Source organism: Anoplopoma fimbria, chromosome 16 (genome assembly GCF_027596085.1).
Source record: "Anoplopoma fimbria isolate UVic2021 breed Golden Eagle Sablefish chromosome 16, Afim_UVic_2022, whole genome shotgun sequence".
NCBI lineage: Eukaryota > Metazoa > Chordata > Actinopteri > Perciformes > Anoplopomatidae > Anoplopoma > Anoplopoma fimbria.
This window is the reverse complement of record NC_072464.1, coordinates 7,473,547-7,617,725: the sequence shown is the minus strand read 5'-3', so window position 1 is coordinate 7,617,725 and position 144,179 is coordinate 7,473,547. Positions and strand designations below refer to the sequence as shown.

At 39.4% G+C, this 144,179-nt stretch overlaps 2 protein-coding genes across 6 annotated transcripts; one reads left to right on the top strand and one right to left on the bottom strand.

The window, feature by feature from the left end:
• Window positions 1-23,832: 23,832 nt before the first annotated feature.
• Window positions 23,833-63,697, top strand: col5a2a (collagen, type V, alpha 2a). The gene is made up of 54 exons (XM_054614833.1): window positions 23,833-24,059; window positions 41,963-42,187; window positions 42,747-42,766; window positions 42,875-42,907; window positions 43,011-43,043; window positions 43,340-43,393; window positions 44,381-44,473; window positions 45,017-45,088; window positions 46,076-46,120; window positions 46,251-46,304; window positions 46,554-46,607; window positions 47,284-47,337; window positions 47,480-47,533; window positions 47,628-47,681; window positions 47,886-47,930; window positions 48,203-48,256; window positions 48,471-48,515; window positions 48,762-48,815; window positions 49,095-49,193; window positions 49,389-49,433; window positions 49,531-49,629; window positions 49,754-49,807; window positions 50,019-50,126; window positions 50,556-50,609; window positions 50,794-50,892; window positions 51,003-51,056; window positions 51,173-51,271; window positions 51,376-51,429; window positions 51,739-51,792; window positions 51,884-51,937; window positions 52,100-52,153; window positions 52,257-52,301; window positions 52,380-52,478; window positions 53,261-53,368; window positions 53,623-53,676; window positions 53,866-53,919; window positions 54,202-54,255; window positions 54,372-54,425; window positions 54,566-54,673; window positions 54,942-54,995; window positions 55,247-55,300; window positions 55,648-55,809; window positions 56,237-56,344; window positions 56,482-56,589; window positions 56,685-56,738; window positions 56,820-56,927; window positions 57,184-57,237; window positions 57,409-57,516; window positions 58,285-58,338; window positions 58,531-58,638; window positions 58,900-59,203; window positions 59,437-59,618; window positions 59,875-60,117; window positions 62,165-63,697. The coding sequence occupies exons 1-54, from the start codon at window positions 23,969-23,971 to the stop codon at window positions 62,309-62,311; spliced, it is 4,485 nt and encodes a 1,494-aa protein (XP_054470808.1). The 5' UTR covers window positions 23,833-23,968; the 3' UTR covers window positions 62,312-63,697.
• Window positions 63,698-64,961: 1,264 nt separating this feature from the next.
• gulp1a (GULP PTB domain containing engulfment adaptor 1a) lies at window positions 64,962-140,809 on the bottom strand. 5 transcript variants are annotated; one of them, XM_054615109.1, is made up of 12 exons: window positions 140,665-140,809; window positions 112,338-112,402; window positions 93,308-93,388; window positions 81,051-81,112; window positions 76,146-76,217; window positions 71,594-71,692; window positions 71,298-71,435; window positions 70,960-71,076; window positions 70,047-70,133; window positions 68,731-68,869; window positions 68,419-68,513; window positions 64,962-65,767 (listed from the first exon to the last, which is right to left on the bottom strand). In XM_054615109.1, exons 3-12 carry the CDS (start codon window positions 93,333-93,335, stop codon window positions 65,696-65,698), a joined length of 909 nt encoding a protein of 302 aa, XP_054471084.1. In that variant the 5' UTR covers window positions 93,336-93,388; window positions 112,338-112,402; window positions 140,665-140,809; the 3' UTR covers window positions 64,962-65,695. The 5 variants fall into 5 exon arrangements, with proteins under 5 accessions (XP_054471084.1, XP_054471085.1, XP_054471082.1 ...); XM_054615110.1 differs by lacking the exons at window positions 112,338-112,402; window positions 140,665-140,809 and adding an exon at window positions 99,326-99,417; XM_054615107.1 differs by lacking the exons at window positions 112,338-112,402; window positions 140,665-140,809 and adding an exon at window positions 97,755-97,848 and having other exon boundaries at window positions 68,419-68,507.
• Window positions 140,810-144,179: the final 3,370 nt, after the last annotated feature.

Here is a 144,179-nt window from a genome sequence, read left to right as displayed (position 1 = left end):
TACAATACAAAAAAGTGAATAACATGGTTTTTCCCTATTGGTCTAAAATATGCACAGCACCTATGTGGTTGCAAATCGAAAATGTATGGCCAGTAATTAAATCCCTTACCAAACCTTGTGGCTTACAATACATTTGCAAAAAACAAAAGACAAGTTCCTACTTTCATCAGTGAGGGTATGGCCACTCACTCACAATCAGGACATTATTGATTTTTTTTTTTCTGTTCCTTTGAAAGCAACACAGTTAATTGAATGTCTGCTTGATAATTTGAATAATCCCTGGTAAACACAGAGTCATGTTTCATATTACAGTGAGACAAGTATCCAATCCATCCAATCAAATTAAGAGACATCATGCCCCTTCTGACACAAACATTTCTTTTTGCAATAAGTTGCTTTCAAGTTTGGTTGCATCAGTGACTCTGTAACATTGGGCGATGTTAGCAGACTAGCAAATGCACACCAGATTTGACAATGGGCACAGATGAAAATACAGGCTAGTGAAAGGTAAAAAAACATTCTCCTTTCATGAGGAATGTGTTTCTGAGTTTTTTTTGACAAATGCGTTGTTGTGTGTCTCATTTGCGGTGTGAGCGTGTCAGTTGAGCGCCACTACACCAAAGTCCACAGCAACTTTTCAATTCCCGGCTGATAGCAGTCTATAAGCAAAGAAGATGCTGAAAACAACACTCAAAAGACATCAGTTTCTCTTTACCAAACTGACGATGATGATGGCCAATTCAGCAACAGAGGCTTCGTTTAGTGCTAGTTGAAGATGTGCACACCATTAGAAGCACAAAGCACATTGGACTGTGATGTGTTTGTGTTCCCAATTCTGATCCCAGACATGTATGCTACAGCCACTAGGAAATCTCATACTGTTCAGATGACATATTAAACTGTAGTAAGAGCTAACATTGATGTAGTACATCCTTGGGAACTTGCTTTTCAGGAATCCACAAGCTCATAAGAGAATTGCATTGCATTTATTTATATATTGGTGAGGGACAATTTCATATCTATTTAATATTTACTCAAGGAAAGCCGGTGTTGAAGTAAGAGTCAGGTTTCAAATGTAGAATGGCTGCGATGCAGGCCAGACGAAAAACAAGAATGTTTAAACTCCCTGTGCCTGTACATGCCAACTGGCAAAAGTATTTTCTATCGCTGGTTCTAAAGATTATCTTGCCATGTTTTCAGATGGTGTGAAGGTATGTTCAAAAAGTTTTAAATCCCCTGATCTCCTCGGAGGTCCATCCAGGCCACACTCATTTCAAATCTCAATTTAAACATGCTTAATATTTATGTGTGGGGTGGATGTGAATGGCTGGTTGACCTATAAAGGCTGGTTGTGTCATAGAGGCCTGGGGGGCGGGGAGGGACCCAGATGATGAGTCAGACACTGGAGTGTTTTCCAGGAACTGATAGCTTGGATGGAAAGAAGACTCTTACTGTTGACTGTAAGGAGTAGCAGATGTGGCTGTGTGAGTGAGTGGAGATGTATCTCATCTGGGCTGAGGAGTCAGATATCTGTATTGCTGCAGAGAAGCAGCAGAGAAGGGGAACATTTTAAAAGTTTGGTAGCAACAAGATAATCACACTGGTTGTGGGAAAATATGAACTGAAAGAGTGATGCCCTCAGTCAGCTGATTGAGTTCGAAGCAGGAACAAATGGAGAGAGAGAGAGAGAGAGAGAAAGAGGAGAGTAAATAAGGAGGTTGAGGTGACTCTTCTGAAGTTTATACAAAAGCAAACAAGAATATAACAGCTGTTCTGTTATATTTTACTTGCAGATGTTATATGCTACTTAAGATCCTCCAATGTGTTTCCTTTCTGTTGTATCTCATATTTTATTTCTTTGTCAGGCTTTGTCAGACAAGTGGTTTCCTCCCTTTAATTTATCATAGTTAACCTTTCTAACAACTGAATGTTGTATACTAAATAAACTCACCTAATATAAAAGCATTTTTAAAAAAAAAAATACATTTCTTGAGGAGTTAACCAAATCAAAGTACACCCATTGAAAGGGAGGGAAGTCTATATATTTGTGCATTCACCTACAGATGTGCCAATATGCAATATGAGTTCCCTCCACTAGAGGGTACCATTATTTCAAAAATAAAAACACATTACATGTTTTAAGAGTTACTTGTGTATACTGTATCTTAGCAGCTAAAAGGTTGATTAAAAGCTTTTGATGCTCATAAAATAAAATAAATTTCCATAGGTGTTTTAAGAGAACAGAACCCGCATGCCTACGCATGCTTTTTTACATTTTATCAAAATTGAGGGCCGTACATTTTTTTTCAATATTCATGAGATCAAATTTGGCAAGCAGTTGCCACACAATATCCTGTGAAGATAGGAAGAAAGATTATGTGGCTGACTTTATAATGGTAATAAACCCTGTTAATGTTTAAAGTTCAAAGATGTTTAAATCTGTAAGACAGACGTTTCACAGCTGGAGGATCATCCAAATGGAACATTTTCCACTGCTAACTAACAAGATGGATGCCATCTGAATTTGGTTACAGTGTTAAACATAAAAAGCACAGGGTCAGAGAGAACGAGTAAAAAGTGGAGATCAGTAACTTAGAGTGGGGATCAGTTGTGGATCTGAGTCAGCAGTGAGAATGCTGAACACACGTACAGTAGAAACAGAGCCCTCTCACAGCACAGTTGATGAACTTACAGTGTAGTTAATCACTCGCTTTGAGCTTGTTTCCCAAAGACAGACTTCCTCAGGTGCTTTTACAGGATGTTTCATTTGGCTCAGTAGCTGAGGCTTGGATCTCAAGACCCAGGGGCGAAGCTGTTAGTTGAGTGATTACAGGTCCGCAAAGAGCGAAATAATACTTCAAAACCAGCAGTCATTTATGTCACTCTGTTCAAACACCTTTCTTCTTCTGATAAGTTCACAGACTACTCCGTTTCTGGTTTTGTACTCTGGCCTCCCTACATTTGGCCCAGAGTTATGACGTTTCCATTTATTAGGCTAAATTTACAATGGATCAATGTGAAAATTGTTACTAATAGTGCCAAGAGAATAATCACCAAACTGCCTTCAGTTCTGGAGCATTTCAGTCTAATTTAGACCATTGTTTTGGTTTCCTGGCCCACAGCTCTGATCACTATCCTTTCCAGATGCAGCAGGCAGCTGTTGTTATTATATTATATTTATTATAAACCCACCATTCTCTACCTGCCCGGCACCAAATGGCAGACATTCTAAGTTAGTGACTAGCTGGTAAACCTAGTGGAGAAGATATTTACCATGAAGAGCCTGTGGTGACAAAAGAAAAAATAGAGTGTACTGAAATGCACAGTGACAAAAGATGTATTCAGAGGCTTTACTCAGCTAACAGAACCAGTTCAACAATATAAAAGCACTCTGTTACTTAAATTTGTTTATTTACGTATTATCAATAGAATGTACATAAATTAAAAATAGTTGAAATGTTGGGTTATTATCACAGATGCATCAATGTGTAAGAATCAATTATTAATCAGATGTAACCGAATGAAGAGGAACTCATAACTTTATATACTGCTTGGCTGTTTAATCTTTATCAATGCATTGTTTGATCTTAATCTACTAGTAGATCACTAGTACATCACAAATAGAAAGTTATATTATTTCACAAATGTAGTATAGTGTGTAGAAGTATAAGTAGCATCAAATGGAAATAAACATGTAAAGTATGTTATAATTGTACTTCAACACATTACTTGACTGAATGTAGTTACATTCGACTACTGTACATGTGCTCAGAGCGAATACAGGGAAAGAAACAACACTCCTGGGCAAATAAATACAGCAGAACAAACGTGTACTGCACATCAGTGTATCACAAGAAGGGAAACTTTAAAATAAAATGTCTACCAACAAGAAATATCTCTTTAAATAGCAACGTAATGAAACAGCTTCTACAGCGGCCATAATCTCAAATAACTCAGATAGTTCCTCCCTCTCATACCTCCCTGCTTCCTTTGGTATTCTATTAATTTATTTTGTATACAGATTTCCTGTGTGATAACAAGTCACAGCTCGCTCCTCCGCTTCTCTTTGTGCTATCTGCCAAACTGCATTTGTATGTGTCGTTGCAGCTCATCTGGCATTGAGGATAGCAACACGGGAGGCTTAGAGAACGACTGTTGTGCGTTACCAAGGGGAATGTGTCCACAGTGTTCAATCACCTGGAGGATTGTTCATTAGCTCTGTTAGCAGGCTAGCTATTTTTTTAATTAGAAGGTATGCAAGTATTAGTGAGGTTTTTTGAGTTTTAACAAAATACTTTTTATTCACTTTGGTTTTTGTTTTGAAGATGATGCAGCTGATCGCTTTGAGGGCATTAGAATGCCTTAGAAGTAACAAAATCTTGTATTATGTGTTTATACAAATTAAATTAAATATAAATGAAGTTTTTCTCCAGAGCAATGCCTGTAGTGAAGCCGAAGCAGGCGTTTTGAAAGGAAGTTGGCAAGTCGGCACTTCAAATGTGCAGATGATGAAAAGCGGGCCCCTTGGGAGCCTGCTTCAGCAGAGCTAAACATCTTAAAGGGACAGACCAACTGTTAAGATGCTTTGTGATATAGCCTGTGAGTCCAAAGTATCACGAAATATAAGTACCTAGAGTGTACAAACCGAACCACGAAAAAATATCTTAATGAAGAAAAAGCTCTGTGACAGTGAGGACACATCAGGCAGAGGACAGGCTCCCCTGGAACAGTGGAGGAGAAGCTGTGGTGGGCCACGCAAAGCAGGGAGTAGAGCAGTAGAGGAGCTGCAACACGACTCACGACGTAGCCAATAACATCTGTGTTGCCTCAGCTCCCACAAAGTCTAACAACAGAACAACTGAGTGCTCTGTTCAATCGGACACCTAAGTTGTCAGTGAAACTAGGTCTAAGACCACATGAAAATCCCTCCCCGGAGAGTTTCCAAGAAGTCATCAAACAATGCATATCAGCCATGTTTATTCTCAAAAAATGACCCAGATCCCCAACATAAATACCAAAGATTCCCTCTGAGCTAGGGTTCCCTGAGCCAGCACAGCACCACTGTCTATGAAGTTAAATTAAATATGGAGCTCCAAAGCTGACAAAAACCGCATATAGCATTTTAGTCTGCGAGCTAAGGCTAATGAAGGAAGCTAGCTAGTTAACAAACAAATGTTTCTGCTTTGTATCCTCCAGTGTAGGTCTCTGGCCCCTCCTCAACATTCTTTAGATGTGCAGACAGGCACTCTGGACCAATCCCTTCCCTGGACACACATGGACACACCCATCTCATTATCATATCAGAATAAGGAAATTGGGAAATGTTGCAGGGGGGAAAATAACAAATTATACCAAAAAAAAGGAAAATAAAGGAGCTGAAAAATAAAATGAACTTGTAAAAGATGAGAAGGAGATAAAAATAAATCAGCCTAAGTTTCAATTTCTTGTTTCAACTGATTAGTGGTAAAGGGACTAAATTAAATGAAGTATCTATTTCAACTGTCTGGAGGTTAAAGAAAAAGTACACAGCTTTATATTTGTTATACACTCCATTGTAATTATCTAACTGAAACTGTTGTTTATTATTTATGTTATAATTTTCTTTTGTTTTGGCGCTCTGTAATTTAAACGCTGACTTTTTTGCAACTTGTACTGCCAAAATTGATATGGTCCCTTAAATTGCTCGTTCTATCCTTAAAGCATCTGCTTATGTCACTCCAGGCTTAACAAGAAACGTTTGCTGACCTCAGTGTACTTTATGAGTGAACCCAAATTGTAGGGGGCATTGGCGACAAACTCTGACTGCTACTTTAGAGTGCAATTTTTTTCCCCCACATGTGAGCCATACATCAAGGCGTCGGCTTGATTGTGACAGTTTTTATTGGGATGGCAGCATAAAGGCCTAACTCCTGTGTAAACACCAACCCAGACACATCTACATAGAATAAAAAACACAGCCCGCTGCCAGAGAGGAACTGTGTAAACAGTGTCAAACTACCCCCTCGCTTCAAATGATGTTGTGCTCGGTGTGGCACAGACTCATATCTGCTCAGGCTAAACAAGGCTAAACAAGGCTAAACAAGGAGTTGGATTACTTGCCTGTCTAGCAGCTGCCAAACACTGGAAGTTGTCGAGTCTCAGAACAGCTTTTATATTCATGTCAATCTGAGGAAGTGAGGGAAAATAAATCAAAAGATAGGCCCTTTTTAAGAAAATTTTCTTGGCCTTGCACTTATATAAAATCTGTCTGGGGGTAAGCCACTGGAACAAATTTTGGGATAGAGGGGAAGACATATGATGCTTGTAATAGTTTATATTCAAACCAAGGAAATGCTTCGCTGCTCCTAAAATGGAGGTTATACCAAATCCTACATATGCAGCACACACCACGCACTAACTCCTAAACGCTCCAGCAGCGCATGTCGTAGTGCTGCTACTTCTTCCCACTACGCCTTTGTACTATCTGCCACCCTCTCGGGACTGTGACTCAGCAGTTAAACTCCACTGTGTAGGGGGTAAACTGACTCAACCTTCAGTTCAGCCTGGGACCCAGAATCTCCAGGAAACGAGGATAATTAGCTCAGCCTTTCCAGTCTGATGTGGAGAACAGATCTGAGCTCTGAGGTCATCGTCGAGCATTCATCTTGGATAGGGGGCTTCCTTCTTCACTTTCGGCCCCTCCTTTCTTGCACGTGAATTTCAAAAGTTTTCACTGAGCACGCTCAACGTGCATGAACAAAACCAAAAAAAAAGTGAAATATGATCTGCATCTGCATGTTTTTTTTTTTAACACAAGAAAACTTCTGAAGGCAGTCATTGAGTTTTAAAATGGTCTCTGATGAAAGAGTAAAAAGACAAACAGTGCCAAGCGTAGCAAGAAACTGAGACAAAAACCCAAACACAATGGACATTGTCAGTTTAAATAAACAGTATTACAACTGGCAGGCTGTAAGGAGGCTGAAGAAAGATAACACAACCCAGCTCCTTCATTTTAAAGGGAGAAACACAAAAAACGTGAACGTGTTTGAAGGAAGACATGTCTATTGTGAATGAAAAGAGAATGAAGCAAATATTGAAATATAACACATCTTGAAAAAACTCCAAGTGTTTTGAAAGCATGAAAATATGTATAACTTGCATGTCCAAATCCCCCCCCAAAAAGGCAATTTAATGGAACAGTGGACATTCAAAAGGAAAGACTGCCTGCAGACATAACAAGGTGCAAAAATCAAACAAGTCTGAAGAAGGATGAAGAAAGGATTCCAGTGTGACAGCCAAATGGCCAGCTGGTGGTCTTGTGAACTACAATAATGAATTCCAGAGTTATGATTTTAGTATGAACAGTATCAACATCTACTCATAAAATGGTTTGTATGATAACATACAAGAAAGTTACCCTTCAGTTTTTGTGTGTTTTCCTACGAGAGCCATCAATACTTGTCAATAAACTCTTGTTAAATGGATACAGTCTTTTCAAAACACTAAGAAAGAGTCTGTAATTAAGTACAGCAATTACACGCCAAATAAACAAATGTCGAATTCTCGTTTCACAGGGGCACGAACAGTGGTTTCCTGGGTGTAAGTTGCAAAAAAGTTGCTAAAAATGGACGTTAACAACGTATTTGACTATTGTTAATACTGATGGCTGTCAAGCTAGCAGCTTGTGAAAGACCCCGATAACGAACAATCAGTGCAGGGGCAGACTTTAAATTAAACTATTAATAAGGGCTTATTACAGTCCTGCGACAACCACATATAGCATATTTATTTTCTTTTTTGTCAGGGTATTTAATTTATGGTCCCTTTAAATTGCTCGTTCTATCCTTAAAGCATCTGCTTATGTCACTCCAGGCTTAACAAGAAACGTTTGCTGACCTCAGTGTACTTTATGAGTGAACCCAAATTGTAGGGGGCATCGGCGACAAACTCTGACTGCTACTTTAGAGTGCACATTTTTTTTTCCCCACATGTGAGCCATACATCAAGGCGTCATTGTGACAGTTTTTATTGGGATGGCAGCATAAAGGCCTAACTCCTGCGTAAACACCAACCCAGACACATCTACATAGAATAAAAAACACAGCCCGCTGCCAGAGAGGAACTGTGTAAACAGTGTCAAACTAAATATTTACATGTTAAATGTTCATTATTTTATACAAATTAAAAAAAAAAAAAATCAGCCTGACTTCTTTAGGACCAATACAATTTTGTGGTGTTAAAAAAATTGTTGTCTGCCCAACATGAGTTTACTCTGACTTTTGACTGACTTTACACCTTTTAACAACCTCGTGCTGGCTGGACCAGTTAAAGAGTGTAAACCATATAATAGGCTTTTTTCTTTGCATGCCATTGTGGGTATGCAGGTATCTGTGCATGCAAAAAGGATTAACTTTTTTCCTGCAGACACTGTACATATATACATTATATACATGCATGTACAATGTGTAGATTACTGTGGGTGTGCACACATGTGTTGTGGTTCATGTGTGGATGAACCTGTAGTTATTTTATTTTATTTATATGTTAAAAACAAACTGTGACTTTTGATATTTACCCTAGAACATAAAGCTTAATAAAAAAAAAGTCCCACTGTGTTAATGTCTAAAACTTAAACCAGAAAATAGTAAATTTGAGAGACAAGATTTACATTGAAACGTGCAAATCTGATTTATCTGCCTACAAGATCAAACATCTTGCTGAGCTTCTCTCTCCTTTTATGTAGTTTTACAAGTCAGGACAAGATGAGGAAGGTGTACTCTGTGAATTATTGGCAAGGAAACTCAACACATCATCAATGTCTCACACACACACACACACACACACACACACACAGATATCTGCAGGCAGGATAGAGGCAGGCAAACACTCCTGGCCTGTACCAACTACAACCCCGACATGGTTGAATAAATAACTTTTTTGAAGAGCTGTCATTACTCAGCTATCAGCTATTTGTAACATTAGCTGCCTGAGGATAGCTTTCCCTTCCCTATCACTCAGCTGTAAAGAAAAGACGGGTCCTTATGCCTAAAGGCTTCTGTATACATTAAGGGGAGTCTGCACAGGCATGTAGCAGGCATGTTGCATAGAAGGCAAACAGATACTGTTGTTGGAGGAGTCCAGGGAGGTTGAGGTGATATCTTTAGTACAGCTGTCATTAGGAATCGGCTGAGGCTAAGAGGTGGTTTCAAGTTCCCATATCAGTTTTTCCTGTTGATAGCAAATATATCAGATGAATTGTCTTTTGCATCTATGGTATTTTGTCTTACAAAGGTTTCTTTGAGAAATGCTTCACGTATATTTCCTTAACTATGGCTCTGTTTCTCCAAAGGGAATTAAACATCTTCTTTCCTCTTGACTCATAGACCTCAGAGTGATAAATGACTCTGGTACATTCCAGTTCGGGCCAGAGGAGACCCCCACTCACCAGACACACAGGGGTGGTTTACCCATCTGTGGAAACCACTGGAATATGAGGGCCAGTATTTTTCTTTTTTCTCCCCCTCGGCAGTGGAAAGAAAAGGCTCACATCCTAATAAAAGTGTGACATCACCAGAGTACATGCATTTTTTTTATACCCAGTGATTATCCCAGTGTTGCTGACTAGAACTTTCTCATAAGAAAATAGGCTCAATCTTCTTTCTTCTCACTTCTCAGTTTAAAACATTACAAGCATGGTTCAGAGACACTTTTATTTTTATTTGAATGCTATCAGAATTACATAAGTCAGTTGACTGTATATAAGACTACAAAGACGTTTACTGACAAAGTGCGTATCTCTTTGTTCCATACAACCGCTGTGAGGAGGGTTGTAGTCCAATGCAAAGTCTTAGCCTGTGGTGTTCCTATATTTTCATTTGGGGGACTATGAAGTTCATTTGACCTCATCTGCAGTGCATTGTAAGGAGAGACGGCTTTATTACCCAAGCTCCAAGAAGACTGGTAACTTTCTGCCTCCGTATGCAGAATTGCTCCCCAGCTTGTGGTCACAGGGTCTTGGACGAAAACTGCTTCTGCTATTATACCAAATACTCCTAATTGGACCGGGGTTCAGTGTATAGTATGGTCTAAGATGGAAGCGAAAGTTTCAAATCGCTTATATTGCTGAGATGAAATGGAATGTTTGATCATGTTAAACCAGTTCTGGTGGTTAAGAGGGTAGGTCAAACTGTTTAACGAGAGCTAGTGATATTTGGGCTCCTATGTGGACGGAGAAAGTTATTTTATTTACCTGATTTCGGACTTGTCTTATACATTTTTGTAAAAAAGCACATCACACAGGCTAAATTCAGACAGATGCAATCCAGGATTAAGCAAGAACACGTCTCTCTCAGTAGGTGGAAGCAGACGTGAGAATTCACAGATGAGATGAAGATAGGAGAACAGTTTATTAAGGGAATACAGGGATACTCAAAAATGTATACTTTGAATATCAAATACCCTTTAGGAATGAGAGGCTTGTAGCTCGATCTTTTGTGAGGAAAGCTGCTGCAGTTAGCTTGGATGCACAGCAGTTACACTGGATCTCACCTATGACCTAAAGCCATGAAAAAGAAAGTGCCACAATGCCGAGAGAGAATTATGTTGATCCAAATACTCAATAAACAAGCCGCCATTCTGCACTTTGCCGATAAAACACAAAAAACACTACTGCTAGCAACACTTCGGAGTTATATGAAGGCAATAGTGGCACAGATGTAGTGAATTCAGCGATATCAACAACTGTTGGAGAATCCGGAACATGGAGTTCATAGGAGAAAATCTGTTTAGGATGTCTGGCCTCACCCTTAGGGACAGGATGAGAAAGTTTAACATCCAGAGCAACATCAGTGTAGAACCGCTTCTCTTTTATATATAAAAAAAAAAAGAATAGTTATGACATCTGATCCTGGATGCCTCGCTGTGGAGGTATTCATAGCCGCATTTAAGTGGGAGAAGGCACAGGGGCAGGCCAATAACCCAGTGGGATATTCAATCTGGCCTGGGCGCGCCTTAAGATCCCTCAGGACGAGTTGGAGGATGTAGCCATGTTCACTACTTAATTTTTTCAGCTTGCTTCCACAGAAACATCAGAAAAAAAGGATGGATGGATGAATATTATTTCACATACATTAATTATTTAAAAACATTGCACTCTGTAACTAAGCAAGGTTCAATCCTGCACACTCTTGTCTGTATCCTGCAACAGAAAAGGTGGGACAATCCCTCCCCAGCCCTCACTGCTCCCTTGCAGTGATTGGGTAAGTGGACCCATAATGCAAAAAAGGGAAATGCAAACACATCATTAAACAACACAGATTAATTATTACATTTGAAAGTAAAATTGATGAACATAATTATATACATATTCCAAACCTTCATACCAATATATTTTACTATAGCTGAAGAGCCTCTGGAAAACTTGCTCTAGTGCCCCTAGAGCAAGGAGGACACTTGAAATTTTGTGATGAGCACAGCTGAAAAAACGAGTGAGCTGTCTTTTTTTTATGGGATAATACGAGGGCCTCTCAACATGAATAACAGTGATTTGAAGAAGGGCTTTGTAAAGTCACGCTTTCCCTGATCTGCTGGCACCTTCACATCTATTATTATTTCAAACTCTTCCTGTATGGCCAATGCCTTGGTGTCTGTGTGACACAGTGTGAGATTGAGCTGAAAAGTAATGAACTCAGGTATTTCTTCATATCTTCAAGTCAGGTCTTAGCCCCTATCAAACATCAACGCACACAGAGCTAACAGTCCAAGTGAGCTGCCAGTTTCTAAACAGTTTGACAGCCGTGCTGCAAGCCCCGAGGACATGCAAAGTGCTTTGAGCCAATATTAAGCCTCCGCTGCACTCACAAACATGCACGTTCAGTCCTGTTCCATGTGAAAGGCCTTTGGAGTGATACTTTGGTTAGAAAAGTTAAGGCTGTACATTTTCTGATTAAGCTTTCGATATGCTCAAGTGGAAAATGTGCAAGATTGGGAAGCCATGAAAATACCATGATTACTTTACTGCAATCATGAAAATCCACATCAAATTTCATTAGAATTGCAGCCAGTATAGTTTCCAAGAGAACTTATCATGAATGAAACCTCAGAGATTTTGATCATACTCTCATCATGATCATGAATATCTAGCAGCTGCAAGATGCAATGCATTATAACATGTTCATTCCTATGATTATAACATAATCAAACTAAGAGTCAACAGCCACGCTGGAAGCCATTTGAGGCTGTACAAGGGGTAGTGGTGCTTTGAGCTAAATGCTACATCAGCATGCTAACATGCTAATGTTTAGTAGTTATATGTACACGGTTCACATCTTAGTTTAGAATGTTAACTTGCTAATTAGCAACTCTTACAGTTACCTATACTTATGATTTGATACTGTACATCCATATCTTCATACAACCCCAACTACACATATCCCTACCACTAACCTGATCATATTTAATGATCCATACTGTGAACCTGATTTGGGCATTGTATATATTGTGGATTTGCACCACATTTTCCCCTGACTGTTATTGTTTAAAGACTTTTATGATTGCATTCTTTATATTGTCACTCTTTATATTTTTGCTCTTGCCACTTTGTATCGCAATTGCTGCACAGCAACTTGCCTCGGGATAAGTAAAGTTTTATATGTTCTCATCTTAAAGCAAATTTCAGCTTGATGTGCAGATATTTGGTTATCAAGTAAAGTACTGGCTAAATTAAAATGTGGTCCTGATAATGGTAAATGGTAAAGTAATAACAATTTACCCTCTGTGGAATTATCTGTAGTAGCAACTTCATTGTGGCTCTAGAGGAAAAGTCAGGAAATCACAGAGTCATTAGGCTCCCGTGGGCACCATGCATATCCTTAGAAACATTTTGGGGCAATCCACCGGACAATTAACTCACTGACAGACCTACCCACAGATCTATGTTTTGTGCTTTTTATTTAACGAAAACATTTTGATATCTGAAATGGACAGGCCAAACACCATGCACTTAACATTTATAATATTTTTCTTATTAAAATAAAATCTGGCTACTTTTATTTTCACTTTTGGAAGAGAAAATATGCACTGCGCTCATACAGCGTCTTCTCAGAAGCCTGGCACCCACTACCAGGTTGGCCTTAAGGGATAAACACTGTTAGCTCTGTTAGCACTGTTGCCATTGTTTGCACTGTTAGTACCATTAGCCTTCGCCATGTTGAGAGCTGTGTGGAGGCAATTAATTCTGCAGACGGAATCTTTAAATAGAATTAATTGTTTCACAATGAGGCGAAGGCTTGATTGGAGCTGAGAGGCACCATGCAAGCAGACTGCTCATAATCTTCAGGATTTACATTAATAAATTAAATGGAATATGTCACCATTTGGTAAGATGCATGGTCCTTGTGAAGTTATCTAATGGCTGATCAGTGAGCAGTCCTCACATCTCACTAAAGAGTTGGATGAGCTCCTGAGAAGTAGTCATACTTTCCCCAGTCTGTTGCATCTTGTCTCTCTTTCAGCCACTAAGATCATCTGGCTAGCCATGATCTCATGGGAACTCCATCCACTGAGGCAAACCACAGCTTGAAAAGAATAATCCACTATTGAGAACTGCCCAAATGATAATGTTGTTATAAATGAAAAAACATGAGAAGCCTTTTTTTTATACAGTTATGATAATATATGTCATCTTCAGTTGCCTGCTTTGCTGCTGCCTGATTACTTGTGGACAGCTATGGTGTATGTATGTTTTCTTTTTATCATACATTGTGAACATTTTAAAGAAATCTTAAAGGGAATTCTGACAATGTCCAAACATAATAAGCACTTTAATTGTACGAATAATGCTAGCAAGACTGAAATGTGTAACGTGACGTTTCTGTCCACCATTTTCCCCTTCTTGTGCCTCTCAGCTCCTCTGTCTGGAAAGTAAACAAATGTCTGAGTCCGGCACTCAAAGGCAAGACTTCCATCCCCCTCAAAGATAGCTGGCCAATGACTCATGCTCAGTGGCCTCAGCCCTCCTCACATTTTCCACAAGGTGCAAATCATTTCCCCACAACCATGTAAAACAAAATGTACATGTGGTTAGACATTAGGCCACTCTGAAAACCTTTATACCATTTATTTGCTCTGGCTGTTCCAGTTCTCTGGCTGTTCCTGCTCATTTAAGGAGGCAAATAACTGAATAACTGAATGGTTGCTCTGCACCAGTGAAACCTCCCTTCCTGAGGCTAGATCTGAAAGAAATCTTTGATCATGATGAATTCATGTGTAATTATTGTGTCCTACCATATCAGGTCTTAATCAAGGACTGCCCATTGTCTATTACTCCAAAACCCTGATATTCAGAAAATTGTCCCATTGGACCAAAAGCCCATTTGTCTAACAGCCTGTTATCCCGAAAACAAATGGCCATGGTTAAAAAAATAGACACTTGGAACAAACAATAACACATGGCTATTTATTAGGCAGAATAACATCACTGGGTAATCTAATTTTTTTTGGCTACTCTTGAAGCATGACCCAAACACTCTTATCAGTTGTTGCCATGGTTGATTTGGTTGGTTAGGTTTAGGCATGAGAAGTGAGATTGGTAAGGTTCAGGGTAAGAACCCGGCTTATTCTCACACGCACATAAATGCACACATATGAACTTACACGCACACACACACACACACACACACACACACACACACACACACACACACACACACACACACACACACACACACACACACACACACACACACACACACACACTCATGCTCATTCACATCTTCACTCATTTTTTTCCTTTTTTTCTTGTTGTTTATAATGTATTGTTATTATAAATCATATCTTGTCAAAATGCTTTTTCAACAATATTTCATACCGTATGTATATTCTTTTTGTATTCGTTATAGTATTGTGATTTTTTTATATATTATATAGGTGGAGGCTTCAAATAAGCCCAGTGGGCTTTCTGCCTCTTCCTGCACTGTAATATTATTTATCAATGTTATGTTTTTTTACATTTTTCAATTGTGCAAATAAACTAAACTAAACTAAACTAAACTAAACTAAACTAAACTAAACTAAACTAAACTAAACTAAGAATATTCAGGTAAACCAACAAGTGGCAAAATAGGGCGGGTGATGCCTTCGCCATGGTAAGAAGAAAATATGCCACTGGGAAGGTTTGAAAACATCAATTTCCATAATAATTAGCCTTGTGCTTCTATTTTTGCATGGAGAATTTTGATTTTTGAAACAATGGGCCACCGGAAAAAAATATGTTTTTTCGGAATAAAAGGCTGTTGGACTAAGGGCCTTTATCTACTATGAGACATTTTTCGAAACATTGTGGTTAATGAATGTTGGGCTGTCAGAAAAATGGCATGGCAACTCTTAATCAGAACCTATAATAAGCGACTGCCAGCATTACCTCAAAAAGGTAATCCTCATCCATTTTGCAGAAAGAAGGCAGGTTTCTTCATTATCTCTCAATGTTACATCATAAATTTGTGGTAGGAATAATGATCTTCAGCACATGACGTGATATACACCCAGATCCTGACACACACTGGGGACTGAATGTCTTTCTGTAATACTCTCCACTGAAGTGAATTCATTTTTGCCATAAATGAGATGCTCTGCTTTCCTCCCATGTAAGTCCTCCCACATTACTGAGGAAATCCCTTCCACATCTGCCCGCTGTCTGCCTGGAGGAGCTTGTCTGAGACAGTCACTGATGACTGTTGTGTTATGGCTTCGTTTTTCTCATTTGACACTCAACATTCCTACTGGTTGCTTTGTTTGTTGGGACTTGTTCTGATAGCTTCTAGATAATCTATTTAAGTGCATTCATCACCATTACAAAGTCAGAACCACAGTTGTCAGGAGAGATGTGAAAGGGGCAGTGGAGATGGAGGTTAAACGGACACATTTACTTGGCTTCAGTCAGCCGAGACTTAAACTCCCTTAAAGGGGCCCAGTGCAGCTTTTTTTTAAAGCATAAAAGTTTGTTAACATTCAGCGTTACTCACCCAATAGACCTTGTGTGCAACTTTGAGGTCTAACAAACGTGCTGACTGCATTTTTTTTCTCATCTATTATTTGCAGAGCAGTTTTTATAAAAATAATTCAGAATTAATTAAAATATTTTTTTATAATAAAATGCTTCATGGCACTACTAGTGATCATACACCAAACATTTTACCTTAAATCTGCATTCATTCACATGTATTATGTATTATTAATGGACTGTTGTGTGTTGTGTAATGTAGAAGGTACCACTTGTAGTAACATCAATATGTATGAATATTAGACAATTCTGCTGTCACTCCCTGCTCTAACAAGCTTAATATACGTCTTAACTCACTGTTTTGGTTTGTAAAACTCAGCTCTAATCAACCTTTTTTCAATTAATTATCACTGATTAATCCACTTACACTACCTGCCCAAATAAAGTGAGCGACTAGCTGGGAACAATAGAAGTATCTAGCAAGCTAACGAAGATGCAGAAAACAGCCAAAAGGAGAGTGAATATTGCAGTTATATTGATCAGGTTGCAAGAAACACTTGATAGCTTGAATCAAAATGAATGCTAATGTCCCTCTCTATCTACTGGATGTATAAAAAGTCACGTGGTTGGTTGCTCGTTCACCAAAACAGCTTTTGTAATGGGATAAATTGTCAATGCTGTGTGTTTTAAACAGCAGAGAGACAAAGTTAGCTACTAGATGGTGAACATAATGAAGCACTCGCACATGTGCTTGGTAGGATTTGGAGGAGACCAAAACAGAGCAAAATGAATGACGCCAAATTCATTCTAATGTTGCTTTGTGTCTGCTAAATGTGTCGATAGTGTACTATTTACTCACACATTCAACTTGCCAAATATGTATTGATGCTCTTTAAACTTTTTTTTAATGGCTGTCCATCCCATTAGGTTACTGTCTAAATTAGAAAATGCTGTAAGACTACCATAGTCAGTGAATAGAGTTTTTAGAACAACATTCTTTTAAGTATATAAAAAGTTTCTATCAAGCTAGGAAAAGCTTATTTATATTGTAACTGTAGCTCAGTTATATTGTAACTGTGATGATTCAGTCTTTGCCAAGCATTCACTTGGCCTGTTTTCTTCTTCTTCTACCTTGCCCTTGTGTCAAGAGTTCAGCGGGAAGACTAAGGAAACAATTAATTTCTCTTTGGGATAAAGGAAGTCGACCGTGGGTTCACTGCAGCATGCAGCGTTCATATGTGGGCACTGAGGAGGGCCCCTGGGTGTATACTTTACAAAGTTTCCTTCACTCATACTTGCCGGAAATGTGCTTCATGCTAAAAACAACAGCTCCCTGTAGTCCAGTTGAGTTTTAAATTACATGATAAAAGAAGCTAATTTGGTGAGAACACAGTTTTGTCCTCAGTTACAGTAAGAAAACAAAGATTTAGGTTAAAAAACACAGTGATGTTCATTTCAAGTGAAGTGTGAAACTCAAGCGATTCATAGTAAAAGACACATTGCAAACTTTCACAATGTTTATTTAAATCAAAGGAGTAATACAGCTTTTGTACTACAGTATCTATTGAGCCCTAGTGACTCATTAATAACACAACACAATAGAGGATAAGCACAATGAATCAGGAGGACAGATCTGTCCTTAAGTGGCTGATTGATATTACAAAAGGATATTATATAATTTCTGATGACAGGCACATGGCTGTTTCTCCTGATCATATTTAATACTCTTGTAAGGATGGGTAAGAAACAAATGTTTGCTTGTGTTGGACATTACGTATCTATGATTTCGTTCTGCTAGGAAAATCAGATTTTCCTGTTTCAAGTTGTCTCCTGTTATTGTCTCTGTTTTATTGGTCTGAAATGTCTTCTGGGTTTTGGAGTTGGGGGAGCATGATGACTTTAGCAGATGAGCCAAGACCACGAAACTGAATGTTAGGAAAAGGGGGGAAGTCATCACAGCCTTGGCAGTCAGAGACTCAGGCTTAGTTTGGATTGAAGGGAGGATAGTTGAAGTACAAGGAACAGATAGCACAGAGGTTTTTCCGCTGTAGGAAGTCCGCTCACAGCTTACATTGCCAGGGAGAATACTGTCAAGGCTCTCTGCCTGTTTCTGCCTCTGCAATCAGCTCTTTCAAGAGATTCACTGTCAGTGCAACAAAGCACAGGTTTTGTGTGATTTTATCTAACACCGTCATCATCCCGATCAATTTTAACAATACAAAACATGAACTCAAAACACAAACATTTCCAAAAACTGATATCTAATGTTATCTCTTATGGCAACTTCTCAATGTCATTATACGTCCACTAGAAGTGCTTGTTTTTGCCACTGACAAGCTCAGATTGTTATTATAATTATCAGACAATATTATGGAAATTATTCTACAGAGAATTTAATCCTTTTTCTTTTCTTTTCGCTGGTGTTTTTCCTGCATTTTGGACTCCTTGCATTCTGAAATGTACCCTTAGGTCTGCCAATGAGTTTCTATTTGAACTTGAAACTCATACATTCAAAGGGTAATCATGCATTTGTTGTTGGAGCCTCCAAACTGGAACAGTCTGCCTGAATCTGTAAGAATACCCAATTTACCTATTTATGTAATCATTGTTAGGGGATTTTATACCTTAATCAGACAGCCAAAAATAGTTAAGAAATGACGGGAGGAAGAGACAGAGAAAAACATATAACAAAGGTCCAAGGACTGAAGTCAACAAGGGATGTTGCGATTCATTGCTGCAGCATAGAAACCCGTGGAATTTGTTTATATGTATAATGGCATTGTATGAATAAAGAACTTTGGCAAGGAGTCTTGCAGAACGGTCCAATCATATTCTTCCTATTTATGCTCTTTAATTCAGAGTTTCATCTTTTCAAGATGGTCTCTAAACCTTTTTTTTAAGAAAAGTGCAACACAAATAAAGATAGTAAAATATTTACAACAATAGAGAATCAAGTGTTTTCCTTTTTTTCTATCCCAGTGTGATCCTTTGACAGGACCATATACTCTGATATACAACATGGAGCCCATTTTACAATGGGCAACATGTGCATTCCATCTGCTCCAACATTCTCCCAGTCCAATCTAATAGCTGAGTTCACAAGAAAGTAACTAAGTAACTAAGGAATTCTCTCTTTCTGATAATAATTTGATCTTTGAAAACCCTAGGTGGCAACAAAGTTAGTTCTTGTTTATGGACAGCTACTCTGTCTGAGAAATGCTAAGTTTCTGATGATGTGTGAGCTCTGGCTGCAGTGTCTGTTTATTGCAAGGCGTAGCCTTGGAGACTTAGACATTTCCATTTTCTGTTTCAGTAAAAAGCCATTTGGGAAAGTATTAAAGAAGCACCCCTATGTCTGTCAATTCCATCAGATCCATGTGAACGGAGGTTGTCTGGCATAGGAGCACAGAATATGCAGATGTAGCAAGGTGTTTCGCAGAAAAAGCATGCATTAGCCAAAAGACCAAACATTTGCATTTTAGAACAAGTTTTAGAAATGCTTGACATGCTGTTTTAGCTGTTTTTTTAATTAAAAACTGCCTCCAACATCACTGACTGTAACAGACTTTTTCTGTAACTGCTGCATTCTAGCTACAGAGACATTTCAACATCACATTAGTGTAGACGAATGTGCAGAGTATGCTGTGAGTTATAGAACCGAAGAGAAAGAGCCAATAGGAGGAGTTTAACACTGGGAGGAGATGGAGGAGTGAAATGGAGGATGATTTTTTCTTCCTCCCACAAAAGCTTTATCAAAAAGGAAGTCCTTGGATCAGCAACAGTTTCTATGCAATAGCTTCTGTGTGCTGTTTTCAGTGTTGCAGAAAACATACAGTTAGAAAAGGCCATGTGTTAAAAGAAGAAATGTGTTTGTCACAGCTAATTGGTAACTTGAAACTATTAAATGTTTGCTTAAAATCTTTTTGTGAAAGCCACATCAACCCATTACAAATGCAACAGTATATAACCTGATAATAAAAAATAAAAATAAATAGTTGATAGCTGAATACCATTAAGCTGCCCCTGCTACTGACATTGTACAAGCTGGCTCACTGTCACACTGTAATGTCTAGACCCTTGTAAAAGTACAACTTTAAAAAGAGATAAAAGGCATTTACAAATGTACAGGTTGAATGTAATAAACATTACTAAATAGATGCTAAATCTTCTGTTAATAATTTGTGTCTGGTAGCAGTCTTGTATGAGCATGTGTGTGTGAATGTCTTCGATATTTTGTGTGTGTGTGTGTGTGTCTCACAAACTAAAACCTTGGCCTGATACCCCGGCACGTGTCCGTCCTCTATTATTTAATTCAGTCAGAACAAAAGAAAGGAGAGGGAATTATTTTACAGTCCAGTCAAAGAAGGGAACTGAATTTGTGATTTATATTTTGGCAGGAAGCTAAGCTGGATAATTATCTCCAAACCCCCAGAAATGTGAATCAAAATAGTCCTTCTCTCTTTTGAATTACTGTTAGTGATGACAGCATAATGTTTGCAACTGTGCCTTTATGTAAAAGGAAACCAGGAGTTGTAGATTGAGCCGCTGCATCCTATCAGATGGGGATCACCCAAGATGTAGATGCTCTCTGTGGATGCAAAACCTCTGCTTTATGAACAGCATCTTATTCATGTTCATTTTACCTTTCGGGTTAGTAGTAGCAGTGTGTAAATACACTCTTGTTTTAATCCATGCAGTTGCCTGCACTGACTTTGTGCAGCTTAATTGCATTTAACTGTGTAACGCTTCATGACTGTTTAATGCTTCCTCCGAACAGAAACTGCCAGTCCTGCTTTGTGTTTAGTTTCGTTAGCTGCTAATTCTTTTTGCCAAACAAATCGAAGGACTCTCACTAGCTGCTTACAGCTAAGTAGCTCTCCGTCTACCGACTTAAGAAAATGTAGTCGTAGAGCTTGGTTCAGTTTGTCGTACATACATGCAGTTGTCTTACCTAGGCATTCAAATCAAGAGAAGAACAATTTGTAATCCATAGCGGAAACAAGACAAATTGATTCCAAGAGCACCTTCCTTTCCTTTGGCAACATTCTCTATAATGACAAAATCTTTGGCAAACAGGCAGCAACTGCCAGTATTTTCAGTGTCCTGATGTTATCCATTTTTCACCAATGTTTCCACAGAAAGAAATGGATGCTTCTTGTGGGTCTTGACCAGAGGAACTCTGCATTGACTGACCTGGTTTGTGGGCAGGGTCAACGAGAAAACAGCTGTCTTTCTCATTAGCTCTGCTCTAGTCTCTTGAACCCCCCTCCCCTTTCTCTATAAAAACACACAAACACAAACACACACACACACACACACACACACACACACACACACACACACACACACACACACACACACACACACACACACACACACACACACACAGTCTGATGGAGAGCCAATCACCTGATGCTTTTAGCACCTTGTGAACATGGCACAGCTGTTTCCTGTCATACACTTCAGGGTTATTTGTGTGTGGCAAAGCTTGGGCGAAAAACTTTGGTGTTCTTTTTAAGAGTTGAACATAAATAACATTAAGGCTATTGAAATGTATTTGCAAATATATTTCAATGTGTATATAGGGTTATTAAGCTACAGCACATGGTTATCCAGTTTTTTAAATTCCAATTTAGGGCTTAAAATAAGGTGTAGTCAGATATCACATCACACACAAGTTGTTCAAAAGACATTTAGTGGTGATATCGTGTTTGTATCAAGAACCAAATAATTCTAACCATGATTCACAACAACTGAATGAAAGAGTGAAAAAATGCTCGGTAGAGAATCCTTGTGCCGGTCATTTTTTCCCAACATATGTCTAATTTTCCCAAAGATGAATCAATGGCTTCTTTGCGAGCCATTTCAATGACTTAGAGAACTAAACTACAACAGATTCATTCATGACTTTTGGTAGGAAAAGGAATGGCTCATCATTCCATGTAGTCTCACTTGACAGTGGCAGGGGCAAATGAATAGTTGACTAAAAACTCTATATGTCTATGGCCAGCCCTGCCTCCTTAAAAATGATGTTCCCATACAACGAAACTGCATTGTGAATTATGTTTTAAGGGAAACGGATTGCAATAACGTGTGCTTTTGATGAATCACAAATACGTTTTAAATGAGTCTGCGGAAGGTCCGCATAGTGAGGTTGTGGTAGATGGGTCAAATATCTCAATGGAAGATGTATGAATAGCAAGACACGTCCCCTCTGTCAAATTTTGATTATTACGCATTTTAAGGATTTTTATGTAGCATTTTATTTCACTTTTTGCGCATAAAATGCTGTATCATTTAATGACACGTCGTTAAATGATACAGAAAACTACTTAGTTAGACTTAGAATAAATGTCATGGTTTTGCTTTAAAATGAGAAGATAAAAACTAAGTGATAAATAAGTAAAATATGTACAGAATCAATGTAACAGAAAAACACGTCAAAAACTTCACTTACATCACAAGCGGTACTTTCATAACTTAAAAAAAACAACAGAGACTCTTAGGGACATCGGTCTTGAACATCATAGTTATGGTTGCTAGTCCTGTGTTTGACCCATCCACCTCCCCCTCCCACAATCGGTGTCCCTCACATTTTATACTACGTCATTTGTTGAGAGTAGCATATTCATACGGATGCGTTTACATTGCAGTCAGTTCAGACTACATGGTGTACAAATGAGACGCAAAAATCAAGAGAGATGTTCTTATTTCAGGCAAAATTACTTAAACTGTTGTGTCATTCATACACCAGTTTGTGAGAGTGGGCTGGTCAAAACACAAAAATGCCTTTGACTCAGAAGAATGCTATTTGTGTCCTATGTGAACCAATATATTTTGTTTCAACCTGTTTCAAACTGCTACCATAAGTGGTTTCCCTAGAAAAGTAATTGAGAGTGCAGTTTAGTTGTATGGTAACATGAATTTGTATGAAATAGGGTTGCTGTGGCTTAGTCGTGTACCATTTTGGATTTGGGAGATTATGGCATGGTGTACAACAATGAATTAAAAATATTACAATGTGCTGAAATTGTATATCTTATATCACTGTACTATTTATCCCATTAAGAACTTTACAGAACATGTCGTGGATGATAAACACTCACACTCTAAATATTGCTGTCTAATCTCTCCGATGCAAAACTGGTATTAGCACTGTGGGCGGATTCCATGTACTCCTCATAAGTCAAAAGGTGTTGACCTGAGATTTCTCTCTAAATTTACTCTCTGGATTCCCCATCATGACCACCTACAGTCGTGACCACCCACAGTGACTGTCACACTCAGTTTCAGATTGCTATCCATCTGTCTTTTTGCGCTTTTAACTGTTCAACTAAGAGATTTTATAAGAAAACATATCGAAGCTCAATCTCATATGCCTCAATTTATTGACTGCAATCTTCCTTCAGAAAACAGTATAGTTATAAACTCTATTCTTGCTTTTAATTGCCCAGTAAAAAGGGGTTTTGAGCTTACTGTGTGTCTTGTTTGGTGCCCCAGAGACAGCAATAAAACAGCAGTTTTACAATCTAGCTTAGCAACCACTTCTGAAGCGAGTCAAAAATCAGAGACGCCTCCAGAAAAGTAAAGTCATATTTTCCTTATCTTTTCCCTTGCATCCTTTTTACCTTGAGTTAAAACTATTGCATTGAAAGATAGCCAGACAGACAAAAGAATCACTGGAAAGTATGAGAACTTGTGAACATGGGTGTAGTTCTCCCACAGCCACAAAAGCCTGTGAGAGGATGGTTATGGGAGAGGGCTGACAAAAGGGGGAGGAAAATTAGGCTGGCCAGCATTCTTCTCATTTAAAGCTGTAACTACACAAAAAAAGCACTCACGCAGTCTGGGCTGGGTCTGCTTGCTGCTTACAAGGAGAGGTACTCTCATGGTGGTGCAGTGATAACCTGAGTGATTTTATATTTTTACTTCTTTTTATCCTTTTTTCCCCTTGCTTCACGCACAAGGACGGCTCATGTCTTTTTTATAGACATGATGGGCTCTGTGCATTTAAGGACTTTCTTTTTTCTGGTAGTCTCCGTGGCTCAAGTTTTGATTGTTACATGTCAAGACGGGAACAGTGGTAAGTGAAGCCCTTCTGCTGTTTATTTTAACACCTAATTGCTGTTGAGTATAATGGTTGAAGTTGACTGATGGTTGCCCTTTGAATGGACTGAACATATTAGCTTAGGCTTTTTGTTTGAGCTTGAACAAGCAAGTTAAGTTCTACAATTTTCTTTTTTTGCCATTGGTTTAAGCAGCAGAAACTCATTTAAGTGTGGCTTTGATCAAGGGACAAAGCATTTTTGCTAACTTGATAATGTTATTTATTTTGTCCTGTGTTGGAATTTTTTTAAAGGGCATTATCCTTGTACATGACTTAATTTGTTCTACCCATGTTAAGAAATCCGGTTTTCTTTTGCTGAAAATGACTGCATGGAACATGTATGTTAGATCCCTGGTGAGGATGATTGAGACAAACCTGTGTGTTTATTGAAGACTAGCTTAGATGAGATTTGAAAGATATGAGATGAGCTCTAATGTGGATTATCTGCAATTGGTAAACCTTGTATGTCAGGAAACAGTCCTGGAGACATCTGTCAGCGATTGCAAGTGATGTCACCCTCAGGGTCTGAAAATGTGCAGAGGAGGGGAATGAGCACCTTTTGCGGTTTTGCATTACCCCTGCACTGCTCCGCCACTTTGGAACATTCATTAAGTGTTACCACAACCATCTTCTTCCCCTCCGGACTGCGTTGCACATCTGCAAAACGCATTTCAGCACCAGAGCTTGCGCGCCTCTGAGGGAACACAGACTGCGTGTTAATTCAGGCCAGATGTGAGGAGACATGAGAAGGAGAGATGCTGTTGGAGTCTCTGAGTTACTTGGTGTGCTGCGGGGCCGCCGGTGTCCTCCAACAGCTGGAACACCTGAGTGTTCTTGTTTTACTTGAACTGCACTTCCCCCCTTCTCTTTCAGCTATGAGTGTTTGATCTCTTGTGTCGTCACTGGGACGGTGTTGTTTCTACATATGATGTCATGGGGCCACAATGAGCACTGGAAAGTTAATTTGATGAACCCCTGATGGAGTGTGGAGCTATGCAGTACAGCACAGACAGTGCTGTTTATTTTAAAGCTGTCATTCCCTCTGGAAGATTTAAGTTTTTCTTTCATCATGCCATTAACTCAAATGAGTTGGCTTTACTCTTTAAGTTCAGTTTCACATTAAGCAGAGACAGTTGTGTGATAGCGTTGCACCAGATAGAACACCACCCTGTGGTGAATACAACTTAGGGCCGCATACTGTATGAGCACGCTTTAATTGTGCTGAAAAAAGTATTTAACTCAAATATCGATGCTGGATTTGAAAATCACTGCAGTAAAAGTCTGTTATGTAAAAACTGTAAAAGAAGAAACAACTGCACCAAGCGTCATGCTGTTCTGACATTAGGGGGAAAAAATGTTTTTTATGTTGTGTATGTTTGTCTTATGTATGTCAAAAGTTCTGAGAGGCTTGTCTTTGTTCATGTGAAACAGCCCAGTGACCCTGCAGGCTTCTTTTCCATGGAGTAATGGTGGGTGAGGCGATTGCATTTCAACCAAATAAAAACAGTGGAAAGTTCATGGGTTTTGTAGACTAAGGGAAAATGTGGTTCACCAGCGCTTTGAGACAATGCACATGTGTGAGGGGGGGTTTGAGGCTTGTTCCACACAACTACCAGTAAGTATTGTATGGAATGTTTTTTTAATGTGCAGATGTTTTTGTCTTTTTTTTTTTTTTTTTTTTTTTTTTAATTCGCCATCTTGGATTACCGGTGTCGCCATGTTGTTTTTTTTGCAGCCAATGAACGGAAGTTACCATAGTTGGAATGCGGATGAGTGAAGAAGATAGGGCTTATACAATTTTGGTAGCAGCAGCAACCTGTCAATCACAGTAAGCCCTCCCTAAAGCATAATCTTTATGGTCTATTTTACTCTAAACTGGACCATAATTTACTAAATGAGCATCATGCTGTATTAAAGAAGACTCAAAACTAACAATTGAGAACAAATACTCAAATTACTATATTTACTGAAGGAATAAATCAAATGAGAAATAGAGTCATTTTCTCATAGACTTCCATACAATCAGACTTCTCTTTGCAGCCGGAGGAGTTGCCCCCTGCTGGTCAGTAGAAATAATGCAAGTTTTAAGACAATTCCGCATTGGATTCACTCGGCAGAACCAGAGGTTGGCGCCTGGTTATACCATACCAGCACTGGGATATCGCATACACGCATGGTAACAATTACCAGGGTTACTCCATTTAATTGGGACTTTTATTTGAAAAATAAAACTTCAAATTGAATGTGGTCGGATGTTGATGAAAATTTGTAATTGCAAGCAGGCTCATTCTTTCTGTAAACAATCACCTCCATTTGTTAAAGTATCTTCTGAAAAATGAAAAAGAAGTCAGCAAAAGTCTATGTTGAGGACATGAAGGTTATTGGAAAGATATCTGAGGGAACGGACTTTGTTGGAATTTGCAAAATCAAATATGGTGCTGTGAAGACTGAAAACATGTTTAAAGCAAATGTAAAAAAAATTTTACTTTATACATTAATACGGCTCAGAATGAAAGTCACATGGCGGGCTACACATGTGGGGAACGTTTTGCAAAAAGAACATAAGTTGGCAAACGAGATCAAGGAGCAGACTTTAAGCTCACAATTGGAAATGGTGACGCCAGTATGGATTACCAGAGTGAAAGTATTGTACATTCCTCGTACAAAACCTGCAACCTGTTTTGAAGAGAGTTCAAATAGTATTTGGCGTAAGGTTTTAGGGATGTGAACATGGAAAAAGAAAAATAAACAGCAATAGATCACTGACTCCTATTGGAAAAAAGAAACAGAGCCTGTGCCCATAGTTTGTGTGTGTGTGTGTGTGTGTGTGTGTGTGTGTGTGTGTGTGTGTGTTTGTGTGTGAAGACAACTTCTCCCAGACGCTGTAAAACATCTTCAAAGATGCCACTTAGCGCCTTACATCAAAGAGCCTATACACTCAGTCTTTGTGAAACCAGTGGATTACTTCAGTTTGTTAGCAGAGTTGCAATTGTCTCATCATAACCAGGTTTTTCATACTCATCACAGCCAAAAAACATGAATCAACTCAAGACGTTTTTCCCCGTCTCTGAGAGAAACGCAGGAGCAGAAAGTAAAAATCTGTTCCTCCAAATCAACAAAACCTACATGAGGTCACTGCCCGCCAAATTGGTTCCAGTTGCTGTTGCCACATCACTGACATCGCAACAAATGGGCTGTTTTCTACCAAAGCTGGAACGTCCAAACATGTGAATTCAACCAGGTCCACAGACGGACTTGATTAGAAACACATGCTGCATTTTTGAGCAATGACTTGATTACACGCCTCTTTTCTTCCAGAGTAAAGGGGGTCGGGCCCACCAGATTGTACATTGTCTTAAGTTACACCCCAAGGAAGACACAGTTTTAACAGTCACCTGATATGTAGCGTCTGGGGGTGAACCTGGGGTGTGTTGGTGGCACAGAACCATGGATCTGATAGATTTTCAATGCCGATTGGTGCCTGTGAGGACTGTTCCATGGGAACTACTTATAAACCAAATTATTTCAGTCAGCAAATGGAGGCTTGGGGTGGGGGGATCACTTCCAGATGTTAAAATAGTCTCTTTGGCAGTATATGGAAAATATAAAAGAAAAAAAAAACGTCTTAGCCTTTAGTTGGAAGGAGAGGACGTTAACTGACTGATGTAAGAAATAATGTGTCAATATTGCTTTAGGGTGACTTGATCAAGGATGGATGTGGAACTTACTGGCTCATGGTTTGCCTGAACAGTTTTCTCTGGTATCTTAACACAGAACACCTACCCAGGTTCAAGTTAAAGTGACTATTTGTTCAAAAGCCATGCAATTATGGCTCCCCCTGACAGGCTTCCTGGCCCTTGATTGGCACTTAGTTGCCAAACTGCCCTGTCATCCTCTCATCCTGTTCATGTAGGAGGATGACAGGACAGAACCTAAACACAGAAAGAACAGGTTTGGATTCCAGAGTGCTATAATTGTCTTAAATTCATTCTAATCAAGAATGTGCCAGAACTGCATACTAGTCATATGACTCTGGCTTGGCCACCACATTCACATGTGACGTGTTCGGATTGATAATCATGCTGTTTATTGTATTTACTGAATACCATCAATGTAGGGGAAAAACTTAAAAATGAAAGGAATGCACTAAACTGATTCGGTTTTCTAGTCAAGATAAGTTCTATTCGGCCATGAAACCATGGTAGGGATTTCCAAGTTGGAGAAAATACCCATGATGATGTCATCAGGGTTATCTGACCATGGGTTACTAGACCTTGAATTTATTAATTGTAATGAAAAGTCTTTATAACACCCTGGATGTGTGCTATTTGAAAAAGTGGGCATATGTGAAGCAAATAGGGTCTGAAGACAGATGTTATCCTGTTGCATTATGGGGAATATAGGATCCAGCTTTTTTGTAGCTTAGCCCAAAATATGAACTAAAATAATTTCTCAACCATTGCTGCATTTTGCCCATTCTCTTTTTAATATGTCTCACTTTCCTAACTTGTTAGCTTATTTAGGCATATATTATCTCTCCTAACATTTAAAAAGTAATATTATCCATCTCCAAAAAAGCAAACATGGCCTTTAAAAAATCATCTTGTTGCTGGTACACAGCACAGTTTCCCTGCACAGTGAGCGTTGAAACAGCTGGTTGTAGTTTTTCCAGAAGATCAGGAGGACGTTTGTCCTTTGGAGCTTATCCTCCGTGTGTTGGCAGGTCTTAGTGTAATACAGCACTCCCTCTGAACATGTTTTCTGTGTCTCCACTGGTAACTATTTCAAAGGCTGCTGTAATTGTTTTAAATCTTCCAATTTCATGAGACGTTATGTGCCATCTGGGACCCTCTCTCTCTGTGGTGAAGTGCTTCGGGCCAGGTAATGAATCAGCAAAATTGGATTACGGTTGATGTAGAGGGAATTTTCCGATGAAGCAAAGACGATTCATTGTCAGAAGGTCTGTCATGATAACTGCTTTAAGTCATCTTTTGTTTTTGCACATTCTTCCAAATGACAATAAACTGTTGATTTGTTAAAAAATCTGAAATTTATATTGGAATGTATTTCTATCCTTAATAAATAAAACCATGCAACCATAACAATGAAGAAAAATGGACTCTTAGACTCTGTTAACAAAAATGCACAATGTCGGCACAAGGCCAACGTCTCATATTGGTAATGATAATGGTGGTATTCTGACATGATGTTGGCTAAAGTGTTGGGGACGTTCTTATTTTAACAAATATTGGCAATATTGAGGTCAGCAAAAATGATAACGGTCATGTCCAATTACCGTACAATAAGTCAATAAAATCATTATCATGAAAGGCCTTATTGTCAGTGAAGAGCAATAATTAAATCATGCATGCATCTCATTTATAAAAAAAACAGTACAATTTGATTTAAATTTGATAACATTTAAACAAGCTAAGCCAATTTTTTTAGATGTTACCTTCTCGTAAATTCTTAAAAATGTGATAATATTGTCTGTCAGTCTCTGAAGCACTACTTGTTTAAATGCCACAACATGGTGACCGTTGGCCATAATTGCAGGTTGTGGTCCAACCAAAATTCTAAGTTATAGCTAGGTTGTGTATATTACAGCTGTAGAAGGAGAACAAGTGGAGATACATGGCTGGCAAGAGTTAACAATGTGGTTTAAGTTATGGTCAGGCTCTTAACAACTTTTCGGACAACTGATTTTAAAAGTAATACTTTTAGTTAACATGTTGTCTTGTTTCATTTATAGTTCTAGTTAAACAGTGGATTTATTTTCCTTCATGTTGATTGTGTATGATGGATGCCTTGACTGAATTGGACCATATATTTTGGGACTCCCCTGTTCCCTGTCAAGACTTGTTGACATACTCAACATTTCTCTACCAGATTACTGAAATACAATAAAACAGAGAGGATCCCTGGCAAAAATCATCATAATAATGGATGTTAAACGGCCTTTAATAGTATAAACACAGATTATCTCCAAGGGGCTCATGTTCCCAAGGAAAAAAATATTAGGTTTAGTAGAGTTCCAGCACACAAAGTGTTGGAGTCTTTACCGTGCAACACTGCCAGAATTTAGCAGAGGAGATGATGTTTCTTGAAATGTCACCTACTATTAAACTCATTTAATGTGCAAAGCAGATCCATGAACAGCTTCAGTTCTGTGAAGAACAAAGACAATCAAAAGTGCTGAAAAGGAGATTCTAGGTATTTATAAACCTTTTTTTTATCTGGATCATGGTCCGTTGCATCATAATGACAAATGCTTGTTCAGTTCTCCATATGACGGACTCAAAAGATGTCCACTGAAGAAATAAGTCATACAGTAAAGAGAAGGGTGCATTCTTTTAACACAATGTGAGTCTGTGCTGTCCGTTGACCACTGGCTGCAATGTCCAGTCAGTGTTTCCCCGAACAAAGTACTTCTCACACGGAGCCAGACCAATAGGATGTGGAAATGTCTGCTTGTAGCCGGTGACTCATGGCTACAGTTTAACCTAGACGATTTCACCAAATGGGGAAAAAAATCTGCAGCAGAGTTGAAAGAGATTGGTTTTTGGAGGGTGAGTTAAAGTGGCAAATCAAGCGTCCTTACTGCTCTAGCTTATAACCGTTTACAGTACATTGTGAAAAGTTAAAAACATTTCAACCATAAGAAATCCATATGTTGTCATGGTAATTTACAGTCTGCCAGCTTTATAGTCATATTCATATGAAGGACATCAAATACTCGCACTTTTGTAAATATACTTAGAATAAATATACTAGAATTAAATCAAAGCCCTAGGGGTTTTCCTTAAGAAAGAGCATCCTGCAGAATAACCTTGTTATTTCTGTGGTGTTTAGACATTTTCTCTCAGGCTTCACTTAATCAGATACACCAACAAATACGACTGTGTTGTGGATCATGCCAGTCTTTATTTACCTGGGCTGAATATGAGCTCCTAATTATAGACTTCTAGTCTTGATTCCCATTTAATCTCATGCCCACTCTTTTTTCCGAGCCTTTCAGTGATGTTGCCTGGTATTTAAGGGGTTGATCTTTAAACATAGGATAATAACGGAAAGGAGGAAACTTCATTTCATCATAATTTCATATCTATTAAAAGAGAGGGGCTGAAGGGGAAGAAAAGCACAGGCACAGCCGCAGATCAGAGTGTGTGTGGGGGTAGACGGTGGTTTGAAAGAGAAAGGAGGAGGAAGAAAAGGACAGAGGAAGAGGATAAGAGCTGGAATCTGGAGGAGAAAGGGGAGAGAAAAAAGAGTGAGAATGTAAAAGGGTGTGGAAGACGATGCAATGAGGGAAGCCCAGAGGATTGTTTGGTTTGTAGTATCATTCTCTACCCCCTGCACATCCAAATACACTGGTCCAACTCCAGCACAGGAAGTCATGTCAAACTGGAATTTCCTCTGGAAAAGCATTTGCTTGTGCTCCAGTTGTTGCCGTTAATGACCATTGTGATTCATCTTCAAAAGATAGAATAAAACTGTGTTTTTTTAAGATATTGTTTGAAATATTGAAGTGCTTATGTCTGCCTTCTCCTTGTACCCATTAGCAAGTAAAATAATAACAGTTCGCTTAGTTAAGGACATGTAATGGACATTAGCAAAGGAAATGTGTAATGCTTTAAATGTAGACACATTGCAAATGGTGGTTAGAGTCTTACTTTTAGGAAGACATTTCTAAGCCTCACACAGCTGTTGATCACATGTTGAATAAAGTATGCAACTGTTACTGATAGCAGGGAGGAGTTTCAGCAAACAAACTGCAGCAGATCTGCCAAGACGTAATGTGCTGCTTGGCACTGCTGACATAGTAACAACGTCCTCAAGTCTCTAGTAACAAGGCTTTGTTGGTTGATGCAGTTAGGTGTTTTGTTTAATGTCACGAGGACATGGATGGGAATATGCCTGTCATACTTCTCTCATCATAGGAATACAGGTCACTCTGTGTGTGTGTGTGTGTGTGAGAGAGAGAGAGAAAGAGATAGAGAGGGGGGGGAGGGGGGGGAGAGAGAGAGAGGGCGGGGGGAGAGAGAGAGAGAGAGAGAGAGAGAGAGAGAGAGAGAGAGCATTTACTTAGAAATTGTATTCTATTCACCATTGTCATTGCTGTGATCTGAATCAGACCTCCTGACACAGCTTTAAAACTGACTAAAGTAACTCAATGCAGTGACCAAACAGCTGCTGGTGGAATTTGCACGGTTCCAAATTGCAAATATGGCCAACAAAAACTTCTTTCCTCCTTTTAATTTCTAAATTGGGCTTCTTACCAAGTGGGACTTGTTGCAGTTGCAGAATGTAGTGGAAGGGACCCACAGACTCATCGGACGATAATCTCCTTGTTGACTGGCTATCAGCAAACAAGATGACCATCACCGATGGCCCTGGTCGATGTTTATCTGTTGTCTCCCATCAATTATGCGCTGGCTGAATGTTATGTTGGTCATTTTTGTTTGAGCTCTAGCGAGTTCCACAGACGCAACCTTTCAGAAGAGATTCATGTGGCCACTGCCTTGCTTGGCCTCGGTGACCCCACTGAGTTAATGTGCATCATGACAGCACCTTTCTGACCTCATCACCTCTCTCTGTCCGTGTCTGCCTCCAGCATTTACGAAAAAAATGCCGGCTGCTTTTAAACATCAAGGGTTCCATTCAGCAATAAAAAGAAAGTGATAAATTCTGTGCTGTCCCCTGGGGCTTTGGCCTAAGTGGTGTCACCACGGTAAGGTGTTGATTCCTTTTTAAGCTATTCTCTGTGCTCAGTTATCTGGCCAGTATTAACCTGCAGAGTCACAGCACAGTTTCTGTTTAAATAATGATGAGTTTTCTACAATTAATGACAGTCCCAGTTGGTTCCCAATCAGTGGAAAATGTTTAAGTTAGGACCAGCAGACTTTAACAATTGCTGTTAGAATAATAACCAATGTGTTGACTTTCGAAGCAATTATTAAGGATGTCTGTGTGAAGTTTCTAAAACGAACAGTTGATGTAGTTCACCTGGAATTAAGTTATGGTTTCCATTCCAATGATGATACTGGGCCAACGCCAGATTGAGCACATCTCAAAATGTTTTTGAGGAATCTTTGGCCTAAACATCTGCTCACCCACTGTTTTCTTTACAGATTCAGTCCGTGCTTCCAAAAGCCTCTCCATAATATTGGCTTTGTGTGTTTGAGTTTCAGGACTGAAACCCATTTGTGAGACTGCATATCTGTAAATACCATTAACTCACATAACTTTCAAACAAGCATCTTAAGGCAGTCTGTAAAAAACATATATTTTGTTGTTCGAGTAAACCCTGCATTTACTACCCTAACCATTTCTATTTATACTTAAAAAAAACTTAAAACATATAAAGGCTCAAGTGAAACACTCATGGAATAAGTAATTATTACAATTGTGTATTATTGTAATTTTTTTGCAATGATAGACTGTAAGGGAAATATCATTATATTGACCACAGGTTTACATTAAGGGGGTTGTGTATACCTTAAAAAAGGATTAAGGCCTTTTTAAAATACTTTTTAAAGGGAGTTGGACCCATTGTTGTACTGATTGCTCCCAGTGGAACTGATTCTGCTATTGTATACATTATGGGACATTTTGCATAAGAGCTCCAACTAAAAACTCACATAAATAATGTCAAGCTTGTAAGCTCACTCTTTCCACTCCAGTTGAAAATAGAAATATTTAAGGAAAACATGCTTTGCCAGAGGGGCTGCGCATATATGATACAGTGTATGCTAATGTTGTGGACTATGGTTGCATCATTTCTGTGAGCTTTTTAGAATAACAAAATGGAAAAAAAAAAAAAAAATGGAAAAAGAACAGAGCACCAAAGGAAAAAACAGAAGAGTGTGGCGGAAGAGTCCAAATAGCGCATAGTGTGCTTTGATAGGGATAAGGAGGAAGAGAGGGAGATTGGAGAGCTTGATGGGGATATGAGAAAATGCAGGCTAATGGGAAAGGAAAAGTGGGATTTAAAACGGAGCCCTCCGGCAGCCATTTGGTCTGAGGAGTTGATGCAGCATCCTCAAACCGCTGTAGCTCTGAGGTCAGACAAAATGTGGAGGCAATAAATCTCTCTTGCCTTTGGGGTTGCTCCTCACCGAGGAAATAGTATGCCTCATGAAACAACTCCAAATCCTTCCCAACCTGGAGAATGGTAGGACATGTGCATTCCATCAGCATTAATTTATTAAGTCTCTGTTAGAGTTAAATTTGCGACTGTGATCCACAAGACTGCACAGGAGAATTGCCTGTGATCATTTTTCTCTACTCACATGTTCAAAGTGAAATGCAGAGAGAGAACAGGGAGACATTTTTGTGCCAGCACCTCGGCCTGCACTTGAAAAGGCAAACAGATGTGATGTGATGTGTGTTGCAGACAGCGTGGCTCATAGTGCTGAGCTTTCATTTTAATGATTTAAACTGTTGGTCAACCCAAATCGCAAAAACAGCTGTATTTTCTGATTTAGACCTTAGTGTCTGACCACGCACGTCATTTCAAAATTCATGCTGAGGCTATGCAAACTCAATCACTGAGATTGAGATCCAAAGATGACATTTAAAAAATAGAAATCCGCCTGAGTGATTGATTTCCAAAATCAGTGTCCCCATATCTCGGGTTAACCTATGAAACACACTGTCAGTAGTTTTCAAAAGGATTATGTTTTTGTTGGAGGGTCATTCAAATAGAAACTGTCCAACATTTCATTCAACTGCATTTTATTGGAGTTGCGGCAGATTTTTAAAGACTGATACCTTAAAACCTTAAGGAGTTGATTTAAATTGATGCTCATGGCTAGATATCAGTAGGGGCATGTGAGAAAAAAAGTGTGTAGTGATATAATAACATAGATGGTATCGTGGGTATGAGCATATTTTCCATAAACAGAATATAAGCATCATAAGCTCACAATACAGTGCTAACCGCTGGGTAAAATGTATAAACAACATGTACAAACATGTTTAAACATTGTTTGTATTGGAATTATTGAGTCCCAAGTTTTTCGAGTTTTCAATGTATTTTTCATCACAGTTCTGATAATCAGACCTTTTTATTTTCCTAAGTTGTAATAGTTGTGCTGAGCTCTCAATGGAACAAAGGATAAGAACGCAGATGATTTGTTGAGATGGAACATGCAGTCCTGATAGTGAATGCACCATTTTACTCTCCATTCGTCTACAACATGTTGTTTCCAGTCACGTTGGCAGATATTATATTTCACTGCCATTATTTTTCAAATACAAGGGCCTGAAACACTAGTCTTCATTGTATTTTGCTGTGTTTTAGTCACGCTGCAAGAGCATATTGTGCTGAAAACAACTTCCCTCTGAGTTCCTTCGTGTACCGAATCCAGAGTTTATTCTTTCACATCTGGCTATGTGCTCAGTTGATGTGAAACACTGGGACGCTCTGACCCCTTGTATATGTTAACGCTCTGCTCTGGTAAACTGGAATGTTTTACGTCACCAATTTTCCTTTGCTTTTACTTGCTTTTACTTGTACAGGGACCGGCCCAATGTAAAAATGTTAATTGACAAATTTTTAACACAATATTTATATTTATTAAAACCGTAAGACAGTGGAAATTAGATGATGATTTTGTGTGTTTCTGTTTTTGCAGTAAAAAATACTTCTCCTGTGTGTTGTAAGTAGCACCAACAGGAAATGCCACTCTGTTTTATATTTGAATATGGCTAAGCCCTGGTTATATTAATTGACTCAGTGGTTTCATGTATATTATAGAAAATGTGCACATTATTTCTTGTCTATTAGGTGCATCTCATCAAGTCAAAGGTGGGGCGGCACATTGTTCACATTTAGAGTCAAAGTGTGTCATGTAGCTTGATCAATGTGTGCTGGATGCAGCTTGAGAGGAGATGAAAACCACGTTTGACAGTTTACCAGGACTTTCTTTGAAACATTTGTTTTCAAATCTAACAGCTCCACCTGGTAAAGTGAAATATTCATGTTTTTATGCCTTGTTAGCATGCTAAGCTAAGCTTTACTAGCATACAAGTAAAAAAACGTACCTACAGTCACATATATATATATTGTTGTATGAATCAATTATCCTCTCATTTTTCTAGATGTGAAATTATTATGTGTAGCTGTACATAGCAAACAACTATTTGCTGATGCTTTAGCACTATTAGCTGCTAGCCACCGGCTCAGACGTCTCCATGTTGAGAGCTGCATGGAGGTAACAGAAATGCTCTGAATTCGGCATTGAGCACCTCTAAGTTTGCTTTACTGTAGACGTTCAAGGTTTCAGAACTAGAATATAAGGGAAGGATCTTGCAGTGATGGTTTAAATAACAAGTGTTTACATTCCACGTTTTGTTATGATAAAGTACTGCAAAGTATATGATATTTACTAAACAACCTCTGTAGTCACATGTCTGCAACATTTGTGATGCAGAAAAGCAGAGAAAAGAAAGCAAACAAAGAACGAATGTGGCCACAGAGTTACCTTCCCATTATAAAACTTAAAGACACAAAGAGATACTGGAGGAAAAATCCTCATGAATTCAATACATGAGCTTGTCTTGTCTGGAGAGTACTACAGAGTTTTTAAGATGAAGTCTATTCTAAGTACATGTCATACCCGACCAGAAGAAGATTGCGTGTGTCGAACTGAGTGTCGAACTTTGACCCTGACCTTGGTGAGCGCCTCGGGCCAAAGAATGCCAAGCCTTTTGATGTTTGAGGAACATTCAACGTTTAGTCGCTTGCGTTTTCATTTCAACAGATTGCGTTTTCAAATTCTATCCAATTACAGCATATTACTTATTTTAGAGCACACCATGTGTTACACAGCATATTCAACTCATAATGAGTATATGCACATGCTGTAAATTGCATTTTCCATATGGCATCAAGACAATTTGATTGGTACATCTGAAAGGATCTCTGTTTCTGTTATAATATATCCTGACAATGGCAGTGACAACATGCATTAACCATACTTTCAATGTATGATCCTCCTCAACAGCTAATATAATTGAACTAAGAAAAGTTGATTTTGTAGCTTTATATTGTGTCGCTGACTCTGAGTTGCAGATTTAGACTACAGCTACCAGTTCTGCTCTAATACATACAGCCATAAGAATAAGAAGAATTAAATCCAAGGCAACAGAAAGCAGTGAGTCAGCCAGCCAAACAGATAAAGAGGCGAGGGGAGGGGATGTGTTATTTAGCAGGACCACCTTCCTCCCAGCCAGAGCTCGTCGTAGCTGTGGTCGCCTCTTTAAAAAGGAAGGCCCACTGGAGAGGGGGGCTGTTGATGGAAAAGCCTAGACATGTAATCATCGAGCTACTTATTCATTTCAACTTTCCTGGCCTGAGCTTCTTTCCCCCTCCCTAGAGATACAGAGCTTTTGTTTGTGGAAGCCAAGGTGAAGGGCGAGCGTGTTCAAACTAGAGCGTCACTTCAGATTTCAATACAGCAAATCCTCCATGCATCAGAATATTAAATCACAGGGCGTTGATTGACATGTTTTTGACCCGTTACTGTTCAAGGCTTTAGGCTAATATGGAAAAATGCCTCAGATGATGTTTGATGAACGGCTGCTTTTCTGGACAGCTTTATCAGCGGACCAATCACAGGTTGAGCTAAAGGTCACTTTGCAGAGGGAAGATTTATGCTTGGCCATGACACCAGGGGTTTTAAAGCAGGAAAGAGCAGCTGCAGCAGAGCCACCCCTCAGCAGCTGTAACTCATCTGCATCTGGACTTGGAATCAGGCTGTACTCCTTACAGTATTAACCAGAGATTTACTCTCACTGCAATGAAGAACTTGTTCAGAACAAGAATGAAAACAAACGTCAGGAAATGGTATGATTTTATAAATGTACCATCCAGTTGGGCACTATCTCTCTGAAAATTAGGGCGGGAGTGTCGCCATCAGTTTGGGGGCCGCACTTGGACCCACTCCTCTCTTTTTTTTTCTTTTTCTAAGGGAAATGAGAGTTCCAGATTTATGTGACTCATTGTTTCCATTAGGTCATTTTCTAACCTCTCCACTTGTGGCTGCCATAGATTCTCCACAAACACTGCGTGTTATGAGTATTTCCATATTAGCCAGGGAAAATCCATAAACTATCTATTTTTTTTTGTCTGCTCACTCCTGCCAGCTACATGACATTTATGGCACTGCGATAGTAGGTTTGCCAGGTTGTTCTTTCTTCTTCTTCTTCTTCTTCTTCTTCTTCTTCTTCTTCTTCTTCTTCTTCTTCTTCTTCTTCTTCTTCTTCTTGATGTGGGCCATGACTTTTTGGAGGATTCTTTTGCTATCTGTCTGATGTCTGGTGAACTGAGCTGAATGATAGCTACAGAGTACATATGAGTCATGTTGAAGAACTTCAGACTCCATGTTTCAAACCAGGAGGAGGATACTGTCTGCCCCAGCTTCTGGCTCACTAGTGGAAAACCAAGCAGTCACCGTCGGAAGGGAGCATGCCTTTTTGTCATGGTTAAACTGTGTTTTTACAGTGTCTGTGGAAAAGTGTGGAACCTGCAATGAATTAGCTGAGAGGAGGGGAAAAAGTGAACGTACCTCTCCTCCTCCTCCTCTTTTCAAGGCTTGCTGTGTTTTTTTCTTTTTTTTTTTAAGACCGCTCTGAAAACCACACTTCTCTTCCAGTAAATTTCAAACCGCCCCAACACGCAGTGTTTGAAATCCCTCAAAACCCAACAGGAAAAATTGCTCTACAGCAATGTTGCCGACAGCTCGGCCAGACATCCCCTGGGTTGTGACGCTTTTATGTCTCAGCAATGAAAGTCCCAGAAGTTACGCATAGTTTAACTCCTGTACTTACCTGAATGAGATCCCAACAGATAATGCTTGAGGCTGCAGAAACAATATAAGGACCTGTTAAAAATACTTCAAATCCAGTCAGTCTTAAGTACTAAAGCAGAGAAGAACATCCACGCTTGTTCTTGTGAAACGCTTGTTCTTGTCGTAAAAAAAGTTTTCCTTCCAAAAATCAAGATTTATGGCTAAAATGATTCCAAGCCTCTCCACAAATGAAGAGAGATGCACTCTGTGTTACAGGAAGTACTGGCTTTCATTTGGAGAGGCCACAACTTAAACAGTGAGATGTTACTGGCTGTTTAAACGCAGGAAATTTCAATGCTGGATTTTGTTGTGTTTTTATGAAGTCAAATACACTGCGGCTCACAGAACAAAGCAGTTTGTAAAAGTTTACCTTCGGGTTGTATTTGGAATGTTGATCTTCTAGAATATAAGCAGATAAAAGCTTCTGTCCTCAACCAACACAGCTGGTTTGGTGAAGGATGGAAATAAAGTTCATGCTAAAGTTTGACTACTGCTGTATGTCGAGAGGTCTTTATAGTGGTGACCTTCTGTGTAGGTGAATATGACTGTGTGTTCATATGTTCATGTGAGTCAAATCTATAACTGACCTATAGTCAGAACCCAATACCAGACTGCCAGATATATATGTTTTTCTGAGATAGACGGGTTACCCAACAATGTATAAAAAGTCCTAATAAAGTTTGAACAGAAATGCTATGGTTAATTGTCATTATTAGGAGTATATTATATATATATATATAGTGTTTTAAAAACATCTTTTAAATGATTGTTTTTTTATACTTTATTGCATGATTGAAATAACACTTTACACCTTACAATTTACACTTGATATTCAAAATCCTAGCAATATTACAGTAAGTGTATGTTTTATCATGAATGAGAAAAAGTGAAGAACAAAAAAAAGAAACTAGTAGGAAAACCAAAAACAAAACAATAAGCATCACATGCAGAAACTAGAAGGAGAAGTCTTGATTCTGTATATTTTGTGTATGTGTGTCTTCCTTGTCATTGTCTGAGTTGGGAGATTAGATGTAATGAATTTAAGAGTGTTTGATTACATGGTGTCTTTGTACAGCATCAAAGCTTGGAGTTTCCTTTAATTTCGAGGTATGCCAGAGGTCCCAATGATGTCTTGTTAAGGCAAGACCAAATGCAATTTACCAGTCACACCCTCCATCTATACATTCCCTTTCTTTGATCTTGTATCAAGAGTCCCTTTGCATCTCACTGTACCTGTTTCATCACATTCTACATAGGCAGCCCATCACTTCATCACGGATTATTACATCTACAAATAGTATTTATATTCATGAATGGCGAAAATTATGTTTATGTTTCATAATCAATCGCTCAAAAAATCAGTAACAGATGTGCACCAACAATACTAGGAACAGAAAATCAAAGCAGCTAAATGATATTCAGCCATGATTCGTTTTAATATTTACACCTTTATTTACAAGATTTCTATATATTGTCACTGTTAATGGTTAACTTGTTCTTGTTTTACTCCAGAGTAAGGATATTATTCCTTTAACATAAAGTACTGATCAGGCTCCAACTTACGTCATGCTTTACTATAGGTGTGTTTAGACATTTAAGGCCAGAACACTCGTTGTATTTTTATCTTCCCGTACATCTCTCTTCTGCAGTGTGTATACATTCCAAGGTTTGTCTCACACTAATATAAATATGCAATGGAGACGTGTTAAAACATGTTGTCTTTGCATTCGGCCTCAGTAGACCTAGACCTCCACTTTTACCTGATTGCTCCTGCTCTTTGATTGTCTTCTTGAAAGGTTTTTTGGAAACATACAGAATGTTTAGTGAGGAAGAATGAAGTCCTCTATGTAGTTTCTTTTGGAATGTTACAGAATGATATGAACCTCCATCAGAAGTCAGGGCTCCTCTCTGGGTCTTCCTTCTCCCTGTAGCTGGCTAACCTGACTTTACCTGCAGTCTGAGGCTCAGAGCTGCCGCCTGCTGTTTATCTCAGGAACAGGTGAAGTCTCTGCAAACCTGAGAGAGGTGGGCTCAGATTACTGAGTCCTTACCAACAGGATTCCTGTTAAAGCCAGGTCACCACCGGCACACTCCCTCCCCGTTACCATCTCTGATTTCAGGACCACATGTTCTGCAGAAGAAAATATATTTTTAACAGAAAATATTTCCAGCTTTGTTGTGCATATAGCTGTTGGTAATTATGATGATCGATGTTCAGTTATTTATGAAGGGCACATTAGAAATAGAAAGTAAACATTCAGAAGTGGGTAATGAGACTTCTGGGAGTTGCTTCACAGGAGTCTGAAGGTTTTTGGGTTTTTTTGAGTGAAGCTGCATCTGGAGGAAATGATCTCATGTCTAACAGCTGCAGACTTCACGGAAACAAAGCATGTTACCCACATATTTGTATCCATGACAGTTTTTGCAGATGATGGTGGAAAAGCCTTGTTTCACTTCACACTGTACACTGAATTAAACAGATTTTTTCCCCCTCTCCATAATTACTTTTTGGGTTCTTTGTGTTGGATTAATTGTTCCCTGGAGGTAAGATCAGCTGTTGAACAATCACACCTGAGATCATGGCTTCATTAGCATTTAAAATGTGTCATGATTTCTTGGGCAATTGTAATACCCTGTGGTGTTATCAAACAAGATAGTAACTCAGCTACTGCTCCGCCTAAGGCAGCCGTTCCAAGGATGAATCAATTATTTGCAGGCAGATAGAAAGAAGATGCCTTGTGCGCTCAAAAGCTCAAAAGCATAAGGGTTAGTGTGTTAACAACACAACCTTGCATATGGAAAAAGCGTCAGCCACCCTGACCTTAAACAGAGGGAATAGATAAAGGATGGACATGAATGGAAGTTCATTTTCTGTTTAACTGGTTGAATGGGTGAAGAATATGTAAATGTTGCAAAACGACCTACACGATATACAAAGGTTAAGAGAATGAAGTCCACTTGCTTTTATTATGACTGAAACAAAGTTGATAAACTAACAGTGTCCGTCACCTCTGTGCGTCCCAGGAGATGATGTGAGCTGCACGGCGGACGGCCAGACGTACACCAACAGGGACATCTGGAAGCCAGAGCCATGCCGGATCTGTGTGTGTGACAACGGTCAGGTCCTCTGTGACGAGATCCAGTGCGATGAGCTGACCAACTGTGAGAAGATGGTCGTCCCCGAGGGAGAGTGCTGCCCGGTTTGTCAGTCGGATTCATCCAGCACCGGCGGGCAGGACACTTTTGGTGGTAAGCTGCTCTCTGTGGTCGTTTGTCAGGTTGATGAGTGAAGAACATGTCAGTGTTTGGATGTATCTTTATTTTATTTGGTAGCGTATATTGTAAATGAAGGGCTAAATGACATAATCATGTTTCAACACAAAAAAATACTGAAGAGCCCCAATTAAGGACAAGAAAACATGAGAAATAAATGTTGACATTTAGAATCAATAGTGATATCAACATGAAATATCTTTTTTGACAGGTCTCTGTGATGCCAGTGAAATAATCTGTTCATCTGTCTGAAAATAATCAACAATTACTGAAATCAACAAGCTGTTACACATGAAGAGACATGTGCTTAGAATTATTTTCATCAGGGTGACTGTAAATTGATTTTGTTTATTTTGACAGACCTGCATGATGATGACATATGAGTGTCTTTAAAACTGCTACATCTTCTACTCAGCATTTTCCGCTTTCATAAAGATTATTTATTGAGTACTTGTTATACCGATTCCTGACAAAGAATCTGATTATGGTCAGATTACCAAATAATGTGATACCTTATGTCTTTTCCTCATTGTAGGTGGAGGCAGGGTCTATAAGGTAGGCCACATTTTTGTGCTATTGTGCTGTTGCTACTTCATCATATGTTTGCTGATGTAATCCTGCAATATGGGTTTGAAATGTTTTGATATTTATCTGTCTATTCAGGGTCCGAAGGGAGAACCCGGGGACGTCCCACGTGTGAGTGTTTGCTAAATATAAAACTTGTTAAACAGGTCTACAGTATTTGTCACAAAAGTCTGAATGCAGGTTATAAATACTGTGTTTGATATCATCCCTGCAGTTCACTGGGATTAGAGGCCGCCCTGGACCCATGGTGAGCACCTTGGCTGTTTGTTTTCCCCGTACCATCTTTTCACAAAGATTTCCACTTCTACAAATGGCATGATGTGTATACATTTTCAACTACCTGAACTGACACTAGATGGCATAAGAGGACAGTAACCTGCTGCATAACATCACCTTACAAGGACTTCTACACAGCGGCATAGTGCTCTAGTCATCTGGATCACTGTGAGATTTAAAGCGTCACTGTGACAGGTGTTGTTGTGATGTGAATGCAATATTATCACTCTCAGGACTTTTATTGATTCTCTCTGTTTGTCGCAACAGGGACCTCCCGGCTCTCCAGGAGAAAGAGGATCTCGTGGACACAAAGGAAGGCCTGTATGTCACATACACAAGTCTCCAAGCACAAATACACAACTTTTAACATGAAATTAAAAGTTAATGTAGAGTGATCAAATGGAGATTTCACCCTCTCTGTGCTTAAGGTTATCAGTTATATCAAAGATTAAATGCAAATATCGGGGTTTCAGTGGATAAATTGCAGTACACAACATGATTTTATTCATATGGCTTTGCTTTTGAGTGTTTTAACGGGGTGGTCTAACAGAATATCAGATTAGCCTTTTTTTTTCTTTTTTTTGACGAATCTGACAAGATACTTTGAATTTTGTCTGAAATATTCAGACTAATACATTTGTTTTTACATATTTCTATTTAATGGTTTTGAATATAACATGGTGTTTACATATTCCACTGAATGCTCATTCAGCTCTTTAAAATAGCATTCACATGACATCGTGACAAGTCATAAGAATGACTCCTCATTATTACATATTCTGTCAAAAAAGTATTCAAACTAAAAAAATATATATTCTGAAGTATATATATCTTTTTTTCTGGTTCAAGGGCAAGTGACTAACATTCAAAGTATAATTTAATGTGCCAAATAGATGTATAATGTGCTTTGCAAGCACAAATGTAGCAGGTTGATGAATGAATGTGCCCCTCTTGCTGGACTTACAATCCAGTCCAGGGCAGCATTGTTAGGGTGATTTATTAGGACATAACCAATGGTTTCCCTCCAAAACACACTATGCAGCTTATGGTTCATACACTAACACAAATTAAGCTGCATCAGCTATATCAAAATATAAAGACATTTCTGCCAAAAGCTCCACTGATAAACTGATCAATCTATATTTAGGTGTTTACATTCCCGAAAAGATAACTAAATCTCAAAACACATGTATACACAAACCTCTTCAGAGCCACAAAACAATGATTTAATGTCAGATTGAGCATAGTTATGAGATGGTTTTCAAACGAGTGACTCAGCACCTCTCTCTCTTTCTTTCTACTCTCTAGGGACTGCGAGGCCCTGGAGGTTATGATGGAGAGCCTGGTATTCCAGGTCAGCCCGGTGAACCTGGACCTCCCGGACATCCAACACACCCAGGAGTGAGTTGTGCACAGAGTGCTCTCACCTGACGTAAACACTCATATGTAAACCTACAAGCATGTTCTAACATGAACAGTCAGAGCAAACACAGGACAGATTGCCTCAAAGGAAGGAAGGTGCTCACACACCCTAGAAACACATACAGTATGAAACCAACACTATACTTTAAACTCTAACGTATTAATCCTCACCCATCCTGACATGAAGTCAACACCAGACTTGTTAGTGTAGATGGAGAGCAAACAATACTGTACACATGGGGGCACATTTATGTGTAAGAGGACCAATAATAATCTGGTACCTTGAAACACTGACTCACTTTCATGTTCTTGTACTTGCACTAACCTCATGTTATTGCACTGATGCTATTTTAATCAATGTAGCATAAATCTACTTGTTCCTCATGTGTTTGGATGTATAGAATTTGTATCCAGATTACCCTTTTTTTGCAGGACTGATGAATGAAAATACATGGTGATTAAAAACAGTTACCTAAAGTAACTCAGTAACCTAAAACCAAAGGCCGTGTGCTTTCCCTTTAGGGCATGGAATCCCAGATGGCTGGAGTGATGGATGGGAAAACAGGACCTCAAGGAATGTTGACTGGCTCAAGGGTAAGAGGATGTTATCAATATATAAACTAATCAAAGCTGTCAATGCATTGGACACTGGACAGTGATGTGTGCTAGATTTAATACTGTGGGGTCCAATAGATTCAGGTATGCATGCCCTGATCCGCTTATGCAAATTTTCATTGGGCGGAACACTTTTTGCGGACTTTAGGCGAGTATTAACAATAGAGTCCAGAAAATGGCTCCACCTGTGCTTCTCGATCTAGGGTTACAATATTGTAACCTGTGTTTCGTTAAATGGAAACATAACTTTTAGAAGTCCAGGGTCTCCATAAAAAAGGGAACTTAAAAGAGAACCATTTCCTTAAAATGAACGGCGAAAATTGGTGCAGGATAGACCAAGATATTTTGAAAGATATTTACAAATATTTGCCATAATGCAAGTTGATGGATTTGTTTGGTAAATCCCTCCTTCTAGGAGTTCTTCTATATTCATTAGTATTATGCAATAATGTGTTTATTGTTGTTGCGATATTATTGTTTTGATGTTGTTCATCCAAAAGTAGCTTCCTGCAATAATATTTTATATTTAATTAGAAAGTAGATTATACATTTTGAATAGAATGTAATAATAAGCACACTAATTTGGCAGACTTTTGAAATCCAACCATGCTTCTAATGTCTAACAGTTAGACAAGAATATTGTTTTGTTACTTTTCTGATGTTTTACCAAGAAAATTAGCACATTTAACTTTGACTTTTATAGCCTATGCTTGCAATCTAGTCAAATTTAAGAAAAGTAACAACTTATTTGCTTAAGTGTTTTATTTCTTAATGCGCTTGACCATTAGTCAGGTGGGGAATGGATCTTCTACTTGGAAGTAACATTTTTTGCTTCATGCGCCACTGAGCAACTTTCATAGGAATGAACTGGGCCGCGCCTCAAACTCTGTATCCAGTTCTCTACATACATTATGGGATCAGGCTGATTTCTGTTCATCATTTGATTTTGCATCATTTTTGTTTCAGGGAGAGGCTGGAACAAGAGGACCTCCTGGGCCAAGTGGCACACCTGTAAGTCCACGACAAGCTTTGACTCTCATTGTGCAGTAAACACTAATAACACTTTAAAGACATTTCATGATTTTGCTTTGCTACCTGTGATCTTGTCTAAGTGTTTTGCCTTTTCCTTTACTCTTGTAAGGGTCATGCTGGACCCCAAGGTTCTCCTGGAGATGTCGGTGATAATGGGCACATGGTATAACATCGTTCATCTGTACAATTTGTGCATACGATCAAATCACCAATACACATGATCTAGTTTTGCATGTGATTTACATGGTGTTGATTTATATTTTGGTGTGGTGCTTGCTTGAGAGAGCAGAAACAGCACACCTACTGTTCATACACAGCTGGGTTGGCCTGAATACATTTTAATTGTACTCTGATGGATTTCAAAGGAATGCGTTGTTACTTGATGTCAACAATCTGGTTGTGACTTTTTCAGGGTACTAGTGGGCAAAGGGGACCTGACGGCCCTCCAGGGAAACCAGGTGAAGATGTAAGTAAACTCTCGGACAAAATCACATTGTGTCTGACTGAAGGACGCATCACTTTAAAGTGAAAGGTCACTCCTCCAACATTCACTGTAACATTTAAACTACCCTTTCTGTAACTCTGTGTATTCAGTTACAGTAAGTCTATAATCAGTAAGACAGTTTGAAAAAAAATATAATCAAAAATGAGTCCTACAGTTAGACAGGCCTGGCTGCATTCATAATAATGTGAAAGATGAAGAGATTGGTAGGATACCCACAAATGTTAACTGAACTGTCAAAATGTATTTTTTTATTTACTGTAGGCTACAGTAGGCTATCATCAGTGAGTCCATTTTTTAAACAAGTTTTTTATAGCATTTTCTTAGTTTTTTTCTTTCATGGGTTAGTATAACAAAATTAAAGACTGTATCGTCCTGAAGATAATGAAAGCAATATGTGTCTACGTTCCCAAACATCTACATGAGTAAAAAAAACAATACACAATAAGTTAAAAACCTACAAATCCCTATAACCAGCTCTGAATCTCAGTACAGTATACTGTCAGAGGCTACTTGTGTAACACAACATCTAAGAGAAGAAATCTAATGTGTAATTGGATGGCATTCATTTCCCCTTTTACCGCTTAACGTTTTGCAGCCAAACAAGTTTGTAATGTGCAAATGTCATCCTCTCCCACAGGGAGAAGCAGGCAAAGCAGGAAACAGCGGAGAAATGGGATTCCCTGGATCAGCGGTAAACTTTCTGCCCTTATTACCTCCATCACTTAACTGCGTCTTCTCATTCAAATAACACAGGATAAGACCCCAACATATGTGCTGTTAGTGCACCTACAATATATATAACTGCCAATGCTGTTCTATGTCACATATTTCAGGGATCCAGAGGATTTCCAGGAACACCTGGGCCTCCTGGACTGAAAGGTCACAGGGTAAGTAAACCAGAGATTACAAATTTAAACTATTTTTATACCAGAATACATTTAAATGCACTTGTTAACTATTTTTCTTATGTTTCACTAACAGGGCCATGGTGGAATAATTGGCCAAAAAGGTGAAACTGGAGCCGTTGGATCCAAGGTATGAATTAATTTAAATAAAATAAAAGTATTTTCAGTCTGTCAATCAGTTTGTAGCAATGGTTAAAAAGCTGATTTCTATAGTTGGTGAAGTGAACCTGTTTGACTTACTACATGAAATAACTGCCTTGTTAAAAGGCCTCTAAAACACCTTTCCATATGGCAATCGTATTGCTAAACAAGTACTTTTTTCTGTTGTTTTCAGGGTGCTACAGGGCCTTCTGGTCCATTGGGAGCTCCTGGACCCATGGTAATTTATATTATAATGCTTACTTTCTTTAAGGTATTCATAGAAGCGGTTAACACTTTGGGAGTTTCCTGGAGCAGCCCGTACAGATTATACAGTTTATTATGCAGAATGTGTATGGACAACAGTACACAAACTTCCTGTCTTCCCCTATCTGGAATGAGGCAGGGCTATATATCTAGTGCACTGTACAACAACCCTTCTGAACTTCCTAACTTTAAACATTTGCATTGAATGGAGGGCAGCTGTAATTTATCACTGTCTACGTATAACAGGGTCCTGCTGGGATGCCGGGAGAGAGAGGACGCTCTGGACCTGGCGGTATAGCAGTAAGGATAATATTACTATGCACCAGAAACATCTGCTACCATGATCATATGTTGTGCTTTCTGTCACAGATTTGAAAAGTAGCTTGTGGTTGAACAGTACTGATATGTTTATCAATTGTTTATTCAGTGGCAGCTGTCTGTATCCAAAGGGAGTGCCTTACATTAGTGTATAACTGTGATTTATAAGTCAAAGTGATAAGATTTTGTCTTTTAGGGTAAACGTGGTACGCCTGGTAACCTGGGAAAGCCCGGTCCAATGGTAAGTCAGCATTTAAAGTGTTTTATCATTGTGGATTTATTGTACACCTCAGTGACTGTCTTACATAGTTTAGCATAGATACTCATGTATCATTTGGGTGGATGTGAATGGAAAAAGAATGGGAACCACTCATTACCTGCTGAAACTCAGCATATTTCATTCAATGTGTTTGCATATTTTGCTTGTGGATGCACATTGTCAGCATTTATTACTTGAGTCTAATTGCCATTGTTTTTGTTCTAAAAGGGTCCATTGGGTCTCAATGGTCCACCAGGATATCCAGGAACACCAGGAATGAAGGTAAGATTAATAAAACACTCTTCTTTTGGCTGTATCCTCATGCTGCTGGGCTCTTTAATAACTTTCCAATGGAAAGTGAATAATGGGTCTCTAACAAATCTGTTATTCGCCCTAAATTGTGTCATGCCCTGCTACTGTTTTCTATTGCATTAATCATTACAATTATCTGTTTATATTTGAGACCTATGTACTATATGTAGACCAAACTGCCCGGAAATTGCCAATGTATCAGTGTCACGTTTTTATATATCAACTGTACATTGTAATGGTCTTCAACAGGGACAACCTGGCCCGACTGGAGTCCGAGGTCCAGAGGGCCCACAGGGACAGAGAGGAGAGTCCGGTCATCTGGGCCGAACTGGACCTGCTGGCCTCAGGGTAAATTTCTTACTTTACTTACACATTTCACTCAGAGTGATCAATGAAGCTACTTTTTTTACATACTTAGGGGGAAAATCGTCATAGTGAAATGGTGTTGTCTGACAGGAGAGCTTACCAAGTTTATCACTATACTTAACATGTCAACATGCTCCTCAGTGCACTGTTCTGATGATCTAATTGTTGTGTTCAAAGGGACCTCTGGGTACAGATGGTGGCCCCGGTAGCAAAGGACCAGTGGTATGTATTGTACAGAGTAATTTCTTTTCAACAACATATTCACAATTAATTATAAGGTTGTACAAAGATCACATATAACATGGTTTACTCTTCACAGGGTAATCTTGGTCCTCAAGGTCCAGGCGGCCATGCAGGACCCCTTGGCCCACCAGGACCTCAGGGAAGCACTGGTCAGCCTGGTATCAAAGGACAACTGGTAAAGTGATTTTTGATATTCCAAGATTCTTGCTTTTTATGGCTGGGATCTTATTTTTTAAATACTAAATAAACAGTGTTGCTAGATGTGCAGGAGACTCAAATTTTTGCCTTTTATGTTACAGGGAGACCTCGGTGTAGCAGGATTTAAAGGAGAGGCTGGACCTAAAGGAGAACCTGTAAGCTTCTGCTACACTCTATATAATTGAATTGTTTTTTTATGCTTCTCTATGAGACAAATAATCTGTATTAGAGTAAAATAGGCATTCATTCTCAAATAAAACAAATTGTTATTTTCATTTGTCATTTATAGACAAGGACATATTTCTAAATGTAAGTAAAGTACGACATGGATTAAAGCATTTTATGGTTTGTGTCTCAACTTTCTAGGGTCCCCCAGGCTCCCAGGGAGTGCTCGGACCTCAGGGTGAAGAAGGAAAGCGAGGAACACGTGGAGACTCCGGCTCCCTCGGCCCTCTCGGTCCCGTTGGAGAGAGAGTGAGTCTCCATTTTGTGTCCTACAGAAACATTGCTCATTCAGAGAGCTGTACTCTAAGGACAGGGGTAATCTCAGTTAATGAGAAACAGAAAAGTTAATAGGAACACAACCAATCACTTTTGGTTAATTAATGTTTAAATTGGGAAATGCTCAAATGTATGCTGCGGATGCATTAACTCAAGGAAATGGCAAATAGTTAGGTTTGACCCCGGTGAAGAATGGATGAAAGGTGGTTTTCGCTGTTTTATTTTGTAGTGTTTCTTTTCTAGACACACTTAGATGCAAGCTTTTCTGTTTGGCGAACTTCCTCCGAAGCATCAGTACAGAAATGATGTTGCCCATTCATCTGGTTTCATACTATTGTTCCTCATTTTTTGTGTAAGAATAACAATATGAACATTACTAACTCATGTTCTGTGTTTTTTCAGGGAGCCCCTGGTAACAGAGGATTCCCAGGTGCTGATGGATTACCAGGACCTAAGGTACATAATTGTCTGCTACTGTACATTATAATAATGATTCAAACAAACTAGTCCAGATATGTATAGTAGTAGATAACATCAGTAGCTTATTGCCAGATGGTATCATTGGTTGTTCTGTGAGTGGTTTTTTTGGCATTCACATGTTTCAATAGGCTTTCTGAGTGACTTATCATTCTTTCTAAAGGGTGCTCAAGGAGATCGTGGAACATCAGGCCCACCAGGGCCAAAAGCTTCTGTAGGGGACCCCGGGCGTACAGGAGAACCTGGTCTGCCAGGTGCAAGGGTAACACTGACAAGTCCAGTTTTGATCCGCTATATCATTACATTTACTATGTTTGTCTGTATCCCAAATTCCATTTTTCATATTCTTTTTTTTTTATTTCTTCTTCAAAGGGTCTTACTGGTACCCCTGGAGTCCAGGGAGCAGAGGGCAAGCCAGGACCATTGGTAGGTTACAGTTCTAAACCACATTCCCAGTTAGAAATTGGAGTAAGCTTTCAGCTTATGATAACCACTATGATAATAAAAATAAATGAGACAAAGTGTGGTTTTCTTTTATTAAGGGAGCTCCAGGTGAAGATGGTCGTCCAGGCCCCGCAGGTTCCATTGGAAACAGGGGCCCCGCAGGAATCATGGGAGGGCCAGGCCCCAAGGGCTTCAGTGTAAGACTAAGTCACTCAAAACTTTGCCAGTAATAGTCTGTCAGGTGAGTCTGTTTATCTCCTGTTCTGTTTCTAACACAAAACATGTATTTTTACACTTAAAGGGTGACCCAGGAAAGACAGGTGAACAAGGATCTGCAGGAGTGTCAGGTCAAAGAGTGAGTACTACTTGTGAATGAAGTGTTGCGTTTGTTTAGCAATCAGCATAGAATGGGAGGACAGAGGGACATCTCCCAGATAAAAAAAACTACAGGGGATTCATTGATCTGTCAAAAGTTAGACCATATTAGCATAATAAAGATCAACTGTATGTTCTGTCTGTTCTGTTGGCTTCAGTTTGTTGTACTTGCTAGATGACTGCCTTGTTTTTCCTTATCTTTGATAACACAATGATCTACTTTAGCATAGAAAGTATTAGTCAATAGTAGATTAAGTTACCAGGTTGCTAATTTTCTTTTTGCCTTTAGGGTCCTCCTGGAAAAGATGGAGAAGTTGGCCCCGCTGGCCCCCCTGGCCCATCTGTAAGTGTCTGGTTCTTCTTTGGTTGCATTCATTTTTGTTTTTTTTCACTGCTATCACAAATGACTGATACATTACTGTGTCCTCTCAAAGGGCGTTGCAGGAGACAGAGGAGAGCAGGGACCTCCAGGTGTAAATGGATTCCAGGTGCGTAGTTGCTTCTGGTTGGTAGTAAGGCTACAAAAGTGATGAACACTGACTATGAGACTGTAGGTGTGTGAAGACGTGGCGGTATAAAAAAATGATTAGACCCCAGTCTGTGATGAAGAGGTGCTCAGATGGTCACGTTTGACTCTGTTGTGTTCGTAGGGTTTGCCTGGAAATCAAGGCCCTCCTGGAGAATCTGGAAAACCAGGTGACCAAGTGAGTATGACGGATGCTAGAAATGCTGCTTTGGGCCAAATGACCCTTGACTGAAAAACATTCTTTTGATCCACTATATTTGATACTCTCTTCATTCCTTTAGGGTATTCCTGGAGAACTTGGTGCTGTCGGTCAGATTGGACCAAGGGTAGGTGAATTATCACTATGATAAATTAGGCACTTGGTAAAGTTGAACGGCCCAAACTGATGTTTTTTTCTTCCCCAGGGAGAGCGTGGTATTCCTGGGGAGAGAGGAGAGCTGGGAACAACTGGTCTGCAGGGACCTAAGGGCATCCCTGGTGCACCTGGTCCAGATGGACCAAAGGTACTGTAGAGAGGCCTCACCTGAATGTAGAGCAAAATATTATTTTTGAAGGAGAATACTACTGAGTGCAGAACCACTTAAAACAATGTCAGACAAATGAGGCAAATAACAATGTATTTTTCATACTATAAAGAGATACTTTCAAATGATACGGCAAGTTAGTTGTGAAGCTTTTATAACAAATGTCCACTCTTAAAAAGAGAGTAAAACTGCAGTATTTGGTATCTGTTATGACAACATTCTGGAGTAGGGATGTTCCAATCAGTATACCACCTACTTTTATAGGCCAATATTCGTTCTAAATAGATCAGATGACAGAAAAAAAACATGCAAGACCGTTAAAATGCAAAAATGGCTTTACAAGAGTTGTGTCTCTAAGAGAGAGAGAGAGTGGAATATGTGTCACATGTTGCCTGACAAAGAATTAACAGTTGTCAATTCATGATACTTTCTCATCTCTTAAATTTAATACTTAACATACGATTGTGTTTGGCCCCAAAAATCCTGATTGGAGCATCCTTAGTTTGGAGTGTATGCAGAGCATTGAGTAAAAGTTATAGAGGAAAATTCATTTTATGTATATCACATATCTAGAAGTGGCAGTTTCCTAACCTCATATATGGAGACATGCAGACTTCTGCAGAAAATATCAATAGGAAACAATATAAAAGTTTATAATGCAAAATACAACTGTTAGTGAGCATCGCCACAATGAAATGAGGAATGTGTGGTTGTACTGTATAATTCAATGCGCCTGCTAACATTGGTGTTTGGCAATGAAGGGTAGTCCTGGTCCCTCTGGTGCACTTGGTGACGTGGGTCCTCCAGGTCTTCAGGGAATGCCAGGAGAGAGGGGCATCTCTGGCCCTCCTGGGCCTAAAGGTGACAGAGTAAGTTCATCTTTATTTAATTTTTTATGCAATCAATTCTTACATGTAATTTGGAGTACATATGAACATATCTGGACTGCTCAATGTTTTTTTATTTATGTGGGTGCAAAATATTTGGAAGATGGTAGGTGTTCTTAAGTCACAATCAACAAATCTGGGTTGTCTGTCTTTTCCGTGTCTGAGTTTAATGAATCCAACCAAAGGACATGTTGCCAACTTAAGTGCTGACACTTTTTTTACTGTCTTTTGTACAGGGAGCGCTTGGTGAGAAAGGATCAGAAGGTACAGCTGGAAATGATGGTGCAAGAGTAAGCAAACTATCTTACATTTACACTTGTGAGAAGAAAAAAAACCTTTAATAAATAAGAGTACATTTGAGACTCGTCACAGCTTGTTTAATAAATGTGAACGTTGACTTGACTGCACAAGTTACTGCCAAAGGTACTGGTAACAGTGGTAAACGGAGTTACCCAACCAGATCTGTTTTCTGTCAACAGGGAGTCCCAGGTACTGTTGGCCCGCTTGGACCTGCTGGACCCAGTGGTGAGAAGGTAAGGTATTTCTTTTCTTTCTAACACACATTAAGAGGCTGCTATTTCCATCACAATGATATAAGGTGATGACACGTTTTAGGAAAGCGTCTGTTCCCAGGATGCCCACTATGTTGTTAATCACATACTTTCTTGGCTGCATTTGATCGCATCTTCCAGTGAAGGACGAGTCTTTGGCTTGCATTGCCTTTGCAAACATAAAAATACAGAATTTATGTGGCAACACAGGCTCAATGAATGGTTGTGGAAATTGTTGTCAGTAAATTTGTAAAATCTCTGCAGGGAGAACCTGGACCAAAAGGACCCCACGGACCCCCAGGATCCAGAGGAACGCCTGTGAGTAGACCTGGCCAGTGTTTTGAAGTCTATTCAGGCCGTGTTAATACTGGTGATACAGAATGTGTGTATTTAATTAGAGTGCTTTTAATTTAATAATCTCTCTCCTACAACAGGGATCAAGAGGTGACCCTGGACCAATTGGTGCTGTTGGATTCACTGGATCTCCTGTAAGTAGTCATTCAGTGTCACATTGTTGCATTTTATTTCCTAAGAAATATATATGGCGGCTCTTAATGATGCTCCAGGAAGTGATGTTAAAGTAATAACAGTTTAAATTATCCTTTGTAATATTACCAACATTTAACAGGGTCCTGATGGCCAACCTGGAGTCAAGGGAGAGCCTGGAGAACCAGGCCAAAAAGGAGATGCTGGATCTCCAGGACCTCAAGGCTTGTCTGGTGCTCACGGACCTCCTGTGAGTTGCACACGTAAAGACACAAGATGAAAAATGCACTTGAGAAATTTGTATTAAAGTGTTTTTTCTGTGGTATTTTTATATTGTGAACAGTGTCATCAGTTGTCTTTGTACTTTTATTCGGTCCACTTTGGAAGTTTTATTGTATTAACTTATGAAAAAATATTTATCATGGGTGTATTTCTATGCTTTTAGGTTCCACTTTTTCCTTTAGGTGCTTTCACTTGCAAATATGCTGCTGATAAATGCTTCTCTGTTGTTTTTGTAGGGGCCAGCTGGAGTTGCTGGTCTTAAAGGCGGAAGAGGAACACAGGGTGCACCGGTAAGATCATTTCATAATTACAGAAATCATAGGATAAGGTGAAATTAGATGGAGGAGAAGGGATTTAATGAGGACAGGAGGCATGTCCCTTTTTATTGTTCAATTTCTCTTATGCAGAGTTTGATAGCAGATGCGTTTGACAACATCTTCAAATACCATGTACTCTTATGTCACTATTCCCAACAGAAGATATTGCAATATGAAACTTATTAAGCAGTATTTAAGGACCTTGTATAACTTTCTGCTTTCAGGGCCCCACTGGTTTCCCTGGATCTGCAGGACGAGTCGGCCCACCAGGCCCAACTGTAAGTACTGCCCTGAGTTTGTATGAAACCACAGTTAGGGTAACGACAAATTTGTTGTATAAATTTAGTAGAAAGTTTGACAAAAATGTCCTTTAATGGGAACAACAAATGTCAGTTGAAAACAGTTAAAAGCGTACTTATATATCCTCTTTAAAGCATGTAAGTGCTTTGTACTGTGCACATTGTACTGCTGGTATAGTATGTAAAAACATGTGTACTTGAGCACTCAGTATCTTTCAAAAGTTTGGCCATTTTAGAACAGGTGTACCGTGATAGGGCATCCTGCTGAGACCTAAATGCTATACAAATCCATGCACATATCTCAAAACCACTTTGATTACTGCCAGGGTCCAATTGGAGAACCCGGACCCCTTGGACCTCCAGGTAAAGAGGGTCCTCTTGGTCTTCGTGGAGACCATGGATCCCCAGGAAGACAAGGGGAGCGAGGACCAGCAGGACCATCAGGAAGTCCAGGAGACAAAGGGGACTCTGGAGAAGACGGCCCCACGGTAAACTCAAGTTATTGTTATACCATTTTACACTTTAGTTGCATCTTTCATGAGAAATAATTCACACCTAAACCACAAATTATTAATATGGTACCTTCCTAACAGAAATCTGTTCCAACTAATTAGCTAAAATTGGTTAAATTGCAATTTGGCATTTATAATAACAATATTTGAATCAACCAAACCCAAACATTGCCTTGTAGCATGTTGTGGTAAAACAATAAAAAACATTATTTCCCAGCACACTTTTTTAATGTAGGTCTCTGATCATAACTATGGGTTATACGACTCCTCTTAACACAAAGTCTTCTGGTTGTTGGCTGGTGTGGTGTTATTGTCAACCAGACATATTACACCAGGTTGGAATACATTGGGATCCCAATCAATGTTTTACGTCTATGTTCTTTGTTTGGTGTTTTTGCTTTAGGGTCCCGATGGTCCTCCAGGCCCAGATGGAACTACAGGACAGAGAGGCATTGTGGGTCTTCCTGGTCAGAGAGGAGAGCGTGGGATGCCAGGTCTTCCAGGACCAGGGGTCGGTATTTTTCACATTCAAACATCTTTTTTCAGTGCTGCTACAGTGTATGGTTGATATGTATTTTGATGAGTGTGTGTTATGCAGTATGGTCCTTTTAGTGCTGCATTGTGAGTTGCCTGTTATTTTATGTTTAGGGTCCACCAGGAAAACAGGGATCCACAGGAACATCTGGAGATAAAGGCCCCCCAGGTCCAGTTGGTTCCCCTGGTGCGAACGGACCTCGTGGTGATCCTGGTCCTGATGTGAGCTCAACTTCTAAACTAGTTGTGGTTTTCAAATTAAATCAGTGTGTCTGTAACTTTAACAGCTATATTAACGTTTCCTGTCTGATCCTCAGGGCCCTGCAGGATCTGATGGCCCGCCAGGCAAAGACGGTGTTCTAGGACAAAGAGTAAGAGACAGACAGAATGGAAACGTGACCTGTTTGTTGTTTTACTCAACACAAATGGCTGACAGATGTTACTTTTCCTAGGGAGACCGAGGAGATTCTGGTCCAGAGGGTTTGATTGGTCCCCAGGGACTTCCTGGCACTCCTGGTCCTGTCGGTGCATCAGGTGATGCTGGAAGGAGAGGAGATGCTGTAAGTGGACTCCTAGAAGTTTGTGTTCTGTGTGTTAATCCATCAGGAAACAAGACTCTAATAACAGATTCATGCATGATTAGATTCTGGGGGTGGATTTGATTTAAGCCGTGGTGGCATGTTGGAACGTGTATGAACTTAATAAGAAGTGATAGGAATGATGTGTTGGGGTATAACAAGGAGTTGGAGATGTTTCAGTGCTGGCAGAGAGGTCTGTGTTCCCTGAGGGTCTTCTAATCATCCGACTCATTTGCAGGGCTCAAGAGGACCTGTTGGACCACCTGGCTCGGCTGGAAAGAGAGGATTAGTGGTGAGAGTCCAACTTTTAGTTATACAGTAAACTTACATACACATGTACATTTTTGTCAATGATACATTGATATGAACATTACTGCTGAAACAAAAAAAGAACCACAATGAAAAAGTTTTCAAAAGTTTCAAAACAATTATCATGAAATGTGTTATAATCTCTCTAATTCAGGGACCCCAAGGACCAAGAGGGGATAAGGGTGACCTGGGAGATCATGGAGAAAGAGGGCAGAAGGGACATCGAGGCTTCACTGGTCTGCAGGGTCTACCTGGACCTCCAGTAAGTAAAAGTGGTGTCCAGTAATCCAGTTATTCTGGCTCATCTCACTGTGCACTCCCCTCATAAGAGGAGCCAGCTTCATTAATATTCATAACCAAGTGTTTAATCATCTGAAACTATGTATCGACTTGTTTCGCTACCTTAGAATGAGCCCTTCATAGCTACAAAGGTAGCTGGTCCAAACCTTTAGTCTAAAGAGAGCTTTCCCCGTTTCTTTTTTTTACTTGGAGGCCAGGGTAGTTGTCAAACATGCTTGGAAAGGAATGGGTGAGTTAGGGTTTCAGTTAGTTGGCGTCAGATGCCACAATATCTTACAGAATAGATATATAGCACTCAAAGATTGCTGGTCTGCTACAACCGGACTATGCGGGTGTGATTTCATTGATTTTGATTAATAATGCTGGCAACTTCAGGAAACAACACTACAACTGCCATGTGATACGACCTAGTTGTTGATAAATCTGTTTGCAAACTGAAACACTTTTCAAAACTGATCCTTTTGATTCAAAAAGCATCTGAATGGAGATAATTAAATTAACGTTTAATATGGAATAGAAACAGAAATCCGAATATGCTGTTCTCAGGAATAGTACCTTCATGGTACTGTTACCAAAATGTGAGGTCCCTTGTATGACTATCATCCAATGGGTAATAGCCATCAAGCACAGGTGAACCTTAGCGTAGTGTGCATTCTGGAAAAACGTTGAAATTTAATGTGTAAATGATATGAACAATAGAGAATAATTCATATTTGTCTCCTTCTTTTAGGGTACAACTGGTGAGCAAGGAGCTCCAGGAATTGTTGGACCAAGCGGAGCCAGGGTAAACGCTACAGTTCAATTTGTTTCAAGAACAAAACATGCCTTCCTGAATTTCATATTTTGTAATAGTACAAAGAATGTTTCATGGGGCAACCCCAAAACATATATTACTTTAATACCAGCAATCATTTTTGAATCCAACTCCTAATTTTAAAGCTAAAGACTAAAGGTCTATGATATGTATGTGATTCAGGGGCCACCTGGACCTATTGGGCCTCCTGGAAAGGAAGGATACGTTGGACAGCCAGGACCGATGGGACCTCCTGGAACCCGTGGAATCAGTGGAGAAATTGGACCAGAGGTATTTACTCATTGTACAGAGTTGAACTGTACACAAGTCAGAACTAGTGAAAAACATTGCAGCAAATATTGTTTAAAACAGCTGGACAACAGCCAGCTGACATTAAACCATTGAACATCTTTGCAACAGATGTTCTGTGAGTCAAGAATCAGGGACTGTTAGTGTCTTATCATTGTCTGTATAGTGTTTTGTTCATAAAATAAACACATAAAGAAACCATTAAAATCAAAATAAAATACCTTAATACTCGTTAATCTGCAGGGCCCTCCAGGAGAGGCTGGACCCGCAGGCCCACCTGGTCCCCCAGGACCTCCCATTGCTGCTATGGATGACCTCTTTGGCGCTCAGGATTACGACTCTGGCCCCCCTCTTCCGGAGTTCAGCGAGGACGAGGCAATGCCCGTCAGCAACTCCTCCACCATAGTGCCCGTGGACCCCGGCGTTCAGGCCACCCTGAAGGCCCTCAGCAGCCAGATCAACAGCATGAAGAGCCCTGACGGCAGCAGGAAACACCCTGCCAGGACCTGTGATGACCTCAAGAGATGCTACCCCATGAAAAAGAGTGGTGAGTGTCATGGACAGGAGGAATGCAGTCCTCTAGTTTATCATGCTCTTATCTTAGCTGATATTTATCCTGTTCATTAGGGTGTTTCTTAAACATTATAAACCTAAAAATACTGTCGGACCATGATGCATCTAAAATGCAAACTAAATTTGCTTGTACCCAATAATTAATTGTACCTAAGCAGTTGTTGAAGCTGTAGAATGACTAAAATTCCTGATCACTCTGTTGTGTAGGGGAGTACTGGGTGGATCCAAACCAAGGCAGTGTTGAGGACGCCATCCAAGTGCACTGCAACATGGACACCGGAGAGACATGCATCTCTGCCAACCCTTCCAGCATACCTCGTAAAGTGTGGTGGAGCTCATCCAGGAACAAACCTGTGTGGTTCGGAGCCGACATCAACCGTGGAACACATGTGAGCAGTTACATTTTGGTGATGGGAAGCAGGGATGTGTTGGGCAAAGGCACAGGGAAGTTGTTTCACACTTGCAAATGAAATGGCAGTGATTTTGAAACATTAAGAGCTACAAAAAGATGCAAAAAAAGGGTGCAGAACTACCAGATTTCAGGTTAAAAAGAGTGAAACTCCTGTTGTTTTCTTTGCAGTGTGTCTTGGCTTATAGATGGATTTTTGTGCGGCTCTGCATTGATCACTCTATTTGTTTCTCTAGTTCGCTTATGGCAACAAAGATCAGCCATCCAACTCTGTCACAGTTCAGATGACTTTCATCCGCCTGCTTTCCAAAGAGGCATCTCAGACCATCACCTACAACTGCAAGAACTCTGTGGGCTATAAAGACGAGAAGATGGGCAACTTTAAGAAAGCTGTAATCCTAAAGGGCTCCAACGACCTGGAGCTCAAAGCAGAGGGAAACAACCGTTTCAGATACACAGTGGTGGAGGACTCCTGCTCAGTAAGTTATCACAGTTCAACAGTGGCTTTGCCCCTTTTTACATATTCATTAATTAGTAAATGTATCAAAGGGTACTATTCTCAATTTTTTTTGTTTTCAACAAATCCCATGAAATGACCAAAACCAATAGTAGTCATGTTTTCATTGATTGTCAAGTGAATTTGAAGTCAACTTTGGAAATTAAGGCACATTTTCATCAGCTGGTTTGGAGCAACTAAACTTGGCTACGCAAAGCGTAGTTTAATTAGATTTAGTTTTAGACGAAGAAAAACTAATGCAATGATACTAATGCACAAGCAAGGGTAGCAAACATGTCGTGTAAGTTAAAATGTTCACTTGTCATAACTTATTGCGCAAATACTTTGCCATTAACCCATTGTGCATCATCAATTTTTTGACGGTCAAAAACCATTTTAAGCAAGTTTTTGCACTTTTGCGCCATTTTATTGAATTTTCCTGTTAGTCCAATGCAGTACTTGAAGAATGTGCATACAAATATGTGAATAGGAACAGGGCTAATCAGTCTTTAACAAATAGTCTATAGCACCACTATCAGCATAGTTTTGGTTTCATGACGCTCATGAGCATCGTTTCTATCCACATCAATGTGCTAATTTATACCAAAACATCTGATAAGATTAGCTCATGAAGATATAGCTCAACAGCTAAAGATATTTTTCTCAAGAGTTGTTTGAGACCAGATCTAAAAGGAGTTAAACACAATTCCAAATGAATTCTTTTAGTTTTTGTGTCTGCTGAATGTTTAAATAGTTAACTGTTTGCTTAAAAAAAAGGTGGTTAACTAAAAAAAAAGGTGACACTATGTCATTGTTGTGTTTATGGCTTGTTTTGCTGCCCCCAAGTGGCTGAAAATCAAGTAAATCTGCTTTAAGCAGGGTTAAACAGTGCAGTGTTGGGGGCTATTTTCAGCCATTGAATAAAGCACATTTGGTCCCGCTAGTGGGCTGTTTTAGCAACAGGTCTGTGTAAGGTATATCAGGCTGTGGATTCACAGACAAATAATCCATTGTTGTTTTTTGGTCTTTTTATGAAGTTTGTTCGAGAAGAAAACATGCTGAGTGTCTAGAGCAAGGCATTAAAATACGGTTTCATTGAGATGTATTGCTCATAACTGTAGAGTATTAAATCACAGTAAGATAAAACAAGATAATCCTTTATTAGTCCCGCAGCGGGAAATTTACAGGATTACAGCAGCAGTATAGTGCAAAACAAGAGACATAGTAAAAGAAAAACAAGATAAAAATAAAATGAAATAAAAAACAAGTATTATGAATAAGCAATAAAAAACAGTAAAAAAAAATCCACAATAACTGAAATATTATATGTACAGACAGAAAAACTATTATAGCTATAAATATAAATTGCACAGTGTATTTTATTGCACATGTGTCATGTGGTCTGCTGGGAGCAGAGCTGGTTGTGCAACCTGACAGCAGCAGGAAGGAAGGACCTGCGGTACCTCTCCTTCACACACCGGGGGTGAAGCAGCCGGTGGCTGAAGGAGCTGTACAGAGCTGCCAGGGTGTCCTGCATGGGGTGGGAGAGGTTGTCCATCAGGGATGATAGCTTTGCCATCATCCTCCTGTCTCCCACCACCTCCACCGTATCCAGTGGACACCCCAGCACACTGCTGGCCTTCCTGACAAGCTTGTTCAGTCTCTTCTTGTCGGCTGTCGAATTGCTGCTGCTCCAGCAGACCACTGCATAAAAAATGGCTGATGGCACCACAGAGTTGAAAAAGGTCTTCAGGAGTGCTCCCTGCACTCCAAAGGACCTTAGTCTCCTCAGCAGATAGAGTCTGCTCTGACCCTTTTTGTAAAGTGCATTTGTATGATTAGTCCAGTCCAGTTTATTGTTCAAGTGAACACCCAGGTACTTATAAGATTTCACAATCTCAATGTCTCAATGTCCCTGGATGTTCACTGGTTCCGGAGGACAGTGTTTACCCCGGCGGAAGTCCACCACCAGCTCTTTGGTTAGTAGTCAGTCAGTAGTCACTGAACTTCTGTTTGTCAATCTTTTACAGCAAGCAAATGGCAACTGGGGCAAGACAGTGTTTGAGTACAGGACACAGAAAACTGCAAGACTTCCTATTGTGGACATGGCCCCTGTGGATATTGGCGGCCCCAACCAAGAGTTCGGCATCGATATCGGGCCCGTGTGCTTCTTGTAAAATCGTCAGCAGGGATGAGTCGAGGAGAATCCTGAGACTATTGAACTGACAGCTGACACGATCAGCCACATTGTACATACGAGTACTGAGGACTATTCTGGCCCTGTGGCAAGATATTTATTGTGCCTTTCGACCCAGTTCAAGACATCGAAGATTTGTAAGTTACAATGAATGTTTGGAATTTACTTAAAAAATTGGTAAAAATTAAGAGTCATTCCTCTGTCTTCTTGTGTATGTTTGACTCCAAACGTGATGCATTTTTAGGCTCACTATGGTGTAGTTTGGTCCAAAGATATTCCCCTGTGATTTTATTTCACAAAACAATAATTGCCAAAGATTTATGAATATAAAAATCTCTAAAATTGTAATTATAACTGCTGTCTTTAGGCCCAGAGAAATCCCACTGAAGCTAGGTCAAATGTCCCTTCACTAGTATGTTTTACAGATTTGTCTACTCAATTTTTTTGTTTGAAATGTTTTGCATATACAACAACATTGTGGTGCTATTGAGGAAACGAATACAGCCGATGATGCATTCACCAGTGCAGGAACTTTCTAAAGACAGTTTTGAATGAACCAATGTCTGTATCCAGTTATTCCAAACTCTGTACCGACCACGTAGAACATTAAAGACACATTAAGACTGTCGATTCCTCAGTGTTAGCTACCTCGTCACCGAAACTGAGAAGCGATGACACTACATGTAAATCTTCTTTCACAGGTGCTGTTTTGTAAGTAGTAGTGTGATCCTTGTGCACTTCTCCCGGCTGCATGGTACAGGGCAGGGTGTGGGGATACCAATAAAGATCTTTCCGTCAACGATGGAGAGGCGAATGAGGTGTTGTGTGAGTGGTGTGTGGTGATTTGTAACATTTTTATTTTTTTGCCCATTCTATTTCAATATCGTACAGTAAAAAGGTAGCAGAGATTATTTTACTTTTATGCATGCCAGTTCCCTCCTTTTTCAGTATCCTGGATTTATATGCTGTTGAAATCCTTTTTATAATCAGTTTTATAGGATAAGGTGGCTGTGAGTGCCTGTTTGCTTTGTATTTCCTGCTATGCAACACATTAAACAAACTGCTTGTTAATCCCCCCAAGCTCTTGTCATATTGATTTAGGTATAGTTAGGTCCTTCACACTTGTCATTTTGCACACAAACTCATTTTTTAGACATAGTTTGTAGTTTAAAAAACAACATTTATGTATTTAACATAATGTTCAGTTGTTTCTAATGTTGTTTTAAAGTTTCATGAATGTGCCTTCAAGTAAATCTATTGTGACCATTTGGTTCATATTTCAGTATATTTATTATAGATTTGTAACATTTGCGAGGCCTGACTGCCTGCTAACACCCCAGAGGCAGAGAGGAGGAGGAGGAGGAGGAGGAGGAGGATGAGGCTTTCCACACTGCAAGCAGATGCGTTTCATCCTTGAAAATAAATATTGAAAATATTTCTCTCTGCCTGTTCTTGTTTGAGAATACTTCATTTGGTCCTTTGTACTGTAATAGAATCATTTCAGCCTCAAGAGAGTGTAAAATCCTGAGGCGAAAAACATAGAGAAAAAGAGTGAAGGTAAGAAAAAAAGGCATGTCGGACCATAAAAAAAGAACATAGATGTAACTGGAGAAGTAGGACAACTGCAAAATGAACTGCTACTAAGACTTACTCAACATTATGAGCCACTAAGCTAGCTTCAGAAAGACTTACAAACTTAGTAGTAGGCTACAATAATGCTAATGTAAGCACGGTAACAAGCTCACAACGAGAATGCTAACATGTTGATTTATGGAAGGTGACATTTGCCGGGTCTGTCATCTTAGTTTAGTGAAATTGCCCGTAGGTGTGAATGTGAGCGTGAGTGGTTGTCTGTCTGTATATGTCTGCCCTGTGATAGGCTGGCGACCTGTCCAGGGTGAACCCTGCCTTCGCCCATTGACCCTTAACTGGATAAGCGGTTACGGAAGATGGATGGATGCTAACACTTGCTTATTAGCACTGCACACAAAGTAGAGCTGAGGCTGATGAGAATGTTATTAGTAATGTATTGTTTACTATGGATACCATCTTATTTTAGTTTGTTAGCATGCTAACATCTGCTAATTAGCGCTGAACACAAACAAGCGCTGGATGTAATGAGCAATGTCATTACTTTTGCACTTATTGGGTCTTAGAGATGAAAATTGTCGAGACATTTCAAACTGAAGCAAATCTGCCATCCTCACTAGGTACTAGATGAAAAGCCAGGAGGATTCATCATCTGGGGAACAGGAATTTGTTGTTGTCCATGGAATTTAATGTTGTGCAAATCCATCCAGCAAACATAGTTATTTAACTGAATAAGGGAAACATTTGACCTGCTGGTGACCCCAGAAGGAGTTTATTGGATCACTTACATCAATAGGGTTCATCGTCTGGGAACTATGAATGGCTGTTCAAGATTTCAATGCCATTGAGATATTTCAGTCCGTACCAAAGTGCTGTGCCGATGGACCAACAGTGCCTTTCATAAAACCGCGCTGGCAGCTTAGCTAATAATAAAATCCTTGAATTGAATAGAAAACATTTAAAACACAGAAATTAAAAACAAGTAAAAGTGACAAGCGTGATTTTAAATGAGAATCAACCAGTAGCATTTTTTTGCAGTAAGATTTTCTTTAATATCTGTAACAGCAAAGTCAATGCAACCAAAAGTAAAAATATGGAAAAGTACTGTATATGGAGTCTGTCCAAAAAAGTGCCTTCTGGTGCAAGAAAAGAGGAGACTAAATGATGACAATTAAAAAATATGACAGGTAAATACTGAAATGGCAACTCAAACCTGCGGAATGCAAAAAATATAAACAACAACTCAATGTTGAAAACAAAAGGTTGAAAGATTGGTAAATCAAAGAAAATATCAGCCTGGATTAATAAACTATAATTTTGAGTAAAATAAGATATGTGATGTTATGGGCAAGCTGATGTTTGTGTTAATGATACAGATTCCATTTATTTTCTTCGCCAGCTTGTGTTTGGCATACAAACAGGAATGTGTTAACAATACAACAATATAGTTCAAATGGTGCATACACACAAACTGTCTCATATGAAAATTCTGCCACAGAGTGTACCATTGGACATATTCGACTATTTACATCTCTCATTGCCTGTGCAAGCAAAAGTACTTCCTTTTTCTTCTTTTTTACAAAAATAGTTCTTTTCTATAATGGATCTGAGTCTAACCCTCGAAATATCCACAAAAAAAACCCAATCTAAATGCAAATGCATATAAACCTCAAGATGAAAACCGTGACATCTTGACTCAGTCGGGGAGTGGATATTTTGGCACTTCTTCATACAAACGAGTTAAAAGTACACGACAAAGAGCATCTTCATGGCATCAGCAGCGGCTGTCTAGGGGGTCCAGAGCGAAGACGGTGCCCTCCAAGGTTAGTCCCATTTTGAACCCCTCCTGGAAGAAAAAGCCAGAGAACAGCTGTGACGCTCAGTGACCACACACCAACACTGGCCTCTGTGAGGTTACATGTCCCAATTTAGTTGATAAACAGGAAGCCGGAGTCATGTTTAGATTAGAGGCGATGGGATATCTCTAAACCACTGAGGGTAAAAGGGAATGAAATGCTCTACAAAACAGGGATTACACAACTGTTGTTGCGCCATGCTTTAAGACATGCGTTATGTGCAGATTCATAAACTTAGCAGCAACAAGGCATGCAGCTAATGAGAGAAGCATCGCTGGAACTCGCTATATCAGATGGAAAAGTCAAAAGTTATTTTATTTTTATCTTTTAAAAATGAACTTGTTATGTTTCATTGTGCCCTTAGATATAGCTGCACCACATTTTTTATTTACAGTGACATCTGCTCCAAAAGCTATATTATACTTTAAAGGCTGAAGATCAACATCTTAGATGATGAAAAAAGGGGTTTGCACACATTAATTAATAAGCCTCAGTCTTGCACAAGCAGCTCATTAACTACAGAGCAAGAGAGCTGGGAAAACAAACTACTAATTAAAGACAATGAGGCTTGAGCACAATATATATTAAATCTCTACCAGGACAAAAAGGAATATTTCAGAGATGATGGAGGAGGTAAATTACATCATGCAGTGTGTGGGAGCATTCAACATCCTCCACAGACATGCAAGACCAAGACACAACCAGTCACAGCACAGATATAGAAGCAGAGCAAAGAGTACAAACCATCTCTGACGCTACGAGAGGAAAAGGACAAGAGATGCATTCGGTTGTTAATACAGAAGAAGAGGAAGACATAAAGGAAATGTTAAGTGCACTAAATAAAAAGCGGGTGTGCCAGTGCAACATTGCCTCCTACTGGAAATAAGCTGCACAAACTCAGCAAACAATTTCCAAACTCAATTTTCACTTCCAGAAGTCATTATTTTCTTATCATACTGTGATTCAAAACCTTTACACAGACCCAAAAGCAAGCTGATTGCTGTGGATGCCATACTCCCTAATACCACTGTAAACCAACTTGATTCTTCTCAACCATTAACAATATTGGGAGAGCTGTACAACGTAAAACAGCCTAAAGGAATTAAGTGGAAACAACTAATCTTTTATCAATAAAACTTGCTTTACTTTAACGCTAGAAAGTTTAGCTTGAAAATAATATTGCCAAGAAAGGAACCTGCCTAAATCTATTCAGTCTACCATGAGTCTCTATTGAGAAAATGAAACCTAAGCTGCCGAAAGACAGATAGCTGACACATTAATGCCTCATTATCACTGCACGGTTCGACTCAACTCGACTCACTTTTAGTTCCAGTCAGTTGACGTCCCATTTTTAAAGGCAGCAGACTACATGAGACATTGCTGCAACATCATCTTCAATGTAACACTCGCTGGATCCTTTCTTCGTCAACAGAGAAACGTCTATACTTTGTCAATTGTGCGTTGTAGTTGTAGTTTTTAAAAACATTGGCTAAGTGAATAAAAAAAAAATTGGTTTGCAGTTGATTGTAGCTTGGCTATTTTTTGCAGGATGTCCAGTGTCAGGCTAGTAGTGATTCTCTAAGACCAATCAGTGTTTCAACTCTGCCTTTTAGTATCGACTCGGAAAAAAAAGACCAGGTACAAGGTACTATCTGCAACCGAGCGAGTTGAGTAGAGCGGTGCTGTACCATGCAGTGGAAATGCGGCATTAGGGAACCTGAGAGCAAGATGGGAGCATTCTTCATACTTTATTGATTACAACTTTGTCTTACGTGTTTGCTTGATGCTACATATATTTGTGTGTTATGACAACAGGAATTAGACTAATCAAATTTAAGTTTCTTTTGCTATTTTTTCTTGCCCCCTAGCAATGGCTCTTTGTCCCCCCGGAGAGACACGTCCCACAGTTTGAGAACCACTGAGCCACAGAGACAGGAACATATCTGAAGCCTATAAAGATGGCGATAGAATATGGTTTAGCCCCTGGTGAAATGCTGGAAAGTGACTTTTTATCATACTTCCAGACTAAACTCGACTGTACATTTATTGCTCCACCAGACAAGAACTACTTTTAAATAAAAATATTCAACTGTAATATGACAATATCTTCACTAAGAACACTAAGAACATTTTAATTTGTTCACTCCATTGAAATGGATAAAGGAACATGGAAACTCAATTGATACACAATATATATTTTTTAAATGCATTTCTAAATGAATGTTTAACTCTTTTCATAACCCTGATAAATCTAAACAGAGGAGTTGGTCGTATTAATCACTGAGTTAGCTATGAAGTTCATTAGAAATCCTATTGTGCTAAGCTTTTTCAGAAGGAAACAGGACAAAATCCTTCACATGGACTTTTTCCACTGCACACGACAGAATGTCAAACTTGATCTATTCTTACATTTATCATTTTAATGAACAGTGTGCTGGAGCTCGCTAACAGCCAATTAGGACCAAACTGTCCAGAAATGATTCAGCATTGGTAATCACCCCTGAGGCATTGTCTGTGATGCACAAAGCGTTTGTTTACATAAACCAGAAAAAAAATTGAATCTTCAAAGTGTTGATACAGATAATAAGACAGACAGGAGACCAGTTTCACCTGCCTCATGCAAAACAAAGTGTTCACTCACCTGCATCTCGTCCAGCTTCGACTGAATATCTGGAGGGAAGTCAGCTGACCCGCAGGTGAACGGATCAAACGGCGCCGCTCCAAACAGGTCTGTCCCTACCGCAAACACAGACAGCAATTAAACATCCCAATGACTGAAAAATAAAAACAGCTTCAATGGACATTGAATTCATGTCTTCTTTTTATCATGCAACGCATATTTGAAGTGTCAATGGTGACTTATTCAGACCATCAGAGAAAAAAAGAAAGAAACATACAAATATGTTTTTATTACTAAAGCTTCTGATCAGAAAGAGAGAAATTCACTACTCACTTATGTCTGGTGGTAATGTGGTCGGTGGTGGTGGTGGGCAGCCGTTACTGGCCATTGTGGGAACCAGCGGTGTCACAGGGGAGAAGGGAACCATGTCGAATACGTCTGTAGACTTTGGTTTCATGGAGATACTCCCTGCCTGTATGTAAAGTCGTGCAGATGGTTAACCCGAGGTCACACTTGTGTAAGCTTGCACGTAGACAAACTATTGTTTTTTTTTCATACAAAAGCAAGAGAAGAAGCAGAAAAAAAAAGTAAGTAAGAGACAGGCAAAAGCAGGAGACACTTAGGCCTCGGGGACAACGACAAAGCAGAAAGAAAGAAGGAAGAAGCGTACGCGAGGCCGCGGGATGCTGCATCCCTCGGTAGGCTTAGGAGGAAGCAGAGCAGGTTTGGCAGGCGGAGGAGTTAGTAGCCCGCTGGACAGGTTGGACTCCGGCGAGCTCATGGGAGTGAGCGTGACAGAGGAGATCTCCAGACAGGAGAATGACTTGATGCTGTGGCACCAGAAGAGAGAGGAGGGCCTTTGCCGCATGTACGCTTCGTTCGTTGCGTTTATGTGCAGCGGCTGAAAAGAGGGAATCGCAGACAGAAAGTGACCAGAGGGGAACAATATCATTCAGTCTTGTAGAGGGGGAGAGGTGTGGGTAATTGCATTCCCCAGGAGGCTGTCACAAGTACTGGCATTTGGCCCAATTACATGCTGAATGTATCACATTCCTCATCAGACCAATCAGGTGTGTAATTGCTTTGCTTTCAGACACAGCTCAGGCCGCCACAGACTCCCTCCTGATAGGTTTGGTCATAGCAAACTCGAGTTTGGAGGCGGTGTCTTTAACCACACCAGCAATATATCTGCATACTCAGCTGTCCTTAAAGATACTTGCAGGCTTAAATTTTATAAAGTTTCATAATTAAAAGATGGTCGTGGTTGTGTACTTTTGGCTGAGGTGGAAGATTTGGATCCCAAATGAATCGAGAGTCACGTTACATTCTGTTTGCAGACATTGCAGTTCCAGCAAAACACAAAGTCAGCTCACAACTCAGGAATGGTTGTATTAAGTTGTATAAAGATATGTTTATAAGCAATAAAAGACACCTTTGTTCAATTCATTACACTTGATGGTTTCGCTGCTACAGCCTCACTTGGTCTGGTATGACCATTAGCTTATGGTAGCTATAATGTTAGCTTGTGTAACTTTCACTTATTTTTGTGGCCTGCTGTTCAAACAAAAGTTACATGGACCTTTAACATGCAGAATCTAGATTGTGTTCGATCTCTAAACTGGTGTATGTGTGTGTGTGTTTGTCCTTACTGGTGGCACATGAGATATCATCAGCTGCTCTTCAAGATCCTGAAGCTGTTGCTTTAGCTCAGTGTTTTCCGTTTCCAGCTCTTGAATCTGGATGAAAACCAGAGCAGTTAAGTCATTTTAGAAGCCACAGTACATTAAAAGAACTGCAGCGTGTCAGATATCGAAACTTTAACTATGATAACCAAGTATCTACAGAGTTTCCTTAGTCTACTACTAGTTCAGTACTCTTACTAGATTTTCTCTTTCAGTCTTATGAATTAGTCTTCATCATATTTGTTAGGACTTCTTGTCCGTGTTGGAAGTCTTAAAATGACTGAGCCTGCTTGTCAACGGATTCATCTCCATGACAACTGAGTAATCTTTAACCCCTTATGAAGACTGTGTGACAGGGTTGAAAGCCTCAGAAGAAGTTTATCTTGAGTTGAGAATATTATTTTTCAAAGTACTATTTTTAGTTTTCTCAATTTATTTAACACGAAATATGTTTTTTAAAGCTTCATTACACCAAATGTAAGTATTTTTGATAATTGTTTTATAACTTAAATTAACCATAAAATACATTTCACACTGTTGTTTAGCTCCCACCCCGTCACTCACACATGAACTTCATACTTATGTTTGATTAAGTGGTCGTTTAAACAAACCCCTGGGCGAGCTCCACAGTTTCAGCAGGGAGAGCAATAATCCAGTTACAGTGTGGGTCTGTTACAACAGAGCTCATTAACATTCATTACTGCCATTCTTCATCAACACAGCTTAATTGTCCACTCTGCATGATTTAAACCAATCAATAGAAACAAGCTATGCATTAATTAATAAAAACATCAATGCGACAGAATGGTGCTACAAGTTTGAAGTGAATTAAAGTCCATGTGGGAGTAAACAAGCTAAGTTAACTTTACTTCAGACATACTCTTTTCTGCAGGGTCCCAATCTGTTTCCTGGTTTCCACGTCTTTGCCTCCGGACTCAAGGAACTTCTTGTAGGCCAAGTCGAACGCCTGACCGATTGTGAGAGTTATCTCTTCCGCCTGCAGCAAGGGATCAATAAAGACTGCTCACGATATACAGCTCAATGTCTCTACAGCTTATTTACCGTTGAATTGATGATTGGTTAACCACAAGATGTCAAAATACCAAAGAAATGAGGGCGCAGTATCAAAATATAAAACATTTTCAACGATTCTGCATTCAGTCAATTGTGTTCTACATTTATTTCACTGTAGACACAAGGTAAGCTGAAGGCACTTACACACTTTTCACTGTCAAACACATAGCAGAGGTGTTTGTTGGACTCCGAGTCTTTGCAGATGAAAGTAAATATCCTTTTGTCAGTTTTGTCATCCGCACAGAAGGAGATCCTGTGTAACTGACAGTTATGCTGCACATCCTGGAAAACAAACACAGTGCATTCATTATTTATACACATAGTGTTGTATGCGGATCTCTTCTTTTTCTACATGATGGTTCCTGTCAGTAAAACACCAGGTGTCATATATAGTATTGCATGAACTGTGCAACAAAAAGCATTCTAATGTTTGGACTCACTTTTGTCTTGGGATCCAGTATCTTCACACCATAAATGGAGATCTGTAATTCCACTTTGGGGGTCTTCTGTCCCTCTGACTTCTTGATATGTCTCTGAAACTTCCAATGACAAACACAAAGATTGGGTTAGCGCAACCTATTAATGCATTGATATCTATAAGGAAGAAAAAAAGCTACAAAGTTATGATGAACATGCTAGCAATCAATAGCCATTAGCATTCATTAGCATTCTGCTGTTTTGTGCTGAGCAGGTAGGGTACAGTGGGTTTATCAAAGCTTATTTCATGGCAAACAGCTGACTTGCTTGGGAATAAAACGCCAGCATGTTATCTTTTAAAGGCAATGATAATTTGTTTAGGAAAATATTATTATTAAGATTGTTTTAGAGTGTTTGAGAGAAGACTGAAACTAAAGAAATCTGTGATTCATTCAATGGGTAATTCTTTCAAGCACTGCCAAAAACAAAGCATCTTTCATGGTCATGTTGCCAACTGACAAAAATACCAACAGGACTTGGCAGTTTAGATCATTTACCAATTAAAATGTTAAAAGGGATATGAACACTGTCGGTTAAGGAGACACTGTATCATAACACATATAAGTACATTTGCAGGAAACTGATAATAAACGACAATATTATATATACAAATATAAATGCATCCACAATCAGTTTTGGGCAAGTAAAGTAATATAGCAATGTAAAAAGTTATGTAAAAAATAACTTTTGGTAACAAGTAATAAATAAAGTAACAATATTCCATTTTAAAGGAGTAATAAAAATAGGAGATGATGGTTTGTGTTAAAAGAATAAAATAACAATGAAATGTAAACCAGTAAAAAAAATAACATCCACCCCAGACTTTCTCAAATTACGTAACAAATATAACGTTACGTAACAAAACTCAAAATCTACTTTGAGTGTCAGATGGAACACAAACAGAGGTCTCCTGGGTGAAAGTCCTGTTTTTATTTAAAAAGTTGCTATCATGTCTTAAGAGATCAAAAATGTCTGCGTAAAAATGCCAATAATATAGTTTAATACCATCAATGTTTATTATTTTCTACTTAAACTGAGTTAAATATTTAACCAGCTTGAGTCTTGATCATACTTAATTATCTTTTCAGAATTTTAATTTAAACAAAGAAAAAGCAGTTTGCATTTATTTGTGTAATAAATGCAAGGGGGATTCCAGCAGTCTGGCATATGTCAATGATAAGCACCAACAATACATTTCTTTTGTGCAGGTAACCATGTGTTAGGGATTCAGTAGAAGGACCCACTAGCAGACACACAGCTCTTGGTTCAGAGTATATTTAATTTAGTTCTCAAGCAACAAACCTAAGGGAAAAAACAGTCTCATAGTCAATAGGCAGGCAGAGGTCAAAAATCCAAAAAGTCAGAACAGAGTCCAAGGCAAAGGTATCCAAAATCCAAAATCCAAACAGGGCAGGTCAAAATCAGGCAAAGGTCAAAAATCACAGGCAGACAGAATATAACAAGATTTAGGGAACGCTGGAAAGGCTCAGGTATTAACTGGCACGATCTGGCAGAGACTCCAAGGCACACCGGGCTTAAATACCCACAAACCAATCACCACAAACAGAAATCAGGTGTGCACACAAAATGGCGGGAAAACAAACAAAGACAGGGTGGAGTCAGGGCCCCATGGCTTTTCAAAACACATGACAACACCACATGATCAAAATGTAAACAAAAAGCACATGTTGCTGGAAAAACAAAAACTCAAACAGCACGGTTACTAACACCATGACACTAGTATGTACTTAATGTAAATGTCTTAATCTGTTAGGGAATGGTTAAAAACTATCATTTTTAAATCAGGGCTCCAGATTAAAAGCCTGATATAATAGAATGCATGATTTTATGCTCATGGGATTAAAAGTAGTTGTTTAAATGGGGACATTTTGTCCATAAGACTCAGAGTGTCTGTATTTTGGCTTTAGGGTTTATTATAGACTTATTATAGGAGCTTAGGTTGTCTTTTTAAATAAAAACAAAACTCACTACCATGTCAAAATGTAAGCCAAATGCATTAATAGAGCCAAAATGATGGGAAAATGGTAAAGCTGAAAATGTCCCTTGTGAAGCACAACGGCTAGCATCTCCTAACGCTGTGGCACTTTAAGGCGTACAGTAAAATGATGTATTCAGTTGTAATGAAGCCCTTGTAAGGTCTTGAGTTAGGCTTCTATCATTTACGACATTTTCTTTTCAGGGCCTGAGGATGCAAATATGAACAGACTGTGCAAAAGAACAGTCAGTGTGTGTTTCAAGGATATTTCTCTTGCTTGAGTAAAAAAAACATATGAACTTATTCTAACTGATGATGAGACTACAGTATTTGACCTAAAGCTTAGACACATGCCTTCCAGGGCTGTATCTCAGTTCTCCTCACATGATCTTTGAAAACAATAAATAAGCCAGTCCTAATTGCCAGTGTATCTGGGAGAGTAACCATGGAGCCTCGGTCTCTAAACAGGATATCAGGATCAAATGTAATTTCACAATAGAGTTAGGGGTTTGGGAAAGGTCCTCCCCTACAAGTGGCCTCACAGATTCAACTCTTGGCAGGGGAAGACCGATGAGAGGCCAGCAGGCAGCGAACACAGCCACATTACCAAGAAGCTGTGGGAAAGGAGAGTCTTTGCTGCACCATAACCTTAACCCTTAAATGTAAACCTCAGGTCTAAAGTGACCCGAGACTACATTACACCCTGTCTAATTAAATTCAATTAAGCCCTCAACTATCTGGTATTCGTCAACAAAGTCCTGGTGTCCAAAAATAATTTAAAAAAACAACCACAGCAAAAAAAAAAATTAAGAAAAGCAAACATTGTTTTTCAAATATTTTTCTATAAAAAGTTTATAATGTTGCTGTAGACCTGATGACATAAGATTATGGGCACTATTCTTCTCTTCCCCAGCATTGCTAACTGTTGGATTGTTTTGTCTAGATGGTAACCCTTTGTTGCAAAAAGGGGCAGTTCGGGTACGAGGTCCATAGTCAGTGTATGACCTACAGTAGTTGGCGGTCGGCGTGCCTCCAGTTTGGAGAAACAGGCAGGAGTATCAGCTTAAACAATACTCTGCGGTGGACGGTAGCAGCAGCAAAACGTTATATAGCCACCGACAAGAAAGGCCCAGCAAAGAAAAGCCTACGCTATATTTAGAATATTTCCACAGCTTGGTCTTCCCGTCATATAGGAATTTTGTCCGGGGAACCGAATTGAAACTGAAACTTATCCATGCATTTTTTCAAAGCCACAAAATAGTATAGATACAATTTGTTCAGTTCAGTTCCATGTGGTAAAATATTTCGAAATAAAGGGAACGCTTAAAGAGATATTGTTTTTTTTTTAAGGTGGGCCTTTCTTTTAGGTGGCTGAAATCCGTTTTGTTGCTGCCCCTTGTCCAAAACGGTTAATGGCTTTACTCTTGTATTGGTACTCCTGGGCCACATTCTAGATATGTCAGTTAAAAAAGTGGAACATTAAGCAAAAGAGACCAAAGAGGTGGAGACCAAACACAGAGACAAAGTAGAGTTTGCTCTATCGACTTTATGATGTGATGTGTCAATGTTGTGTTAACAGCTTGTTACACTGCCCCCGAGTGACCAAACTAATCGATGAATGCAGGTTGGAAACGATGTTAATGCTGCAATCATTAATTCTATGGCCCCTTGAGTTGTTCTAGCAAATAGCTGCTTATTAACATGATAATTACCCCTGGGTTTGTGACACCTTTCACTTGACATACAGTAATTAAACCATTGTTAATATATGATTTGTGCAGCTTTAATTAGCAAATGATATTACAGCAGACTTGTGTGTACATGAGTGGTATTAACAATATCAACACAGTGAAAATGTAGTATTAAGGAATTATATTGTTTCAAGATTATTTATTTTTTCTCCATTAATATGCAAAATAGGCTGTGGCACTTTAATAAAATACCTGCACGTTCATAGAATGACAGATTAGGCGGCTGTGGCACAAGAGGTAGAGCGCTCGTCCTGCAACCACAAGGTTGGTGGTTCAAACCCCTCTACAGTCAACATGCTGAGGTGTCCTTGAGTGAGACACCTAACCCCAAAGTTGCTCCCTGGGTGCAGCCCACTTCTCCTCTGGGATGGGTTAAATGCAGAGAATTGTAATTTTCCCCATTGTGGGACTAATAAAGTCTTAATTAAGTTAAAACATCGTGTTGGTATTTCCATTCAGTGGAAATGCCACGGTTGAATGATTTAAGTTTACGAAACAACAGGTTTCATGGCAGGTAAATATCCCTTTTATTGAATTCTGCATCTGCCCGGTGGGAAGGTTGACTGAGCAAACTGCTGTGCTTATCCAGCAGTTATAGGCATCCACTCTTGAGAGCTGTAAAACTCCAAGGGCACCTTGCTGGTGACTGATGAGGGAGGGGAACGTTTGTCACTCACTAACTCCCCCCCGCTCAGAGTCTCCCGTCCAATCCGGGCACTCGAGAACTCTACGCTTCAGGCTACAGTTTACTCTGAAGACTGGCTTTACCTTTAGCTTTCTGACTGCATCCTTTACAACTTCTGTGCCTTTCGGGGCTTCAACCTCTGTGTTTCCGAGGAACTGGAAAAGAGAACAAAAAAAAGGCACACTATGATATGACAGCGACACAACAAAGACACACAGTATGCTGTATATAAGCAAGTGTTTGGTGCATTAAACGACACATAAAGGTAACTAAGAGAAAATAGAAATGATTGTTATTCAGAAGTATGCCTTTATTAGACATGAAAAACAACAATTTCATAAATCAGGCAGGGAACATTTCCTAAGGCATAAACTGTAGGAGAGCAGATTTCTATGTGCATAAATAATGAACTCCTCTACATTAGCATACCAATCTCTGGTGACATTTGTAGCAATATCATCTGGTATTTCTTTTTCTAAATTCTAAGTGTAGATAACGTTTCTATCAAATCATCCGTGCTTGTATGCTTTAGAGACATGAATTTACCACGTTATACATTTAACCTGCTAAGGTATCAAAATGCATGTACACAACTGCAAAAACCCAAACGGATATTCACAGTGGAGCAGCCCTTCCACCAGTCTCCAACAGATGGAGCCATTAACCTTTGTGCCTGCACACTGTGTTTTCCATCTGGCAGCAGCAGCAGCAGCAGCAGTAGTAATTGTTCCAGTCACACACAGTGCTTCAGTGCCTCCTGAGCCTAATGTGTGTAGCCTCTTCCAATATCAGACTTCATAAACACTGGTGTCAGTCTCTTAAAGGTTGGGAGAAACAAAATAACAATGTCTCCCTCTGGAACTCAGCAAACAGCTCAGACAGACATGGGTTGTCTCGACAACACAGCGGAGTCTGTGTGAAGCTTTCCATGACTTTGGCTTTGCTAATGTCCTTTTAATCTCGCAGCTTGGCTTGCAGACAAAATTCTCATTGTATATGGAATGAAGCTATACTCTATAAGCAATTGTCTGTTTAGGGCATTTCATGAACTTGGACAGTTCTGACATTTTTGTGAAGCAGTGTGTTCATGCTAACATTTGAAAATGCTGATGAAATATTTTGCAGGTATGTTGCAGTTTTAACTAGTTAAAGCTACACTTGATACCATAACTCAAAATAACTTTTTGTCAAAATTTCCTCAAATTGTCGCTATATCCTGACAGAAGTAAAGTGGGCAGATAATCTTGGGAAATATTGCGTATTCTGCCTTCTTAGAGTGCTCATAATGGCATCTGCAAGATTCAACCGCGCCCTAATAAAAACAACCAATCAGAGCTGAGTCTCCAAAGCAGCTGTCAATCACTGTTTAAACTGTCAAACAAGGCAGTGCTAATCATACATGAATACATTTCTGGTTATTGCATTGGTCATTTTTCATCCCAAATACCTTCAATTTGTGACCCGGCTGCCATGTTATTAATGTTGGAAACAGTCGAGCCGAAAACCAAGTGTTGCCAACAGTTGCTCATATGCTGAAAAGCATATGAGGGATGATATAGGTCATGCCTTTGAAAATGGAGGCAGAGGAACATGATTTTTTCACAGATTACCTGTCTTGTGTACTACTACTAAAGTGTCTGTTTGAGCAAATATGAAACAAAGTTATTATTTATTGAAGTTACCAACTGAATCATTAGCTTATTAAATATATAAAATTAAATACATATTAAATATATATAGATATTTTTCTCACTGAAAAACAGTTTCAAACTTGCCTAAATGCAATGATGCAAGAGAGATACCAAATTGGCATTAATCAATATAGCCAGAAAACAGATGGAGGCTTTATACGAAGGTGTCAGCACTCTGCACAAACGTACTCCACACACCTAAGGGCATGTCTCAGAGCCACGCTGACAGATGCCCGAAATAGAATGGAGAAGCACTTGTTCCTGACCAGTGCATTCTGGGCTTACGACTGGGGAGGTTCCACAAGGTAGACCAAGCTCGGAGGCTCATCCATCAACTGGTGCATGCAGCTGCGAGACGAGCCACCCCTGACCCTCATTCCCCACAGGGACCATTCACCAGTTAGCGTAAGGGAGGACTGTGCACCCTCAAATGCAAAAAAACAAACAAAATATGCACACTCGTATATTTTATCTCCATGGCAGGTCTGAGAAACTAACCTAGATGACGCCATGAGGAGTGAAAACCTCACTCCAGAGTTCTACCTCATAGGATATGCACAGCTCACTCCTCTTGATTGAAATGTTCTATCATTAGTTTGACACAATTCAAGAAAGGGCAGGATCTGTGTCATGTGAAATTTAAACAACCTCTGAATGTGATATGTTTGATGTTAGACACACTCGTCCCATCAGCTTAGAAAGCTCTCAGCATTTTCTCTCCTCCTGCAGTCGTGAGGTCATTAATAAGAGGTCAACAAGAGGTCGGAAGTAGTTGAATCTGGGCCCCAAAAAAGGCACAAATAGCAGCTTTGTGCAACAGCCAAAAGCATGTGAACATCTTGGATCACATCATCAATTAATCCATTGATTATTTCATCAACACATTTTTTTAATTAATTTTTTTATGAAATTTATGTGAAACTTTGAAAAATACCTGTTAAATTACCCGCAGGCTCAATATAATTACTTTTGTAGCTTATTTTGAAGCGGCTGTGGCTCAGCAGGTAGAGTGGGTTGTCCATTATTTGGACGATTGCCGGTTCCATCCACAGTCCACATGTAAAATTGATACTGAACCCCCCTGTGCCTTTTCAATAAATGTTTTGCTTTAAACACTGCTCCCTTAAATTAGTGAATGCTCCTGTTATGGACTTTGAGAAAAATGTCTGTGAAAAAAGCGATAAACATACTTTAATTTCTCATTTACTCTACATTAGTTCAGAACCTTGTCGGCACCTTGAATGGCAACCATCTGCCATCAGTGGGTGTGTGTGTGTGTGTGTGATGAATGTTGAAATGCAGTGTAGTGTGAGTGCTTCGAGGGGTCTGAAGACAGAAAAGCGCCATATAAAAGTATGTGCATTTACCATTGTTTTAGTAAACGGTCCAAACCTTTAAATGTGAGAAGCTGACACCCAAGAATGTTACATTTTTTGCTTGAAAAATGACTAAAACTGATTGGTCAGTTTTCCAAATAGTTGCAGATTGTTTTATGTCCATTGATGGATCAATCATTCGACTAAAGAGATACTTTGAAACGGGGCCATAGCAAATATTTACAAGCACAACGTACTGAAGCTGTGTCAAAGTTCCCAAAATCCCACCCGCTCCATTTTTATTTATTGTTTTACCTTTCTGACATTAGTTAACTGTTCAATTCCATTTTCGGCAAAATGTATTTAAAACTGAGCAGTTCATTCAAGGTTTATTTGGAAATCAATAACTGCTCATGAACTCTGACTAACAGAGAAGTCTCACAACTTTAGCTTTAATTTCCTTAAATAATTACATTATTCTTTCCATGAAACCTCCTAGATTTTTTTATTTTAATACTGACCTGTAAAATGAGGCATTTACTGTTTTGCCGAAACAATAACTGGATTAATCGTCCTAAAATGTCCTGTGTCTTTTTCTTGTGGGTTAGGAAATAGTCAAAGTTAAACAAACAAGTATAAATATACTAAAATGACCTTAATAGAGATACCCTCCATGTATATGTTTCTCTGCAGATTGTAAATAGGAGAGAACCTGACCTCAGTGTTCCCATTAATAGCTACAACCCTTCTTTCTACTATGTGCCATGTCACAAATCAGATTTCATCTAAGGTTTAGTTTCAGAAGACCTGGAGGAAAACCTTCGGGAACACATCAAATGAATCAATACAGACATTTTTTATGACCTTGTTGCCTCAATGGATCAAATTATCAAAAAAACAACATATTTTGCTCAGGGATCCTTCTCTGATCGAACTAGCTAGAAGATTGTGCAGTCAATTACTAAACAGAGCTTATTTTCAACCATTCTGAATGCTTAAAACCAGGGAGAATAGGCCATGCACAGTCTTAGCACTTTGGCTGACTCATCCCCTCCATTTCCTTCAGCGATGAGGTGTGTACTCAGATCTCAGCAAATTTATCAAGACAGGCAACTCATCAGCGTAGACCGACAATATGCAGACAGTATAGGAACTGACATTAGCTCTGATATCAGAGATGTGCCGTCTGTCGGTTCCGCCTGCCTCTTTGGCGCATGCAGTTAGGGAGCTTCTGCAGTTTGGGAGATGCAGTGGTTTTGGAGTTCCACCTCCGATCCATCAGAACATTTCTGAAGCTGAGGCTGACAGATTCAGAGCCTCAGAGGTGTGTAACTCTATGTCAAAATGAAGGAAGGAAAACCCCGTCTTACAGGAGAGTGCTCCCCAGGTGTGTTTTCTGGATACTTGAGAAATACTTTTTTAAAAAAGTGTTTTCTGTCACAAGCCATGTTTCAGGTTTCATTTCAGGTTCCCTGAGTGTGCAGGACCGGGACTGACAGAAGCGTGAGACACTTTACATAAACACCCCACGCTCACACACTCGGAGAGAGACTTTTGAATTAAAGTTTGAGAAGTATGACTTCCTCCCATCACTGCACTTAGAGAAAGCAGCTGCTACAAGCGTTTATACTTAAATTGTGGTGGCATCATGTTGGGCAGAGCTGTTGGCTCCATCATGTGCCATGGTTATTTTCTCGACTGTCACACAGACTGTGAGCCGGACCTGGTTGTCTCAGGAGAGATGCACCATGGGACACCTGTAATAAGACGCGTGGGTTTGACAGGCCTTGACAGCGTGAGAGCAAATGAAAGTGGAAGCGACAAAAAGGAGGAATTCTGTTTTGTTTCTGTGTTTCATTGTGGACACCTTATGAGCCTCCCACCACTGTTTTAAAGCAAAACGCCCCACTGGTTGGTTTTTTTGCGTTTGAATTACTTAACGTCACAAAGCTCTGCAACAGTCTGATTGCTGAAAACATACCTTGCAATTGTAGGGTATGTAATGCTTGGCCAGTGCTTCCGGGGTGTGCATCCATGATTTATCTGAAATGACACAAAAAGCTCACTTAATAAAGCAATGATCGTCTCGTCCAATAGGATATGACAGAGGTACAATCATCCACACAAAGGGTTAAATCGCACAAAGGCAGATGTGTGAGCCTTGAGGAATGATGTCCATACACAAAGCACATACACGACTTTATCGTCACAGGAAAGGAAGAGCTGAAAATAAATATGTGTTAAGTGAAAGAGAGAAAGATCAAAACTGGGCCTGATCAAAGCATTTTCCTTTCTTAACTGATATGTATTTTATTTCTTTCAGTCTTTAATCAACCACGTTAGTTTTACTGAGAGCAGAGGGTGAATGATTAGTAATGTAAAAGCGCTTTGAGTGGTCGGAAGACTAGAAAAGCGCTATACAAGTACAGTCCATTTACCATTTACCATTCTTTTCCAGGAACTGCTTTCCTCCAACACACACATTTACGCTTGAAAGTTGCCCAGTACAATCTCATTTGTTGGAGACTGAGCAGCTGTACTGCACAGTTGGGTGTTAGGGAGGACATACTCAAGGGCACATTCAGAGTGGCAATGGGCAAATGGGGAACGCTGCTTTCACTTTCCAACCCTCATTTGTCCAGCAGGTATGGTAATTGCGGTGGGCTTCTCTTAACATATGTGAATTCGCTCCACATGGTGCAGTTGAAATGGTAGCAGGTTGAGTTTCTGACCACTGCTATGGAGCACTGATTTTATCGCTCAATTGCGCAATCACTAGAGCAACACACATCTTCGCCACTGACGTCAAGCTATTCTACTGATCAACAGTCGGTAGAAATATAATGCAAAGCAGCATTGTAAAGACCCAACAAAGGTAGTGAAGAAGAAGCCTGCAAAGAAACATCAGTGCGTAAGTGTTTCATGAGGAAGGAAATGAGTTCAATGTGTTTCCATTTATTTGTCCACCAAATTGTAAGCAAACTTGCAAAAAAAGAATAGTTTTGAGCCAATACATTTGGCGAAAAGTGTAGTTTTGTGTAAAGTTGGCGGTGTTTGGCTATGCATGTCTGTAATCTGAGTGTAAACTGGAAAAAATAAGTAGAGGTTGTGGCCCAGAAACAAAGCTAATTGGCTTGGCCATCTAACAATCGACAATAGAAAAATGGAGAGAGGTCTTGCGGCATTTATTTCAACTGAACTAGTATTAATCGTTCTTCCATGCTAACTATTATTTGGGCCATGTTTTCATGCTGTTCAGAGACAAAGACAAGCATTTGCACATTTATGGGAATTTATGGGAAAGACGCAGAGAATGGAAACAACTGATCAGGCAAGTGAGTTAAATGTGTTCAACAGAAGGCTTAAACCACCTTTGGCAAGCTTTAAACTTTCTTTTGCAATTGAAGAAGATTTATCTTATTTTTGTCATTTCCATACAGCTTTTATAATGAGCTACTTCAAAACTACTTAGGAAAAGGTGGATGGGAACACGGCTAGTGATGCGTTTTTGGTGAGAGTCATTGAATGTAAAGATAAAAAATGATTGGATTGGGAATGCTACAATGTTTTGTGACCAGTGAGGGTCTGAGCTGTTACACAAACATACAGAGAGGTAGCTGTGTAGTATCAAGGCCAGGTGCAGGACAGTCTTTGAAGATCACACCAACATAAAATGAGCAGTGGCTCAGAGGGTCATTGATGGTTTTCAGCATTTCCTAATCATCTAATGATTAGGCATTCATTTCCTTTTCATAAACGGCTTATCGGCCCGTTAATGAATCCGGTGACAAAAGATGCATGACTGTGACCTTGGGGGCTCTCAACTCCTGTAGGTTGATTGCGTTAATCAAGACTTTAGAAAGATTGCAAACGATGCGAGTCAACTTCCTCTGCACGCGAATGCTAATGACTTTGTTTACATTGATGTTGTTGGCTAAGTAGCTTGATGAATTCATAGTCTATTCTAATTATCGCTAATTTGGAGCTTGGCATTTGCTTAATTGTGATTGCTTACGTTTGCTAATCTCCTATATTATTTACAAGGGAACCAGGGAAGTTGTCTTTAACTCTTCCGGAAATCAGTTTGACAGCAGGAAATAAGGAAACAGGGAGAAAAAAACCCAAAAAAACACAAGAAGACGGTTACTTTGTTTCGCTTTTCAGACACTGCATGGTAAACTGGGAGCCTTTTTTACTCTACTTCCATTGTAATCCTTTTAAGTTTACTTAACTGCTGTGAAATGAGATTATCCCTGCTTGCACCTTGTAACACTCTCCACCAAAGTGCAATCAATTCCCTGGTGGGACTCCTGAATGAAAGTTGAGAGAAGGATGATGTATTTCCTCCTTTTCTTGTGCAGCTCAGGAGGCTTATGAACAGTAAATTCCATGAGAGAGGAAGGAAGGAAGAAGGAGAGTGGTGAGGGGCTGACACAGCGGCATGGCAGGTAGGCTGACATTTTTCAAGGCGTCAGCACACACTGTTCTGATTAAAGGAGGGGGACGACGGGGGGGGAGTGCTCCTCTTTACTTTCTTTCTCTCTCTCACTTCACAGCGTGAAATGGCAACTACGTGTGCAACACCAAGGGCAGACAAAAGTTCCAAGTGCTGTCGGGGGGTTGCCAGGAGGGCGTTGGGACGGGCGGTGGCGCCTGAAGGTCACTCCGTGTGGTTGGGTTGTCAGGTGTTGGATGAAGATGAGGGAAAACTTAAAGAGATGACAGGCTGAAAAGTGACAGTGGATCTCTGCCACGCTCCAGTGTGCTGAATGTGTGTCTATGGAGACGGAGAGTGCATTGCCTCTCAGTGCTCTGCTGTTTCCTGCAGGGCCAGTTAGGACGTGTGACAGCAAAAAGGTCACATGTACTATATGCATGTTACACACAGTCCAGCAGGTACTGTTACCAGTTAAAGCTGCCTTCATCTTCTTGGCTTCCTGGGTCTTTTAGTAAACGGGTATTTACAAATTACAATCCAGCGATAGAAATTAGCAGTGTCAGTTTGCTCTATATATACCTGCATATGCTGAATTATCATTACACTTCCCCATTAGTAATGAATGCTACATCACCAGTAGACTACATAAAATATCCGAAAAAAATATGTTTGTTTTGTTTTACATATATCTAGGTAAAATGCCCCAATGTGAGAACAGTATATGGTGCAAAAAACAATAAAACAAGAGATGGACTTTCGGTGTCAGTGTTCGAGCTCATGTGACAATAAAATAGATAGATGCACGTCTCCACGCTGAACAGTCTGCTGTTCATCTCAGTAAATTGACCAGGACTTGCTTCCTTCCTGCCCAGAGATTTGCAGAGACGTGGGTACTATAGGGATGACACGCAAAAGGCGACAAAAACTTCCATCCTCATATTTGTCATTTCATATCTCCATGAAGATACATATCACAACATAGCATGTTTTTCTGGTTATTTAAAAGTCTACGTGATTTTGTTCAACATTTTATAAGTATAAAGTTCATCTCTTGTGTAAATTTAATACTGGAAAAATGAGAACTGAGTATTTTCTCATATAAATGAGAAAGTTAATGCAAAAGAATCAGATTGTCTGAGGAGTTGAGTTAGTTTGTGCATGTTTGTTATTAAAACTTTAGACATGATGATTGTATATCAAGGTATCTCAATATATGATTTAATCACAATGCAATTCCAAGTAAAGACGATAAATTATTGTACTGACTTATTGCCCAGTATATATTCTTGCAATTAAAAAATTCTAAAATTCTAAATATGTAGTTTTGTTGTGTATGATCATGTCCCATATGTGTCCACATGAGGAAAGGACAAGAGAGTGAAAATATTGCGCTATTACAAATACTATGTTTAAGTTCAAAAACTGTTTTATTAAGGTTCACAATTACTTTCTAAATGTATCTTTACCAGCTTCATTGTCTCAAAAGGCTCAGTTGGGTTTGTGATTTATTTTCATGGATAACAAGGTTTCAAACACGTCCGACTCTCTGATCTTTTCAAAAAATTGTACCCTGCAAATCAGTGGTTATGCCTCTTTCTCCTTCTCTCTGATCTTTTGGCAAGTCTGTGGACTAGAGCCTGCATTGCTTCCCGTAGATACCCGCTCTAATTAAAAAGAGCAGACAGGTATAAATGGTTAATCGTTAATCGCCATGGGAGAAACAAAAAAGAAGCAATGTGTTCCTTTAGTTAACAATAAAGACTCTTAGAAATGCAAATAACAAAGGCTCTGGTGCATCTAAGGCTTTTATCTGCCTCAGCTGCAGATAACAAAAAAACTGCGATATTTGTGTTATCTTAGAATAAATTAAATGAAGTATTATCGAGTTATGACACTGAAAATGTTGCCTTCAATGCTATTCCTTTTTAAATCAAATAATGTATTGTTATAGAGCAAAGTATAGTTGTATTGTGGTGAACTCGAGGAAAAGAGTCCGGCACACTGGTAGTGTGTGGATTATTGATGGTTTGATCTCTAAGAGCTTTATCACAAACATTTCTTATCTAACAGGCCAACAGCTGTAATTCCCTTTATCTCAAATTCTACTGTGAATTCAGGCATTCAGGTGATAAAGGCACTTCACAGACATTGATATATGCATCCCAAGAAAGAACTCCAATTTTCTCAAGTCTGCTGCTTAAGAATGATAAAAGAAAAAGTAAAAATATATTATATATTTTAAGAACAAAGATAATATTTGAAAAAAAAGAAAAACAATAAAATATGTGCCAAAAGTCTGCCAAGAAGCTTTCAAAGAGAAGATAAAGTTCAGGAGCTTTTCTCCCAAAGCAGCTACATGTTGCAAATAATTGCCTAAGGAAATGGCATCCTCCAAATGAACCAAAGGCTTAACGAAACGAAGACAACAACGTTTTGTTTATTGTCTTATTTATGTTCCACTTGTGTGGTTGCTTTCTTTGTCGCACTTTGCAGTCTTTCACCAAACTATTGTGAAAAACGAGAATTAAGGTATCTATTATAACTATTACTTGTACTGATGAAAACAAAAATAATGTATACTGTTATTTAAAACGCTATTGTTTCTAACTAATATTGTTAAGTGTTGTGGTCACTCTTCTTTAACATTCTCCGAGCTCAGCTCTTACCTTTCAGAGTGTGAGTGCTGCGCTGTAAGTGCACTTTTTTTCTTTTTTCTATAGGATCCAATGAAGTGGGCAGGCAATAGCCTAATTCACCGCAGCGCTCAATCAATGACACACAATGAATATGCTGGGTATGCACAGTTCTCCATCATGCAGAAGACAACTTCAGGGGGGCTCTAAGCAGAAAGGACCTGCACCACACTTCTACTGAGTCCCACCGGACATTGTTACTTTGAGATGAAGCATGTCGGCACAAAGATCCATCTGGTTTCATCTCTGTTTGACATGAAGGGTAAAAAGCAAAATGTTTCTATGACAGTCTGTCCTTGGAGAGAATGTCTCTTGAGGTTTGATCTGCTCCATATACAGTACATTTGGGGAAATATCACGAGCAATTCAATCCAACAACGTTGTAATCTATATGTACTGCATGACACATTGAACCTCTGGTAGTAAAAACGTACTCAATTTAAATGGAAAGGTAACATAATTAAATATACAGTACAAAATACCTTAAAATGTTTTTGCCAACCGTGAACTCGATTATATACCCAAAACAGCTAATATTAAAGCAGCCCTAAATCATTGGTCGTTTTTAACCAATTCATCTGTACAATCAAATAGATGCTATGAAGATGAATATATTACCCAGGCTGCTTTTTTTTTTTTTCACTAACTGCCTGATGAAGTACCTCTCAACCAATTCAGCGACTGGAATAGAATGATTTATACTTTTATGTGTGGAAATCAAAAAACAAGGATTGCATTTCGGACATTACAACTGCCCAAGGACAAAGGTTTGATAAAGTCATCATGGTTTACTGTATGTCACACGGCTTTATAAACCATCATGGTCAGAGCAGACATTCAGACAATGACTGTTAATCTCCAGACTCTCCTTTTTTACACCGTAGTGTCCATGCAATCAGACTTGCAGGCATTACATTCGTCTTTGGTTTCCAATCACATTACAGACCATTATTTATGGCTAGTGCGATAGTCGCAGGATACATTTGTGAAGCGAGCATCATTTAGACTGCTATTCATATTGTCCAGCACGGTCATGATGAAATTAAAAAAGTGTGTGTATCCTAAAGATCTAATTTTCCGTACGAGTGCTCTTTGTTGATTTGATCACAATGATGGATAGAGGACATCTGACCTCAGTAATAATGACTAAAAAAACATTTCAACAGCTTGAAAATGATGTCAATATCACAATTGAGATGTGACCGCACCAGAATGCCCAATCGATCACTTTAGTCGTTTTTGTTTCCACTGCTATCATTTCAATATAACTGCTGACTTCTTGAAAATAAACAGTCATGCAGTCATGCACCCAGCTTCAAAAATAGTGTTCTGTTTAATTACCACCATTTCTGAGCCGTACAACATCTGCATGCAGCGGAAAGGTTTGTAAATTTGAATGCACACCCCACTATACTAAGACTAGACTATCTTGCTTCCACAATAGCTCTGGTTGTATGAACAAGCACAGTCACTTTAACGTGTCACTTTAGGGGCAGTAGCCATCTGGTTGCACTATTGTATATATTGCATGGCTTTTTTTGCTGTTTGTGCTGTGTGATTATATGTTTTGTTGCAGAGCGCACTGAAGCAAATTCATAATCAGCCGGGGTTGAAACGGCAAAAGATTATTGAATATCGAATCCGAAATGAGTTACTCTTCAAAAGTAAAAATAAAAATGGAGAATCTGCCCTTTATTTTTGCTCATGCAGTTAATTATAAGTACACTTGAGAAATGATGTGTCACCAAAACATTTAAGTAGCTCTGGTTTCCCCCTGCTGTAAGAGAATCTAGGGCAAAAAGTGCACTGTCCTGGCATAATGTATATTCACAGCACATTATATTTAGGCTATTCTTTATGAAACATGACTAATCTTCAGCTACCATCTGTTGGTGTGACAGAATTGTAAAATATGTATTACTGCAGTCCATCAGCTCTGATATGAGGCAGCACATTACAGTGACCTGCAGTGAAATTAACCCGGACTTGTGCAGCTCACATAAATACACGCTGTGGATTCAGTGTGTGCTTCCAATCACTGATGGAAAGAAAACGGCTGGGACTTTTTCTTAATACATCACCGGGACACTGGGACATATTAACTGGACAGTCAATGTTTCATGATGATCTTAACTGTTACAGTCCAAGTTCTGCAGCTGCTCCGTAAAGCTTGTATCGTAAAACAGGAATGGTTTATTAAGATCTTTTTTTGCATTTGGAAATATTAACAAAAATGATGTAACAACTCATGGATTGAATTAATGATAATAATAAATTCACAAAAAAACAAAGCTAGGTGATTCTCTACTAATATTAAACAATGTAAAATTGATATGCAAATTGTTATATTGAACCCCTTTACTCCGAAAAAATGTGTTTTCCTTATTGTTAGTTCACTGTGATGTTTGGATATTCATAGATTCTAGATTGTTCAATGAGTTGGAAGGAGAAGGTGTAAATAATTTAGGAATGCTGAAGCAGTTAGCCTGGATGGAATGAAAATAGTGTGCATGTATTCAAACCAACATTAAGCAACTGCTGTACAATTACAGGTATAATAGGCAAATTAAATAATAAGCAGGTGGTGAGTGGTTATTATTTTTCAGATTTCGGTTTTAAGGCCAATTTACATTGTCCAGGTTAAATAAAAGTAATTTTTTATTTTCTCTCGTTCCCTCTTTCTTCCTTTAGTTAATATTGTCTCCCTCTTCCACTCTTTCTTCCCTCAATGTCTTTAATACACCCAACCACACAAACCCTGACCTACACACATGCGTACTACATGTGTAATACATATGTTTAAGTATAATATGTGTCTTCATGTTGGTCACTGTTATTGCACTATCAACAACAACAAATTAAAAAGGTAAAAAAGCAAATCAACTTCATACAAAGATATTTTTTTACATCTATAGTAAATAATGTGCAGCTTTTGCCAACTCAGCACTGTTGATACTGTGTTAGAAACCTCCACAAAACTCTTCTGTGGTAAATAAGTATAGTATATTTGGTGCATTTGCTAAACCTGCACAGATGAGACACAAAGAAAACATGTAATTGTCAAAGCACCCGCAATAGGGTGAAAAGCACCCCACTATTATTGTGTTATTTGCACATATTAAAGTTAGGTATTATGCATACATTTTGTGCAAAATTGGCCCTTCTCTCTGCATATGAACCTCAGTGCAAAAGCAGTCAAATTCACAAAGATCAGCCCTAAAAGCCACACACAGTTACACTTAAATTATTAGCATCTTCAGAGAGTTGGTGGGAACTGAAGTGTATTCATGTCAGGCCGAGACTTTCCACTGATCATGGCATATTGAAATCCCAAATTGCTTTTTTTCCCGTCTCGTTTAAATTCCTTGCCTGAAGTTTTGAGGAATGCCTCTGTTGGTCAGGACCTGAAGCTTCACATTGTTCTGCCTACAGTGTTCTCCTGGGTACTCCTAGCTAACACAAATGCAGCCTAATTTGAATAATTCCTCCTCTATGGATATTATAGTATGCCTATTTATAGAGGGGAGGCTAGACTTAATATAACAGACAATAAAATATAGCAGGACCATAAACTACAGCCTCCAAAGTGACCAATCAATCAAATCAACACCTCTTTAAACAAAAACTGAAGAATACCACCTTCATGAAGGTGGGATTTAGTCAGGGTGCTTGTATTAGACTGTATTCATTTCAGCTAGGTGTACCTAATAAACTATAAATTATACTATACAGTAATGCCAATGTGAAATCTTTTTTAGAGGTCAGAGTAGGCTACATTACTGGTACGGTGCACAATATGTTAGGCACAAGGAGTTCTGTTTTCTGAACTGCTGCTCTGTGGCTCACCAGGACTCTGTCCAACTACTCAGTGCAAGTCACGTCCAAGAGCATGAGGCACATAGAGGGGATATAAAAATGATCAAGACCCCGTTTGGCATTACCTGCTCGACGTCATCAAGTCCACAAAACACAGCCAGACACGGAGATAAAGGGGGGAGGTAAATCAGTGCAGTGAGCCTGTTGTCAGTGCCAGCCTTCACTCTCAGCCAAGAGAAGCAGACGCAGTCAGGGCAGGTACAACAGATTACAAAGACATTAGCATTTTGTACACATGTAGGACCGATGTTGATTATTGTCAGTGTAACTATTGCAAATTAAGAAGGGAAGGCAAAGAATGGGACAAGCTGGAACTATCCTATAGCCTTCGTGCAAAACATTTTTTTTTCAAATGATGATGGAGGGAAGCAATCAGCATTAACAACACAAGGCAATTATCCTCTTTGGGACCCATTAAGAGTTCAGCAGAGACTAAATAAATTAATCTAATGTGAAACCACTAGCAAATTAAACCTTCGCTCAGTCCATGTGGGAGGTTGTCAGCTGCAAACGAGAAGTTGCACATCTAATGATATTTCCAATTGATCCACAACTGAAGTCAAATTTGGGAAGAAACTGGAAAAAGTCACGTCTTCAAAGGCATCGAATCATTACATAATGACAGAAGAAACAATCAGCCAGGCTGGTCTGGATTCAAATCTACTCTAATATGATTCAAAAGTCCTGCCCAGTGGGGCGATTATTGCACCATGCATCTGCTTATCTTCCTCAACATAGAACTTTCATTACGAATAGTTCAAGATGCCAGCTAATTTAAACACTAATTCAAACCTCATTCAATGTAGTCCTTTGTTAAGATTTTTGCATTCAATTCTTCGGGGGGGATAAACTTTGGAGTGACATTTAATAACATCCACTTTGTTTTGGAACCGGGAACATGGAATACTGAGGTCCATTGAGCATGCATGCCAGTGGCAGAATATACTGTGCATACACGTGAATGCTTCCAGATATTTTTGTATATTATGGTTCACACTTTCAAATAAAAAGTGTTTTGTCTGTCTGGGAGGGAAAAAGCTTTTGTCGAGCTATCTGTTATGGACCTTTTGGCACTGTTTGGCATGGACTAGCTGTAACAACTGTTGCAGGAATTAAATGTAGAGAGAAGCCTAAGGGTCAGGCGTCTGTTGGCGTTTAGATATAACAGTGCATGGTGGAGGTCAGGAAACGATTGCTCCTGGTGAAAAGGCTTTAACACACTTTTATGGCAGATGGGTGAATGTGTGCAGCGCTTGCAGCTCCTCACAGTTGGAAATAGTTGGACAGTGTGTGCTAGCCTGTCCTGGAGAATATATTGAGGGAGCTGTTTACCGTCTGTTTAACTGTCCTTCATTTTTTTTTTTTTGCAGGGGGCCCTCATTATCTGTCTGCTAACAAAGCTACCTTAAAGGTTGTGCCTAGTTTCAGATTTAATTTAGCTTTTTCAAAATGCCCCAACAGCACACAGGCATGTGTGTAAATGCAGAGCCATGGTATGAGCTGAAAATTCACAGAAATTAAATCCTAGTTAAAATGAACGGAATGGAGCCATTCCTATAATATGCAATCAAAGGGAAACTTAATGTGAGGTGTGAAGGGACTATCTGCTCCCCCTGATCACCATCCTTTGCTCATAAAATTGAGACCTTAATAGGAAACAGTGAATTATAACACCCAGACATCATTAAAGCCCGATGCACCACCTGGGCCCAGGACACTTTCCCCAACACTGTCCAAGGCTTCTCCAGGTCTGTTGATTCACTCCGGAGGGAGTGGAGCAGATGGTGGTTAACTCATCAAGCTGTTTCTCAAGCTGCAGTCCCAAATATCCTTTCCTCTGCATTTAGGCAGGGTCACCTCAAGACTCAGTGCAGTGCTGCTCAGCCACCTTAACTGTCTAACATTAACGGGAATGCGCGGAAGGATGCATATGTTTTAATGGTTTTGTTTTCTGCCTTTATTGACAGTTCTGTTATTTCATGTTTGGGCTGTTTTATTGCAACCAGTTTCAGACAAACAGCCTTTGAAGTTGCACAGTGCATGATTTTTATTTAACCAATAAAATCGTTTCAACAGACAGAATTACAAACGTCACAAAGTTTAGTTTTATGGTCCTGCCAAATTGCTGACTTATATGGGGCTAATTCCAGTTTTGAGTTCAGGCATGGTAGATTAATTAACAGTTGCAAAATTCATTGAATGAATTTGTATTGTTTGATATTCACATACACCAGATAAAGAATATTGGCATCTCTTTTATCTTTTTGATTTGGCATGTAAAGAAATCTTATAATTTTATCAATTTTGGGAGAAGAAATAAAAAAATAAAAAAATCCTGTAACGTAGAGACTCACAAGGGATATACTAGAATGGTCAAAACTGAACGGCACTGTTAATTCAATTTAATTCAATTTATTTTGTACAGCCCAAAATAACAAATCACAAAATGATCTCAGCGGGCTTCACAATCTGTGTAATGTGTGTACACCAGGTTAGTACATATGTTAGTAACTAGTATGGGTCAAGCTTCTAAAACACTAGATCCTACATTTCCCATACTACTCTTTATAACGAGTAAACTAAGCTGAATTTGTTAAAATGATGGAGTGCCCCTTTAAATTGTGCAATGTCCACTAAACCTTAGAACTCTACTGTTAGTATGGTGATTATTGTCCAGGCCCAACAAAGACTATACAGCTTAAGTGATGAAATAACTTCATATCACTATCCATGTTTCCATTCAGGTAAGCTGTATGGAAACAATAAAATTTGACAAAAATGTTTTCGCCCATTTCGTATAAAGTCTGACTTTCCTGAAGACATTAATAATTTATCGCACATGGATTAGATGGCCATGCTTATTCGTCTTTTTTCTGTTCGCAACCTGTACTTCTTCTACCCTGTTCACTAGCTGATTACAGCCATGCAAAGCATTTAGCACTAAGATCTAACCAAAACACGCTGTTGCCTAGTTTATTCGCTATAAAAAAATTGATATATACGCACCTAGTTTGCATTTCCTTCTATGCTTGACATTTGAATTAAACGCCTATTGTGTTGTTGCAACTACTAAAAAGATCCCATGACAAAGAAGGATCTGTTTTTGTCCAACACAACAGTGTTACCCTCTCAGTCGTCTAAAAGAGTCTGTGCAGCCTGTGGCAATGTTGGAGCTAAATCAGGCAATGCCAAATACCATAAACTAAATAAGCATTAGTTATTTCTGCTCACCTTTTTTCCTGTTGAAGGCGCGGTTCATAGTGGAAAATGTGCGTCTCCGAGGTCCCTCTGGAGTGTCTGCCTGTATTCCACCTGGAAAAGCAGCGAGGAGAAGTGAGTTAAAAACGGCTTTGCCCTGAAACTTCCTCTAAAATGGCAGAAAAAAAAAAAAATCCCCACCCTCTGAGAGTGAAGCAATGTTGAGCTGTCAGAATGTGTTCCCATTAAACTCCAGGACCATCTGCATTACGGTTGTTTACCACTGGGCCCCATCATACCCATCATCTCAGGCTGAGGCACGAATTCTTATACAATATGTAAGAGTGGTGAGGAAGGCAAGTAATAGTGTGGAACGGTAATATGTAACTTTGTTTACTGTAATCCCCTGTTGCATTATTTTCTAATCTTTACAACAGAGCCAGGGCATTTCTTTCATTGTCAAAATGCTGTACGTTCACCAGTATCACCAATAAACATCCAGCTACACACACAGTAACAAGAAAAAGAACCTGAAACTAAACACATGAAGTGAAGTCATCACAAGTCAAAAGATGTCAACTTTGACCTTTAGTGTTTTCTTACTAATCATCATCTCCAGATTTATGTCAGTGATAAAATGATCTCACAAAAAACAACATAGATCATATTCTACTAGTAGTGATAATTATCTGGTTAAAGAGAAGAGTGTATGCTGTGGTCAAAGTCAGTTTATCTTCTGTCTTTGAAACATACTGTAGTCATAGCAGTGCAGCCCTTAGGTCTCTAAGATTATGCCCAAAATGATGATCACGCTAAATTTGATTAATATTGAGATAACAATTATTCATCATGTTTTTTTTTCATTGATTTTGAGAGAGAGAATATTTTTCTGTTGCACTTTGACATTTAAATACACAGAGCACTGCTACATGTCTGCTAATGTTCAAATAAGGGCTGCTGGATATTGGAAAAAAAAAAGACATCTGTGATATATTTTGCAATATGAAAAAATGCTGGAATATTCAGCCTTACATTTTCTAAGCCACATTTTAAAGTTAAATACATTGTGTTCTGCATTTTGAGAGCAACATTAGGAGGCTCGATAAACACTTTTGTTTGTTGTGGTTGTAGAGATGAAGTGTATATGTGAATGGTGATGACATGCCAAAAAATTCACATCCAGAAAGATTGATTAAAGAAACGGGCTCCGTGTTCTAAAGTACGGCTGGGTTGACTACATCGCCTCAGACTCCTTGCACCTAGGACAGGACACTTGGACCTACTTTTTCTCAAGACGACAACCATCTACCTCCCCTCACGACGACCATAAGTGGTCTTTCTCCATATTTCATAATTCGTCACTTGGTCTGACCATTGCATAGTCAGGTGGATGGTGCAGCCCTAGCAGCCCAGTTTTGCTCGAACAAAGACACTTGTACGGTACATTACATTACTTTACAGAAAAGGGGAGCTGTTTCTTTTACATATGCAAAGTGCCCACCTCCACAGCATCACCTAAATGTGACACTATGCTTTGACTGCTTTCAGGCCTTTACATCAATTCTCCACAAGAGTTCAGTAGTCCAGAGTGACTGCAAGGACACACTGTCCAGGACTAGGCAGCTGTCAGGCTGCTCCACAATCAATATTCTTTACTCTTTTGCCTTGAAAGAATGTGCTAGGGCTGCCACAACCCAGCTATCAATCTGTGTCTTTGCAAACAAATTAAGGTCTGCCTGGGCAATTTAGAAAATGAATTGAAGTTTTCCATATTTGGTATTTTCTATCTATCAAGGGAAGCCTGAGATCTAGAACATTTTTTGTGAAAGTGGAAAACCAATCCCGCTCATGCCTTGAAATGAAACGGTAAACATCTTGTAGCCGCGACAAACTGCTACACTTTTTGAAAAGATGAAAACTGTGATATCTCTCTACATGACACATCCTATAAGATTTAATGTATGTAAAAAAATGTATGTATGTGTTCAAAAAAATTGTAGTAAGTAAATATTTCTGTCTTATTTATTTATACCAACAATATTCCAACCTTCAATCTCAAGCTTCGTCTTCCACCTGTTGTAAGGTTGGTGATTTTTAAACTTAATTCCTCGCATTTGAAATTGAGAACTGCTCGCCTACATTGGTAGGCTTAAAATCCAAAGTCTTAGAGAGGGAGATTCATTATGTATACCAGTGATCATCTCATATTTTGATAGTTTCACTCAAAAGCCATACATTAGAAGTCTTCACAGTTCTACAGATATTTGGCAATGAAATGGAAAAAAAAAAACGTAAAACTGACACAAACTTTGCAGTATTCATGGTTTACGCTGATAATTAAAAAAAAAAAAAAAAAAAAACACGAAATACTACAAACTAAACTGTTACTACTACTAGTCTTAGTCAGGTTAAATAAAAGATCATCATCATGTTTAGTTTGTTTAAGTAATGTACATTGAGTCTGTTACATACATTGCATAACTTACATACGCAACTTAAAATTAGTCTACTGAGTTAACTTTTGGTTTCACTATGGGACAAAAAAAGCGGTCTACTGGGTGAAAGTCCTGTTTGTTTTGCCCCTACGTCCACCTCCTCCCTATGTGGACTTTGACACTCTATATACTAAATCACTTTACGTCCTTTGCTCCCATGATATTGACAACGACCACTATAGTTCGCCAACTATCAATTTTGAACCTCCCTGTGTTGATCCTCTTCACCAATAGATGATGATTGATGATCACCTCAAATCTAAGGTTCCAATGTCAACAGCCATTTAATTGGCCAATAACCTTGGAATTTGGCATCAGAGATCATACCTACTCAAGTGTTACACATAGTGATGCACACACCAGATGCAATACAAAGGCATCCTACCTACCAGATTGAATTAAATATACTTTGGACCCAAGCCAACTCTGGCACCAGGCCAGGTCTCAGTCACTAGGCGGACCGATGAAGATCTCAACCATTGTCTTTCATACCCGCACGTGTACTGTTTTACCTCAGTGCCTCCTACATGTTACAAACCTCATTTATTGGGTTGCATTGGTAAATTGAAATGTAACAACTGAGAGCACATTTTTGATGGTTGGTACTCTATTCTTCCCATCATGCTGTTGGTGCTTCTCACAATAAATCTTGGCTCGTTGCGTCACCTGTCACTGCAACAAACGCTGAAGAAGTTTATGCTGCATAGTGCCTTTTATGATGTATATCACCAATTATGAGTGTGACATAAATGGTGCAATTCAGAAAATAAGCTGTTGTATAAAAGGCATTACCAAACAGAAAATCCGTGGGGGCTGAGAAATAAGATAAAAACTGAACAATGTGAAAAACGAATCTATCACTGAAACATGGGAGGTTAATGGATCATTAGCTTTGACTGAATAGCATCAAGGAGTCAATGCAAAATGATGGAGTTATGCTATTTAGTCAAATCTTATCTTGTAAAGTATTACTGCCGGGGGAGCAGGAGACAAAAAAACCATCCATCCTTAAAAAAGACGAAGCTTTCTCTGATTTGGCATTATACAGGCGCTGCAATGATAAGCAACTGTTTCCTCAAAAGGAAAAACCCTTGGCAGCAGACTGTAAATAATAAGGCACATAATGATATATGGCGTATAATTGAGGGAAATGTAGTTTGCAGATACAAATACAATGTAAGTGGGTTCTCACAGTAAGGGGATATTTTACTGCAACAGAGGCCCCGGAAAGGGCTGGAGAAAAGTTAAACGGAACAAGCTTCAGGGTGGGGACTTGGACATTCCTCAGTCTAGCAAAACAGAATATCTTTTTTTCTGCTGAAAAAGACAACTTATGCTCCTTATTTACAGGGCTAACATGCTGCTGTTGACATTGCATGGGCAGATGAACCAGGACACCGCTATTGTTTACATTTCACCAAGGACAGGGAGGGTGGATTCTTTAGATCTCAGCAAACTACTCTGCGGTATCTGGACTGCCAAATTATAACCTTGGCGGTGGGTGGCCTCAGCATTTAAGAGAACCAGCATTTTGGATGTAAGTGCACTGTCTTCAAAGCAAGTTAGGTATAATTTGCACTTAATTACGAAAAAAACTACTTCCCTTAAATTGGTTTTCTTGTACTTCATAAAGGGCATAACATTTTATTTTTTTAATGAAATCTAGCGAGAGAGAGAGAGAGAGAGAGAGGCCACCGTGGGAATCTTTTGTGGCAGGAACTATGGATGGAAGATTTTGACTGCCTCTCTTTAAATCCATCATAAAAATAATAATGCATTTTTAATCAAGTGCAGAGGTGTGGTACACTTTAGAATGTTGCTTAGGAAAAAAAGGCTAATCATAAAAAGAGTTAAATAAACTCCCACTGTTGCTGTGTTCCAGGACATGAGGCGTGTTTGAGAGCTGGCATTCTCAGAGTTAATTTGCTGGCGGCAAACAAAGGATTGGAAATTGATCAGGCTTCATATATCCGACACTGACTCACCCCAAAAAATTCCGTAATTGGCACCAAGCCTGATCCTGTGCATTGGCTTAGGACCTCCCTAAAAGTCGGCATTAAGAGCTTTAAGTCCTTCAAGCAAAGACTGGTCTCATTTTGGCAACCACTGCAGAACGGTCTGGCAGCAGTGATAGCCTGGCTACCTTTCTGTTTGTTTGTGACACACTGTGGTGTAATGCAACGCCTCTCCTGACACCTCGCTGTGATGTCACTCTTTTTGATTGGCAGCTGCAGTGTTCGCCCTGTTTTAATAGCTTCCTGTCTGGTGAATCAACAGAACCCCCTTGGGAGAACTGTCGACCCCAAGACACACACAAAACACACACACACACACACACACACACACACACATACACACCTAGACTTAACACTGAGCTGCAAACTCCCTCAGTCTCCCTTCAATGTTTGCCAGCTGCAGTGGAAGCACCAGGTTAGGTCTGCTCAATTCTTCTCTAAAAGTGTGTGTGCAAAGGAGCAGACATGGTAAGAAAAATGAAAAGTGCTCACAGTCTCTCAACAGTGGTTACAGGGTCCATACCTGGCTTGCAGCACGACTGAGCATCAGTTTATGCTACATTATTCTGATTGTTCAAACGTAAACAAAATAAAATGGGAACACAAACCACAATGAAATGGTAATTAAACCACAGAATGCGGTTACAGAAGGTACCAGACCTAACAAGATACCGGAATGTATTCTGAATATCAGAAAAAAAAGCTTTTGAATCTAAATGTTAACATGTAACCCTTAGGTATAAAAGTCCTTTCAAACACACAACATGTAGTCCGAAATGTGTTTCTGAATTTTTTGTACAAAACTGTAGAAAAGATAAGCAACATCCTCTAAACAGCAAAGCAAAAGCTATGTCCAGAGTCTAACTGTTTCACCTTCGGTGACTCAAACATTTGGAATTTATCTTCGGAGAGACTCTTTCTGGGAATGAGCGTGACCTACATTGACCCCGTTGAGTTCTCACTCTCAACCAGACAACAAATGAAAAGGACTCCAAATGCAGAGGTTTGACAAAAGTTAACTTTTAAGAAGGTTATTTTAAAGAAAAAAAAAAGAAAGACGGACAGAAAGAAAGAAAGAAAGCAAAGTAAACGTCCCGATTATAAATGCCTCTCAGCCAGTCACTAATCTGACCCATATGCGCTAAAAAGGCAGCAAGCTTTTAACATGGAATAGAAGCAGAGCATGCACCGTGGTCCCAACATAATGCCTCAGAGAAGCAAATCAACAAAGATCCTTTGTTTTCTTCACTTTCCTCTCACCCCGGCTCTGGAATCTTGCTGGCTAAGCGCAGCACAAAACACATCGCAACTCCAATCTGTTTATGAATTTAGTCCCAGAATTCCTCAGTTGAATCGACCGAGTTGTCTTGGTGTCTAATCTAAAAGCCAGACTTGCTCTCTCTAAAGCCTGGTGCTTAAACTCCTTCAGATCAAATGCAGCGCCTTGACATACTTTATCACACCGCCAGAGAAGAAAAAGAGAATATATATATGGAGAGAAAGATGCAAACAACAACAGAGCTGAGATGAAAGCTACTTACTTGTCTTCAAACCGGGGAGGAATAGAGCGGAGGAAGTTCCAGCCGATCTTAATAGTTTTCAGCTGTGGGCCAGATGGTGGTACACTAAAGGCTGCAGCAAGGCGAATTGATGGGGTTTGCAAACTCAACAAGAAGCTTTTGCCTAGACACATGATACTTGACATTCAAACCCAACTTCCTCCGCCCACAGTTTGTCCGAAAGGAATCGTTTGGAGTTTTGCATGTGCAAAAAGGAAAAAAAAGAGAGACCCCTTTTCTACAGGAACTGTTCCACCTAGATGGCATAACGGGGATGACCTATAAAAGCCAACATGCAAGAGGTTGCAGTCTGACCCCTTTTGCCAGAGTATGTGATTCATCATCACTCTATGTGCCCTGGCAACAGCCTTAAGTCAACACCTTGGCATCAATCGAAACAGCGTTAAGTCGCAACACCTCTCCAACAAAAAAGCCTTAAAAGCCCCCCTGTGGGATTATGTCAAAGTAATGATACCTTTTTCCTTTTTCCACTGCACTTCAGAATAAATTCAGCTCTCAAAAGTGTCTGTCCTGGCAGCTGAAATGGTGTTAAACCACTTTCAAAAATCTGACACTTGATTGTCCTCTTTTATCACATAAGAGATGAACTGTCTGGGAAACAATCAAAGCGAGGACCAGAGGGCAGGGGGAATCTCAAAAAGCACAATGTTTTTGCTGACAAACACCTGAAAGTGAAGCCCAATTACGCTGCTCATTGAGAACACTGAAAAGAGCTGTGCAGTTTATTTTTTCATCTCCACATCTAAAAACTCAAAATATCCTCGTTACCATGAACGACAGCTGGATTCTTGGGATGTCACGGGCATGGCTTGGGTGTGTGCGATATGACAACAATGGCAGCTCTTGAAGAAATTAGTTTAGATGCTGTAATATCATTTTTCTCAATGAAAGAGACTTTTTTGCTCTTCTCCCAACTCGCTTTGGTAAGAGTTTCATTGACAGATAGTTCAATCCCATCACCTGCCACTTACTTTTTGAAAGACTGCCCTTTTCCAGACAGTCGGCTACTGACATGGTTCTGTGTAAAAAACATCCGGCAGCTCAGGTTAGTTTTCTTGGGGTCTAGTCAGTAAACTGTCAGTATGACACTGCATCCGTCACACAGACCGTATATAAGAAGTGGACATAGTCATGGTGACATAACCCATTGGTTTGTGGACTGTGGGTTTAAAGCCTTCATTTTGGCATTTTGTCCTTTGTCATTTTGGTTTTTGACCCTCGCCATTTTGGTTTTTCTTGGAACCAGAAGTGACACAGGAGAGTAGACCTTAGTAAAATCAAAAGCTGAATAATGCAATTTTTTTCTTTCATGAAAAACACACTGACAAAGGGTCAAAGTTCTAGAACCAAAACAAGCACAAATTCCAAAAGATAAGACATGTAAATGCTTCAAGATTAAAGTGAGATGTATTGACTGACATATTTTATGTGCTAGAACAAAACATCTAAATCTGTTAGGGTTGTGTTAACCACAGACCTTATTTCAGACATCTAACCATAAAAAACTAATCTGATTCAAATGACTTTGAGACAGGGAACTCATTGCCGGGTTTAAGGACTTATTACTTCAGCACTCTACAAAATCAGACTGCTTTTTGCAAACAGAGGAATCATCCATTGCTGGTAATCATTAGAAATAAGTTTAAGGCACTTTATCATTGGCTTCACAACAAAACTATTGGAGGAAGTGCAATTGACCCCTTTTGGAAGGCTCAAAAAGAACTCATGTTCATTCTCAACAAACACAGATGTACAGAACAACACATTTGTGGTAATGGTGAAATTCCATCAAAAAAGGATGAAAAGGAGGTAACTAAAACATAATATACAGATGGCTCACATGTCTTCATAAGAATGTTGGAGATGCACTGCTAGAGCGAAAGAGGAATTTTAAATATTGGCCTTAAGCTGGTTCCACAACAATGGAGACATTCATCCAAATATAATGATTGTTCCCTCGACCCAGATGAATTCATGACTGTATTAGCATTGACGTGAAAGCATAAGTGCCAAGTATGCGTTGCATTTTGCACATAGACTTCAAAGAGCTGCTGTCAAATTTTGTGTATGTGGCATGTTACAAGCTCAGAGAAAAGTGTCTTCAGAGAATCTTTGTTTGTGGGATAATCAGCATTTTTTTTAAAGACAAAAAAGGTTACAAAACACGAACAGCCAATTTAAAGGTTATTCAAATCAGTGAAGGACATTTCTTGTTCTCTTAATGGTTTCTGGTTAGAGATTTAGCATGCTCAGGGCCTTGGGTGGTGGTGTGTTTTTGCTGGCCAGCAGACCTTTGGTTTCTGCCTGAGAGAGCATTTAAAACTGGGAGGGTCACAGGATTTGGGCTGTTCTTTTCACTTTATTTTTCTTGGGTTTTACTTTACACTGCCCTGTATCATTTCATGTTTGCGTCTTGTATTAACAGCTGGTGTGGGGTAAGGGGAAGTGGTTGGCCCAGACACTTTATGGGAAAGTGGGGCCCTTGATGCTACACAGCCATGGATAGAACTGTAAAGGAAAGAGGAAAAATGAAAGGAAAATGCTGCATAATAATGATGAAGTGAAGAAATTTAAGCTATGATTGATATCCATAACACTTTTTTTTCACTAATTCGTCTAAACAGTATAAACAGTGTCTATCTGTGTGGTTGCCTCGACTGCAGAGGATGTTCAAAACAGCAGCAAGGAAGCAAGACAGACACAATTCAAACGCATCTAGGTCAACAGTTGAAAACAATACCAAATGAATCATCCTTTCAGACTTTGTTTAGTAACTAGGCTACAGATTCATACTTTATTTTTTCATATTTCATGATCAGCAGCAAAGTGTATAAGGAGAAAAATCAAGTTGGACTGTATGAAAACTAATTACACGGGAGATTTAAAGCACTTAAGCATCTTGCTACCAACTGCTTCAGCATTAATGTTTACCGTCCTTATGGTCTACACATTTGCATGAGTTCAGGGTCCAATTCTTTCAGTCCTTCGCTTGGAATGTGTGGGAGCGGGGAGTGGGTGGAGAAAGCAGGAATGTGCATCTCAATGAGAAGCATCTCAGTGGATTTCCATTGAGATCTGCAGCCTCCACATGATTTGTGTTCCATACAACTAGTTAACCAAAGTAGTAACGGTACCAACACTATGATGACGATAGCCAAGAGTGAATGCAATCTTTCCATCCGCCACTACCCCACACTGGACACTCTGAACTACATTAGCTCAAGCAATAGTTATGTTGAATTGACTGACATCCAACCTGCCCTTGATTTGAAGCCTTATAAAGCAGGTATGAAGTAAGTTAACAATTCTGGCTACACTGTAAAATAAAAATAAAAATATGTATGATTTGGCGATGGCATGCCATTAACAGTTCTCCTTTTTCTTTTTAAATGGTAAAATCAGTTGGATGCCCATAGATATCGTGTTTTTTTTTATTGATGCAGGAAGTGTGCTTTTTTAAACCCTATATGCCTGTTCCTGTTTATAAGTAAAACATAATGTCACCTGGGGAGCGATCTATAGACTGAACTCTGAAGCTTTACTGTGTGTGTTTACATCTCAGTTTGTGTTGTAGACTATGTCTGAAGCAGTTAGTTGTCGGAAGGCAAAGTGCATTGACATTAATTTAAAAAAAAGGAACCAGTCACACTGAAATCTATTTTCCTTCAAACTGTCCAACAGGAAAACTCAATAGGTCATGAACTGGCCTTTTTTTTGCTGAATCTACACAAGGTAGCTAATTAAAAGAGGCATGCCATGCAACATCACAAGGTACAGGGTCAAAGCAGGAAGGTGTCTACAGCTAATGTTCCTCAGCTCAAAAGGTCATGTTATGTCTGCTGAAATGCTGTACTGGTGGTATGAGTATAATAACTCCTTGTTGGTTTTAATTGAACTGTTTTTCTAATTCACCTTTTGACTCTGTCCAGCAGGAATCTGGAGAAAACTAATTCAACACCTCAGTGACATCTGATGCAAAAAGTCCCAACAGCGTTACATTATGTGAAATCTGATGTATTGGTACTAATTTTTCCTCGAAGCTCTATTTTATGTCATGAGCCATGAAGATGTGAAACCAGTTAAAGATATCTGCTGAATGGTAAATCCAGGAAGATTAATGACTACAATCACTGAAAAGTAGGCTGTTCTGTCTTTTTGTCTCTGCCTTCTTTTGCTTCCTCTTTCTCACCATTGGTCAGACTGACTCAAAACTTTAACAGTTTAGATTGCAAAAGTCAAAAAAGGAACATCGAAATCTGCTAAATTAAAATTTTATTATGAAAAGTAATGATGTTTCGTAATCTTTCATTTCAATAGTTCTCCATTCCCGTAAACTCCACTCACATCAACGTTGTTTCTTGCCACAGCCGCCAGATCTTTTAAGCAAACAAGCTGTGATCATAGTGGACGTAGTGGTTTGGTTTTGGTGTGCAGTTTTGAAGCCTCATTTTGGTCGTTTTAACCGTCATCATCTTGGTTTTGCAGCAGCCATAAGTGACACAAGAAGGTTGAGCCAAGTTCAACGGAAAGCTTAATAAAACACTTTTTTGGCAGCAAAATGTTAGACTTAACGTTCAGGAACTGAAAACACACTGCAAATGGGTTAAAGTTCTAATACAAAATCATGGACAATTTCTAGATGGGAAAACACCGTGGTAGTGACCTGTCATTCACCAGCAGACCACGTCACTAAGGAATACCCTGATCTATCGTCTATTGTACTCTATTTGGGACAATCCTTTCTAAATGCACATGATGCTGTAATGAAGAGGATGATTGGGAACATAAACTCAAGTTGACTGTTTTTGCAGAGGTAATTCATCGTATGAGATTCTTACATCAGACAGAGTCAAGAAGGCCATTAAAAAGAACTCAAGTTTAAGACATTCCCACACTGGCTTCACCTTTCAGACATGGAGGTGGCTGCCTGGCTCTGATAAACACTGGACACTACCTGCTCAGCAACAACCAGCACAGAAAAGTAAACGACTGGCTGCTGAGCATAGTGGTGCATCTAGCAGTTAAAGTGCCACATTGTCCTCAGGCAGTGTTGTAGACAAAAACAGAGATGGCACCCAGAGTGGCAAAAAAAAAAGCTTTAACTGACAATATATTATCCCTTAAATCATACAATTGTGTGTTATTTATTGAAGTAAATTATATTTACATCAATCAGTGTATTTACTAAGAACTTTGGCATTCATCATATATTTATTCTGCCATTTTCTGAAATGAAAAATATAAAAAATTGTCTCAATAGAATCAGACTGAATTTACAAAGTGCAAACCGTCAAAATACATCATAGCCTCTTTTCCAACTTCTACATTGCATTGTTATGTAAGATTAGTTGAGAACGCTCCAAAAACAATGTTAAGTGAACGTTAGAAAAATAACCTCTTGATAATGTTCCGCAAACAACAAAAAAGTTCAGAGATTATGAAAACAGTGTTCCAAGAATGTTTGGAATGTAACGTTCTGAGAACGTGTCGCATGTTGCTTTCTGATAAAGTTTTGGAAGAAAGGTTCCAAGAACGTTATGCAAGAAATGTTTCAAGAACATTTTGAATGTAACATTACGAGAAACATTGGAATGTGACGTTCCATAAGAATTGTGCAGAGAATGTTTCGGGAGAATTGTTCAGAGAACGTTTGGAATGTAACATTCTGAGAACGTAAGCCTTTCATTTTTTAGCCAACTTGTTAGCTAACTCACAGAATTAACATTTATTAAAAGTAATTCAAATTTGCAGTCAACAGTCGATATTTCAGCTCACATAATTGATGGTTAAATGAGAGTCCTCAATGTGATATATCCATATTGTTTCAAAGATAATTGCACAAGACAGGAAAGAAAAGATTATTTACTATTTCATCGAAACCCTTTGTATATATATACAAGAGATTAACTTCAGTCATTCACAGATATGACAGCTAGTGCTGCCATGGTGGGAAAAGCAAACCTGTATTCTGAACATTTTTACAAGGACTTTCTTTCAAGACTGGACTCACCTTAAGTGCATACTGTTTGACAATGTGTTTTGGTCTCAGTATAGTGGGTTCTGTAGTCTAACAAGGTCACATGTCTTTATAAAGCACTGCTTGATCCAGTTTTTTCACCAACCTTGAATGCCAACATTGACAACATGGTAACTCATTGTTAAAAGTCAGCTATGTTGTATCAAACCCTAAAGGGTAATATGTAATATTCAAAAGGCCAAGTGAAACTGAAAGAGAACAGAAATTGACGATCCCTCCATATTACATTAAATTGGAAAAGTAATGATAAATAATATCTGAATTCCAAATTCTGACCTTTTCTCGAGAGGCCTCTATTAAGCCCATTAGCTCATCTTTTAAAACCGTGTAAGTTCAGAGATGCTTCATCCCTCCAGGTTCTATTAAAACCAAACCAGTGGTGACTTAGATTTAACCTTGGAAGCAATATTAGATGGATGGACAGCAAAGTCAAGGTCCAAAATTTGTATGTGTACATTGACCAGACATTCATTAACATGCGTCTTGTGTCATCGGATCACAAGTGGACAGCTCTTTTTACAAGTGTAAATGAGCACAAACCACTTGCCGAGATTGCCTGGGGTGCATTCGACCACGTATCTTCTTTAGTGTAAATGCTAATGCATCCCGATGAGTCCCTGACAAGGAACGCAAGCGAAAACACGTCATCAAAACCGTGGCTCTTCTTTTGTTCCTTCTTTTTCTCATCTCCAGTGCTCAAATTAAATAAACTGGCATTAAACATGATGTCTGAAAATGCAGTGAGAGATTTATTACGAGTGTGTGTGTCTGTATTGTTTGATTTCTTCTTTAAATTGCAAGCAGACTAGGCACAGGAAGTACATTGTTGCCTCCTGCAATTGGTCTTTGCAAACAAAAATGAAGAACTTGTTTATTTTCATATAAAGCAGGGAAATTAGATCCTATCACAAGTTGTGATCAGATTTGAACAATGCCATAGATGAGCGTAGGCACCTGCAGTCACACACATAAGTCTATCCTTGGTGCATTTTAAAATTCTTCTTTATCAAGTCTAAACATTCTGCCATCTTCTTCATTTTGAAAACTGAATAACAAACTTGCGATATCATTTATGTTGCAGTTTATATCCATGTCTGTCCAAAATGTCACCACTTATCAATTTTATCCTCTTAAACAGTTGTGCAAAATTGTCACAATAAGCATGTTAGTACCTAAGTCATGGCCAAAAATGTGTTTTGTGAGGTCACAGTGACCTTTGACCACCAAAATTGAATCAGTTCATCGCTGCTTCCAAGTGGACGTTTGTGCCAAATTTGAAGAAATCTACTGAAGGCGCTCCTGAGATATGGTGTTTTTTAAATGAGACGGATGTGACGTCACAGTGACCTTGACCTTTGACCTTTAAACTCTAATCATTCATCCTTGAGTCCAGGTAGACATTTGTGCCAATTTTGAAGAAATTTCCTCCAGTCGCTCCTCGGATATCACGTTCACGTGAAAGGAGCAAATGGACGGAGGGACAGCTCAAAAAGATAATGCCTAAAATTTTTTAATATGCTTCTCGATGATGGAAAGTAATGAAGGCAGGAAAGTGTTGAGCACAATTTTATTGAAACCAAGTTGGCAGTGGTTCAGCTGTACAATCCGCACCGAGAGTTCACACAAGTGAAGGACATTTGCTGTGACATTTCACACAAACTGTCCCGGACCCGGCAAGCTGATTGGACCGGAGCTCCAGGCCACTGTTAAAAATGTTAAATGAAATGTGTCCATCATAGTGAAAACGACATGAGATAGCTTCAGTCAGAACTGTAGACCGACCGCCCTCCTAGCAGACTTTAACCAGATGGTACGATCTCTGCATGTCATCCCACGTGATTGATTGCATGCACGTACGCATTAACACAATGATCTTTCAGTGAGTGAAGAGTGCGTGGCAGAGCGGAGTGGGGGAAAAACTGGAGGAAAAACTGGACAGCACAGTTGAAGAAGAGAAGAAGAGAGATGGAAAAGCTGGAGCTGAGAGGGAGGGCATTAAAAAGGAGAAAAAGCCTGCAGGAAAGTGACGCTAAATGTTGCAAAATTATGTTCACGAACCAGGGACATGGTTAACAGCACCTTTCCTGATTTGACTATGTTTAAAAAATATATATAATACATAGCAACACTTAACCATGCTCTATAGGAAAGCAAGAGATGAATATGCATGGAAATTATATAAAAATCATCGTTAAAATCATATCTTTAATAATGGTACTGCAATTAGCTCTTAAAACCAAAGACTCTTGGCTGTTTGTAACTAGTTATTGTGTGTTAAAAAAATGAAACAACGATATGTTACTGACAGTAAACAGAGGAAAAACACGGTTGTCTTCTGTGAGTGTGTGGAACTTGGCCTGGGCTTGAGATTAAGATTTCAAAAGTCATGACATATTGCTTGAGACATGCGTGTGGTACTCCGCGGGGCAACAGAATGTAATGAAATATGTGGATAAGTGGCTTTAAAGACAGTTCTGTGGCAATATCAGACCTGTGCCTCAGATGTTTGTGACTGCAGCCCCCTGATACTCTCTGGTAAATGATACATCTCGTCAGGATATGTGACGTGCAAGTTTGACATTTTCAACAGAAAGCGGCACTTTGGTGCATCCTTCAGATGGGAAGGATCAGCAGATGTAAAAATATCTTTTGAATGGCGTCTGTGAAATATGTTTCGGGCTGTTCTGACTCTGATATGTTTACCCCTTTGGGATGTCTGCGTAAGAACTAATGGTAGGCTCACCGGTTTTAAAGAGCTTTATGGTCGTTCGCGAGCGAGCTAAAGTCTTGCAGCCCTACTTCCATTAGCCGAGGAAACAGCCCCAGTAGCAATCATTACTGCATGTATGTTTTACTTTAGAGGATGATATATGATTTCAGTTAATGTTTATAATTATAAGAGTGTGTTCTTTTATTTTACATATTAGGTTTATCAGAGTAACCCCAAGGACCTGTGTTTAAAGTTTTGCACTGAGGCAAAAAATAGTCCCAGTTGGACCAGACAGTGAAATGACAACTAAGATTCATGTCAATTATTACATTTTTATATATATATAGTCATTTATATGTCATTTATGTTCAATCTGAGACATCATTTTGTGCAATACATTTTCTGCAATTGCATTTATGTGCAATCTGAAGTCATGACATCTTTTAGTTCTTCTTGATAGTGGTCGTTAAGAATTCAATCTTTGACAACACTGCTTAATAACTCAATGAAGAACAAAGCAATAGGCATACAGATCTTGTTTCAAGAAAATACATCAGTCAAGTTTATTTGTTTTGCTCTGAATCACAATCAAAGGCTAAAGGGGCTACATAGTGCTTTAGTGATGAAAAGAAATGTCCCAAGAGAATCCAGAGTTTCTGCCACCAAAACCCAATTAAGATAAGCACCTAAATCGAGATTGAAAAAAAAATATTGAGCAAAAGAAGAGGAAACATTGAAGAAGGCTTCAAAAAGAGCAATCCCATTACAATGACTGCAGTAAAGACCTTCTCAGTGGGGTGGATTCCACTTTCAGAGCATCCCAATTCTGATAAGAGGAGTCTTAACTGTAATGCCAAACCCTTAATCTAACTTGGCTGTTACATGAAGCTAACTATTTCCTGAATGTTTCAACCAACCAGTTAATACTAATGCAGCTATACTTCACATGTTTAAAAAAAACAAAACTATCACAATGTGAAATAAATCTTAGTTTAGCCTCATTGTGTTTGTGAAGCATAAGATTGAAAAAAATAGAGGAACTTCTTCTTGGCCAACAACAGTGCTCGTGCAAAGCTTCGCCAAGTCTTGTCATCACATTGATTTTGACAGATTTGGCATCACTGTGCGCGTGCAAAGACCAAAACTTTCATCCACATCTGTACTACAGCTGCAAGAATTGGTTCATGCACATGATTCCCCTTCACAACAAATGTCTGTTTGTGTACGGGTGGTGTAAATTAGTCGGCTTAAGAGGTGTTACTGGGTGCCTTTTTGAACATTGCCCGGAGCCAAGGTAACCTTTTCCCCCTGGTTCCAGCCTAACGCGATGCTAAGCTAACCACATCATGACTCCAGCTTGATACGGATCATGTTATCTCACTCTTATATCATATGAGCATATATTTCAAAACATTTAGAATTGTGCCTCTAACAAATATCTCTGGTACTACCAAGCAGGGAGTATAGGGATAATATCTGAATGGTTTAATAATTGTGATTTTAAAAGAAAAATTGGAAAATGGAATTAGCAATTTCAGCAAAAGCCCATGTTCCTACCATTCATGTTGGCAGTCAACAGTGTCATTTTTATAAATGAATGCATCACTGACTTGGGTAAAAGACTCATAATTAGTGTTGTGGTAGTTTTTTTCTCTTTATTAAGCTCTAATGGACAAGTCTGTTTCTGAATTCCTGGGAAGAGGAAACAAGTTGGCCGAGGTCGGAATATCTGGAGGGACATGGCAGCTTCTCCAAAGTTTCTGGGTAAGCATCGCACGGATCTGTCAAGGGCCATCATTTAAAACCACATTGAACGGATTCTTATGCTGCATCCCAGACACCAACAAGAAAGAAAATCAAAAGTATGAAGAACACATGCAGACAATCTGAGAGTTATGAAAATATGCGATCCCTGTGACAACCGACATCATAGCGCTTCTTTTCTGTGATATCTGAGCCACTCTCTGCCACAAATCTTTGTATGTTAACTATTAATTAAAAATCAATATAGTGTTTTCTTACACCCCTAATGCCCACTGCCATCTCTAAACCAACACTTATTTCTATATAAATGTTACTTTAATCTAGAATCTAGGCATATCATCTTTAAATGGCTTTGAAACTCTATGATTTTGAACTAAAATACATTTTCAAGATGTTATCAAGGTCATTTCATCACCCACATTTTCTTTTTAAGTAAAATCTTTGAACCAGTTAGACAAAACCAATAGAGTAATACAGTGCATGACAGCAGGTACTCATTACAATTGTGATTGCTTTTTAAATTTGTGGAGATTTTCATGGGGAATAAAAAAACAGCTCCTTTAGCTGATGGAACACTCGTAAATCTTAAAGAATGATTACAATGGGCCATTTATGAGCCAAATCTACCTCGTAATTTACTTAAAATCTACACTCCTGGTTCTGCATGATAAGGCATTCCTTAGCTCTACCATAAAATCATAGCCATAGTCATTTATACAAGACCATATTTTAGAAGTCTTTCTCAGGTCATACTTACTCTCACTGAGAGGGAAAAGGAGGTGCATAAGAAGCAGACAAGGCACTCAACACAAGCCACAAGGTCTAGAGAAGCTCAGATTCTATCTGCATGATAAAAACACCCCTGCTCCCATACAAACTGCCCTCTTTTAAATGGTAAGCAAGGTGCTGCCACAGAGGCACACCGCTCATGTGAAGCCTTGCCAAAAGAAAAACAACTTCAGATCACATTTCCGTCGACACCTCCATTCTCGATGCTTGAAAACATCAAAGCTCCAACTTTGTAGCGTGCAGCCCCACTTTTTCTCTGCCTCTTTATCACTCTCTGTCCTCAGAGTGCCTCTGAAATAATAAGACACACAGTGCTGTGTAGTTTGGACCGTTTACCTGATAAAAGCATGCCACGATGAACTGGGCCACAACGAGTGAGGAAGTCTGGCTGTAAAAAGGTGTAAGATATGTAAGGTTTCCCTTCTCATCACTTATTTACTTGTCTAATGATTGATCTTTAGTGAAGACAATGCCAGAAAATGAGTGCAGGTGCATTAAATCCTATACCTGTATAAAAGACAGGGTAATGGTGCCATAAGATTTAATACTTTTTATCTTTTCACTGTTTTACTATATCAAAAAACAACGACGTTCTCAATAACTCCCTTTTTATATTACCGTATTTTCCGCACTATAGGGCGCACTGGATTATAAGGCGCACTGTCAATGAATGGTCTATTTTCAATCTTTTTTCATATATAAGGCGCACCGGACTATAAGGCGCATTAAGCGAAACAAAACAGTCAGTCAGTCAAACTTCCTCCACTTCCGTACCATTGATTCATTAATGTTGAATTCTCTCGCAGCTGCTCTATTCCCATGTTCTACTGCGTGACTGACAGCCTTGAGTTTGAAGTCCGCGTCGTCAGCGTGTCTCTTGACAGGAGCCATGTTGGGTCCTTATACACACACACTGTAATGTGATGGTGAAGCACAGTATGTATTACTCCGCGACGCTCCTGACTACGGTGGCCGTGATGCTGCTGCGGTGCGGCTTTGTAGTTTACAAAGTCTACTAAAACATGTTGACAGAGCGCCGTGTACCACACAAAACCGCTTCGAGGTCAGTAAGCACAACCAGAGTTAATCCATATATAAGGCGCTCCGGATTATAAGGCGCACTGTCGTTTTTTGAGAAAATTAAAGGCTTTTAAGTGCGCCTTATAGTGCGGAAAATACGGTACATTTTCAAACCTATAAATATGAAAGGCATGAGCGGTAAACACAGAAACCACCATATTAAAAAAACAGCTAAGACTGGTGCCAATAGCTCATGGTTGACTGTTGTGACACTATCTGACATACAGGTTTTCCAGGTGCACAGCATTCAGTAATAGTGACTGACAGAACAAGCATAAAAAACGTGTCCTGAGAGGATAAGCAGGATGGCATCAAAAATGTCACCTCCTTCCTGTTCATGTTATATCACAAAGCAAAGGGAATATGCACAGCTGGATGTGATGTCAGAGCTGTATGTGTGAGTGGTACACCATATGCCACTGGTTGTCTTTTGTTCCCATAATCACAGAGAGAATCGCAGAACAATCAGCAGGTGCAGGTGCTCTGGGGGGATCCGGGCTGAGGGGCTTTTAGCACTGTATAATGATAATGATATATAATGACAACTTCACTGACAGCTCTCAGAGTGTGTGACAGCAGATATGGGGCCTTACTGTTTCTGCGGACGGTTGATGTTTCAGGTGTCTTTGTTGTGCTTCACTCATCAGTGCTGCATCTTCTGTGGGAAGGAAAAAAGACAAGAAAGAAACTTTTAGAGATGAAGGAAACCGTAGTACTAGCTCACTCTGTGTACAGATTACATAACCAATTTTATTATAATCTATATTTTTTTTTTGTACGTCCAAAACGTTTTAATAGTATCCTTAAGAGTTTTGTGGTGTACACCCTTAATGAGCACAAACGTGAATGGATCAGACAACACTGAGGAAACATAGTTTTGTGTATGCATAAAAAGTTTTAACAGAATAATTAAATAAACAAAACCAGATAATATATTCCACCACAGTTATTACGTCGGTGAGTGCTTGATGACTGAGGTGCTGACTCAGCTCTTTCCACTGGTAGCACATAAAAAAGTGTTTTATTCAAGCACCATGAGCTGTGCTTTCTGTCCAATACTATAAAGCATTTTAATTCATATAAGCTATTGAATTTGGAGCGCGGTGTCAGCTACTGAGATTTGTGAGCTGTCAGTGTTTATTAATGGTTTAAAGAAAGCAAACAAACACATTGATCAATCACTCTAAAATAAAAAACAATTTTGAGTTCAAAAAAATCAAAAAAATCAATGAAATACTTCTCCGGCAAATCTGAAAACAAAAACCGTAAGACAGCCAGATTCACTAGAATGCTACATCTCCTTTCTCTTTATTAGAGCTGCAGTCCCTAAAGTTTCTCCCCACGGGACTCTTGGTTTAACATTTTAGAAATTGATGCAGAGTTAATTTAGTCCTTAAAAAGGACAGACTCCTTTCCAGATTAAATTGGTTGTTGATAAATGAGGGCCAGAGTAATATGTTGCCCTGTAATATTGAGTAGTTATCATGGAAACGCCTGAGGAGTTAGTGGGAAATGACATTGAGAGCTGTAAAGGGCAGAGTGTGCGGAAATGTGGAAGGTCCTGCTTTAATGAATGAGTTGAATGAGTACTGTATGTTATTTTGTGTTGATATAAACTGCTGCAGATCACGCTGATCAATTTAGAATATCTAAATTGGGCATTTGGTCTTAGAGACACACATAATAATGTGTACAGTGTTCATGGAGATATTTTTCTACGCCCTCAAGTTCAAGTTGCTGTAAAAAATAGCAACAAAGTCGAACACGTCAGCAAAAATCTGAAATCCACATCCACAGAAATAACATAAAACGCAGAGCCAGCAGTGAAGGCTGCAGTTATCCAGCATAGAAGGAATACGGAATTTAACAGTTACGAAATGCAGCTCAGTCACCAGGGAAAATGTTCATATTGTATATTTCTTCAAACCCTAGATACGTTAGTGCATTTGAGCATAGTTAGTGCCATATTAAAATAAGAGATGTAGTATATTAATAGGACATTATTGTAAGTCATATGGTATAATAACGAGTATTAAGAGCGAGGAAGATGGTTGGAGTTGTGGTGGATGGTTCAAACAAAAAACAGGACTTCACCTCAGACCAGTGGTGGTGTTCCAGGTGAAGCCGTAGAGGCTGAGTTTATCTTTGTTCCCAAAGGTTATTACCCCATATTAAGTAATATTCCGTACTAAAGTACGCTAGTTACGTTACGTTGTTGCGTTACGTTGTTGCGTTACGTTGTTGCGTTACGTTGTTGCGTTACGTTGTTGCGTTACGTTGTTGCGTTACGTTGTTGCGTTACGTTGTTGCGTTACGTTGTTGCGTTACGTTGTTGCGTTACGTTGTTACGTTGTTGTTGCGTTACGTTGTTGCGTTACGTTGTTGCGTTACGTTGTTAAGCTATGTGTTGCGTTACGCTGTTGCATTACGTTGTTGCGTTACGTTGTTGCGTTACGCTGTTGCGTTACACTGTTGCGTTACGCTCAACTCAATCGTGTTGTTGCCTCTCTGCTCTGCCTGTATACGTGTATATGAGTGTTGTGCTGTGAGTGTCAACTCAATGTGTTGTTGCCTCTCTGCTCTGCCTGTGTGAGTGTGTGTGTGTGTGTGTGTGTGTGTGTGTGTGTGTGTGTGTGTGTGTGTGTGTGTGTGTGTTGTGTCTCCAGCTCTGGGTCAAACACACACTCAGACCTGCAGCTCTTTATACATTCCTGAAACAGAAAGATATCAGAGGAGAGAGACTGAGACAGCAATGTGACCTGGCCATACGTTTTGATAAAGTCCCGACCTCGCCTGCACGTTGTTATTGGCTCGGGGCTTCACGCCCACTGCCCGAAGACTGACGCCCACAAACCAACACAGCAACATTAGAAGGACAGGGAAAATCCAAGCAGAGGGCAGAATCTCTGCAGATACAGGCACTGACACACACGTTTAGATGGTCATAAGGAATTATTGTTCTGTGAGTCTAAGAATTGTTTTTAGGAAAATGCTGCATTGTATAAAACACAGAAGTCATCATATAAGAAAGAACAGAATCACACTATTTGTTATTTATCATTTAGGCATGACTTGTAACTACCCTATTTAAGATTCTTTGTTTGTTTTCCACAAAATCGGATGTGCCCTTGAAAAAAGATGTGTCCAATGTAATAAAAGTATTCATTTCTCAGCAAAACATAAGGCAAAGTGATTACTGTATGTTGAAGAGCCATTTTATGAGTGCTAGGCATTTTGTGATGACTATCAGGATAATATTGTTATTATATCCTGCATAACTCAAATCCTTTTCTTCCCCATACTATAATTTCCACCTCAACAAAAACAAAGCTGGCATGATAAATGTTTCCAGTCTGTCTCGAGCAGAGGAATAATATAGAATGGATTGTATTCAGCATTTCAGCATTTCTCTGTGTGTATGATGTGGACACGTTGCATCTAACAGTATATTACGATGAATAATGTGGAATAATAGATCAAGAAACAACTGTCATATTCATCTGCCCTCAAGCAAGGAGTTTAGGAAATGTGGTTTTACATTATAGATCCCGTAGAACAAAAAAGACTCACGCAATCTGTCTTCTTCAATTGCATTCTGGGATATTTAATAACAGAGGTTAGTTTTGACCCTCATCAGGTTACATAACAGATCTCAACAAGAAAAAAATAACAGGTTTTTAGGGATGCTGTGCACAGTGTGAAAGACCATTTCATTACATGGTTAAGTAGTTAACAATTCAATTAATCTAATCAGTAGTAGTGTAAACGACCGGGTCTGTGGCCAGTGGGCAGGCAATCAAGCCTCCAATAAAAGGCTCCAGTCTGGTCCCTGTAATAATGGCACGTTGGGGGAACATGTGATAGAAAATGGCAGAGGATTACAACACCATTCAGCTGAAATTAATTCACCCTGTTCCCCCTCATTAGTGGAAGCCAATCACCCAAAAATCATAATTAAGATACACAGGCAATGAGAAGCTTGAAGTCCTGGGGATGGGGGGGGTTACTTGTCATGAAGGAGTTAGTTCTACTGGATTAATCTCCTTCGGGCAAGTTTTGACAGCTCTGTAAAAAAAAAAAGTCGACTCCAAAACAAACTCCAAGAAGCAGGCCTTGATATAGCATTCCAAGTCAGGTCCAAGTGTGTTTGTATGGTCCCATATGAAATATGAACCCAGCTCAAGGTCTCCAGGACAACAAAAAGACTTCCAGAAGAGAAAAAGAAACAAAGACAGCTGGAGCTGGGGCTGCAGCAGACTAAGTAGGGGGAAATTTTAATTACAACAAAAAAAAGATTGTTGTCGCAGAAAATTGGATTGCGATCCAAAAAGAGGATTGAAGCAGGTCTAATACTAATGTAGTAAATCCAATATAAGACATCTAATGAAGTAAATCCAAAAATATGTATAATTAAAAGTCCAATCACACGCTGAAATCAGTTCTTCCCATTGCTCCAGGTGCAGACAGGATGGAGAAGGGTTCTTGTCAGTGAGGAATGCGTTTAAGTGGACGAGGTCCTGGTGGTGCAGCACCTTCCGTCGTAATAATCCTCATTAAAAAAAGAAAAGTTTCCCCAAAGATCTTGAACCTTTTATTTTCTTCCCTCTGGGCTCTGAAAGTTTCCTGATAAGAAAACGGCATCGTGTGGGCAGCAGCACCAGATCCAGCATATTCAGCAGCATGCTGGAAGTGGCAGATAAGAGACACACGCAGAGACACAGATAGCGCCAGACTGGCTCTGACCCATTTCTACTTCCTGAGGGGGCAGGGGGTCGCCCTGCACTGGGCCCATGTCAGGTTCTGTGTACAGAGGGGGGGGGGGGGGGGGACGAGCTGGCAAGTGCATGTTAAAAAAAATCTGCGGTGTCGTGACCTACGCGGAGAAGCTACAGCTCGTCAAACCGCATCAGCTCTGAGACATTTGAGAAACAAATGGTTGCTCAAAATGATTACATGATGAATATAATAAGTGGAGACTTCGTGACTCCTGGGCGGTTTTTAAATAGCTATTCCTTCATGGTACATTAGAGCTCTTAAGGCATTAGAATGACATTTGGAAAGGATTATATATGTGCGCTTTAAATACACCAGTGAGAACTGCAGCGTATATCATGAGCGGCTCTTGAGCTATCTATAATATTATTTAATAATACAAGTCATTTTTTTGGTCTGTTATCAAAACATTTCATTCACTGGATTAATGCCTGATATCCGGGGCTGTTGTGAATCTACTGCAGGGGTTCTCAACCTTTTAATAAAAAGATTAAAAATCCAAGGACCTTCCCAACTTAATGAGAAAAAAAAAAACATGAGAAAAAAAGGGTGAAAAATAATAAAACGTGTTTATTTTTACCGTTACCCGTCACTGCCTGCCATTATCAACTCAAATGGGATGTATTGGGTATCAATTTTCCTAACCACACGCTTTGAAGCATTTACTGGCCCACGGTTGCCTCCCACATCACTTTATCGTTTAAAAAAAGCGATCCGTTTCGCGTCACTGCATACGAGGGAATGTCAGCTAGCGTAGAGCGGCCAATTTCAAAACATGTTTGCCGCAACCTGACAATATGTTGTGAATGTCGTGTCCGTATTGAAACATAACTCTGTCAATGCATTTATGCTAAGTTTGAATTACTAGGTTTCACCATTTGAAATTAAAGTCTACTGGATGAACTTTGAATGCATTCCATACAATTTGAACGTAAATCCAGTGGAAGAGGCAACAGAAGCGATCAGCCAACCAGATGTGTCCCAAGAGAACAACAGGCCAAGGTGTTTCAATGAATGAAATCTCATTAGAACTATTCCGCAACAACCAAAAGGTCCATCTTTTAAACAAGAACAACACAGATGAGACTTCCTTAAATTGCTCAGAAAACAAAAACGGTATTAGAAATGGAAATATCCGTCTGCTTATGAAGTTTGTGGGATATGACTGAAAGCTTAAGGAAAGCCACTTAAAGGACCTTGTGGTAAAACTGATCTTTGAACTGCTGTTTTCACGAATTTATTTAGAATCTCAGTTTTGCGACAAGAAAAATTCTCAGAAAAAATTCCATAACGACAGAGCAGAGAGGGAAATCATGTTGTATGACTAAAAATGTACTAACAGCTACTAAATGGACCATGTCGACCTTCCATACATTGTAGAATCATGACACGTGTGTTCAGCAGCCGTTTTACATGTACAATAATCATCTACATATAACATACAGTACACCATAAACTAAAGCAACCACCAGGCATTATATACATGCACCGTATCCCAAATGAAACACAATATATATGTTGATAGGCACTCTTTTTTTTTCATCATTTCATTCAATCAGTGAATGGTTTAAAATGTTATTTTTTATATTTTTTGTTGACTTTTGTTATCCGTCCACATCCCCAGATCCCAGCAATAAAGTTGTTTTTAAAAAAATTCTGACAGAAAACTATATTTCCATCAGCGCGGTTTGAAGCTGCGAGGCATGCGTCCTTCAGTGCACACAGGGAGGAGAAAATTGAGTTGGACATGTGATGAATAAAAGAAGGTCTATTGGAAAAATCACTGAGAAATATGTGAGGTGCAAAGCGTGTTTGTGCTCATGACATATACTGCATCTCAGAAGATTTGAAACTTTGCCAGCTACACACACACACACACACACACACACACACTGCAGAGAACTCTGATGCAGCAGAGCTCTACTGCATCTCCATTGGTGTGCTTTAGCAGAAAAGAGTACTTGCAGCAGTTTTAATGTACAACCTGACCCAGTTCAAACACTAACTGATATTCCATGTTGACTTCAGTTAAGCTGCGTTGGACCGTGACTCCATGCGAGCGAAGCAAAATCAGTTTCTGCACGCAGCAAGACCGCTGGCTGCGAAGCAAATGCAACACGGAGATTTGTATTATTGATAAAACATTACCAGAGCGGATCCTTGATTTGGAACAAATACAGACACACTTTACATCTCTGGCTCTGAGCCTGGCTTACCGTGCATCTTACTTCAAAGTGTGTGCGAGTGAATTCTGCTGTTTCCTCATGTGGTTCGAGGGGTTTTGACAGACAGCAAATGATCCCCCCCCGCTGAGCATGACACTCAAAGCTGAGGAGACCTTTTCTCCCTTTGTCTTTGTGTTGACGCTTTCTCAAGCAGCTACCTGAGCAAGTCAAAGCAACAAGGCAGCGCTTTGAATTCACAGCGGTTCTGCTGTAGAAACACACCGTTTGTTAATGTTTCTAACTGGCAGGAGCTTTTTTTAAAACTTGACAACATAAAGATCCTAAACGGGCCCCCCTTTGTATCTCCTGTATGCAATGTTTCTTAATGCAGTAGCCGACAGGAAGTAAACATGGACCATAGCTGTTGCTCTGGCAACGGAATGGCAATGAAAAGGTCTACTGCAAGCGAATGCGGACCCTTGTTAAAGAAAGGTTTCTGTTTGTCAGTGACCCTGGTTGTTACAGGCTAATATAAGGAGCAGTTTACCCATCTAGAAGATTCTGTCTTCAATCAACACAAGAAGCTCTGATTGCTCCTATAGCTACCACTACCGGGAACCGCTTGTATCGATTGGAAATTAAATAAAGTGGACACATACATGATCCACTCATTGATTAGGCTATTCAGTCTGATAATGAGGCAAACTGAATCCATTCAACCTCCCAGGATGTAATTTCCCATGTGAAGGTGCGGACCACTAAAGGTCCAGGCTATCCTTTGAGCTCCAGCAGGATTTCAAGAGTCTAGCTGATGCAATCGAGCCTGGAAAATCTCTTTAGTTTATCTTTAGGCCGATTCCTACTCACCTTTTCGGTGGATGAAAACTTGAACGTGTATATATATCTCTAGCGGATTCGATTACTGCGATGTCCTTCAAACTGCTTTCTCTCAAACGGACCGGGTGGTTAATTCAGACTGCTACAGCCGGAGTTTTTAGAAGAAGGGAAATGAGACTTCTGAAGACGTCAAACGTGGCCTCAGTAAATAGCAGCCGGTGTGGCTGGTAAAGTGCTTACCTTTCAAGTCTGTGTGTGTGTGTGTGTGTGTGTGTGTGTGTGTGTGTGTGTGTGTGTGTGTGTGTGTGTGTGTGTGTGTCATCATGGCAAAAATGTGGTCCAAGAGACACCTACTTTACTGGAAAACTACCACAGAAGTGGTTTGGAGTACTTTTCCAGGTGTTTATAATGGTCACAACTGTGCAAGAAGCAGTCACACAACTTCACAGGTGTCTAAAAAGTTGTTTCGACCCAACGGACTGAAAGTAGTACACTGAGGCTGCTGCTAGACTTCGCCTGTGTTTTAGTCAAAATCTCTCTATTTCAAGAGGCCTCCCAGGGCCCGGTCGCCGATCCAGCACCACAGGGGCTCCACTCCAGTCAATCCCCGCTTCCTGCCTGTGCAGCTCGCGTCCTGAAAATCCTCTCGACTCAGATAATTCCTTTGCAGCGCCCTTCTGCAACAAGCTCCCAGCCTAACAGTTGTGATTGGATACTAGTTTAAAGAAAAAGTTTGTTGAATCACTATTTAATGGGAAAAAATGCAGCTGAAAAACATTATACGGTCCCCTGATGGCAGCTATATTCTAGGAAGCGCTCAAGAACAAATGTAGACACAGCATAGTCCTTATCTCGAGGTTAGTGAATGCTATTCATTATTTTCTCTTTGAGAAACCAAAATTGAGTTATTTGAACTCAATTCAGGGCCATACACTTGTCAAAAAAGTGAAAAATCCACTTCAGTGAGAGGGATCAGCATGGTGTCACGGAGGGTAATCTCCATTTTTTTAACATCTTCCACTCGACACCTCTTCACCAAAGACCAATTTTTGTCAATTTTTTTAGAGGGGACAGGGAGATAGCAGGTCAACAGTTTATGCCACATAGAAACGGTATACATCATCTGAAAGCTGGGAACCCAAAGATCAATCTGAGAAGCAGCACAGCACTGTGTGTCAAGTGTTACTAGAGATAAATCTGTAATAAATAGTGTGTTGTGTATAGGCGCCTACTGAAATGTTGAACGTTTAGAGCGTATAAGGGCTGAGAACATTATGATGCAAGTATATGATGGCCATACCCAAGCTCTGAGATTACCCATGAATATTTTCATATATTCCTGGGATGACTCCATTTATAAAGCAGATGTGGTGCAAAATAAAAAAAAAACAATACCTCTTGAAAATGTTAAAAAATCCCTCCAACATACCACATTAAGACACCAAGACCTTGAGGAAAAACCACTGAAAAAGCCATGTTGTGATTTGCTTTAAAAAAAAAAACGTTTGACATTTAAATAATTTTCTTGTAAAAATTGCATTTTCCAGACACTTGCTCAGAAATCCCCTTCATTTGAATATACCTCGGAAAGCCATGTATCCTCTGAATACCAGAGGTCTCTAGCTTGTGGTTGAACGGTTTCATGATGCTGTGATTATCCGAGGTGACAAAAGGCCATTTTATACGCTGATGTCACATTTCAAAAACTGGTCTCGCTACATGAAATGTTTAGCATGGGGACTAACATGAACATATGTTCATATGCCAGATCCACAGCGAATCCCAGTTTTCCAGTCATACCAAATTCCAAGTGTCATTAGGGACCCCAGTATGCAGAAAGCATTTTTAGAATAGGCAGAAATAACACATTTGTACTATATGCTAAAAAGCTGTGTGTTTTTTTTTGCCCCAAATTTCATGGGATTAGAATAAACATGCCGTCTTAAAAGGGGAGACTTGTGGGGGTCCATAGAGCCCATTTTCATTCACAATTCTCGAGATAAATATGCAAATATGCCGATTCGAGTTTTATCCTTGCCAGAATTGACCATAACTTTGGAGCGTTATTTTGGTACCAATGGATTTGTTGGGTTGTGTAGATTTCCCTCAGAAGACTTGCATTGACACTGGTTGTTCTTGAGGTTAAACTCAGCAGTGCCTTTTGCTCCAAACCTTCTCCATCTATTCTGGGAAAATTGACCTTTCCGATGTGTTGAACCTTGGAAGCATTGCGGCAGCTGTGATGTGTTGACAGCAGACTTCAGCTTTGATTTTCAATTTGACGATAACATGTTGGACGATATGTCTAAGCCAGTGATAGGGAGTCATCAGTTTTCATTAACTTTACTGCCGACACCCGGCGAAAGAGAGCACTCCAATACTGTAACACACTGAGGAGACTCAGAAGTGGGACAAACGAAGATGGTAAATTGGATTAGAGTATTCTTGTTTTCTTGGTTAACCACTTCCTGAAAATGTATTATAACGAAGACACTGCATGGAAGTGAGGGTGGGTGATATGACCTGAAAGCCATATCACAATTCATTTTTACATTTAGAAACCATTTCTTGTTATAATCATCTGAGCACAAACTTCTCTCTCCCTTCCTTTATATTGAACATTGCATATATCGCAGAGTAACATTTACTTCAACTATTCAGGAGTCAGATTTTTGTGCTGAAATGAAAGTAAAACAGGCACTCTCTCACATTCCCTGCAAATAAGAAAGAATATTGTGTATTAAATGACATATTCCAATTTATGGTTTCCATTATCTTATTCCCTCTGTAGGATGTTTCAGGCTATGGAGTGTCATGAGCAAACAGTGAGCTGTCATGGTGAGCGGAATGATTTTCTATAATTTCTTTTTTTTTTTCTTCATGCAGACATTTAATATAATGATTGCAATTTGTGAGCTGGAATTATTTGCTTATATCTTGACATTTTGCTGAATTCTTTGACGTTCGACTGGGCACCAAAGGTTAAATCACAAACAGACTCAACTTTTCCGTGAATCCCCCCCCCACCACGCAGAAGAACAAGCCCACTTTTATAAAGGGGTTACCCAGAAAATATAGCCTGTCAAAGGGAATTTACTGAACTTACTGACTATTTAAACTACGCTGTTTAGACGCTCACATAGCTTCAGTGTATTCCTACCCAGCCCGACATTACAGGACCCTGAACTGAACTTCACTCGAGTGGATTCCAGTCACACAAAGAAAGGCGGACCTCATGCCAACTTGAAAGTTCAATGCATGTGTGGGCCAGTGGCCAAAACAATCTGCCAAGGGGGCTATCCTTCTTTGTCAGTGTACAGAGTAGCTGTGACAGGAAAAAGGCCTTGAGGGTAACTAAGCAAACCCAACACATCTTCAGACTTCTTCCAGCTCATCTTGATTTAAAAAGGGTCAGGACTCCTCATTTCTCAGAGACTCACTGTTGGGCAGAATAAAAGCATGGAAAAATGTTGAAAAATATCATCAGGCTCTCACTTGGAAAGAAATTGTTATCTGTTGCATATATATATTGCATATCCTGGATGCGAGCCTTTTGCACACTGCAGGTGGGCCGACTACATAATTCACTATGATATACAGTATTCATCAAGATAACCTTGCCACAGTCTGTAAAGAACAGCTTTCCTTCTAAGCGTACAGTAGCTGTGATCAAAAAGCTGAAAAACAATTGTGCCCTTGCACATATCTAACCTTCCTGCTGGGCTGTTTGGGTGAGCAGCTATTTAAGTGTGCTTATCAATCAAAGTCATTGTGGAACACTTCACAGCAGAAGCAGCAACATATAACTTCCATATGTATAAAAGTCTGCATGACTAGTTATTCTAACATTTTGGTGGGAATGTGGTAGATAATACAAAAGAATGAATGAGAATAATTTACTTTGAGCTTCATCAAAATGTGACTTTAAAGCTACCGTTGGGTATTATAATAAAAAAATATTTTGCCATATTTTCTCAAACTGTCAATATATCCTGACAGTAGTGCATGAGATGGATGATGTGTGACAAAAATCCAGTTTTTCTTGTGTTATTTTAGTGCTCCTAATGGCTTTTGATTCCGGAGTTAAGAACAACCAATCAGAGCCGAGGAGTCTCGAACGCAGCTGTCAGTCATTGCTCATAAAGCTTGTGAATTCCAATGAAATATTAATCCATATTTTGGTACTGCATTGCCTATTTTTCATTTCAAACTTCACTTCAAAAATCATTCATATTTGATCAGGTCCGCATAGTTTGACAGTTTGACCAAAGTTCACGAGCGTCACGAGCTGTGATTGACAGCTACGTTAGACACACCTCAGCTCTGATTGGTCGTTTTTTCTTTGGGGGCGGTGGAATCCAGATTATCAGTCAAACTACTGAACTACTGTCAGGACACAATAACAGCACATATGATGTTATTTTTACGTAAGTAACCAACTTTAACTTAAAAAATGTCAAAAAAAATGTCAAATCTCAAGCTTGTCTCCTTGTTAGTCTAGTACAGTGCAGCTTCAATTCATATTCATTACTCGTCACTCAGAGACGGCGCTGAATCGGCCATCAGGATAGAAAAGGACAAATGGCGGTGACACTTTTCCACAAGGATGGTGCCCATTGAATCAAGGCAAAGCTCCAGTGAAGAATACGTTTCAGGTCAATACACCTCACGGCCTTGTAGGTAAACCTGGTTACCGTCAGATTCAATGAGCCACAGATTAGCCGGCTCACGGCTCCTGAAGAAAGACGAAATCCTGCAGCCGTGCCACAGTTCACGGGCCAGAGCCTCCACATTTTTACACTTAATATGTCATAACTGACCATTACTACACACAAAGGCTCAGGGGAATTGTCCCAATGTGTTGGGCATAATAACTGTGGACTTTACAGCCCACAAATCTAAGATTAGTTATTTCTCAAGCAAAAATGTCAAATATTAATTGTTGTGATTTTTCTATTTGCATGACAGGCAAGCCAAAATAAAAGAAGGTTAAAAGCCTGGGAACTCACAGCCACTTAAGACTAATATTTTTTCCTTCAGTACTAAGAACACAAATCCTTTTTCTGAGTTTTTAGACTTAACATTCTTTCATACATCTTTTTTCCATCAAGTTTCTGGAAGACCATAGCCATTAGCCATCATTATGAAGAATTTAGCAGCTCTTTACTGGAAATGGATTTCTGATTTTTTCCGAAGCGGGACTACAGAGAAAACCTCATCAAACACAACACACTGTTTAGGATTGTAAACAAGCTCGCTTCTAGTCATGATTTAGCCAAAATGTACTATCAGCAACCCACAAAAGCTTTGTAAAATTAAACACGGCAGAAATACATTTACAGCACTGCATGCCACACCTGGAATCATGTACTTCAACCAAATAATCCAAATATAATGTCACAAAAGTGTTTTATGAACCGTGGGGGTGTGGTTGATCAAATTCTTATAGTTTTGTGCCGCATACATTTTAATCAGCCCCCCACAAATATTTCAAACGATTATCTTGAGCAACAAACACAACGAAGCCATCTGTGCAAACACACGCGCCGTGAGGCCTGCCGAGATCAAAGTGGTTATTTTGAGGTAGCTTCACCGGGAGACCTCTCCCCGCCTGAACCTCATCTTTTAGCAAAGAAAATAAATGGTTATGGGGCCACGAAAAAAAAAAAAGATGATATTGGATATTTTATGGCTGTCTGTGACTGTAAAGTGTTTCATTTCCTGCACTTCATAAACACCGTATGAATAGCAGAGTAGATTAAAGGGTCAGGGAGAGCTCACTTTGTATTTCAAATCAGAATGAAAAAATAAAATATTTTTTGTTTGAGGTAATGATTTAGAAAAAAGTATAAACACGCAGATATTTCTCGTTTATTTTACATATTTTAACGTGTGCTCTTTTCTTTATGCGTTGTACAATGAATACTGCCTGAGCTCAACGCTAATGAGGTGCAGGTACGTTACTAACGGTGACAACGGAGTGCAGCAGCTCACTTATCCATAGGCTGGAATGGGGGGGGGGGGTGCAATGGGCTGACAATTGGGTGGACGAGCACGAAGACAAAGTGATTAGCATCCATCACTGTCTGACAGCGAGAGGGCCGTGACAGATGAAGGAGGCACAATCGGGGGCAAGACAGCAAAGGCATGGCAGAAGAAAGAAGAAAGAAGCCCGGGAGGGAAGAGGACGAGCCCGCTGCCCGCTGAAACAAATGACAAAGTTAGGACATTGGCTTTTTAAAAAGGTCAAGATAAGGACAGAAAAAAGAAAAAAAAAAACGTGTTCTTTGTGAAGGGGACAGAGGTCTGAATGCCCGTTTTGTGTGTGTGTGAGGGAACGTTAGAGAAGGATTGTATGAATGTATAGAAACTGTCAATGAGGACAAACATCCGTCCCCCATCTTAACACAAGGCTGCAATGCAACTTAAACCCACTGAGTTATCTAAAAATACAGATGCAAATGTAGGGTATTTCCTCTTAGAGCAGGGCTGCAGAGCGTGACCATTCCCTCGTATTCTCAGCTAAGTGCTGGGAATTCTGTGGCTTCTAGTTTTCCTCATTTTCGAAGCAGTGTTTTGGGTTTAATGAAAGACTATTGAAAAAAAAAAAAGACAACGCTGCAGGAGCTCCATTTGTTTTTCTGTTGGCATTTTGACACCAATGACTCTGCCAGTATGTAATCCAAAATTATGAAGTCATACTTTCGCTGCTATTCCTTTACTTATATTTGATTTCAGTTTTTTTTTCAGCACATGTCTTGATACTTTGTGTCGTCCTCTTTGAGGTGAGACAATGTTCTGTTGTACCTTTTCCTGTCCGGTGACCCATATGTCTCGCTACACCGTGTGTCATAACCTGTTTTTAACCCTCTGATGCACAAGACATTTAAAAGCTTTTCATAAATGACCCGTGTTCATTTTCAAATCTTATTTGGTACGCAGCCGAATGTGTCTTTCTACTATCTTTCAACAAAATGATGTCAACACTCAGGATTTTTAGAATCGTTTAATACATTCATTTTTGGTTATTATTAAAAGTCATCATATCAATTTCTCTGTCTTGATATAAAGAGAAAATTGTTTTGATTACACATCTAATTGAAACTTACAGACAGGGGTCGAAAAATGACCAGCCAGGATGAAAGTCAACAGTATAATTGGTTTCTAAAAAGAGACAAAACATAATCATACTGGTGTCAAATGTTCTGTTTACATCATTTTCTAAGGTAATTGCATATGTATTATGAATGTACATATATCTACATTCTCATAGTGATATGGGATGAAATTTAAAAACAAATGGTGTGGTTTACAGTTTCAAGAGTATTCTCATTAGAACAGAACCATAACTAGAATGATAATTATGGTGTATAATAATTATATTATCAGAACGGATCGGGTTGTTGAGGATTGATCAAATATGTACAACTCTTATTGTTGACAATCTCACTGCTCCACTCTGCTTTTGAGCATGAGCACCAGAGACTCCTGCCGAACCAGTCAGCTATAATTCAATCTTGCAGCTTTTGATGCTCAAAATAATGTATCCACTTTTTAGTATATTTGTGCTTGTTAACTATGGAGACATAAAATATTATGAAGACTGAAAGCAGATGAGAATAAAAGGGCCTGACAAGAAATACTATATATGGCACAGGTTATTATTGGTAATTGGTTTTCAAATGTTCTGTTGTTGCTGCAAATCTGACTACACAAAACATTGTAACTAAAATGTATTCATTTATAAGTTCAAAAATGAATACATTCATGGAGTTTGTGGGCCCCATTCTTGGCCCTTCCACTGGAAAAAAATGCGAAGCAGGAAAATGTACATAATGAAACTGTGGCGGTACAAAATAGACTTTGGCGTGTAATTCATTTGAAATACTGATTATCCATGATGACAAAACTCAAATGGAATACAAGTGGAAGTTGACACATTCTATTTTATTTAGTGATTTGTCAGGTTTTTGGTATAAGAGATGAGCAAATCCTGAAGGAAAAGTCAAGTATTTATTTTATTTTGTAAATTCTTTATGATGTTTAAATTGCACCACTGCAGTCAGACTGGTATCAGGAGCCAACCTCCCAGTCTGAAAAGTGAAGCCAATATGGTAGTGCCTTGAACTCTGGTTGCAAAAAGAAGTCTGATTGTAGAGAAGTCTATGAGAAAATGACCCTACTTCTCACCTGATTGATTACCTCAGTGATTGCTATTTTCAAGTCTTCTTTAATACAGCATGGGGTTCATTTAGTAAATTACAGATTGTACAGATTGTAAAGCCCTCTGAGGCAAGTTTGCAATTTCTGATATAATATTTAAATGGTATTGACTTGACTATCCAGCCAGGCTTGCAACAACAGTCCCTGAGAAGTCGCCCTCCAGGTCTGTATCTCAGATCCTGCACAAAGAGCTAAACCAGGCTGCTGTGAGTTCTGCAATTACACACTGGATTTCCTCACTGGCCTCATTTTTGGCCTTGCTGCCAGACAAGCTTTCCAAGCAACCACCAACCAAGCTGGTGAGCTGGATAAAGCAAAGAAACAGCTGACAAGAGACTGAAAACAGTTTCAGTTTACTGTGACAGTACAAGATCAAAAAATATCCACAACAGAAGTGTAATGTTTAAGGTGCTGTTTATAGTGAAGAACCCACTGAGAGTTATCACCCACTATGCAGCCTCCTTCTGCTCAACAGAGCTTTAAAGTGTCTTTAAGCTCTTTGTTTTAGTTTTACAGCCTCCAACTTCCCTGTTTTGACTCATCCACTGCAGTGATCAGTGTCTTCTCCAGATTCAGAAGGCGGCAACACAGTCCCTGCTCAGCACTTAGGGGCAGACAGACAAAGTAAGCGACCAGCTGGTGGACATAGCGAAGCATTTTTTGCAGATAAAAAGCTTGTTATTTTATTAAGGGAGCTGTTAGGGACCAACAGAGCTAAAAGTAGAGTAAATATTTTACTTAGAATCCGTGTCTGCTGGATATGTAATCATGCAAAAACTTTAAGAAGCGAATATGTCAGTGTTGTGTTTACAGCTTTTTGTTCTGCTGCCACCTGGTGGCCAACAAATCTATTGTCACAGGTTTAGAGGGGCATTCAAGAACACTGTGTTTCTGCATCAATTCTGATTCTGATATGGCAAAAAATGCTACAACGAAATATTTATTTTATTTATTTATTTATTTTTTAATGAATTTTCACAATATCCTATAACTATATTTATTATATTCTTTTCTAAATAATGCCAAAACAAAATTGGTTATTGAATATTATTGGTTTACACTTTTTACCCCATTTGCACTCATTATTGAGCAGACATAGGTATGACAAACAAATAACTGAAATATTGTGTTGACGTTGCACATTTACATCATTTTCTAAGGTAATTGCATATGTATTATGAATGTACATATATCTACATTCTCATAGTGACATGGGATGAAATTTAAAAACAAATGGTGTGGTTTACAGTTTCAAGAGTATTCTCATTAGAACAGAACCATAACTAGAATGATAATTATGGTGTATAATAATTATGTTATTATCAGAACGGATCGGGTTGTTGAGGATTGATCAAATATGTACAACTCTTATTGTTGACAATCTCACTGCTCCACTCTGCTTTTGAGCATGAGCACCAGAGACTCCTGCCGAACCAGTCAGCTATAATTCAATCTTGCAGCTTTTGATGCTCAAAATAATGTATCCACTTTTTAGTATATTTGTGCTTGTTAACTATGGAGACATAAAATATTATGAAGACTGAAAGCAGATGAGAATAAAAGGGCCTGACAAGAAATACTATATATGGCACAGGTTATTATTGGTAATTGGTTTTCAAATCTCTGATCTTTTTTCTTTTTCTTCTTTTTTTTCACAGTTTCTGTGAACAAACCACAATAATGTTGGAAAAGTGACTTAACTGAGACCGCCAATTATATGCCACAGTGATAAAAAAAAGCTTTATGTTGTAGTCGCAAACAACAGCAACAATGAAATCCTGACTGTGTTTGCACAGGGAGGCGGCATCGTAACGAGCCCAAATAAATCTAATTAGTTTTAATGTGAATGATCTTTATGGAGGAAGCTTCCAGGCTGATAGTGTAGAAGAAAATAAATTATGTACTTGAGAAGGATAAGTATTTACTCCACGGACTGCAGCCTTGGCAAAACATCTACAGCACATAAATAGCCATTCGGGCCTGCAAGGATGAGATATGCAGTGTACTCAGAGAATGAACAGAGGAATCAGCCTCCCAACTAAAGTGCCAAACAATAGCAATAAAACACACATAACTCCTGCCAATTCATTACCAGAAGGAGGATAATGCAGTCATGCTGTCTCAACCGGATAAAAACAAAAAACAAAAAATGCCAGCTGCGAAGCACTGAAGCTTGCCCCTGGAAAATTAATGGGACTCATCAAGAAATAAAAGAGCCATAAAAAGTGGTCTGTTTTTTCGCCCGCAATGGGGTGACTTCTCGAATTAACTGGGGACGCCTCGGACGGGCGTGTGCCAACGGTTTCTTTGGTGAGGTGTTGGATCAAGAAGACATGTGTCATAAAGCCTGGGCCAAATTGGAACTCCAATGCCGACAGTGTTTTGTCTGACGGATTTGGTCGGTCGGAGCCATCAGCGCTAAATGCTGTCTGTCAGCGCCATAAAAGCTGAACGCAATCTGTGATGGGCCGATGAAATGCAGATATATGAAGCCTTCATCTGCACGGTGCTCTCCAGTGATGTGGCAAAACTAGAGAGATGCAGGGCAGCGCACGGTGGAGCTTGTTGTGACTAATCTCTACACGGTTGAGGATAATGTTTGCATAAAATACATTATGCGCCCGTCACCTTTAACTCCTCATCTATACTGCGGCAGCATCTGCTTTTGCATTACCCTCTTGTATTTTTTGATAGGTATATCTGTCTATCATAGCAGAATATGTGGACGTATTCTGATGTAGATCACTTACAAAGGCCAGGCGTACAAATGATGTGTGCGCAAAAAAAACATGCATACTCCATTTCCAACACATAAATTGGTATTTAGAAGTGAGGAATTCAGGCTCGAACATGTTCAAATGTGCAAATAAGAGGGAAAGACAACACAAACTATTATGTGCAGCTTTGATACATATGACAAACTTTTAAATTTTAAAGTTTCTTATTCATCTTTTTTTTCCCTGCCCCAGTTTCACCCCCGCAGGTTAGGTCTGTTGCCTCTGTCAGCACTTTGCCGTTGTTAACGCTGTTAGCACTGTTAGCTGCGAGTCAGCGGCTCAGCCGACGCCATGTTGAGAGCCGTGTGGAGACAACAGATATGCTCTGAATTAAAAATGATCTATAGCACCATTAAAAGGGAAATATCTCTCTATTAAAGCTAGTACGACTGTAACTCACATGTTAATTGCTAAACAGTGGTGAAGCACAAGAGCAAATGCCGGCAGATGAGTTTTCCATTAAAACAAAATGATGACTGATGTGGCCAAAGTGCCTCCTAAGTGACTCTATGACTGGATGCTGACAAGCAAAGTAGCATTTTAAAGTTTTTGTCGCAATTAAGATTTCATATAGAGCCATTTGTGGGGTTTGAGTGGGTAGTTTTTTTTTTACATAAATAGCTTTAAATGGTATGTAAGGTTATAAAATGTAGCAGTACATATACTGGAGTATATATACCCCCCTGGTATTAATATTCGTGAAGGGGCCCCACAAAGACGACTATTAGACTCTAATAGTCGTCTTTGTGGGGCCCATTTGTTTGATGTGGTTTCAATGACTTACATGGCAGGGCATTTTATTCCAGCCGGTAGCAAGCGTTTTCATTGAATGTTTGATCAAAGTGAGAGAGTGAAGTTAGGCCTTCTTGTCGGAGTGGATAGCTTACTCTGCACTACAGAATGGGTAGGCCATGAGTCAAATAAGCTGCCACAGGGTCGTGAGCACGCACAGAGCTGCAGGAATACAAATGTACTCCCCAAGCCAACAGTGTGCGTTATCCTGTGGATTTGGACTTTTGAAATCTTTTTGGCCACCCACAGATGGGAAATTAGGAGAGTTTAACAACTTGGATTTTCCACAACACATTAAAGGTCATTTCCTTAGACGTCTAGGAGCTTGCTGCCAAGAGAAGATAGCTAATAATAAAACATTAAAACTGCAAACCGACTTAGCATTCAGTTCACGTCTTCTGCATCTGGCGAAAGTTACCATCACTATCAAAAGTCGATAGCTATGAGCGCTAATTGTGAGAAGCCGTGTTTCTCATCCCATTTGCTTAATTCTTACAAAAGGCAGAGGCCAAGTTCATCAGGAAATTAGATTGCAGAGAGAATTTCATTAATCAGAATGTATAACCTTATCCATGCCCAAACTACGCCAAGCAATCCTCATTGACATTCTGCGGTGACCAAGCCTTCAGTGCCACAAAAACATGCACAAGGAACAAGTTCTTCTTGCTCAGTTGAGAACATTTATACTGTGTTAACACGTGCACCCGTTTTTCAAAACAAACAGTGGAATGAAACGCTATGAGAAAGCATATAGATGGCTAAACGTCTGCAAATGTGTGACTGGTGGCAGGTTTTTAAGGGCACTTTTGCTCTACAAATGCCAATACGATGAATTCAGACAGGAAGGGTGGGAGAGTATAACAGAGGGAGACAGACACAGCACCCAGCATGCAGCGCTTCATGCAGAGCCAAAAGAGGCAGACCGCATTAAATCAAATCAGCCGTTGTGATTCGCCTCAAATCAGAGGAAGTCTAGAGACACAGTGTGAAAGCAATGATGTAATGAGGCTGATGGGAGCGTTCCCATCAGCCCGCCTGCTCGTTAACCTCTGTTACCGGCTTCCCTCGTCTCAGTTGTGATTTACTTACAGGATCCATCTGACCTATCGGGAGACAGTGAAAGACATTTCCTCCGAATGTCAACGGGCGACATATGGTTATGAATGCATAAAAAGTCCCTCTCGCATTCGTTCATTTTTTTCTTGTCTTAGCAACTACTGTTTAAAGAGTTCCGGAAAAACTTAACTCTAATATTGTTGCAATAAACTTTCCTGTGACATTTCTGAATCATATGAATGCCAGTTTGGGAAAACCAAACTAGAGATGGGGTGATTCCTCGTCAAATTCATCATGATCGATTACAGAAATAAAGTTTTTTTTAGACAAAGACGCCACGATATGGTGCTCTGTAAGCTTTACATATTGGACATGGCTTTTCACAGCAGTAGAGTTGCAATGCAGGAACCCTTCCAAAAGTGAAAGCATTCCCTAAATCATAACGGCAGGGGCAGTTTACTTTTTACGACATATTAGTACTACCAACACACAGAACGAGCTTCTTTTAGAAGCAGTCACTAAAAATTGATTTTCTATATGATTCTTCATGGCCCCCATGTCAAAAGTCATTTCTGCACTGCTGCTGCAAAAAAATGGCCAAATAAAAACGTTGCCATTTTTTTTTTTTTTCTTGTCTACTTTAACGGTCATCACTTTTAGTTCTAGAAACTTCTGGTAGTCGTTTTTTTCACTACCTTATGGCAATGTATTAGCCTTACCATTAGAGGAGAAAATAATCAGCAGGGCAATAGTAAAACATAGGAATGTAATTACATTTTTTTGATTTGAATCATTGTTTATTAATTCTCCGGCTGGAATTGCATCATCTACATAATCAGAGTATGCTAGCCATAATATACGATCTCATCACTTTGGATTGCAAGTTGTTAAAAAATTAAAAAACGATAGCTGTCTTTTGACATTTGGTAAGTAAGTAATGGGTTGATTAAAAAGCCAAAGGGTTGAAGGATTAGTCCTAAATACAAATAATCAAGGTATGGGGCGGCTGTGGCGTAGTGGAGAGCAAGGCAGTTCTCCAATAAAAGAAGCTCGTTCTGTGTGTCCAATCAGAGGGTCGGTGGTTCGATACCCAGCTTCGGCAGTCGATGTGTCCTTGGGCAAGACACTTAACCCCAAGTTGCTCCCGAAGGCACATTGCCATCGGTGTGGACTGGATGTTGCATGAATGTTAGTTAGAGTCTGATGGTGGCACCTTGCATGGTAGCCTGTCTTCAGTGTGTGAATGGGTGAATGATATGTAATATACTACTGATTGTAAGTCGCTTTGGATAAATGTAATGTAATGTAATGCTCAACCGTAACTGTATTTAACATTTGATTTGATAAAAAAAACTCTCAGCACAAGGTCCCGTACTTTCAAATTTGCTCTTAATGTGGCTGAAAGCTTGAGGAATCCCAAGGTCAATAATGAACCTTCAAGCTTAAATGTAACTACAATATCATCTGCATTTAAAAAATACTGATGCATTCAGAAAAAAAGGGCTGAACACTACATTATTACAGGCCAGTATCACAATCGCTAAATGTTTAAAATGTGTACATTTGTTTTTGTTTTGTTATTTACAGGTGAAAGACTATTTGCCAACACTGATGTATTTGAAAAAATGTAATATCATCTGGATGATTTATTGGCCAGGCTCTTAACAAAATGAGCACATATGCTACAAGATAAATGATTTCCGTACACAGGAGTCCAATGCAAATTAACACTGCAGGCAATATAACTGCTGTTCTACCTCAGTGAAGTTCATACCTTATGACGTTATATATTTGACATGCATGTTTCACCTTGTGTGTACAGGGAGGGCGACACGACTGAACCCAGGCCTGCAATGTTTCCAGATTTTCATGTGAAAGTAGCCAGAATGATGATGTTTACCTTTCTTTTTCCTCCGCTTACAGAGAACAATAACACAATCTATGGTTAGGAGATTTCTTGTGTCACTGAGCAAAATAATATAACAGTAAAATCCCATGGGTTTGGCAACAAGCCACACTTACACAGAGGCCTTGTTCAAACACCTTCCAAATTGAAAGGCTTAGCATCCTTTTGTAGAAGCACATTAATAGTTACAACAGAAGACTCTAAGGTTACGCGGCAGTGTGGTAAATAATCAATTAAAGCTATGGACACAAATTAGTTCCCCACATTACAAATAATATTCTTTATCAGGCATATGTGGAGGCTTGTGGTAAAACAGAACGGACTGACTGACGTATAGTTTCCCCTGGAACAGTTCTGCCGCCTTACCTTGGTGTCAGCACTACTCTTGACAATTCAGTTTTCTGCTCAGCACATTTCAACTTTTACCATTTACAGCTGACCTTTCAAAGTACTACCAGTGAAACAGAAGCGTTCTATTGCATAAAAACGCACCGCGAATAAAGAAAAATATACCCTTCCTGTGTGTTTGTGTGTCAGATGTATAAGATAATAACACTTCATAACATATCCTGACCTTGGGAGAAATATCGCATGACAAGTTGTCAAACTGCACAGAATTGAGTGCTGAGCCTGTAAAAAAGCCCTGAAGGCACAACTACAGTATGGGAAGTCTTTTTTTTTTTTTTTTTTTTTTTTTTTTTTTTTGCAGAGAAGCCATTTCCATTCCGGTCTGTAATATGACATCCGAGGAGCAAGGCCAATAATATGGTTCATTTATCACGCTGAAAGTTTTCATTAGGGCCAGAACCTTGTTGCATTCACTTATTTGGCAGATTTATTTACCCTTGACTCATTGGGCTTTTTAAGGGGAGCAGGTCCAGCTGCTATAAAAAATGTGTCCAGACAAGAAAAGGTCTATAATATCGGCTTGGTTCTTTATTGTTTTGTTTTGTTTTATGTATCTTTTATCAAGTCCCATTATGTTAGTGGACATGATTCTATTACATGAACCTCTACAAACCCGTTATTGAGTCAAGGAGCAGTGGTGTGATTACAGATCAGCACCAGTTTTTCCGACTGCTGGACAAAAGCAATGTTGCTTACTGTGGTAAAACCATTAGTGCCCTCCATGGTCAGCACTTTGTCCAATACAAGGGTGTCAATGACGTTCTGACCTGGTAAGCCAAGTCAGTGATGGATCCATCTCAAAAACCATACCAACGAAAGACTACACCAAACTATACTGAGATCTAAACTCACATTTGACTTTATTTGGTCTATGAAATGTTAGAAAATTGTGAAAAATCACAATATTCCACAGCCCATGGTGACATCATCATATTGCAAGTATTAAGATTCAATTATACAGCTATACCTACACATTGTATTGCGGGTTATACTGAAATAGAACTGAAACTACTGTGTAGAAGTTAATATACCAGCTTTTTAGTTAGCTATGCGAGCCTTTAAAAATGATTTATGCTGAAGAAAGTGGAACAAAAGTGTGTTTTCCATCTCAAACATCAAAGCACGGAGTCTAAGATATACCTTTTCAAGTGCCTGGGACTTCAGCTGTATTCATTTATTCTTTTCTCCTTGTGCATCTTAATATTCTTCTAGAATGACACAAGAAAAAAAATGAAAACGATTAGCACTAGAAAGGACCTTTTTCAAACACAGCAATACGGGGTCGGCGTGGCTCAGGAGTTAGCATAGTTTTTAGTTATTGTGAGCCTCCTGGTTTGATCCCCGGCTCCCCCTCAGAGAGTATCCTAGTGTCCTTGAGCAAGACACTGTGAACACTCTAACCACTCCTGATGAACAGGTTGGCACCTTGCACGGCAGCCAATCAGAGCATGAACGAACTTGTCAATTGGTGTGTATGTGTTATAAAGTGCTTTGAGAAGTCGATAGAATTGAACAGCGGTATATTAAAGCACTATATGTCAACCGGTCTCATTCAGGGACGAGCGGGACAAAAGAAACAGGACACTAGTGTGGAGAGCAGGCAATTACATGCATAGACCCGAAGCTCCCTCAGCTGTCTCATTTGCAAAAGCCCATGATTAATTGAGATGCTGGGCGGATTAATTCAATCACAGAGACGGTGAGAACAAAGGCTTTGACATTTGTAGAAGTCAACACCTTCGCCCAGCAAGACACAAATATTAATTGTCTTGACTTAGGCAAACTCACTGGTGTGGTTTCAGCCCATAGGAAGGATTCGGTTTTGACATGGACACGACGATGGTGTATAAATTGAGCCAGCGATAAGCAGCCGTGTAATCACCGTGCTCAAATTTGACTCCCGAGGTAAGAGCCTCAGTAGTCACACTGGTTGAGAAGCTGTATGATGTTTTCCGAACTGAGGAAGAGGCTTTTTTTTTCTCCACAGCGATCTGACAACAAACAGCTCGAGGTGGAAAGATGAACTTGTTGTTAATAGAGTTTTTTTGGCGACAGTGAGGGATGGCGACCATGAAGCAGATAGTAATGATGTTATCAGTCACTGTGTGATCTTGCATGGAGAGATGAAGTGCGCTGAACCTTCTGAAGGCAGGCCGAGAGTGGTGCACATGAATGATGTCAACATGAGAGTAGCAGCACATAGATGTTCCTAGCTAACCACCTGATGTGATGCGGTGTAGTCATTTCTCGCCTGTGATAATCCATACGTGCACACAATTACTGTAATCACTGCCCAATATGATCGTGATTGGTTTAAAGAAATCCAGACGAGCCAAAGAGTTGATTTTTCTTCCTACCAAGAATGATGATGTATGGAGCCAGACCTTTCTTTAGAGCTTACACGGCCCTGTGGAGATAAATACGTCTAGGCCCGTCGTGTAAATGATGTTATCGACTTAGCTTTCGACATGACCTTGCTCATTTGTGCTGACCTCTATAGTGCCCGTTGTGTTTGCTTACATAAGAACGTCCCCAACATGTTAGCCAATAGGTGTTTTCCCAGACAGCTCCTGACCGGCAGAATTTTGTTGTATTTACGTTTTGTTTAACTACGTTTTTTTTTTTTTCTTTAAAGAAGAATTTTAGAAGAATACAGAAAGGTAATAGAAATAGTGTACTTACTTTATTATTCTCGTGTATAATCATTATATAAGTGGCATAAAAAAAAATGACTATAATGTTGTTTATCGCTGTTATATCTGGGACAATATATCGTCAGACAAAAGCAGATGTCGTGACACGGCTAGGAATGACTGTGCAGGTATCCTTACAGACTGACTTATAAGAGGACCACGCACATTTAGAGGCTGGGGTCAGTGAAACTCATAATCATAATTTTCCAAATTAGTACTGCTTCTGTGAACTAACATATTATTATTTATTATTCCCTCCATTTATTTTGCAATCAAGTAAATTATCGTTAATGTACAAAAATGTCAGAAAAGTTTTGAAAATATTCAATGAATAATGACAAAGGAAACCAGCAAATCCACCTGCAAATCTATCTTTGAATTTTGGACTGATCAGGAATAGCGCTTCTAATTTCGTTTAATTCTCTACCATGACAAGGCTTCCTGTTTTTTACTTTTTTTTTTTCTATTTCTGTTAAAAGACTAATGGATAAGTCGACTACCTATTTCTGCAGTAAATGTTAAGCTGTGGAAGTCTGCAAACAAACAGAGTTACGCGCTACATCCCACAGCAAAAGCCGTCATGTGTTCAGTGAGTGAGGCTACTGTTCAGACTCATCTGGCTCCTGCTGTGACAGGGAGACATGTCAGGATGTGTGTGATTCAGCTCAGCAGGTGATTGATTGTGTTAAATCCTGCTCCAGGTACCTTAATGTCGTCGTTGTCTGTCTGTCCTCTTGTGTGGCCCGTTTTAAATGTAGTCTACTGATATATTTAACCCTCCGAACCTGTTGCATGCAGGGTCATAATTCTATTAAGTCTGTCACAAACACGCTACTGAAATCATAACTCATTACTGATTTGTTTACAGTTCTGGTAGTGACGATGTCCACTGAGAATAAACTCCTTCAGTCTGCAGATAAATCAGATCAGAATCATATGTGATCATGCTGATTTCACGTTTCACTTGATTACATGGTTACAGTGCAAACAGGCGATCAGCATGGCCTCCATGTTATAGGCTTAAAAAAAAGCTCCTTCCATGACAGCCCTTTACTTCCTGTTTACATCATCCAAAGCATGTATTTATTTATGTTTGTATCTCTTTGTTTATACTAGGAGTACACATTTGACAATTCTAAGGCACAGGATGTCTCAAATTGGCTGTTATTTCCCCTGATAACACTGACACTACATCCAATCATATGCAGACATTTTACCATGTGCTGGAAACCTTTGGATGTGAAGCAAAAAAATCCCAATAACTTCAAATTGTGGATAATTATTTTTCACGGAAAATATCACCTAGACCAATAAAACGACACGCCAAAGCATGGACATGATAATAATGAACATATTACATGCCTGTTCAGGATATGTTGTGACTACGACATAGAGCCTGTTTAAATGATGAAGAAAACCTGGTGAGAGCTCAATATGTTAACAATCATTTGACACCAAAGGGACCTGAGAAGGACAAAAAAAATGTGTCCTTTCCACATGCGCGTACAGCTGCTACATTATTTCAAATCTGTCCCGTGAAACCTAAAAACTGTTTGTATTTATCATATTCTCCTAAAACAGCAACTAGTAGGCATTTTGCAGGAGATTGGTACAGCTTCTTAAGCATTCCCAACTTTTCAACATCACCAGCAATTCATTATTACTATCATTTTGGACACTATTAAGCTCTAAAACGTATCAGGAAGTACATTATAGATTAAATGCACTATATGGGTGGCATTTGGACACGACTCACAGCAAACTCGTTTACAAAAGACAATAAAATGTGATTGCCAATAAAGTTCAACCGCTCTCGTGATGTTGTGGTGAGCATCAAACTCATCCGACGCAGTAAAACACAAAGTGTTGAAGCTGAGTAAGACTCTTTTCAGTTACATTCACGTGAACTTTATTCAACTCTGCTTGGAATCCGATTCACACGATCACCTTTGCTCTACTACAAGGACCATGACAATTAAAAAAAAAAAAACACTGTCCTGAATTGCATTTGTAGAAGCCTCAAGGCTAATTCATGCTGATATTCACAGCATAAATCACGAGCCACTTGGAGAGCAGCAATTCAATTACAGTCACCAGCGGCTGAAAAAAAGAGCTTGTTCATTGCATGTTACGGCATCAACCCTGTTATAAAAAGGCACACGGCAGATTGAACACTTGTGAAACAATGATTACCGCAGACTTCAACAAGTCTCCCGAAAAATAACTCTCTTTCACAACCAAAAGAGGAAGAAACGTGACTCCTCATCCATGAAATGAGAACCAAAAAAACAGAAACAATAAGTACCACACAGTCAGATGCTTATCCATCATCAAAGCAATGGGGGGGGGTATATCCTTAAGTTATTAATAGCTTGCAGCACACAATGGCACACAGTTTAAGAAGCTATCGTCGTGCTGAGCTTCCTATGGAAAACAATCATGTCTGACAGAGAGAAGATGAAAGGTAGATGTCCTTCCATAGATCCTTGTTCATTCTGAGGGCTGAGTGGCACTAGTCTCAATACCATCTGTCTGAAAACAGTGACAGCAATGCTCTCAACATCCCAAGCCTCAGTCCACATCACACACAGCAAATATGAGCAGAACTCTAAAATAGTGCCTCAGAAGATCAGTCTATATTTGCTCACAAGCTAAGAATAGATTTGAGGTTCGACAACTTAACCTGAGCCGTACTTTCTTTCGTTTATATTAAGAAACTGACACTGGTAGAAATAGACATTTGTAAGCGTGTCCCAATGTGTGTATACCTCCATCATTAACAACAACCACAGTCACTACATTTCTACCGGGAATGACAGCGCTGCTGGGTTTTGCTACGTAAAAAGCGAACTGTCAAAGAAGGGTCAAACCGAGGAGATGACACGGAGATATTCGAGTTAAAACTAAAATAATAATAATAATAATAATAATAATAATAATAAAAAATAAAAAAAAGGTTAAGAATGTTCGAGAGGTAAAACTCGACGATAGATCAGAGTCCACCTTGCACGGACTTGCGCAACAAAGTTTCCCGTTAGGTCCGGAGTGTGTGTTTAATACGGAAAACACGTAAAGTGTGGCACATTCCTTGACAAAATAAAAAGAATGCAAACCACAATGTCAACTTGGGAGTTTTGACGCCAGACAACGTCTCGTGTATTAAGGGAACGTGTGCACCAATTCACTAAAGATAGTCGAGAAACTCCAAAAACAGCAGTGTGGGAATCTCAGTTCTAATAGCCCGGGGGGGGGGGGGGTTATATAAAATAAATGAGACCGCCTTTACTTACACAGAAACAAGGAGAGGTTCCAAACAGTCCCCGTAGTAGAAAAAATAAAAATAAAAGCCCACGGTGCTCGGCGCTCCACGGTCTGAGCTCTACATCCAGCAGTCTCATTCCCCTCCTCCTCCTCCTCCTCCTCCTCAGACCTCGGCTCCCCTACAGCTGCCGGATAAGTTCGCTGACGTCAACAAGCACTCCGTCTCAAAAAAAAAAACACAGAAAAAAAACGGCGGAGCTCTTTGGTCGCAACTTGAATAATACATGGAAAAGGAGGGGAGAGACGCGGCCGGAAAGAATCGGGGAGGCAGCCACCACATTGAAATAAGAGGCTGCCCTCCTCACGACAATGGCCATATTCATTAACAGAAAAAGAGGAGGGGGGAGAAAAAAAATATGTTACTTAGCCTCGAAAAGGTGGATAAAGTGGACATAATGTTTGAATTTTCCATTAACGTTTTAAAATACTCAACAAAAAAGCTGCACTTTTTTCCTTGCTGAATAAAGTTATGCTGCGGTGTCTTTTTGACTGTAAAGAGGCAGGATGAAAATGTCAAAATATGGACACCTCTGTATTCACCAAAAGCAAAGACAGGGGCACAAACAGCCAGCAAGGCAAAGTAATTTAAACACAACGTCAAGTCTAAAGTTTATCTCGACTACCTATTAGCTGAATTTGGTTCATTAAATAGTTTTAGCTAGTCGTTTGTGTTATCTTTGCCGTATGGGGCACGGTAATTGAGACCAATTGCTCATTAAAGTTAGCTTGTGCCATGCTAGCTGGCTAGAGAAAGTAGGCCCATGTTTCTTATCCCAAACCTTCAGGCAATAAACTATTGCTTTGCTTTTCCAAATTCTAATAATAGCCAAATTGAGAGGCAGGTAGTTAGTTAAGTACAAATCTATAAATGATAGGATATTATCATATTTTAAAAATGTATTTTATGGGGTTTCCAAAATAGAGTTGCCTACCTATTGTTCCAACCTTCAAGTTTAATTGGTTTAGAGAAGGCCTCTAGGGGCCATCTTTAAAGCAGTGAAAGCTATTGCATATGACAGAAAGAGTATAGCCTAATCATGCAGAATGCCAAAATAGCTGTTTAGGGGTTGTGAAAGAATATAAATAAAGAAATGTGTTAAAAGCATTCAATATATTTCAAATATTTTGGTCCAATGGTCATGTAATTGGGAAGATGGCCCAAATCGGCAGAGGAGCCCTTCCTTCCAACAGGATATAACATAATCATAATTATGAAACATTTTAGCTGATCTGGCAGTGGTGTAATACATTTCAAAAACCATTGCACATAACAGAAGGAATGAGGTGGAGTGTGTGTTCCCATTTTTCTGGTGCCAAGTTCCTCTCTCCAAACAAAACTTGAACACGAGTTCCCCAATTAACAGAGTTAACACATTGTGTGTAATGGAAATGATATCTGTTATGGTTCAAAATGTTTTAGTGAAGGTCCTGGGGGAAGTCATCTGTATCTGTCAGAAACACGGCCACCAGATGCACTTTCTGTAAGCCACAATGCCTCTACTGTATAATTTGCTAATCGGTTTTGGGGTCTTTGTGTAGAGTTTGAAAACTGACTGACTTGTGACTCCTCATCGAGATATAAAATCCTCATGGCCTTGTGTGGTTTACCCTATTGATTTATTTTCTAGGAAGATACAGGAAGTGAATGTTGAAATGTCATATCGTCTTAAAGGGATCAGACACTGCATCTGTAACAGTGCACTTTCAAACTTAATGAAAAAGTATCTGACTTCACTGGCAGAAAGTGGGATGCTCTGGAATGATGACTGTAAACTGTTGCTTATTACTTATTTACTGTATTACTTACTTTATTACTTGATTTACGTCATAATAATACAGTCGGGAGAATACTTGATTATAAAATAATCAATAATTCCAGGCCTTGAGGAAAGCAAAAAGACAACTTCCCACAAGGATAAGTGACACTTCTCATCACTCTGAATTATAAATCCATGTCTTAAGGATTCAAAAGGGAATCAAAACACATTCCAAATAGGTCAGTCACTGTATCCATGATGGATAGGCTTGTTCATATGTTGCCTCCTGTTTAAAGCTTTTGCCAGTAAATTAAGTTTATTTCATGGTATCCCTAGTCAGGTTTATATATTTCACAGAGGATTATAGAGCCTGACCTCAAAGGAGCTGGCAGACAGTCGCCTTCAGATGACTTTTCCTCATCTACGGTTTGCTAAAATTGTATCAATATCACAGGAGAATCACCCCAGGTGCTGTCACATTATTTACAGTCTGTCCCTCGCTGGCCAACTTCAGCGACTCTTTTGATGACATTGCAGATACAGCATGGGCCTTGGCTTCCACATTTCAGGCTAGGGCCGACACAATGATGGATTAAACTGCCCTTGATGATACATAATATGAATATTTGAAAATTTATAGATAACCTTCCTTCAGTAATGAGCATTCCTATCTTGTTTTTTTTCCACTGTTAAATTTGCATGCCTCCCTTCAGCTGCACAGTCCGGATTTAATTCCCAGTGATAACACAAGGCAATCTGCTACATATTGCATTTATATACTAGTTTGTTTAGACAAATATGTTGTCTTGGAAACTTAATTGCCTGGATTACTGTCAGTGGCAACATTTTTCCACTGAAGTTTGGTTTAGGAGTAGGGGCCAACTTTGAATGTTGTCTTTACAAACTGATCCAACAAAACCGATTATTCCGAGGCGGGAACCTCCGGTTCTACCGAGTGCAGCCAATGCAGAAGTGTCCTAAAAAAAGGAAGTCAGAATGTGTAAAAGTCAAAAAGCAAATTACCCTACTTGACCCTTTGTTTATTACCTCAGTAAACTTTTTAAACACAAGTTTATAGTCTCAATCGCTACTTTCAAGTCTTCTTCAATACAGCATGATGTCCATTTAGTAAATGATGGTCCCATTTAGAGTAAAATGGACCATAAAGCAGAGTTTGCTTTAGGGCGGGCTTTCTGTTATTGAGATGTCGGTGCCGCTACCAGAGCCGTATAGGGCATCTCTACGTCACTCCTCCGCATTCCAAATATGGTAGTTTCAGTTCACAGGTTTCAAAAAGTCAAGATTGGGGTCGACCATAATCCAACATGGCGACGGAAAAATAGCCGAACTCTAGGCTTCTCGACAGCAGTCAACAAACCAGTGGGTGACGTAATGGTGTCCACTTCTTATATACAGTCTATGATTCTGCCTTCTAGAAATTGCAGAGACTTTCAGCAGAAACCAAAAGGCATTGGGGCTCATTGGTTGCCTCTCACAGGGTAGGCAAGTCAGAATTTGTTCAGAGACTGGCTAACACCTAATAACTTATGTCTTTCCATTAGATTTTTGACAATGAAAAAATAGAATATCATAATTTAGAGTATTGCCATCCTTTTTTTTAAGGTCAGGCTAGTGGAAAATTAGTTTTAATAAATTGTTATCATGCTGTCTTTTTTGATATTAAACAAGACCATGACCTTTCCACATAACACATTATATTACATTTC

Coding starts and splice junctions, on each gene's coding strand:
- col5a2a (XM_054614833.1), top strand. CDS start 23,969: ATGATGGGCTCTGTGCATTTAAGGACTTTCTTTTTTCTGGTAGTCTCC. Junction 47,338..47,479: donor TGGGATTCCCTGGATCAGCG/GTAAACTTTCTG, acceptor CACATATTTCAG/GGATCCAGAGGATTTCCAGG. Junction 54,674..54,941: donor CTGGTGCTCACGGACCTCCT/GTGAGTTGCACA, acceptor TTGTTTTTGTAG/GGGCCAGCTGGAGTTGCTGG.
- gulp1a (XM_054615106.1), bottom strand. CDS start 97,797: ATGCACAGGATCAGGCTTGGTGCCAATTACGGAATTTTTTGGG. Junction 71,693..76,145: donor ATGCAGTCAGAAAGCTAAAG/GTAAAGCCAGTC, acceptor TGTCATTGGAAG/TTTCAGAGACATATCAAGAA. Junction 68,514..68,730: donor CACATTACCACCAGACATAA/GTGAGTAGTGAA, acceptor TGTTTGCGGTAG/GGACAGACCTGTTTGGAGCG.